Below are 122,120 nucleotides of genomic sequence, written 5' to 3'. Positions count from 1 at the left end.
CTCTGTCCTCTCTTTTCGAAAAAGTTCACATGCACAACTGCTTCTCACTGGATGTTTTCCTCTGCCACTCTCTGTAAAAATATTACATTGTGTGTGAAAATTGCAGGAGATCAGCCGTGGTAGAAATACTCAAACCAGCCTATCTGCCACCAACAGTGCCAACACAAGTCAGCGAGATCACTGTTTTTCCGATGTTTAATGTGAACATTAATTGAAATTCCCCGCATGTGTGACCTGACCTATAATTCATGATTTTATGCTTTGCACGCCTGCCACATTATTGGCCACGTGATTATATTGCACGAATAAGCGTGGGTACAGATACAGATTTTCCAAATAAAACGCTAATACTACGCTTTTTTTCACTGGCTCCCATTAGGTTTTATATTCTCTCCAATCGCTCACTGATAAGTTGGATGAGGTCTTTCTCCACTGGGGGGCAGTATGGTGTCACACACATACTATACCATCTACTATCTTAAACCATGTTTTAATCAACTTTAACCACATATAAATCATAGATGTTCTTCAAAACTATAACTTTGATTTATTGTGAAGTTAAGTAATCCAAAGTGCAATATGTTGCACCATGAAAAGACAATGGATTGTATGGAGTATGTTTTTAAATGCTACCTGGACCAACTTTCCAACTCAATAGGTCCATTGTTAATTAAAGAACACGGCAACAAACATGTAGGAGTTTATAATTTTGTCGTTTATTGAAATATGGGGTGAAACAGAAAAGCAAATAAGGTTCTGAGGAAAACTATTTACAAAAACAAATGTGGTGGAAGTTAATACTGTGAATATTAAATTATGTTGAGTAGGCTGTAATTTGTCTAAAATCCAAAGATAACACAGCTACATGTTTTAACTGGACAAAGGAGGGGGTGGATGAATACGAGAGGATTGATACGAACTTGATAATTTTTTTAATATTTTGTGATAATAAATAAGATACATTCCACCTTGGTTATACAGCCACAAATCCCTCCCCATGGGCCCTCTACATAGGGCTTTGAGCTACACTGGGTGTCTAATCTAAACAAACTTATAAAAGTAATCCTTTCTGTCAAAGATAACGAAAAACTGGTCAAATGATGGAAGACACATGCCGTCAGAGCAGAATTCAAACACCCACTGTACGTACATCCATGACTTGTTCGGACGCCTGCTTTTCCTCAACTTTCGCTCAGGCTTGTCAACCGAAACCTACCCTCCCACCAGACTGCGTGTGGAGAATATAGGCCGCGGGGCAGGTTTGAACAGACCACGTTTGCACCTAAAACCCAGTGGCTTTTTTTTTTTCCGTTCAGGAAGTGGCTGTTGAGAAATCTCGAGCTCTGTCTGCGTGTGAAACCCTCTGGCTAATGATGATGTGCCGACTAGTCTCAATGTACAGTATCTGTGTAAAAACATGAGGAACATGTCACACATCCTGGCGATGTAATAAATTGCTCAATTCACAGCAGTTCCTTCACTGTCTTAGAGCTGATTATTATGTCTCATAATTTCAACAGATAAGTTATTATTCTAATTCACCTAGAAGATCCCGTACCTCCGCCAGGGCCAAACAGTCCCCTTCGAATACAAGTTTAAATCCACTCCATGCTGTTTTTTTATTTGGATCAGTGCCTAATTGTACACACTGAAAAATGTCCCTGATCAGGACCCTGACAAAAATGTATTGGGTTCTTTTTTTATTATACCACATCTTTCATCCAAGTATCGTGGAAATCCGTCAAGTAGATTTAGTGTAATCCTGTAAACTATCACAGAGACAAATAATAGGTAGGTAATAAGAGGTAATAATACAAGACATTATTCAAAATATGCTGTTAGTTAATGACACGTTGAATTTATCCTTAATCCTTAAGGTTATGTCATGTGATTGGAGCATCAGTGTTTACATGTTGACAAATTTCTGCACTGCCAAACATTCAATAAATGACAAAATTCTGCACTGCCAAACATTCAATAAATCAAACTTTATTGGGACATTTAAAGAGATTATCGCAAGAAAAACAAGTGCTTCACACAGAAATGATAACACATACATAGCCCCACCCTCACTGTTTAGCAAGTTTTAACCAGTAAATAGATATCTAATACATAGATAGCACAATAAACATCAGCGAAGGCTAGTGTATGAACACACAATTAATGAAAATGTAGTAAAGGAGAGTTGTATTATTATGAAATATGTCTTCATATGAAAAGTTATAATGTTGTGCTTTTGTGGTTAAAGTAACCGTGTGACTCAGGATGTTGAGCTGCAGCTGAAGTTTCCATTTTTCACATGCATGTGTAGTATAGTCATATGCACACACACACACACACACACACACACAAACACACACACACACACACACACACACACACACACACACACACACACACACACACACACACCACAATGTCTGCACCATATGTAATAGATGTACACTACAAACACACACTTAGCAGGGATAGAAAATAAAGTGATAACAGATGTGGAATTTAGTCAATTACAAGTTTCCATAACTAGTTTGATAAGATTTTTCCATGAGAAACCCAATTTATATATCCTGTTTTATTGAGTGAAAATTCTTATGAGGCCAATACTAATTATCAGGCTTGATACCTAAATGAAAGCTGGAAGCTTTAACTCAAGAAGTAATTGCTCAATGAGCAACATCTGTGGCTTGCATCATTTCCTGGGGGTATCGAGTGTTTGTGACACTCACTGTGTTTGTCCTCAGAGGCTCCGTCTACCTTGTCATTAAGGCCATGTTTACAGGAAAGCCAAGAGAGTGGTTAATGTTTGGTTAACCACTGTTTAAACGCTAGATAAGCCCCTGAATATCAACCTGAGCCCCGTGTTTTTTTTGAATAGCAAAGGATCTCTGAACAATGGTCCCAGAGTGAGATCATTCTTGCCGAGGCACATACTCCTACACTTATCTGACGAATGTGGCAGGTGTGTGATGACTGAGATAGAAACTGACCATGAAATGGAGATTTAAAAAATGTATTTGAATAGAGAAGGAAATGATAGATCTAGATCCTGGTCTTTGCCTCCCCCAATCTCAGTCTCTGTACACACATACACACACACACACACAAACCCACAGAGTGATAGAAAAGATTATTCAGACAGGTGTGGGCCTGATTCTGCACCACAGGATGCAAAGATTAGGATGACTGCAGATAATCTCTCACCTCTCTTCATAATATACTATGTTCAAGTTTGATCCATGCATGAGTCAGCCATCCCTGTCATGATCCTTCATTCATATTTACCTCCACCTCGGGGGTTATGTTTTAACCCGTCTGTTGGTTGATTTGTATGTTTATTTCAAAGAAAGATAACACAAACACTACTGGACGAACATTGGTGGAAGGATGTGGTATGGGTCAGGGAAGAAGTCATTGAATTTTGTTACTAATCCAGATGGGGCAGATCCAGGATTTCCCACTGTTTCCCAGGGAACTACAATAGCACTCAGTAAGCACATATAAAGTCACACACTCACCAATCCCTAAATATACCAGATTTGATTATTTAATCAAGATCTATTTTCCATTATTCCCTCTGAAAACGCTGGACCTATAGTACAGCACTTGAGTTAATGTCATATTTACATCCTAGCACTGCAAATTATACTTCTCTAATGTTTATGATATTATTGTGGATCTTTGTGTATTTACATATTGAGACATTAGTCAAGTACATTTTATTTATAGCCCAGTATCATGAATTTGTCTCATGGGGCTTTACAACAGAATCTCAATTAGAAGCTGTGGTGTCATCAAGCCTTGTCAAAGTGACAGCTTTTCTCTCATGATTTATATATGATTCTCATCTTCTCAAAAACTAGAATAGCACTGATGCATCTGCAGCTGCAATCAAAAGCAGCGATATTGGTGTTTTTCCTCAGTACTGTATGCATTTTTACTTTGGAGGTAAAGGTGTATTTTGCCACTTATGACATCAACAGTGGCTCCATAAGCCAGTGAGCCAACATACACAAAACCACGACTGCACAAGGGAATCAAAAAGTTGTTATTCAAACATTTCGGTTGAAACAGGACTATTCCACAAAAAAAGGATACTGACATGCAGTGTTGGGAAGGATACTTTCAAAACGTATTCCGTTACAGAATACAGAATACATGCACAAAAATGTAATCTGTAACGTATTCCATTACATTAACTAATCTGAGTAACGTATTCTGAATACTTGGAATACTTCCGGTTTGTATTGCATTTTTTAAGTGTATGATTGCGGCGTTGTTATAGTCAGTGGAGCAGCAGCAGTTTAAACTCTCTCTCCACCGATGCTGCGGGCCCGCTGGATGTCCGGCTCCCATCCACTCCCACCTCTGTGCGGGTCTCACCGGAGGCTGAACCCCCCCCTGCGCCAAGGCTGCCTCGCGCCGTGCAGCGATCGTTTCGGCGTCGGGTCTATTTTTTGCGCTTGACGCGAGCATATCGCTCCAGGAAACACACTGAAAAAGGATTTTAAACGATATTGATGACATATTTTATATGATATAAATGATAAAGCATGCATCCCATAGTTTGTATTCCCCTTCTGTTGTCCTGGAGTTTTAAATAAAGAGAGGGGGGGCGGAGAATACGTAATTTACCCTCGACACCCGACATTGAACGGAGCAAACAGCGGAGAAGTTCTTGAAGATGGATGACATTAAATTGGGACGCTGTTGCAGTTAATGTTGGAGCAACAAGTGACCATATGCTTTTATACTACTGGGTCAACGGGTGATATTATTTTAGCGTCGCTTCAGCGTCCGGTGTGAACCCTGCATGCCTCGCTGGTCTCCTGCAGAGCCATGACAGCGGAGCTCTGGGAGCGCAGGTCGGTCTTCTCTCACCAGGCGCTGGAAGGGCAGCTTTCGGATCAGCAGCTCCGTAGATTTCTGGTAGCGACGGAACTCTCTCAGAGCCAAGGTCCCGGGGCCTGTAACGGTCCCGAGCGGGTAGCGGTGAGGCTTCTTCACGCCGCCGGGGTCCGGGCGCTCTTACGGCAGCCCTGGTCTCCAGCTGCTTCCTGGGGGCTTTGCCTCCGGTGGATTTACGAGACAGTGATTAAACTCGTGAAACAGAGAAGTACCGTCATGTAATCCACTGATTTCAACAATGTAACTGTATTCTGAATACCATCTATTTAATTTGTAACTGTAACGGAATACAGTTACTCATAATTTGTATTCTAAATACGTAACGCCGTTACATGTATTCCGTTACTCCCCAACACTGCTGACATGATACTGAGGGAAGAGAATTGATCGGTGAGCAGCCTCTACACCCCCCCTCATGAGCTCTAAAATGCCACCAGATGGGGGCGTTGTTGCTTGGCTGATCGATCATGAGACTGATCTTGCCTGGAGACTTACAGATGAAAAGTACCAGGAAGAATTCCTCATATTAAACGTGCTGATTCCAAATTACGTTTGCCTTTCACAAAGGGTGGGAGAATTTCACTTTATTTGAATGTGTTGATCTAGCAGATGCTGGTTTTGTTACGTGTTTGAGTGTGTACATTTACTGAATGTGTATGTTAGTGAAAAGCAGTGCTGGGAGCAAACTGAAATTACATATTGAAGAGCACTTACAAGATTACTCTCGGGGTCTTATACATCAGCTAGGACTGGATGCAACTATCGTGTTACAAATTTACTGATAATTTTGTTTTCGTGTTATTTAGCGCGAGTTATGGCAGAAGGGATAGGTAGAAAGTAATGTTTTTACTTGTGGAAGATGGATTGTTTTACAAGCGGCAGAGGGATAGACTGAGTGTGGGAGGGACAGGCCGAGCGGAGGAGTGTAGACGTCACATCTGTTCCTGCCACTCCCTAGGGGGCCTGGGAGCATGGGAACATTCAGCAGCTCCAATGGTTGCATCAGTCTTCCATAAGTGCAGTTCATTTATCAATTTAAAAGGTAAATTAAGCTTTTCATGGGTCTGAATGTGTTGCATTTGGGGGGAAAGAGAGACGGATACTTAGCAGAGTTCAACTCCCGTTCCACCCATCATCCAGTTGTGAGATAAAAATAAACTTGGCATTGTTCATGTTTGGGGTTGGCAGGGGAAATCAAAGCATCTGTCGTCAGTATTTCATGCACGCAGCCTGTTCTGTCTGTGTGAACACATCCAATAAAAGTATCTCCTGAATCTCTGGCTTCCTGTCTGCGGCTTGTGCTGTGCGCGGTGCTCATTTTGCCAAAGAGGGTTTTGAGTTACCCTCACTCTCTTGTCCTGTGTTGGCCCCCCAGAATGGCGACCACCACACTTTAATAAGCCATTTCACAGGGGTCAATTCTCCTTTCTCCACGGCGTCAGCTGGGGCGCCCCGTTCACCCTTCCCTCACCCTGGCTCCCCCACTGGCATGTGTTCAGCCCAACGTTGTTTACTGGACAGAGCATTTAGAGGGGTTAGCGTTTCACCATGGCAGCTGTTGGCACCATGTGCCTCCCCCCTCTGGCGGCTGGCCGACGGCACGCAGGCCACTGCTTCACACACCCTCCAGCATCCCCCTGAGGACTTCCCCTCCTTCCTATCAGCCCCTTCACTTGGCCTTGGTTGTAGCCTTGATCGGGTATCGGATATCAGTTTAATGCGAGGACACATTTCTGGCATTAATTGATGGCTCCTGGTTGATATGCACTGTCCAAAGACATTGGAGCATGAGTTTCAAAATGTAAATTTGCAGTCAATGAGGAGCATCGTGTCTGGGTTTGCTATGTACATCAGACATGTACAGTCTTTATTCTTTCTTGTGCAACAGTGAATGTCCTGTCTGTCATTAGCAGGATTAAAGGCTCCTGTCACTACATTTTCTGTCACCTCTCTAACTGATTGGCCAGACAACTGTGACAACTCAATGTGAAGTTTCAGCTTCAGTTTCAATGTGTATGCTGGGGTACATTGCAGCATAACTGTGCCGATCTGTTGGTTAATTGGTCCACCACTTTGGTCCATACTGAAATACCTTGCGAATTATGGGTTGCATTGAGATGTTTGACATTGATGGTCATCAGAGATTTAATCTCGTCTAACCTTGACTTTTCCAGTAATGCCCTGCAGCAAATGTTAGCATTGCAAACACGCTAAATTAAGATGTGTTAGCTCCTAGGACCACTGTGCCTAAGTACAGTGATACACACTGCAGACTCTTAAGCTGTTGAACTCCGAGAAAAAGTTCAAGTAAAATGCCTTTTACTTGTACAGCAGGAGAAGTTTCTCTTGGTCAAATGGATTCACAACCACAGAAAAAGGTCCTGAACAGTCAACTTTAACCACATATAAATCATAGATGTTCTTCAAAACTATAACTTTGATTTATTGTGAAGTTAAGTAATCCAAAGTGCAATATGTTGCACCATGAAAAGACAATGGATTGTATGGAGTATGTTTTTAAATGCTACCTGGACCAACTTTCCAACTCAATAGGTCCATTGTTAATTAAAGAACACGGCAACAAACATGTAGGAGTTTATAATTTTGTCGTTTATTGAAATATGGGGTGAAACAGAAAAGCAAATAAGGTTCTGAGGAAAACTATTTACAAAAACAAATGTGGTGGAAGTTAATACTGTGAATATTAAATTATGTTGAGTAGGCTGTAATTTGTCTAAAATCCAAAGATAACACAGCTACATGTTTTAACTGGACAAAGGAGGGGGTGGATGAATACGAGAGGATTGATACGAACTTGATAATTTTTTTAATATTTTGTGATAATAAATAAGATACATTCCACCTTGGTTATACAGCCACAAATCCCTCCCCATGGGCCCTCTACATAGGGCTTTGAGCTACACTGGGTGTCTAATCTAAACAAACTTATAAAAGTAATCCTTTCTGTCAAAGATAACGAAAAACTGGTCAAATGATGGAAGACACATGCCGTCAGAGCAGAATTCAAACACCCACTGTACGTACATCCATGACTTGTTCGGACGCCTGCTTTTCCTCAACTTTCGCTCAGGCTTGTCAACCGAAACCTACCCTCCCACCAGACTGCGTGTGGAGAATATAGGCCGCGGGGCAGGTTTGAACAGACCACGTTTGCACCTAAAACCCAGTGGCTTTTTTTTTTTCCGTTCAGGAAGTGGCTGTTGAGAAATCTCGAGCTCTGTCTGCGTGTGAAACCCTCTGGCTAATGATGATGTGCCGACTAGTCTCAATGTACAGTATCTGTGTAAAAACATGAGGAACATGTCACACATCCTGGCGATGTAATAAATTGCTCAATTCACAGCAGTTCCTTCACTGTCTTAGAGCTGATTATTATGTCTCATAATTTCAACAGATAAGTTATTATTCTAATTCACCTAGAAGATCCCGTACCTCCGCCAGGGCCAAACAGTCCCCTTCGAATACAAGTTTAAATCCACTCCATGCTGTTTTTTTATTTGGATCAGTGCCTAATTGTACACACTGAAAAATGTCCCTGATCAGGACCCTGACAAAAATGTATTGGGTTCTTTTTTTATTATACCACATCTTTCATCCAAGTATCGTGGAAATCCGTCAAGTAGATTTAGTGTAATCCTGTAAACTATCACAGAGACAAATAATAGGTAGGTAATAAGAGGTAATAATACAAGACATTATTCAAAATATGCTGTTAGTTAATGACACGTTGAATTTATCCTTAATCCTTAAGGTTATGTCATGTGATTGGAGCATCAGTGTTTACATGTTGACAAATTTCTGCACTGCCAAACATTCAATAAATGACAAAATTCTGCACTGCCAAACATTCAATAAATCAAACTTTATTGGGACATTTAAAGAGATTATCGCAAGAAAAACAAGTGCTTCACACAGAAATGATAACACATACATAGCCCCACCCTCACTGTTTAGCAAGTTTTAACCAGTAAATAGATATCTAATACATAGATAGCACAATAAACATCAGCGAAGGCTAGTGTATGAACACACAATTAATGAAAATGTAGTAAAGGAGAGTTGTATTATTATGAAATATGTCTTCATATGAAAAGTTATAATGTTGTGCTTTTGTGGTTAAAGTAACCGTGTGACTCAGGATGTTGAGCTGCAGCTGAAGTTTCCATTTTTCACATGCATGTGTAGTATAGTCATATGCACACACACACACACACACACACACACAAACACACACACACACACACACACACACACACACACACACACACACACACACACACACACACCACAATGTCTGCACCATATGTAATAGATGTACACTACAAACACACACTTAGCAGGGATAGAAAATAAAGTGATAACAGATGTGGAATTTAGTCAATTACAAGTTTCCATAACTAGTTTGATAAGATTTTTCCATGAGAAACCCAATTTATATATCCTGTTTTATTGAGTGAAAATTCTTATGAGGCCAATACTAATTATCAGGCTTGATACCTAAATGAAAGCTGGAAGCTTTAACTCAAGAAGTAATTGCTCAATGAGCAACATCTGTGGCTTGCATCATTTCCTGGGGGTATCGAGTGTTTGTGACACTCACTGTGTTTGTCCTCAGAGGCTCCGTCTACCTTGTCATTAAGGCCATGTTTACAGGAAAGCCAAGAGAGTGGTTAATGTTTGGTTAACCACTGTTTAAACGCTAGATAAGCCCCTGAATATCAACCTGAGCCCCGTGTTTTTTTTGAATAGCAAAGGATCTCTGAACAATGGTCCCAGAGTGAGATCATTCTTGCCGAGGCACATACTCCTACACTTATCTGACGAATGTGGCAGGTGTGTGATGACTGAGATAGAAACTGACCATGAAATGGAGATTTAAAAAATGTATTTGAATAGAGAAGGAAATGATAGATCTAGATCCTGGTCTTTGCCTCCCCCAATCTCAGTCTCTGTACACACATACACACACACACACACAAACCCACAGAGTGATAGAAAAGATTATTCAGACAGGTGTGGGCCTGATTCTGCACCACAGGATGCAAAGATTAGGATGACTGCAGATAATCTCTCACCTCTCTTCATAATATACTATGTTCAAGTTTGATCCATGCATGAGTCAGCCATCCCTGTCATGATCCTTCATTCATATTTACCTCCACCTCGGGGGTTATGTTTTAACCCGTCTGTTGGTTGATTTGTATGTTTATTTCAAAGAAAGATAACACAAACACTACTGGACGAACATTGGTGGAAGGATGTGGTATGGGTCAGGGAAGAAGTCATTGAATTTTGTTACTAATCCAGATGGGGCAGATCCAGGATTTCCCACTGTTTCCCAGGGAACTACAATAGCACTCAGTAAGCACATATAAAGTCACACACTCACCAATCCCTAAATATACCAGATTTGATTATTTAATCAAGATCTATTTTCCATTATTCCCTCTGAAAACGCTGGACCTATAGTACAGCACTTGAGTTAATGTCATATTTACATCCTAGCACTGCAAATTATACTTCTCTAATGTTTATGATATTATTGTGGATCTTTGTGTATTTACATATTGAGACATTAGTCAAGTACATTTTATTTATAGCCCAGTATCATGAATTTGTCTCATGGGGCTTTACAACAGAATCTCAATTAGAAGCTGTGGTGTCATCAAGCCTTGTCAAAGTGACAGCTTTTCTCTCATGATTTATATATGATTCTCATCTTCTCAAAAACTAGAATAGCACTGATGCATCTGCAGCTGCAATCAAAAGCAGCGATATTGGTGTTTTTCCTCAGTACTGTATGCATTTTTACTTTGGAGGTAAAGGTGTATTTTGCCACTTATGACATCAACAGTGGCTCCATAAGCCAGTGAGCCAACATACACAAAACCACGACTGCACAAGGGAATCAAAAAGTTGTTATTCAAACATTTCGGTTGAAACAGGACTATTCCACAAAAAAAGGATACTGACATGCAGTGTTGGGAAGGATACTTTCAAAACGTATTCCGTTACAGAATACAGAATACATGCACAAAAATGTAATCTGTAACGTATTCCATTACATTAACTAATCTGAGTAACGTATTCTGAATACTTGGAATACTTCCGGTTTGTATTGCATTTTTTAAGTGTATGATTGCGGCGTTGTTATAGTCAGTGGAGCAGCAGCAGTTTAAACTCTCTCTCCACCGATGCTGCGGGCCCGCTGGATGTCCGGCTCCCATCCACTCCCACCTCTGTGCGGGTCTCACCGGAGGCTGAACCCCCCCCTGCGCCAAGGCTGCCTCGCGCCGTGCAGCGATCGTTTCGGCGTCGGGTCTATTTTTTGCGCTTGACGCGAGCATATCGCTCCAGGAAACACACTGAAAAAGGATTTTAAACGATATTGATGACATATTTTATATGATATAAATGATAAAGCATGCATCCCATAGTTTGTATTCCCCTTCTGTTGTCCTGGAGTTTTAAATAAAGAGAGGGGGGGCGGAGAATACGTAATTTACCCTCGACACCCGACATTGAACGGAGCAAACAGCGGAGAAGTTCTTGAAGATGGATGACATTAAATTGGGACGCTGTTGCAGTTAATGTTGGAGCAACAAGTGACCATATGCTTTTATACTACTGGGTCAACGGGTGATATTATTTTAGCGTCGCTTCAGCGTCCGGTGTGAACCCTGCATGCCTCGCTGGTCTCCTGCAGAGCCATGACAGCGGAGCTCTGGGAGCGCAGGTCGGTCTTCTCTCACCAGGCGCTGGAAGGGCAGCTTTCGGATCAGCAGCTCCGTAGATTTCTGGTAGCGACGGAACTCTCTCAGAGCCAAGGTCCCGGGGCCTGTAACGGTCCCGAGCGGGTAGCGGTGAGGCTTCTTCACGCCGCCGGGGTCCGGGCGCTCTTACGGCAGCCCTGGTCTCCAGCTGCTTCCTGGGGGCTTTGCCTCCGGTGGATTTACGAGACAGTGATTAAACTCGTGAAACAGAGAAGTACCGTCATGTAATCCACTGATTTCAACAATGTAACTGTATTCTGAATACCATCTATTTAATTTGTAACTGTAACGGAATACAGTTACTCATAATTTGTATTCTAAATACGTAACGCCGTTACATGTATTCCGTTACTCCCCAACACTGCTGACATGATACTGAGGGAAGAGAATTGATCGGTGAGCAGCCTCTACACCCCCCCTCATGAGCTCTAAAATGCCACCAGATGGGGGCGTTGTTGCTTGGCTGATCGATCATGAGACTGATCTTGCCTGGAGACTTACAGATGAAAAGTACCAGGAAGAATTCCTCATATTAAACGTGCTGATTCCAAATTACGTTTGCCTTTCACAAAGGGTGGGAGAATTTCACTTTATTTGAATGTGTTGATCTAGCAGATGCTGGTTTTGTTACGTGTTTGAGTGTGTACATTTACTGAATGTGTATGTTAGTGAAAAGCAGTGCTGGGAGCAAACTGAAATTACATATTGAAGAGCACTTACAAGATTACTCTCGGGGTCTTATACATCAGCTAGGACTGGATGCAACTATCGTGTTACAAATTTACTGATAATTTTGTTTTCGTGTTATTTAGCGCGAGTTATGGCAGAAGGGATAGGTAGAAAGTAATGTTTTTACTTGTGGAAGATGGATTGTTTTACAAGCGGCAGAGGGATAGACTGAGTGTGGGAGGGACAGGCCGAGCGGAGGAGTGTAGACGTCACATCTGTTCCTGCCACTCCCTAGGGGGCCTGGGAGCATGGGAACATTCAGCAGCTCCAATGGTTGCATCAGTCTTCCATAAGTGCAGTTCATTTATCAATTTAAAAGGTAAATTAAGCTTTTCATGGGTCTGAATGTGTTGCATTTGGGGGGAAAGAGAGACGGATACTTAGCAGAGTTCAACTCCCGTTCCACCCATCATCCAGTTGTGAGATAAAAATAAACTTGGCATTGTTCATGTTTGGGGTTGGCAGGGGAAATCAAAGCATCTGTCGTCAGTATTTCATGCACGCAGCCTGTTCTGTCTGTGTGAACACATCCAATAAAAGTATCTCCTGAATCTCTGGCTTCCTGTCTGCGGCTTGTGCTGTGCGCGGTGCTCATTTTGCCAAAGAGGGTTTTGAGTTACCCTCACTCTCTTGTCCTGTGTTGGCCCCCCAGAATGGCGACCACCACACTTTAATAAGCCATTTCACAGGGGTCAATTCTCCTTTCTCCACGGCGTCAGCTGGGGCGCCCCGTTCACCCTTCCCTCACCCTGGCTCCCCCACTGGCATGTGTTCAGCCCAACGTTGTTTACTGGACAGAGCATTTAGAGGGGTTAGCGTTTCACCATGGCAGCTGTTGGCACCATGTGCCTCCCCCCTCTGGCGGCTGGCCGACGGCACGCAGGCCACTGCTTCACACACCCTCCAGCATCCCCCTGAGGACTTCCCCTCCTTCCTATCAGCCCCTTCACTTGGCCTTGGTTGTAGCCTTGATCGGGTATCGGATATCAGTTTAATGCGAGGACACATTTCTGGCATTAATTGATGGCTCCTGGTTGATATGCACTGTCCAAAGACATTGGAGCATGAGTTTCAAAATGTAAATTTGCAGTCAATGAGGAGCATCGTGTCTGGGTTTGCTATGTACATCAGACATGTACAGTCTTTATTCTTTCTTGTGCAACAGTGAATGTCCTGTCTGTCATTAGCAGGATTAAAGGCTCCTGTCACTACATTTTCTGTCACCTCTCTAACTGATTGGCCAGACAACTGTGACAACTCAATGTGAAGTTTCAGCTTCAGTTTCAATGTGTATGCTGGGGTACATTGCAGCATAACTGTGCCGATCTGTTGGTTAATTGGTCCACCACTTTGGTCCATACTGAAATACCTTGCGAATTATGGGTTGCATTGAGATGTTTGACATTGATGGTCATCAGAGATTTAATCTCGTCTAACCTTGACTTTTCCAGTAATGCCCTGCAGCAAATGTTAGCATTGCAAACACGCTAAATTAAGATGTGTTAGCTCCTAGGACCACTGTGCCTAAGTACAGTGATACACACTGCAGACTCTTAAGCTGTTGAACTCCGAGAAAAAGTTCAAGTAAAATGCCTTTTACTTGTACAGCAGGAGAAGTTTCTCTTGGTCAAATGGATTCACAACCACAGAAAAAGGTCCTGAACAGTCAACTTTAACCACATATAAATCATAGATGTTCTTCAAAACTATAACTTTGATTTATTGTGAAGTTAAGTAATCCAAAGTGCAATATGTTGCACCATGAAAAGACAATGGATTGTATGGAGTATGTTTTTAAATGCTACCTGGACCAACTTTCCAACTCAATAGGTCCATTGTTAATTAAAGAACACGGCAACAAACATGTAGGAGTTTATAATTTTGTCGTTTATTGAAATATGGGGTGAAACAGAAAAGCAAATAAGGTTCTGAGGAAAACTATTTACAAAAACAAATGTGGTGGAAGTTAATACTGTGAATATTAAATTATGTTGAGTAGGCTGTAATTTGTCTAAAATCCAAAGATAACACAGCTACATGTTTTAACTGGACAAAGGAGGGGGTGGATGAATACGAGAGGATTGATACGAACTTGATAATTTTTTTAATATTTTGTGATAATAAATAAGATACATTCCACCTTGGTTATACAGCCACAAATCCCTCCCCATGGGCCCTCTACATAGGGCTTTGAGCTACACTGGGTGTCTAATCTAAACAAACTTATAAAAGTAATCCTTTCTGTCAAAGATAACGAAAAACTGGTCAAATGATGGAAGACACATGCCGTCAGAGCAGAATTCAAACACCCACTGTACGTACATCCATGACTTGTTCGGACGCCTGCTTTTCCTCAACTTTCGCTCAGGCTTGTCAACCGAAACCTACCCTCCCACCAGACTGCGTGTGGAGAATATAGGCCGCGGGGCAGGTTTGAACAGACCACGTTTGCACCTAAAACCCAGTGGCTTTTTTTTTTTCCGTTCAGGAAGTGGCTGTTGAGAAATCTCGAGCTCTGTCTGCGTGTGAAACCCTCTGGCTAATGATGATGTGCCGACTAGTCTCAATGTACAGTATCTGTGTAAAAACATGAGGAACATGTCACACATCCTGGCGATGTAATAAATTGCTCAATTCACAGCAGTTCCTTCACTGTCTTAGAGCTGATTATTATGTCTCATAATTTCAACAGATAAGTTATTATTCTAATTCACCTAGAAGATCCCGTACCTCCGCCAGGGCCAAACAGTCCCCTTCGAATACAAGTTTAAATCCACTCCATGCTGTTTTTTTATTTGGATCAGTGCCTAATTGTACACACTGAAAAATGTCCCTGATCAGGACCCTGACAAAAATGTATTGGGTTCTTTTTTTATTATACCACATCTTTCATCCAAGTATCGTGGAAATCCGTCAAGTAGATTTAGTGTAATCCTGTAAACTATCACAGAGACAAATAATAGGTAGGTAATAAGAGGTAATAATACAAGACATTATTCAAAATATGCTGTTAGTTAATGACACGTTGAATTTATCCTTAATCCTTAAGGTTATGTCATGTGATTGGAGCATCAGTGTTTACATGTTGACAAATTTCTGCACTGCCAAACATTCAATAAATGACAAAATTCTGCACTGCCAAACATTCAATAAATCAAACTTTATTGGGACATTTAAAGAGATTATCGCAAGAAAAACAAGTGCTTCACACAGAAATGATAACACATACATAGCCCCACCCTCACTGTTTAGCAAGTTTTAACCAGTAAATAGATATCTAATACATAGATAGCACAATAAACATCAGCGAAGGCTAGTGTATGAACACACAATTAATGAAAATGTAGTAAAGGAGAGTTGTATTATTATGAAATATGTCTTCATATGAAAAGTTATAATGTTGTGCTTTTGTGGTTAAAGTAACCGTGTGACTCAGGATGTTGAGCTGCAGCTGAAGTTTCCATTTTTCACATGCATGTGTAGTATAGTCATATGCACACACACACACACACACACACACACAAACACACACACACACACACACACACACACACACACACACACACACACACACACACACACACCACAATGTCTGCACCATATGTAATAGATGTACACTACAAACACACACTTAGCAGGGATAGAAAATAAAGTGATAACAGATGTGGAATTTAGTCAATTACAAGTTTCCATAACTAGTTTGATAAGATTTTTCCATGAGAAACCCAATTTATATATCCTGTTTTATTGAGTGAAAATTCTTATGAGGCCAATACTAATTATCAGGCTTGATACCTAAATGAAAGCTGGAAGCTTTAACTCAAGAAGTAATTGCTCAATGAGCAACATCTGTGGCTTGCATCATTTCCTGGGGGTATCGAGTGTTTGTGACACTCACTGTGTTTGTCCTCAGAGGCTCCGTCTACCTTGTCATTAAGGCCATGTTTACAGGAAAGCCAAGAGAGTGGTTAATGTTTGGTTAACCACTGTTTAAACGCTAGATAAGCCCCTGAATATCAACCTGAGCCCCGTGTTTTTTTTGAATAGCAAAGGATCTCTGAACAATGGTCCCAGAGTGAGATCATTCTTGCCGAGGCACATACTCCTACACTTATCTGACGAATGTGGCAGGTGTGTGATGACTGAGATAGAAACTGACCATGAAATGGAGATTTAAAAAATGTATTTGAATAGAGAAGGAAATGATAGATCTAGATCCTGGTCTTTGCCTCCCCCAATCTCAGTCTCTGTACACACATACACACACACACACACAAACCCACAGAGTGATAGAAAAGATTATTCAGACAGGTGTGGGCCTGATTCTGCACCACAGGATGCAAAGATTAGGATGACTGCAGATAATCTCTCACCTCTCTTCATAATATACTATGTTCAAGTTTGATCCATGCATGAGTCAGCCATCCCTGTCATGATCCTTCATTCATATTTACCTCCACCTCGGGGGTTATGTTTTAACCCGTCTGTTGGTTGATTTGTATGTTTATTTCAAAGAAAGATAACACAAACACTACTGGACGAACATTGGTGGAAGGATGTGGTATGGGTCAGGGAAGAAGTCATTGAATTTTGTTACTAATCCAGATGGGGCAGATCCAGGATTTCCCACTGTTTCCCAGGGAACTACAATAGCACTCAGTAAGCACATATAAAGTCACACACTCACCAATCCCTAAATATACCAGATTTGATTATTTAATCAAGATCTATTTTCCATTATTCCCTCTGAAAACGCTGGACCTATAGTACAGCACTTGAGTTAATGTCATATTTACATCCTAGCACTGCAAATTATACTTCTCTAATGTTTATGATATTATTGTGGATCTTTGTGTATTTACATATTGAGACATTAGTCAAGTACATTTTATTTATAGCCCAGTATCATGAATTTGTCTCATGGGGCTTTACAACAGAATCTCAATTAGAAGCTGTGGTGTCATCAAGCCTTGTCAAAGTGACAGCTTTTCTCTCATGATTTATATATGATTCTCATCTTCTCAAAAACTAGAATAGCACTGATGCATCTGCAGCTGCAATCAAAAGCAGCGATATTGGTGTTTTTCCTCAGTACTGTATGCATTTTTACTTTGGAGGTAAAGGTGTATTTTGCCACTTATGACATCAACAGTGGCTCCATAAGCCAGTGAGCCAACATACACAAAACCACGACTGCACAAGGGAATCAAAAAGTTGTTATTCAAACATTTCGGTTGAAACAGGACTATTCCACAAAAAAAGGATACTGACATGCAGTGTTGGGAAGGATACTTTCAAAACGTATTCCGTTACAGAATACAGAATACATGCACAAAAATGTAATCTGTAACGTATTCCATTACATTAACTAATCTGAGTAACGTATTCTGAATACTTGGAATACTTCCGGTTTGTATTGCATTTTTTAAGTGTATGATTGCGGCGTTGTTATAGTCAGTGGAGCAGCAGCAGTTTAAACTCTCTCTCCACCGATGCTGCGGGCCCGCTGGATGTCCGGCTCCCATCCACTCCCACCTCTGTGCGGGTCTCACCGGAGGCTGAACCCCCCCCTGCGCCAAGGCTGCCTCGCGCCGTGCAGCGATCGTTTCGGCGTCGGGTCTATTTTTTGCGCTTGACGCGAGCATATCGCTCCAGGAAACACACTGAAAAAGGATTTTAAACGATATTGATGACATATTTTATATGATATAAATGATAAAGCATGCATCCCATAGTTTGTATTCCCCTTCTGTTGTCCTGGAGTTTTAAATAAAGAGAGGGGGGGCGGAGAATACGTAATTTACCCTCGACACCCGACATTGAACGGAGCAAACAGCGGAGAAGTTCTTGAAGATGGATGACATTAAATTGGGACGCTGTTGCAGTTAATGTTGGAGCAACAAGTGACCATATGCTTTTATACTACTGGGTCAACGGGTGATATTATTTTAGCGTCGCTTCAGCGTCCGGTGTGAACCCTGCATGCCTCGCTGGTCTCCTGCAGAGCCATGACAGCGGAGCTCTGGGAGCGCAGGTCGGTCTTCTCTCACCAGGCGCTGGAAGGGCAGCTTTCGGATCAGCAGCTCCGTAGATTTCTGGTAGCGACGGAACTCTCTCAGAGCCAAGGTCCCGGGGCCTGTAACGGTCCCGAGCGGGTAGCGGTGAGGCTTCTTCACGCCGCCGGGGTCCGGGCGCTCTTACGGCAGCCCTGGTCTCCAGCTGCTTCCTGGGGGCTTTGCCTCCGGTGGATTTACGAGACAGTGATTAAACTCGTGAAACAGAGAAGTACCGTCATGTAATCCACTGATTTCAACAATGTAACTGTATTCTGAATACCATCTATTTAATTTGTAACTGTAACGGAATACAGTTACTCATAATTTGTATTCTAAATACGTAACGCCGTTACATGTATTCCGTTACTCCCCAACACTGCTGACATGATACTGAGGGAAGAGAATTGATCGGTGAGCAGCCTCTACACCCCCCCTCATGAGCTCTAAAATGCCACCAGATGGGGGCGTTGTTGCTTGGCTGATCGATCATGAGACTGATCTTGCCTGGAGACTTACAGATGAAAAGTACCAGGAAGAATTCCTCATATTAAACGTGCTGATTCCAAATTACGTTTGCCTTTCACAAAGGGTGGGAGAATTTCACTTTATTTGAATGTGTTGATCTAGCAGATGCTGGTTTTGTTACGTGTTTGAGTGTGTACATTTACTGAATGTGTATGTTAGTGAAAAGCAGTGCTGGGAGCAAACTGAAATTACATATTGAAGAGCACTTACAAGATTACTCTCGGGGTCTTATACATCAGCTAGGACTGGATGCAACTATCGTGTTACAAATTTACTGATAATTTTGTTTTCGTGTTATTTAGCGCGAGTTATGGCAGAAGGGATAGGTAGAAAGTAATGTTTTTACTTGTGGAAGATGGATTGTTTTACAAGCGGCAGAGGGATAGACTGAGTGTGGGAGGGACAGGCCGAGCGGAGGAGTGTAGACGTCACATCTGTTCCTGCCACTCCCTAGGGGGCCTGGGAGCATGGGAACATTCAGCAGCTCCAATGGTTGCATCAGTCTTCCATAAGTGCAGTTCATTTATCAATTTAAAAGGTAAATTAAGCTTTTCATGGGTCTGAATGTGTTGCATTTGGGGGGAAAGAGAGACGGATACTTAGCAGAGTTCAACTCCCGTTCCACCCATCATCCAGTTGTGAGATAAAAATAAACTTGGCATTGTTCATGTTTGGGGTTGGCAGGGGAAATCAAAGCATCTGTCGTCAGTATTTCATGCACGCAGCCTGTTCTGTCTGTGTGAACACATCCAATAAAAGTATCTCCTGAATCTCTGGCTTCCTGTCTGCGGCTTGTGCTGTGCGCGGTGCTCATTTTGCCAAAGAGGGTTTTGAGTTACCCTCACTCTCTTGTCCTGTGTTGGCCCCCCAGAATGGCGACCACCACACTTTAATAAGCCATTTCACAGGGGTCAATTCTCCTTTCTCCACGGCGTCAGCTGGGGCGCCCCGTTCACCCTTCCCTCACCCTGGCTCCCCCACTGGCATGTGTTCAGCCCAACGTTGTTTACTGGACAGAGCATTTAGAGGGGTTAGCGTTTCACCATGGCAGCTGTTGGCACCATGTGCCTCCCCCCTCTGGCGGCTGGCCGACGGCACGCAGGCCACTGCTTCACACACCCTCCAGCATCCCCCTGAGGACTTCCCCTCCTTCCTATCAGCCCCTTCACTTGGCCTTGGTTGTAGCCTTGATCGGGTATCGGATATCAGTTTAATGCGAGGACACATTTCTGGCATTAATTGATGGCTCCTGGTTGATATGCACTGTCCAAAGACATTGGAGCATGAGTTTCAAAATGTAAATTTGCAGTCAATGAGGAGCATCGTGTCTGGGTTTGCTATGTACATCAGACATGTACAGTCTTTATTCTTTCTTGTGCAACAGTGAATGTCCTGTCTGTCATTAGCAGGATTAAAGGCTCCTGTCACTACATTTTCTGTCACCTCTCTAACTGATTGGCCAGACAACTGTGACAACTCAATGTGAAGTTTCAGCTTCAGTTTCAATGTGTATGCTGGGGTACATTGCAGCATAACTGTGCCGATCTGTTGGTTAATTGGTCCACCACTTTGGTCCATACTGAAATACCTTGCGAATTATGGGTTGCATTGAGATGTTTGACATTGATGGTCATCAGAGATTTAATCTCGTCTAACCTTGACTTTTCCAGTAATGCCCTGCAGCAAATGTTAGCATTGCAAACACGCTAAATTAAGATGTGTTAGCTCCTAGGACCACTGTGCCTAAGTACAGTGATACACACTGCAGACTCTTAAGCTGTTGAACTCCGAGAAAAAGTTCAAGTAAAATGCCTTTTACTTGTACAGCAGGAGAAGTTTCTCTTGGTCAAATGGATTCACAACCACAGAAAAAGGTCCTGAACAGTCACACAAGGACAGTCATCTGGTTAGAGCATGCAGGAGGCAAGAAATAATATAAAAATCTGCCATGGAAGACACAGACAATCTCTTTGTCTTTCAAAGTTCACATCTTTGTCTGTGTCTACTATGTGAATGGCTCCTCTTTTTTATCCTGAGGTATCTGTATTCTTCCAGTTATGCATTGGTCACATGTTAGAAATGTCATCAACATGTCCTTTCACTTGCTTCGAATTTTCTGGGCATTTTAGTGTTGAGGTCAGCACAAAATGTTTTGGACAATGTCTGCTGCAACTGATATTTGCATTCTCTTGGAAATTTCAGGACAATTTTGTTTTGAATTCTTTGCATTGAAAGCAGCACTATAGTTTGGGGTTACGCAAGAGCTGGGATCCAGATAACGAGGAAAAGAGAAACTTCTGTTATGATGATAGTCAACTTAAAATGGGGACAGATGGAGAAATCAGTATGATAGTAGAGGGAAGTGGAGAGAGGCTACTTTATCAAGATGTAGAGTGGAAAGCATGTGACTTATCTCTGTGACATTTAGCTCTGCAAATCAGACGTGGCTCGCTAATCAGCCAATAAATCAGTCAGCAATTTCTGCCCAACTAGTTGTCACCCTCTGCTTTGATTGAAGGAGACATGCAAGAGACAAACAATTATTTTAAATATAAACCTACTCGAAGACATACCTTGATCCTCACCTGTCAGTATCTTTATAAGGTTTCAGCCTTCGGGTCGTGACTGTATCTGGTGATTGGCAGATGGCTGGCTGTGTTTTTCTGACAGAGGAGACCATGAATGTTGGTAATCTTGTCCCACCTCACCCCAGAGAGAGTTGTGAGTCTTGGGACAGGGGTATAGCGAGGCAAGGTCAGGGTGACAGTTGTCAGGCCCCCATCCATACCATTTGGATGGAAAGTGATACCGCAGACAGCTGAGGCTGCTTCTGTCACTCTCAGGGTTAATTTGGAGCGTCTTAACATTCACTTTCCTCTGGATGGATTTGTAATGAACGTGGAACTGGGGGCTGAATGGAAATCTCAGCCTCTTGCCTGTCCTTAACTCTCCCCCTTCCCTCTCTCTCACACACGCTCACCAAATTGCAGTCACAACCACAAACACATTCTTGAGGTTGTCGTGTAACCACAGAGTCATGCGATGTCTGTAACTCTTTCAGTCATAATTATTGACACTGAGGCCTGGCACCCTCCCGAATACATTACACCCCACCCATGTAGTCTTGGGGCTCAGAGATCTTGATGAGAGCCCCACAGTGAATGTTTCCCTCTTTCTCCGCAGTGAGGCTGCATATCAGGTTGGCCCTAAAATAAACAAATAAGTGGGATGATACTCTCTGGACACCAGATATTCCTTCTCCAAATGGGACTCATTCCAAGTTCCACACATGCCTTCAGCGCCAATGTCACGAGGAATCATGAATCATCATGAATAGGTTTGAGCTGATTGGTGATCCTGTATAATGTGTAGTTTACATTGAGTGTGCAGCTTTCCTGAAGAGACTGTTCTGTCTGTGAAGGTTTTGTGTTTTTATCCCCCAGAAGGATTGAACAGAAAAATTAGTGTGGACTGATGTAATTCTTTGAAGGATAATTACAGTTTTTTACAACTTACAATAAGTCACATAAGTTGTAACCGTGCTGTAGCTATGGTGATCTGTCCATTGGTTTGTCAGCCAGTTTGACCAGTGATGTCCCAAGTGTTATTGCTGATTTGTGATGACATTTCTTTACAGAAATGTATAGTCCCCACAGGATGAATTCTCTGGCGATCCTCAGGCATTTTCCCTGATCCAGTGAATTTCTGTGTATTTCATTTCAGAGCTAGTTGTGTGAACACAGTTTTCAATTGTGATTAGTTATTATAATTTCTGGTGTGTACATTGTCCTTTTTACGACCAAGGCCAAACTAGGATGGCACTCAGAAAGCAAACCTCAGCCAAGGCCCAACCTAAACATTTCAGTTTGTCTCTAAGAAATGAAGAGAAATGCTGAAAAATTCAAACATCTTGCAACATCTTGCAATAAAAAAAAAAAAGATTTCCCTTGATTCAGACTCTCAGCTAAATTTAATGGGATCTTACCTCACCCTTTCCCCAGCCTTCCACCAAGTTTCATTGCCATCCAGGAATTTTTGTTGATAACTGACTAAAAAGACAATCAAACACAGAAGAAAACAAAAGAAAAGACAATAAACTAGCAAACAAAAACATACCCAACCTTGGCAGAGAGAATACAACTAATACAACTGTTATCCATGCTTGTTGACAACAGGTTGTATAATTTTTTCTGCTGTCGGACATTGTCGTTGCTACACCACGGTGTTCCCAGATCTCCACAATTGCTTTCCTGACCACAATGTTATCCCTTATTAGGGATTTTGGCTCACACTACACAAACCTTCTCTCTGTGTGTATATCCCAAAACTTGGCCTTCTCTCTTAGAGAGAGAGGGAGAATGCATACTGGCATCCATTAGTGTCCATTGGTACCAGCATCCGTGATGTATGGGAAAGAGGGAGATCATTATTCACTGTCGCTGTTCTATAGTGTATGGGAGAAACACCGACATTCAATTAGTTATGACAGAGTAAATCTGCACTGCTCTTAAAACTCCTTCAAAACTAATACACAAACCAGCTGTGTCATGACTTAAACATCATCACTGTGCACAAACACTGTAATAGTGGGGGTTTATTGCTTCCTACTCCCTTGTCTCACTCGAGCATATATACATTCACACACAGATGCTTGGAGAAAATGCATTTAATAGAGTAAAAACAAGCTACATGGGGGAAGTCCCTGTACCCAACTTGCATTTGGAGCGACAGGGGGGCTGAAGAATAATAATAGTGATGGTGGGAAGGAAGGGGGGGGGGGGGGTGTTTGAGTCTACACTTAAAGTCTCTCTGTCTGCCGGCCTCTTGTTTACATTCCACCCCCCCCTCAAACCCCCCTATCCAGATCCCCAGAGCTTAATCTCATCAGTAAATTCCCCGGCTGAACAAATATCTCCCCCTCATAGAGAATATTCCCAATCTTTGTGTTCATACTACTCGGGCATGTGCCGACACACACACACACACACACACACACACACACACACACACACACACACACACACACACACACACACAAACATAGAGTTTCTAAGCACATGTTCCAGTCAGTTTCCACATCTCTTTGTCTTGTCTCTTGTCCCTAAATTCAGACTTTAACTCATCTCTCCACCGTGAACTATAGTCCATGGGAAATAAGAGAGGTCACATTAACACTTTTCTATTTAATTTTAATTTATTTACTGTTTTCATGTATTGGGGCTTTGGTGGAGCGGTTTGCAGGGGCCTCTGGGTTCAGTAGTATAAGAAGTATCTCTGTGGGTTGTGTGTTGCAGCATTTGCCTGGCAGGAGACACACACTCTGACACCCTGGACACAGGTCGACCTCTGGGCAGAATGAGGGGGGGACGTTCAGATATGAAAAGCCGGGTGGAGAGAAAGAGATGGCACTGCGTTCCCCGTGAGCCGCAGAGCATAGCACAGACCTCCAACTGTGCAACCCTGACCAGTTCGTGCAGCTATTATGGGTCGGATCAGTGGGCCTGTCGAGGCCAACTGCCTGACCTTCTGCACTGTTCCAGTCTCCAGCCAAAACCAGCCATGTTCCTCTGTGAAGGCCTGGGTCATCTGCTTAGTGAGGCAGCAAATCTAATTTATGATCTTTTTTGGTTATCTGCTGAGACAGTGTATTTCTGTATTATTGTATTTAGTGTGTGTGTGTGTGTGTGTGTGTGTGTGTGTGTGTGTGTGTGTGTGTGTGTGTGTGTGTGTGTGTGTGTGTGTGTTTGTTTCTCCAGTTGTCCTTTCTGTCACAAGGTTGTGAATTAGAGGCCATTTCCTGCACTTTTCTCACTCTGGACTATGTAGTTGGGGGAAGTTTGTGTGAGTGTGTGTGTGTGTGTGTGTGTGTGTGTCTGTGTGTGTGTGTGTTGGGCTGACTGTTGTAGCATATAGGTATATATATGCCTTGTCTACATGGACAGCATGGAGCCGGGCCCTTCCTGTATTCCATTGTCCTTTGGCAAACATGCCGACACACACACACACACACACGCTCACACACACACACATACACACACACACACACACACACACACACACACACGCGCACACACACACACACACACACACACACACACACACACACACACACACACACACACACACACACACACACAGTTAACATGTGGTTAAATAGTATATTACTCTATAAATTGCTCCATGACAGTGACAGGTTTGTTAGATGGTCAGAGATACAAGTCCGCATGACACTCATGTTGGTCCATATATTTTAACAGGCAGATACATGCGGATAGATTGTGATAACATGCAGTAAATTGGCAAAATCACCACATTCAAATATTTGGATTATGACCAAACACCAGGAAAAAAGATTGTATTTCCATGAGCTTCATAAGCACTGTGTGTGTTTACACCTGAAAATCAGTGGAGAGGCTGTAGGATTAAAGGCAACATCGAAGTTGTATGGTAATTTAAAGGGAAACTACACAGATTGTACATATCAAAGTCTAACTGTTTGTGTGAATAAAGTTGTATAGAGGCTTTTGTGGCTCCTGAGGGATCTGCAACTGTTGGTGCAGCTGAATTGCATTATGGGAAAATCAGGCTCTGGATTTTGACAAGGAAGAAGAAAGAGCAGAAGAAAATAAAATCGTAAATCTGCTTCTGCTTCAACACCTTTCTTCATGGTGACTGAAACAGTGTCACTGGAGAGAAGTGTTAGTTAGGAGAAGTTAGTGCATTGTTATTTTAATAACATTTCAATCACATTCAATTGGAAAAATATGTAGATGGGAAGCAGCACACATCAGAGATGAGAGGGGTCCTCTCCTTCTGTCACCTTGATGATAAGCTGTGTCTTCATGTGCTGATCGGCCGCTGGGGGTTAGATGTGTGGCGAAGTGCTTGATCTGTATCACTCGCTCATTCTCACTCCTGAGTGTCTGGGCATGTTTGACATCAGCCCAAGTGACATACATATGAGAGGCCGGTCTGAAAAGTGAATGTGAAGGCCATCAGAGGAAGGTGATAATTGAGACACCTGAGGACCACTGCTCTTTTAGTCGGCAGCTGTATAGTCCGGAGAGAAAACAAACAGAGCCTCCACGCCACAGGGAGGTTGATGTTCCTCTTGATAAAGTCACATGTTTGTCCAATCACTTATCTCCAAATAATCAACAGAGGGGTTGTTTTCCCACAAACAGCAGCCAATTCAGCCCCTTCAGTAAACACGGGCCATCAGATTGGCAGAGGCAAAGGTGTGAAGTACCATCAGCAGATTAGGCACAAAGCCGCTCTTTTCTCTGAGCAGCGCTTTTGCTTGTAAATTGATCTCATAGATTTCGGAATAATTTCATTTAAAGCAACTTGTCTTTAGAAAATCAGCCGCTGTTACTGAACATGTAACTTTTGCAACTGAAGCATAATTTTAGTACTTTAAATCAAAGGAAGACATGGATAAAATGTTTTGACTTAAATGTATCAATATATCCATGTTAACATGAAATTAATTTATTTCTTCCACTTTTCTTTACAATTCAGAATAATAGTAATAACACCAAAATAATACCTCTGGTATGATCTTCTAATTTTGTTAAAATTGTAAAATCTTTAGTGGCTTCTGGCCTGGCTCCTTTAGTATTTTCCATAATTCACATATGTGCTATCAGATTCTTCCTTTAATCGAGTCAAATCAACCGCTCAGTTTCCATTGATGTGTATTCTGTGATTTTTACTTTTCACTTGCACACACACACACACACACACACACACACACACACACACACACACACACACACACACAAACAGCCAAAAGATGGTTGCTGCCAAATGATGATGTAATACTTAATTTGTATCATATGCTTGAGTCATGTCTAATCTGTGTAATGTCCAATTCGTTCAATTTTTTCGGTTTTACAGCAACATCATTTGAAAAATACAACAATTTTAAACTTAATGAGAAAAATTTGAGAATAGAATTAGATTATAAGAAAATGTAAGAGTTTAATCACAAACTAAGAAACAACTGAAGAAAACCACATTCAGTTGGTTGATCAATATGAAGCAACATTGTTTGTTCTTGAGAACCATGTAACATAATATTTTCTTGCTCAGCTGATTGTTGTGTCATGGTGCTTGATGGAGACTTTGTTGGGTGTGAACCAAGAACCCTATCTCAGGCTGCGGTGACATAAAGGTCTGATAGTTGATGACATCATGTATCCCTCGTAGGTTTTATCGTAACCTCTGACCTCGCTCCATTCTTGCTCCCAGGGAAGGAAGGAAGAGAGTCAGAGCCGAAGGAACGGCAGTGAGCTCCAGGTCAGACTCCACAGCACCAAGCCGCCGCTGGTCAGTTGTATTTATATGTAATCTCAAAGAAGTGATTCTGTTTTCTTGCACTTTGCGCCGACCTCCCTGGTTTTTGTTTCTATATTAAGCTTTGATAGAGTTTGTTTTGCTGGCTCTGGGTCCTCCCCCTCTACACCCTTGTGAATCCATCGCAGAGCTTTTTCTCATGGCCTTATGTTGTCGCCCCCAAACAAACAAGTATCTCAAGTCAGAGAGGGCCTCACAAGCCAAAACAGAAGCTCTGATTTCAGGGCAGATAAAAAGACAACGCTCTCTGCACTTTCTGATTTAGAGGATGGAACCATGCGTCTTGATAGGTGTGAGGAGGACGGAGGACATGTCTTAACCGCACGCCATCACTTGAGCCGAGCGTGTGCCTGATGGATCTAACACTTCTCACGGTCGTTCAGGTGTTAGCCTTTTATCACACTGCATGCCTGTACACATCTTTGTTATTTCATATGTCCAACACCTTCCGTCAACACTTCACATTTGTGTTTTTCTTTCTGCAACGTAATATAATTGTAGCTGCACACTCTCCCTGTTTTTTCTCTCTTTCGTCCCTGTGTTTCCCACACTACGTGCACTTCGAGAGACCTAGCCCCTTTTGGCATCAGTCCATTTGGCCGCCACACCGACAGAAGGACCAGCATGTGCGTGGGCTTCATAATAAAATAATCTTTGCCCTGGGGTGCAGAAACTCCACAGCTACTCCCTGACAGTTTCACTTGCCCTAAGAGAGAGAGAGGGCGAAAAAAGAGCTTTCATTGTCTGTACTGTAATTACTGTACAAAAGTATATGTTGAATGAAACATAGAAATACAATGTAAAAAGGCGTCACTAGAGTGCTAAGTGTGTATTTAAGACCCGGGAAATTGCTGGAAGTTTCGATATGAAAATGAAACTGTAACAAGATCTTAACTATATCTCTATTACATGAAATTAAGTTTCTGTGGTTCGGAGGCATCAATTTACAAGCAGATACAGGAAGAGCCGGATTCTCCAACCAGAAAGTGTGAAGTGCAGTGGATTGGATCGCCTGGCTTTTGATAGAACATTAAATATTAACTTCTAGTTGTGCAACAATCACTCAGCTCTTTTACTCATAAATATAATTGTGCTTTACACCTGTGAAAATGGTAAAAATACAAAAGTATTATCAGCAAAATGTAGTATCAAAAGTAAAGTCCACCATGTAGTATGGCTAAATTATAGTGCTGGGCGATATGGCCAAAGATTATATGTGCACAGACATTGAAGTAAAAATAATAAAGAATTTCATATCAGCCGATCCATATTGATAATTAGCAGAATAAATGTTACATTATTACGTTTTTAAGTTTAGAGAATGAATTGCTCTTGATTGAAGATTATTGTTTTAAACATAAGCAGAGATCACTATTTCTATAGATAGATAGATAGATAGATAGATAGATAGATAGATAGATAGATAGATAGATAGATAGATAGATAGATAGATAGATAGATAGATAGATAGATAGATAGATAGATAGATAGATAGATAGATAGATAGATAGATAGATAGATAGATAGATAGATAGATAGATAGATAGATAGATAGATAGATAGATAGATAGATAGATAGATAGATAGATAGATAGATAGATAGATAGATAGATAGATAGATAGATAGATAGATAGATAAATAGATAAATAGATAGATAGATAGATAGAGAGAGAGAGAGATAGATGCACTGCGTCCACAATATAAATGTACAATAATTTATCATATTTTATAAGCTAAGTTAAAATCATGATTTCTACAGTATTTATATAGCTGCCAGATAAATATAATGGAGTAAAGATAACATTGCATGCTCTAGAGTAAATGTAAAAATAAATATAATATAAAAAAGAAGAAATTGAATACAAGTGCCTTTGTATCTAAATAAGTTGAACAATTGAGTACATGTGTTTATTCTCCACCACTGTTTAATGTTGTTCATTTCAAAAGACTACACTGGTGAACGTTGAGAGGAGAGAGTGTGTCTGTGCCTCTAGCAACGCGTGGAGAGAGAAAGAGGCAGCTTTTATCTGGAGTCTGAAAAGGACAGGGGGAGAGGAGGAGGAGGAGGAGGAGGAGGAGGAACAGAGAGGGGGGGGGAGTGGGAGGAACTTGTAGAGTTGCCTCTAGATTTCATTGAGAACTCGGAAAGCACCCGGTCAACATCTATGAAGTGATTCCTGCGCTTTTCCGTCTCTCTCCTCCTCCTCTCTGTGCCGGATTTAACTTTTTTCCCCCAGACAGAGGACTACTTTTTCTTCACCTCGATCCCACATCTGGAGTGTACCACACCGGTGGATCTATGAGAGCCCTACGCGGGATTCAGCGACATTTGTGAAGTTGAAAAGGAGGAATGTATCGTTTCTTGCTGATACTGACATTTCTGATTCCGGCGATCGTCTTCTCACAAGGTAAACTAAGACTCACAGACACACACAGACACACACAGACACACACAGAGACTCACACACATGCAGGAGGAGGCTGCGCGCAACGGCCGGTTCTCAGGAAGGAAGCTCCACCGCATCTAATCTTTCCTCTGAGAAGTTGGTGCAAAATCCTGTAAACTCGATCAGCACCGGGTTCATTTCTTAGAGCCATTTCATTGTGAGCATAAAATAGGGACTCCAATGAATCCCCTACACTCCATCTTCCATTTGAGTAGATTCATGTTTAATTGGCACACAACAAGTGCAGGAGCCAGACGCTGCGGTGCGCATGGTGCGCTTTGGCTGCGCAACTCTAAAGTGAACTGTTTAGTAAGTTCTGCACAGGTAATCAACTTTATAGGCCTACTTATAATGCACAAATGAATTCTAAACGTGTTATCATGTGGACTTACACCCATACAACTGTCTCTAATTGGCTGTTTTCTTTATTCTAACCACAAACTTTCATTATATTTAACTGGAAAAACAGTGAGTTTTTTAGTTGTAAAAGGAATTCCCTCTCTTTTTAAATTGCTCCGGTTTTAAATAACATGGGGGATAATGGGGGAGTCCGTGCGTGTGTTGGGGGGGGGACGCAGGGGAGGGGGGGTGCACCTTTTGTCTGCAAGTGTGGGAGAGTGTGGTGGGGGGGGGGGGGGGGGGAGGGGCTGTTATTCCCGTCTGCCGGTGGTAAACAATGCCCGAGGAGAGTGTTTTATGGCTCGTGCTGGACTCTGGTTTCTTTTGTTCCGCATCTCGAGCCCCGCAGCTGCTGTGCGTTCACCCCCCCCCCCCCCCCCCCACGCAAGCCACGCACCACGCGCCCGCTCCGGACTCACCGCTGTCCACTGTAAACCCACCCCCCCATCCAGCCACCCAATATTCCCCACGGGCGACTGTGTAACAAATCAATTAAAAGATCAACCAGGACTCACAGGCGTGTGCGAGTGTGCATTAAATATGACATTCCTGTGAATAAAAGTTGTATCCAAAAAAAAAAATCTCACTGATGAATAATTTAAATTGGAATGCTTTTAATCCCACTTAATCCCAAACGGCTTGTTTGGACAATGCACTAATAATATGTGTGATTTCCCATGCGCTATAAATAAATGTCTGTTATTTGACTTCACGTTGGAAGCAAGGATGAGTTTTAATGTTTTTCCTGCATTCAACAGGTCTAAAATGCTCACTACCCACTGAATCATGCCTGAATGGAGGAAGGTGTGAGGCCACCTTGAATGGAAATGGAGAATGCAAGTAAGTAACAAGCAAAACTAAACAGCAGCAACATGCCATGTCCCAGATGTTGCAGTTCAGACCTCAACTGCACTCAGATTTCATGCTGTCTTGCCGCTTTGTAGCATGGCTCATTGAGGTGTTGTGGAACTTTTAGAAGTGCAGTGTAGTGTAATTTTGCTACTTGAAAGGATTTTGCAAAGAAAAGGGGGCCACATAGTCCCCCTCTTCATTGCAGCCTTTGAGCGGGCCCCGTGCCCAGCAACCAGAGGAGGCCCTTGAGTTTCCTCTGGCCCGGTGTGGCTGCTCCTGTAGAACCTCCAGGAGTCACATTGCTCTGTGGGGCTGCACACATTCCCCCGGAAGAAGAAAAAAAGAATTTAAGAAGTGAAAAGAGAGTGCAATTCCAGAGTGCTGGAGAGGTGAGAGAGGGAAGGCTGCAGACACACAAAAAAAAGGCCCACCCCCCCCTACCAGCTCCATCAGTAGGCTTGTTAATGAATGCAAGACCCCTTCGCCGGCAAAGTGAGAGGACGCGTCCCAGTCTTAAATCTTGTTTTTCTGCTCTTTCACGGGCGACAGCTGGGGCTCGCCCGCCGCCTATTGTCCTGCAGTCAGAATAATGCTCTATGACTAATCTGAGTGGGGCTTCCCATCAGGCCCCAGCCGCCCCACAGCACACACATCGAACCACTGCCACAACCCCCACTAACCTTAAACCCCCCCCCCCCCCCTTCTGCTATCTGAATGGATGCACCCCCCTCCTCCGTCTCCACCACACCGGCCTGTGATCTCCATTAGAAAGCCAGATGGCCGAGAAATCTAATTGGATTGGATGTCGAGAGAGTGAGATTAATTGGAATAAAGTGCAGAAATTTGAAGGCAAACAAGTGGGGGCAGACAGAGAGGCAGATTGTGGGACCTTTCTTTTGGCTGGGTTGTCACCAGTTTGAGATACTTAATATGCCGACATATTCCCATTAGCTGCTACATGGACGTCTGTGAGTTGCTAACTGGTTTAGTCTTGGATATTTTGTGCAAGAGGAAAACATATCTGGGATTTCCACCTGTGTTATATTGTCTGTATCTGTAAAAAAGCTCGGGGTGGCCTGCTCTACCCTGGGGCATGTGGTCATGGGGGGGTGGCAATTCACTGGTCTGCTGGGAAAAGGGGGGGGGCTATCTAAGAGCCAATGCTACTAGCCCAGGGCCCCAAACTCACAATATCTAATCTGCACACTCCGCACACACACGCACACACGTGTGCACATTGAAAGTCTCCCTCCACCCTCCTCCTCCACAAAGCTGTTATTGTGGTGCCCATCTCTGCTCGGGCCCAATTAAAAAAAAGGGACAGGATGAGAGCATCACTTCATCCAGCCTCACTCTCTCTCTTCCTCCTCGCTTTCCCTCTCATTAATCATTCATCCCCGCCAAACCGAGCAGCCAGCAGTCACAGGGTGCACGGGGGGGGGGAATTTAGCGTCGCTGCTCCCTGGGTCAGAGTGTAGCGTCCCTATACTGGGGTGAGGGGGGGGGGGGGGCTGATGTTGTGCCTCAATAACTGCCAGATTTCCCTCTGAATGTGTGTTGTGCTGGTGACGTGTGGAACGTCCTCCTGGGGAAACTTATCACTGACACACAGTTTGAGGAGAAGGAGAGGCTGGCACCGTGACAGCCGAGTCAATGTGAGGCTCCAGATTCAGACTGATAGGAGCCGCGCGAGGTTAAGATGTTTATTCCAGTTACACAATGTTCAATGGGAGGTCAAAGGTCGCAATGCAAAACATGCTTTAAACCCAGATATGCAGCTCCTGGAGTTAGCTGCGAGTCATGTTGTGCGTTGTGGTTTTTTTCGCTGCATGTGTTTAAAGCATACGGCGACATAGATTCGAGTGGTAAGATTTTAGGCTTAAATCCCCTTTTAGCACAGTTCCCACGAGTGTGAGAACAGCAAATCAAATCACATGTTGGCATAGAGAACAATGTTAGGCTTGGTATAAACTGTGGTAATCACATGTCTAATGGAAGGGTTTAGTGGGATTATGTCGGGACAAAACTGATATTCAATTGCTTTTTCCTGCAGAAAGGTTGTTTAATGTCCTTCCTGGTGGTAAAAAAAACAAAAAACCTCGTTAATTCGAGTCTCGTCAATCGGGATCATCCCTGAAATTGGATCTGGCTTATGTCTTGGTTATTTAACTGCTGTGTGTCTCTCTCTCTTAGTTTTATTAGGCTCAGCTTTTGTTTCAAAGCTCTCTTGTTAAATGTTGCTACCTACACTGGTGAAAGGGCAATAACAACAGAGGAGGTTGAGTAACATCTTCAGTCTGTCCAACACACTGCATTAGACAACAGTGGGTCATGTTTTCAACTTATATGTTTTCAAGCTGATTATTCCATCAGAATAGTTATAACAGGCACAAACCCTAAATAAAACAAAGCCTCAGGGTATGTGAAGGTAAATCTAATTTTAACCAACAAAAGATTTCCATCCACTTTGTTAAAACAGTTAAATCTGCATAATAAGGTTATTTTCAAAATAATACATTTAAATGTGATTTAAAAGTAACAACTCATTAATTCATAAGGTTTAAGAAAATATTAGTTTGCAATTATTTTTACTTTGCCAAACTTCAATACAAGTTATGGAGCTTTCATGCTCATCCAGTGAATTATTTGAATGTTGTTTTTTTATGTGCAACAACAACCCGTGGTTATGTCACGATAGCTACTTTTTTTCTTTTGTCTTAAGCTAAATAACAAGTCATTTTGTTCATCATTTGTTTGAAGCTATACTTCCTATGACCACCCACCTATGATGTTTTCATACGTTAAAACAAAAGTCAATGAGTCAGATTTCGGTTTGATTTCTTTGACAAAATACAGAATAAATGTTGTATTTTAAACACTCAAAATGAACAAAGATGGAAAAACATATATTAGATCAATCAAACGTGCTTAAAATCATATTCAGTCAACCGGTTAGTTCAAAACAGGAAAAGGATTCAGCCTGTGGAAAACTTTGTCTAGACTCGAAAGTGTGCTTTAGCTTGTGGTGGCGAATCATCGTAATGGGGAAGCACTCGGTCATGATTCTGAGAGGTTATCTGAAGGTCTGGGGCTTCCTGTTTCCCATGGCGCTCCACTTATTTAGTTGTAGGTCGCTTAAAACATGTGAGGGCACAGCACCGTTTGAGTCAAATTTAGTTTCCACTTGTGAGACAGTAATGGGGCCATGGCGAGGTCGAAAGGTCTTTGCCTTTCAACCTTGCCTTTAGCTGGCTGGCTGACTGTCGATGCCGCTTTGCTGATATAGACACTGTTCAGGTCTGAGGTGAGTGATAATTATAAACCCAGAAAACATCGCAACTGTCTCGCTACATATCTCAAATACTGCAAGAAGGCAAACAGAAATAGACGCAAGATAGAAAAACGAGTGAAAGTCTGATGTGGTTGTTTTGATCTCATCTCTATGATCTTGCTGGGAGCTTTCTGATGTTGCATGTTGACGATAAAAGGTCTCACCATTGAAGACAGTATGGAGAGAGACCAGTACCAGTAGCAAGAAGATGTTCCACTCTCCCCTAAGGAATGCTGCTCGTCATTTGTCCTACTATAGGATTACCGGGCAGGTCTCTGTTTAAGCTTAGCTCCATGTGGGTTTAAGCGAATCAGGAGCATACAAGTGCATGGTTGGGTCAAGTGTGCCTGCTGGTGTTCTGCTTTTATTGGGGTTTAAGCTCTGCGGCTGCCACTCCCCAACTTAGGCCCATTCCCAAGATGCCAGGGCCCCTGAGATACAGCTGTGAATAAGGTTGGGGGGGGACACTAAGGAAAAAGGTTCGATCGCATTTTTTTGCTTTTGATGTTCGATCGAAAGAAGCTGAGTTTAACCTTAAGAGAATAATCAATACATAGACTGACATTTAGTGTTGAGGTGGCCTCAGAATAACACATGGAGGCCGGGCAGTGATTGGGCATCCAGGGGTCTGGGGATCCTCAGAGTGGGACGATCAAAGCTGCGCTGTCAGAGCAGAGAGATAAGAGGCTATTTGGCTCTAGTGGGCGCTGAAAGTTCACATGCAGCAGCACAAGCAGACACATGTAGAGAATACAGACTGCTCTGGCAGGTCAGTCAGAGCAGTCTGGCTAAATGGGTTAAATGTTAGTACAGTTACACGTTTCTTAATCTGTGCTAAAATGACATGCCAGAGTGGAAAAGTGATCCTTTGGGACAGTTGGGTACCTCTCATATCCTTAATGCTTTTGGTATTTCTACTAAGACAACCAAGAAAGAGTGAGGATTAAGTCATAATGGTCCCAGTTCAGTTTCCAACCCCGGGCGTTGTGGCTACATGTTACGTATGCACCTGATTCATGGACTCCAGGCTATGAGGTACTTAGGCAGATGTGTTGTCACTGATAATGATCTTAAAGAAAAGTGGAGTGGCAGGCAGGCAGGTGCTTCTCCTTGTTGGACTGCAAGGTGGGACCTTGTGCTTCAAGAGTAATTGAATTGAATGTGCTATCAGTAGGCGGAGGTGTATCACTCTGCACTGTGGAAAAGTTATGGCCCTGGTGGTTGTTAGCTGGTGTTTTGAGCATGGAAGTGGGCGCTGTGTCCTTGTTGGTGTGACTGACCCTCATAAATCTTCCTACTGGGAAAGGAAATGGCTCAATCACTGGAAAAATATATCTTTTTGATGCGTGTTATTTATAGTTTCAAAACCTTGTTTAAAAAATCCAACTCTGTACAGGGACAACTGTAAGAGGGGAAATTATTTTACAGGAAAGCTTTTAAAAAGAATCAAGTCACTTGACCAAAAAATTCAATGTATACCTTATTCTATGTCTAGTGCAGATACTTTTGTTTTCAGTGTTAAGCCCCGACTGCAGTTTTAAAGTCACTGATCCTTGTGCTGGGAGTTCAGAGCCCTCCAGGCACAGCACATTTTTCATTTCCGCGAGCCATGCTTTGCTGTTCTGCTCTCTGTCTTACCAACAGATGTGTACCCCGGGGGGTCAGACTTGGCTAATTATTAGACACATCCGAGGGAACATTAGCTAACTAGCCAAAATGAATGAAAGAGAAAAGGACAGAGACAAATGGCGGCTCAAAGAGAAAAGAGGGGGTGGGGAGAGCGAACAGAGCAGAGGGTTATGTGTAATACTTTCGTAAATAATATGACATGAAGCGACAACCTCACACAATATAAAAGTGAAACTCACACACAGACATGAGTACTGTACACTGGCCTCAGTCATTTACATAACATTTTCCGCAGCGGCGGCATTTCCACCACACACTGGGGCTGGTTTTGTGTCGGCAGGATAAAGTCACCCCCAGAGTGGCAGATGGCAGATCAGGCCCCGTGGGGAGAGAGGAGAGAGAAGGCAAAGAGGCCATCCCACAGTCACAAAAGTGTTTGGGGGGGTCAGAGGTCGGGGAAGCATCTGCTCTGGCCTGAGGGGACATTGCATCGCTGGGAGAGACCTGTTGCCGTGGTGTGTGTGTGTGTGTGTGTGTGGCGTTGTGCAGCATGTGTGGGGTGGATCTTTATCTGTGACGGGAGTGACTTCAGGACAAAGAGTATCTATTACATTTAGTCACACACATACACACAACCACACACACACACACACAGAACGGATTTTTATACCAAAACAGTGATCGTTCAGTGTGTTTTCTTGGTAGCGTAAAGCAGTGAAACTTCAAAGCCTCCCCCGAAGCTTTTACAATCGTCTGCCAATTGCAACTGTCTGGGGTGTGTGTGTGTGTGGGGCACACGGGACTGTTAAAAACTCCCAGATTTGGTCTCACCTAACTAAGTCAACAAAGGGAGTTTTCAGCAGTCCCATGTGACAAAAGGGGAACGCTGTAAAAAGCAAACTGCTGGTGGAGCTGTTAAGAGTCCACGCAGGGGGAGAAACAAGAAAATAGAGCTGTACGAGAAAGTCGAGAGGGGAGAAAGAGTTGCTGCTGGGATGGGAAAAAAAAGGGAAATTAAATGAGGAACAGGTAAGGAAGAGAGGAATCAAAAGTGAACTATGTGGTTTGGCGATGACGGTGCGGGGGGGTTGTTTCAAGGGACAGAAGTTGCAACAGCTGACTTCACATGGGTTCTTTATATCCCCGGAGGAGAGGTTGGCTTGTCGGCACCCCCCCATCTGACAAGGGGACAGAGGGGAGGGAGGGATGGATAAGGGGAGAGAGGAGGAGAAAGGAGGGGGGTGGGGGGAGGAGTCGTGTCCAACAGCTGCCTTCATTAACATGCGCACCTGCTCCCTGTGGGGAGATAGTGGGGAGGCCAACAGATGCCGTCCCTCGCACATAAACACTTCTCATATGCACAACCACACACTCTCACACAAGCCCCAATTCAAACATAAACACCTTTTTTTTTTCTGACTTAAAAATGATCCTGCACGTGACCAGAGGACTTTGCCGCTGCACAAGCTGCATAGAAAGTAATGTCTGAGCAGTGTGCAGGTTGTAAAACACAATAAGTGAGATCCTCATGATTTGTCACATTTTTCCTAATCTATTTTTCATGTTGCAAAAAAACCTATTCTGTCCTCGTCTTTGTCCAGCTTCTGTTTGTGGGTCTTCTCTAGTCATAAGCAGCCAGTATGAGCTACAGTTGCAAACAGAAATATTCAACCCCCCAAAGAGGGGAGTTGAATTAAAGTCACCAGATTTAAAATCTTTGGTGGGATTTAAAGATGACAGTTGCAGCACGGAAGCCATCAAACATCACTGAGCTAGAGGCTTTTTCACGTGAAAAATGGGCAAAGATTCCAATCGAGAGGTGTAAGAAGCTTGTCTGTACTTACCGAAAACGTTTGTTAGAAGTTATAAAAGCTATGAGCATGTGCCACAAAGTACTGAAGCTGGGGGTTGAATAATACTGAACCTGCACATGTGTTTAAAGAGTTACATTTGTCATTTTAACTTCAAAGTTAAGTAAACTTCTGTTGTCAAAATAACAAAAATACGCATCAGTAAATATCTTTTATTGTTTTTTTGTCATTTATTGTCATTATCTGTCATCCACATCACTATAATGTCTATTGAGGTGAGGTGGTTGAATATTTCTGATTGCAACTGTATGTGACTGTAGCAGCTTCTATCCTGTCCTTGGTCTGCATGGGGGGGGAAGCACCCAGGGGCTTAGGGCCTGAATTCATTGCTCAATATAGGACATCCAGAGGCCGGCACAGTCCCCTTGATCTCTACGATCATACAGGATGAGTGTGGACAGCGTGGGGCCGAAAGGTAGATGGGAACGGGCTGTTACGGCTAGACAATTTTGTGGCATCTGTTGTCCCAGCAGAGTGTGTTTTCAGGGTTTTGAGGGAGTCTAATCCAGAGAGACACACTAGAACAACACGCCGTCCCTGTCCTGCAGCAGTGGGACATGCTGGGCGGGAAACTGTCAGTCCCCCTCCTCCTCTACCCCCTCCTCCCATTCCTCTTTTGTTTAGATAATTGTTCCCATGATTAAAAAAAAGATCCCACTTTTCTAACCACAACTGCTTCCTCTCTCTCTCTCTCTCTCTCTCTCTCTCTCTCTCTCTACTCTTCTCCCAGGTGTCCCAGTGACTACGTGGGCAGCCGGTGCCAGTACCCGAGCCCCTGCAGCCCTTCACCCTGCCGCAACGGTGGCGAATGCCGCCCAGTTTCCCATGACAACACATTTGATTTCCGCTGTGTGTGTCGCCTGGGTTTCACCGACCGGCTCTGCCTGACCCCCAACAACCACGCCTGCATGAGCTCCCCGTGTCGCAACGGAGGAACATGTGATCTCATTTCCCTGACGACCTACCGCTGCCGCTGCTCGCCTGGGTGGTCAGGTATGAAGCAAAAACTTTATATGCTCAATGTGCATTTTTGCCTCATCTCTGCATGAACCATCATTATTAATAACATTCTTTTGCTGTGTTGTTCTCAAGGCAAAACATGCCACCTCGCCAACCCGTGTGCCTCCAACCCATGTGCAAACGGCGGCCAGTGCTCGGCCTTCGATTCCACCTACATCTGCACCTGCCCACCCTCTTTCCACGGTCAAACCTGCAAGCAAGATGTCAACGAGTGCGCTCAGAGTCCTTCCCCATGTGTCAACGGGGGCGTGTGTGTGAACGAGGTGGGCTCGTACCACTGCCGATGTCCTCACGAGTACACCAGCAAACACTGCGAGACTCGCTACATGCCATGCAGCCCCTCACCCTGCCACAATGGAGGCACCTGCGTCCAGAAGGGAGACACCAACTATGACTGTAGCTGCCTGCCAGGTATGTCACAGACATACGTCTACTCATAAGCATCCTCACGGCCAATCAGTTCAATCAATTAAAAAGCCGATAGCTGATGCATTTCCACAGCTTTTGCCCTCCACAAGGACTGTTTTACCTGCAGACAATCAAAGCCTGCTCAATGGTGATTGGTCCAACAGAAAGCTTCCGGCCCCATAATCCTCATTCGCCTAAAGCTTCTGCAAATTCAAATGCAGAGTCTGTTCATAAAGATGAACACGTATGTTAGCAGAAAGAGATACTGCTTATCTTGCAATACGGAGTTGGATCTGGTTCTTGTAGCAACAAAAACACAAACACGTTTGTTTTTCTATTACATCAGTTGACCTATAAACCAGTCTGTTGTTGTAGTAAATACTGATTGGGTGGAATGAGCACCCCTTCCGCACTCTCTCTCCCCCCTGCCATCCTCCACCGACAGGATGCAGTCGTACAGACGTTTCCTTCAGATAATCCCCAACAGCCACACGTACAGATGAATGTATAGACAACCACACACTGGCAATGAAGTCAAACACACACAAAAATACACAAGAAAAAACTTTCTTTTAAAGCTCAAAAATGTCAATCTATTTGGTATTTTCATTGTGTTGCAGTGTTGGGAAGTCTTATTTGGTTTTTATTACTGCTTTAGCGTCAGTGGAGCAGCTGAGGAGAAACTTTTTCCCTTAAACCAATCTATTGCTCTGAAAGGCTCAATGCTTTTTCTGTTCTACTGTCTGATTGTGTGTGTATGACCAGCACAGAGCAGGCTGTTTAGATATGCAGATGAATAAGGGATGATGTGCTGTTGTGTGTTAAAGTTTAACCCACGCTGTGTGTCTCTCGTGGGTGTCCGTGCTGGAATGCGTTTAGATAGCGGAGCTGCACGGGCACCTGCAGAGCTGCGGTTTGATCGTTAATCAGACTTTCGTGGCCGTAAAACACTCACTTTGATGTTTGAGGAGGAGACAAGCCGCGCTGTCATCTACAGGGCAATAAAACAATCTGCCACGAGGATAGAGAAGGATAAATGGACCTTATCTCTCACTTAAGTGCAGCGTGATATCGAGAGGAAGAGGGAATCTTGATTGTTAACCATAAGCAAGTGTTGCCAGATCCTTTTCTATGACTCACCACAGCCTCCTCTTCCTCTCTGTTCAGGTTTCACAGGTCAGCACTGTGACATTAACGTCGACGACTGTCCAGGTCACACCTGCCAGAATGGTGGCATGTGTGTAGATGGTGTGAACACCTACAACTGCCAGTGTCCACCACATTACACAGGTAATTTTTTACTTTTTAGAAGAATATCTTTTCCTTTTGAAGTAAAAAGTAAAAAATGTGCACATTCGTTGACTTTCCCTTACACTGTTCTCATGCCCCCTTTTCTTTTCTAAAATACAGGTCAGTACTGCACAGAAAACGTGGATGAGTGCGAGTTGATGCCCAACGCATGCCAGAACGGAGGCACGTGCCATGACACTCACGGCAGCTACCACTGCGTCTGCGTTAACGGGTGGACTGGCGACGACTGCAGTGAGAACATCGACGACTGCGCCAGTGCGGCTTGTTACCACGGCGCCACCTGCCACGACCGCGTTGCCTCCTTCTTCTGCGAGTGTCCTCATGGTCGCACAGGTACGACTCCTCCGGGCAGAGTAGGCCCATCAGAGGTGGATCTAGGGTTTGTCTAAATCAGGGGCCAAATATCTGTACATGCACAATTCCTGATTCAGTGAAATGCACATTTAAGCCATTCTTTGTTTACCGTTAACTATATAGCTTGGAGCAAAGCCACCCCTGGATCTGGCCCTGGTTTACACAGATCCTGATCTCTTTTTATAAAATGTTTAGTGATTTGACGTAATGATACATTTTTGACAAAGATGTGTATTTTTTTGGCCCACAGGTTTGTTGTGCCACCTTGATGACGCCTGCATCAGCAACCCGTGTCAAAAGGGCTCCAACTGTGACACCAACCCAGTCAATGGCAAGGCAATCTGCACCTGCCCCCCCGGTTACACTGGGTCAGCCTGCAACCTGGACATTGATGAGTGCTCTCTCGGTAAGTTTCAGAGCCAGCTGCTTCCTTCCTCTTCTTTAGATCAGAAGTTCAAACCTTCGTAGTTATTGTACGTAAATGACCACATATGGGTGACATCTTGTTTTTTTATACGCTTCAGGTGCCAACCCCTGTGAACATGGCGGCCGCTGCCTCAACACCAAAGGCTCCTTCCAGTGTCGGTGTCTTCAAGGATATGAAGGTCCTCGTTGTGAGATGGACGTTAACGAATGCATGTCTAATCCCTGTCACAACGACGCCACCTGTCTGGACCAGATCGGAGGCTTCCACTGCATCTGTATGCCAGGTAGGAACATCAAAATGTTTGGATCATTTTGGAGCATTATTCAATACTTGGACAATGATTTGGGTGAGAAAAGAAACACATTTTCACTAATAACTGTGTAACTTTCAGGATATGAGGGCGTGTTCTGTCACATGAACACAGACGAGTGTGCCAGCCAACCATGCCTCAACAATGGCAAGTGCGTTGACAAGATCAACTCCTTTCACTGCGAGTGCACTAAAGGTGAGAACATTATCTGGTCCGGAGATATGATAGCGTGAATGGAGTCTTAGAAATAGGTTATTCAATCCTTCAGGTTTCTTTTATCCCCTTTTTAGGGCAGACAATAGGAGCAGGGAAGGGGCTATAAAAGAGTGGATCATTAACGTATATATCTGTCAATGAGTAGAGTGCGCATGGTTCTCAGATAGGATGTAAATGATTTACTATTTTCTAATCGTGCCAAACACACTTCTTTCGGGTGACCAGCGTGGAGCACATCAGATTGCAGACTCATTAGCATATTTGGCGGGCATGAGAGTTTGTTTTGGAGCTTAGCGCCAAAATTGGGGGCAGGGATTGGTTTAGGCCTGGTAAGCTGGAGGCTATTATGCTGTGGTTTGAAAGAGAAATTTCACTGCACAGTAAGAGCTGAGGGACGAGGGGGGGGTCTGGGGGCTGGAAGGAGTGTTGAGGAATGGTTCGTTAGGACCTCCAGTGTCCTCCAGACATACTTCAAATGCAAATTCGTTTTTCTCTTCTTTGTTTATTATAGTTTGCGCAAAGGAAACGAGCTGATAAAAAAAAATGCACCTTTTTAAGCATAATTTAAATATAACTTAAATTCTGTATTTTGTCCGATCCAATTGCAGGTTTTTCAGGTCACCTGTGTCAGGTGGACATTGACGAGTGTGCCAGCACACCCTGCAAAAATGGGGCTAAATGTACAGACGGTCCAAACAAGTACACCTGCGAATGTACTGAAGGTAAACATGCATATGTTTTACTTTAAATCTCACTTTGATATGGATCTCAAGCACGTCACTAGTGGAAGTACTGACTGCATTCATTTCTGTATACTGCTGTTATTGTCTGTGTCACTGACTTTAATGAGGATTACCATTGTCCCTCTTGAACTCTTTTTTCGTATTCTTCTCATCCAGGTTACACAGGGCAGCACTGTGAGGTCGACATCAACGAGTGCTACTCTGACCCCTGCCACTACGGCACCTGTAAGGACGGCCTGGCCTCATTCACTTGCTACTGCCACCCGGGCTACAATGGCCGCCTGTGCGAGACCAACATCAACGAGTGTCTGAGTCAGCCCTGCAAGAATGGCGGCACCTGCCAGGACAGGGAGAACACGTATAACTGTGCCTGCCCCAAAGGCACCGCAGGTGAGACTTTAAGACATCCACGTTTAACTGTGACAAATTCTTAAGCTTATATCTCTACATTCCCCTCACGTGAACTTTGCTCTCTTCTGCTCCCAATTCTAAAGGTTTCAACTGCGAGGTGAACCTGGACGACTGTAAGAAAAAACCCTGCGACTATGGGAGATGCATCGACAAAATCAACGGCTATGAGTGTGCGTGCGAGCCGGGCTACACAGGTGAGCGAGCGCTGGGTGGAGTTTACAGGCTGCGGTGGGATTGTCCCCTGAGCTTTGGGAGGGGTAGGTAGGACAGCTGGCTGGCGGGCCCACTCCTCCGGAACAATGGTGTCGGATTGCCTGTTCGGGATGTGTGTGGGTAATAGAGAGAGGAGCACAGTCCCCAACCAGCTACACATGCAAACACACACACAAAGCACTAACTTTGCCAGCCGCTTGAAAGGGCTGTGATGTTTCAGCCTGTAAAAAGTCTGTAAGGTGATACTTTAAAAGGAGAATCGCTTGGCATTTAATCACATATCGGATGATTATCAACCAAAATCCCATTGATAACTCACATTGAAGTGCTACTGTAAACTTGACTACCTTTTATAAACTAGAATATATAAAACTTATATTACAAAGTCTCATCCCAATCACAACCCTGGACCTCTCTTGTCCTCGTCCCTTTCATGGGGCCAGCAGATCCGGTTCTGACCAGTCATTATGCTAAAAGTGGGGCAGGGAGGAACAAGTGTGTGTGCAGGCTGCTGTGCATCCCTCCTCCTCTTTTCTCCCGTCCATCTTTTTGTGATGACAGGGTGAGTGTGGAGGGCACGGCGGGACTGAGACACAGAGGGACAGAGGACTATTGTAACTGAAGATCAGGCAGTTGGGCTCTCCCTCCCTGATTGATGAGGAACAGAGGAGGAGGAGGGAGCCGGGGAGGGGATCAGAGGGGGGGTTTAATTGTTACTCGGCCGTGTGTGAAATGGGTCTGGCCTTCTGTCCCTGTAAACAGCCCTGGGTGAGGTTACTTCAGTGGGGGGTGGTGCGGTGCATGTGTGAATAGGGTGAGTAGCGACAGCCCACCTCCCCCTCTCCCTGCAACACCACCCCCCCTCCCATCCAGCTCCTTATGCCTATTCAACAGGGCCCCATTCAATCAATGAGGGAGAGGCAAGAGGGCCTCCAGGGGCCGCCAGGCTAGGCACACATTGGAGCTGCCACAGCTTCAGCCTGTTGAATGTGGAGGGAGTCTTTAGTGTTTAGCTCTCTCTATTGTCCGAAAGCCACACAGTGCACCTCAGCTAGCAGCATATAAAGGCTCAAAGAATACCACCACACAAAGTGAGGTGTCCAACAGCGCAGATATTTATCAGTTCACGTCTGTCTAAAGAAATATTTGCTGCACCTCCTAAAGTCCAACGTTCTTGTCTTTCAGGAGCAATGTGTAACATCAACATCGATGATTGTGCCATTAACCCCTGTCACAACGGGGGCACATGTGTGGACGGCATCAGCAGCTTCACCTGCCTGTGCCCAGAGGGCTACAATGACCCCACCTGCTTGTCTCAGGTGGACGAGTGTGGCAGCAACCCCTGCATCCACGGCAGATGTCAGGACCTCATCAATGGGTGAGCACAGATCAAATTGCGAGATGAGTGACCACCCAAAAGTATTACAGGGGACAGGCAAACAAAAAAAACAAACAAAAACACAACATCCTACGTGGAGTTAATAAACACAACTGACTTTCTCCTGCTTTTTTACTACAGCTACAAATGTACCTGCGACTCTGGATGGAGCGGGGCCAACTGTGACATCAACAATAACGAGTGCGAGTCCAACCCGTGCATGAACGGGGGAACTTGCAAGGACATGACCAGCGGATACCACTGCACATGCCGGGCCGGCTTCACTGGTCAGTTATAACCCTGTGTGACCCCTCATCACTACCTTACTTTTGCATTGCTCATGGACACTGAGTGTGTGTCTTTGTTGGCTGATATCTAACCCAAGTGTGATCTCTAATCACTGTAGGACCTAACTGCCAAACTAACATCAACGAGTGTTCCTCCAACCCCTGCCTGAACCAGGGCACCTGCATCGATGATGTTGCTGGATACAAGTGCAACTGTCAGCTGCCCTACACTGGTATGACACATAGCTGCTTTTAAACTCAAAAGATCAGGCTATTACCTGGACTCAGCTGCTGTCCTGGCCTGTCCTATCAGACCCTGTACCATCCCGTCCCACCTTGTCCTGTCCTACCCTATCTTCTGTTGTTTTAGAAAACATCAGCCAGTGGCCACTAATAGGGATGGTCTGTTTTTGGCACCTCTGTGTGGAAAGATCTGCTTGTCTGCTTTGCCGGGATAACAGAGTTTGTGTGTGTTTAGGAATAACATACCACAGTGGCTAATATAAGCTGGAGTACTGGAGCCGGCTCCAAGCCCTATTCCCACTTCCGCCCTGTTCTGTTTCCTGTCTGTGATCACACAATAGCAGGAAACAGGAAGAACAGGAAGGGCCTTCCTGTTTAACAAAGTCGTCATGGAAATGGATAAGGAAATGGGATTCAGAAACGAAATCTTTAACATTGATTTAGAAACAACCTTTTTTTGTGGTTTCTGTATTTGTTTTGTTGAAGTCGTAAAGCAGTAGTAGCAGGTTATCTGTGTAACCAGTGCAACACATATACTGATGTTGTCCTTTGTCCTCATCCAGGTGAGAACTGTGAGATCCTGCTGGCCCCCTGCAGCCCCAGACCCTGTAAGAACGGTGGGGTATGTAAGGAGTCGGACGACTACCAGAGCTTCTCCTGCATTTGCCCTGAAGGATGGCAAGGTATACATCCACCCATTTCTGTTCATCATCTGTTACATGTCCTGCCAGTTCGTCTATCCATCCACTGGACATGGCAAATCTTTTTTCTTAAACTATCTTTTTTCTTTATCTCAAGGTCAAACCTGCGAGGTTGATATCAACGAATGTGTGAAGAGCCCATGCCGCAATGGTGCAGTTTGCCATAACACAATGGGCGGCTACCAGTGCAAGTGCCAGCCGGGCTATTCTGGCCAGAAGTGCGAGACAGACATTGACGACTGCAAACCAAGTATGGAACATATTCACACCTTTGCAACTTCCCATATTGTCTGCAACTTCAAACCAGCCAACAGCAAACTCACATCCTCCTTTTTCTGTGTTTCAGATCCCTGCAGTAACGGTGGTCTGTGCCGCGATGGCATCAACACTTTCACATGTACCTGTCTGCCTGGGTTCCGTGGAGGCAGATGTGAGCAGGACATAAACGAGTGCGAGAGCAACCCCTGTAGAAATAGAGCCAACTGCACGGATTGTGTCAACAGCTACACCTGCACCTGTCCGCCTGGCTTCAGTGGCATCAACTGTGAGATGAACACCAACGACTGCACTGACAGGTACAAGAAAAAGTATTATCTGTACTCATTCAACTGTCAAGCTTGGCTGAATTATCAACATACAGTGAGCAAAGTAATATGTTAACATTTTTATTTTCTCGTGTTCTTGCAGCTCTTGCTTCAATGGTGGCTCATGCCTGGATGGAATCAATGCATTCACCTGCCTGTGTCTCCCTGGATTCACCGGCAGCTACTGCCAGTACGATATCAACGAGTGTGACTCCAAACCGTGCCTCAATGGAGGAACTTGTCTTGACAGTTATGGGACGTACAAGTGCACCTGCCCCAATGGCTACACAGGAGTCAACTGTCAGGTGAGGAAAAGTCTTATTTTGTCTAGTATCTGTGTCCGGCTTTATGTCTGTTTCAAACGTTGCATTCATATATACAGGTCATTAAATATTTTCTCTTTTTGTTTCTGTGTTAGAATCTTGTGCGCTGGTGTGACTCTTCCCCGTGTAAAAATGGAGGTTCTTGCTGGCAGCAAGGAGCCTCTTACACCTGCCAGTGCCAGACTGGATGGACTGGCATCTACTGTGACATCCCTAGCGTGTCCTGCGAGGTAGCAGCCAAACAGCAAGGTACGATAGCCCGCAAAAACTCAATTGCTATCACATGATATAACCAACTTTCCTTTCTTGAACCTGTGAGTCCTGTGGGTGACTTTGTACATTCTGTAACTTCCTCCTTGTGGATTTCAGGTGTGGAGGTTGGTCACCTGTGCAGAAACTCCGGCCAGTGTTTGGATGCTGGAAACACACATTACTGCCGCTGCCAGGCCGGCTACACCGGGAGTTACTGCCAGGAGCAAGTAGACGAATGTTCACCCAATCCTTGCCAGAACGGAGCCACATGCACTGATTATCTGGGAGGCTACAGTTGTGAGGTATTGATGATAAGTTTTATAAAAGCTCATAGAATCTATCCCTCAGGTGTTAGAACCCTAACAAATTAAACAAAAAAGTTTCCCAAAAGTTTCTTAGTTGCTTTTGAATAAAATGTGATTATAAAAATATTTTTTAAGTGACTGATTTACCTGCAATGATTAATCTATATTTTTTCTCTGTCAGTGTCTCCCTGGCTACCATGGTGTAAACTGCTCCAAAGAGATCAATGAATGTCAGTCTCAGCCCTGCCAGAATGGAGGCACCTGCATCGACCTCATCAACACATACAAGTGCTCCTGTCCCAGAGGAACACAAGGTAAACTGAACACCTACATATAACATGACACATGCACACATACAGGGGGTAGAGATTTCCCCTAACCCACTGCTTCCATCTCCCATAGGTGTCCACTGTGAGATTAATTTGGATGACTGCAACCCCTCCACTGACCCACTGACCAACGAGCCCAAGTGCTTCAACAATGGCAAGTGTGTGGACCGCATTGGAGGCTACCAGTGCGTGTGCCCGGCGGGTTACGTGGGCGAGCGCTGTGAAGGCGACGTGAACGAGTGTCTGTCCGACCCCTGTGACCCCAGAGGGTCGTACAACTGCGTTCAGCTCACCAACAGCTACCGCTGCGAATGCCGTACTGGATATACAGGTACAGATGTGCACCCAATAGCACATAACATGAATGCAACATGCCTGTCTGCAGCGTCTAAACTTTCACGACTGTGTTTAACCGTTGAACCTCTGTTCTCCAGGTCAGCGTTGTGATAAAGTGTTCGACGGCTGCAAAGGAAGACCCTGCAGAAATGGAGGGACATGTGCTGTTGCCAGTAACACACCTCATGGTTTCATCTGCAAATGTCCACCTGTGAGTGCATCTATGAGATCTACTGAGACCATCACATCCTACTAAATACTTTTTTAACCTCAAGTATCATACAATATCATAACCTCCTTGCAATTCTCTCTCTTTAGGGCTTCACTGGCTCTTCTTGTGAGTATGATTCCCGCTCCTGTGGGAGTCTGAACTGCAGGAACGGAGGTACTTGTGTGTCAGGCCACCTGGTCCCACGCTGCTTGTGTCCACCATCCTTCACTGGCCCGGAGTGCCAGACCCCCACCGATAGCCTCTGCATCTCCAACCCCTGCTACAACGGCGGAACGTGCCAGATCACCGCAGAAGCCCCATTCTTTCAGTGCAGTTGCCCCAGCAACTTCAACGGCCTGCTGTGCCACATCCTGGATTACTCCTTCATCGGAGGTTTCGGTCGGGACATCACCCCACCTCCGGAAGTGGAGGTGAGCTGTGAGATTCCTCAGTGTGACGAGTGGGCAGGCAACCACATCTGCGATTCCCTCTGCAACAACCATGCTTGTGGTTGGGATGGAGGAGACTGCTCGCTGAATTTCGATGACCCGTGGCAAAACTGCTCGGCTGCACTGCAGTGCTGGCGATACTTCAACGACGGGAAGTGTGATGGTCAGTGCAACAGCCCCGGCTGCCTTTATGATGGCTTTGACTGCCAAGGACAGGAAGGCACATGCAAGTAAGTATGGAAAACATATGAAAATATCTGTATATATTGGTGATTTGCCATAGATTTGGGCTTTTGCAAACATTTCAGTATACTTAACTGGTCTTTCTCTGTTTTTCAGCCCACTGTATGACCAGTACTGTAAAGACCACTATGCTGACGGTCACTGCGACCAGGGCTGCAACAACGGAGAATGTGAATGGGACGGTCTGGACTGTGCTAACAACATGCCGGAGAAGCTGGCTGACGGACACTTGGTTCTGGTGGTTCACATTCCACCAGAACAACTTAAGAATCGCTCCTCGACCTTCCTCCGAGAGATCAGCAGCGTCCTCCACACCAACGTGGTGTTCCGTCGCGATGCCAAAGGGGAACCCATGATCTTCCCTTACTATGGCAACGAACAGGACCTGGTTAAACATAACGTGCTGAAGCGCTCTGCAGACGGCTGGCCCGAGTGGGCTTCAATGCCCGCCAACGTTTTGGGTCAGGTGAAGGAGCGTGTGTCTGCCATCGTCAGCCCACGGAAACGCAGAGAGCTGGATCCTTTGCAAGTCAAAGGGTGCGTACCACAAGAACTGAGGGATAAAATGATCTGAATTGGCATTGCAGAAAAATCGTATGAATGTTAACATATTATTTTTATTTCTGCTTGTAGGTCTGTGGTGTACCTGGAGATCGACAACCGTCAGTGTTACCAGCAGTCTTCAGAATGTTTCCAGAGCGCCACAGATGTAGCTGCGTTTCTCGGAGCTCTGGCCTCCAGCGGGAATCTCAATGTTCCCTATATTGAAGCTGTCACAAGTATGTTAGTTAAAATCAATATATAAGGTTAAAAGTGGTCACAAAATTGAAACCTAAAGTAACCCTCTGTGACTTTCACTATCTCTTCAGGTGTGAGACCAACGCCACCTTCTTCAGAGCTCTACCCCATGTACGTGGTCTTCCTGGGCTTGGCTGCTCTGGGTTTCATCTGCTTGGGTGTTCTGGTCTCTCGTAAGCGGCGGCGAGAGCACGGCCAGCTCTGGTTTCCAGAGGGATTCAAAGTGTCCGAGCCGAGCAAAAAGAAACGCAGAGAGCCGCTGGGAGAGGATTCTGTTGGACTGAAGTAAGTCAACTTTGAAAGTGAAATTTAAATTCTACCTTTTACTGACAGCAGCAGACGTTATCGCGTGCTTTTTGTATTTAATGTCATGTATGGGATCTAATCTGCCTCCTTTCAACAGGCCTATGAAAAACCCGGACATCAATCTCATGGATGACAATCAAAGTGAATGGGGTGATGAGGATCCAGAATGCAGGCGCTTCAGGGTAAGATTAGCCATTTCCTCATCTTACAAAATTCTCCATTCACAACCATTTTCGTTTTTGCCGCCTACCGATGCTAACGTTGTGATGATTTGTTTGTCTTTCAGTTTGAGGAGCAGGCGATGTTGGATTTGAGCGACCGTACTGACCACAGGAAATGGACGCAGCAGCACATGGATGCTGCTGACCTACGTATTCCATCCATCGCCCCCACACCTCCTCAGGGAGAGATAGAGAACGACTGCATGGATGTGAATGTTAGAGGACCAGGTGTGTACATTTACATTACTGGATGTCAGACTTTCTAAATCAATTAAACTATTATCTTGTGTAAATCATGAAAAGTGATTGGGAACTCATTACAATCCTCGCCCTTCCTCCTTCAGATGGCTTCACTCCCCTGATGATCGCCTCCTGCAGCGGTGGAGGACTGGAGATTGGAAACATCGAAGAGGAAGAAGACCCCTCGGCAGAAATCATCACTGACTTTATTTACCAGGGAGCCAACCTCCACAACCAGACCGACCGCACGGGTGAGACCGCCCTCCACCTGGCTGCTCGGTATGCTCGCTCTGATGCCGCCAAACGCCTCCTGGAGTCCAGCGCCGACGCCAACGTTCAAGACAACATGGGCCGCACTCCACTTCACGCCGCTGTGGCTGCAGATGCACAGGGAGTGTTCCAGGTAACCTCATCTCTCCAGGTTTTGATTTGAGTTTGTCCTGCAGCTTGGAAAGCACTGAACTTAACAAATCTTTTCTCATGCAGATTTTGATCCGAAACCGTGCCACCGATCTCGATGCCCGAATGCATGACGGAACAACGCCACTGATTCTTTCTGCCCGATTGGCGGTTGAGGGCATGGTGGAAGAACTTATCAACTGCCACGCCGATGCCAATGCCACAGACGACTCAGGTAGATAACGTTTTATCAACATGGAGATTCACAGGATCCATAGTCCTTTAAGATCCTTCAGTGTTCTCAGGTCTTGTGTGATATTAACTCTCTTTGTTTCCTCTCTCTCTGCAGGTAAATCTGCTCTTCACTGGGCCGCGGCTGTAAACAATGTCGAGGCAGCTTTGGTGCTGCTGAAAAATGGTGCCAACAAAGACATGCAAGACAACAAGGTATGTGAAATGACATGTAATTACTCCCTTACATGCACAGTAGTATATCTTGTGTATTGTGTATACCTTGTATATTGCCAGTTATTGACCTGTCTTTGTTTCTTTGTCCTTTAGGAGGAGACACCGCTCTTCCTCGCAGCCCGTGAAGGCAGCTTCGAGACCGCCAAGGTCCTTCTGGAGCACTTTGCCAACCGCGAGATCACCGACCATCTGGACCAGCTGCCCAGAGACATCGCCCAGGAGCGCATGCACCACGACATTGTCCGCCTCCTGGACGAGTACAATGTGGTGAGGAGTCCAGGGCTTCACAGCGGCCACATGAACACCTCCAGCCTCTCTCCGCCTCTCTGCTCACCCAATGACTACCTTAGCAACCTGAAGCCCAACCTCTCTGCTAAGAAGGTTCGCAAAATTAGCTCCGGGGGAAAAGGAGGGAAGGACGGGGGCAAAGATAATAGGATGAAAAAGAAGAAGTCTCTAGATGGGAAGAATAATTTGCTGGACACGTCAGCTGTCCTCTCGCCGGTTGATTCCCTTGAGTCTCCACATGGCTACCTATCTGATGTGGCCTCTCCTCCCATGACGTCACCCTTCCAGCAGTCCCCCCCTATGTCTCTAAATCACCTACAAGGCAATGGAGACTCTCATATGGGCCAGATGAGCATGGGTAAGGATATGGTCTGTATGTCTTTTGACCTAAACCCACCGCGTCTCTCTCACATGCCTGTGTCCAGTCCCAATAGTCAGGGCACGGCTTCCATAGGTGGAGGCAGAGGAGGCCAGTGTGACTGGGTCTCCAGGATGCACCCTGGTATAGGCCAGCAGGGAGGCTTCACGCAAGCGGCGCCCTTATCCCACAACATGCTGGGTCCCCTGCATGGCGTCAGCACCGCCACTCTTTCTCAGATCATGGGCTACCAGAATATGCAGACCAGCCACCTCAGTTCATCCGCGCACATGATGCAGCAGGCTCACTCGCGGCAGCTCCAGCACCAGAACTCCAACTCCACCACAGTCGGGCAGTCCCTTAACCAGACCTTCCCCAGCATCGAGCTGACCAGCTCCGACATGCAGCAGAACCGCTCCATGCAGATCCACACTGTGATGCCGCAGGAGACGCAGATCCTCGGCACCCAGTTTCTCACCCCTCCCTCCCAGCACAGCTACTCTGGCCCCATGGACAACACACCTAACCACCAGCTACAGGTCCCTGACCACCCGTTCCTCACTCCCTCCCCCGGCTCCCCTGACCAGTGGTCCAGCTCGTCCCCACATTCCAACATGTCCGATTGGTCAGAGGGCATCTGCAGCCCGCCCACGAGTATCCACTCACAGATTAATCTGATCCCTGACCAGTTTAAGTAGAGACTTGTTGAATTGACTCTTAAGTTCAGAGAGAAATATATAAAAACAAAGAAAGAGAGTGACAAACCTATCCAAGACTGAAGACGCTCCTTTTTCACTATCAGTTTTTATACTAACGATAAGAACCGTTTTAGTAATTTTGTATTTATTTATGTGCTTTTTTTGACCTGAAATTTAAAGAAGATGCTTTTATATTTATGCTTTTTATTTTCTTTTTTGTTTTGTTATGTATGAGGAAGATTAGAAACGAAGGAGTGTATATCAGAAATAAGTGACTCCTAGATGTGTACACTGGCTATTTATTTGTCTCTTGTGTTGCTCTATTCACTGGATTTATTTTAATCTTGTGTTGCATTGGTCTTCAAAAATGTTATGTTTTGGGATTTGCATTGCATTAAGTTTGTACAGACTTTTTTTTCAATTTTTATAGATTATTTTATAATATTTCAGTATTAATTAATTATATTTTAACCTCTTTTGTCTTTTTAAGTGACACAGGTTTTTGTTACTGAACTACATTTATAAGTCTTATCACTGAGTAAGTTGATGATCAAATATATATAAGAGTCACCTCTCATGTTACTTATTACACTGTCCACTCATGTTAAGAGAGCGGGAGAGATTCGTAGGAGATTTGGGACCTGAAAGCACAGAACAAACTTCTCTTATCAGACGAGAGATGCTTTTCAACACAAATGGAAAATGCATCTGAATCAACCTGAGCCTGCTTTTTTTTTGGAATAAAGGTCTGGGCTGGTGCTGAGTATTTAATTTGTGATCATTTATGATGGAAGGACTGTTTATCTTTATATCATGTTGCCTCTCAAATCAATGGTTGTGGTTAACATGTTTAACCTGTCAAGTGTTAAATTTGCAGACCTGCTGTAGGAAGTTGAAATGTTACATTTGCCACAGTTTCAAATAGTGCCAGTGTGATTTTGTTTTTCCTCAGAAAAGCAATGTATTTGTGAGATTTCTTGTAAAAAAACAGAAGATGTCTTCAAGGTGGAGAACGATGTTTGTGAAAGAACCGGGGACCTTTGTGTGTCTAATGGCATAGCCTGCATTTCGTGAAGGAGTGTTGTCTAAAGTGTCAAAATGTCATGTTTTATAAACTAATCCAGAGATAAAGATGTTTTTAAAGAGAAGATGTAATTCAAAGATAATGTTCATGCAAAGTTGTAGTTTGCAAAGTATTTCCTGATTCAAAATGTTTTGTAAAAATTGTCTTGATTCAATAAAAGCTAATGTCAAGCTTCAAATTTCCTATTTTCTGAACATCATTTCTTTTTCTGAAATATTCTATGGTTGACAAGTAGATTAAATGCAACAGCCATCACAGTAGAAAGAAGGGAAACTACCCCATCACAGCAGGAGATGGTGTATGTCGCCCTCTAGTGGTAGCACACTGGTAGTACCATGGTGAAAATGAGACTGCTGTTGCTGAACACTATAACTTACATAAATAAATATTCTTATCATTGATAATACATTTTCTTATTGATTGATCAGCATTACTCCAATTATGCAGGATTGCACTTTACTTGAGTACTTTGACCTTGATCAGTCCAACTTTTTCTCCTATAAGTATACCCTTTTACATGCATATTATATACATACAGACCATACATATATCATCCTATAAAATGCAGTATGATGTAGTATTTTATTAATAATATTGTTGTTAAAAATAGAAACATGCCTTATCATTAAAATGCTACTATCTTGCTTATGCTCTCTTGCTAAATATGATTTCGTATAGAAGACCTATTTGACTATTTTTACAGTAGTAGATTTATATCTACTTATATCTACCTCAACAAAACAGTCTTACAACCACGAAAGCTGCGAGTAGTGCAGAATTTAGGTAATCTAACACTTTTTATACTTTTGCACAAGATTTTATAGACAGAATATATGATCATATACATTATTCTAGGAGCAAGTTTGTAGCATGATGGACTGTTGCCAAATACAAGAGCATTTATAGTTTCCATAGCTCTTCTTCTGAAATTAGTTTTCAAAGAATGTCATTGCGCTTTCCATTGATTCCTATGTATGTCTTCTCTGTGCTTTAGTCCCGAGTTGTATTTACATATGACGTTTTTTAAATTAATTTGCTGCCGATATTGACCAGGTACAGGAAGTTTTTCACGACAATGGGATGTTACTGGTCAAATAAAGGAGAAATATAAATATACAAATAAATAAACTTATATATGAAAACTCTTTCTGAACAAAAGTTTCATTGTGGGACATGCAGTATCTGGCCAGTGTCTTTGGAACCAGATCATAGACTGACCCAGTATGTCTTGGCCTCTGCTTCTTTAAATCTTTTCTGATGTTGAAACAGAACAACGCAACATTAAATCGCTGGACTTTTCCTCCAGGTCGGTGTAGATGATCATCATCATACGCAGTGGATGAATCATAAAAAAAATATAATTTAAACACTGAATAATATATGGAGACATGATGAAGACAGTGGTGTCGGTGTCAGGACTTCCTCCGCAGCGCCCTCGGCAGGTGAACAGGTGCACTACACGGATAACCCCGGTCCCCATAGAGACAGGCTCCCACACACAGCGCTGCCCGTCAGAGCCGCTGCTCCTCGGCCTCTGTCAGCGGCAGCCCCGGTGCCCCTCCACCCGGACATGGTTCACACCCTCGACAGCGGACTTCCCTCGAGGTTGCCAGTGAGATTGTACCATATTCTGTAATTACTGTTGGATTAGCTCGCATCAAGCCGCGGGTTTATCCTGCGAGGCCGGAGATTTGCGCCTCGGGGGCGGGGAGGAGTCCTCCGTTATTCCACCTCCGTTATTCCGCCGCGCAGGGCCGGTATGTCGGTGTGTTAACATCGCAGTCACCTCGAGGCAGGACTCCATGAGCTGGTAGAGGTGAGTCTTTGTCTAATATCAACTGTGTGTGTGTGTCAGAGAGCTAACACACACACACACACACACGGTTCATCTCCGACCATCCACTGGTCACCCTCCACTGGAGCAGGCGAGGAAATAACCACCACCAGCATCAGCTAGCAAAGATGGGTGTTATTGTTAGCATTAATTAGCTAGCTCTCCTAGACAGCATCTGCTTGTTCAATGCATTAACAGCCTAGCAGCTAATAACTGCACCAGGGTGTGATTCAAAAGGGCACATGCATAGATGTATGGCAGTAACATATGAGTAGTGACAGTGGAGACACCTGCAGCACCAGCAGGTTGGACCCATGCAGATAGACCCTCTGTGTGCAGTGTTGTCTGGGATGAACAGAGCAGGTGGTGTCTGTCAGGGAGCCAGGCCCCTTCCCTGCTTGTTGTTCTGTATATCTACTGTGTCATGTCATGGCCCTGGTTGGTTCTGGCATTAATGTTTCTGTGTCTCCTCCGTTGTGCAGGATGGACGTGGAGGTGAGTGCTGGCAGGGACAGCACCAGGAGGAGGGCAGCAGCAGCATCCACAGCAGCAGATGATGATGATGATGGAGGAGGAGGAGGAGGACGTGGACGAGGAGGCATGGAGGCTCAGATCGTACCACCGGAGCTCTATGACTCTGCCAGGGCCAAAATAGAAGCAAATCTCCGCTGGTTGTTTGCCAAAGCCTATGGCATCGGTAAGGCTTGCTCTCTATGTTTACCTTGCACCATTGAGACTCTGAATGGGGCCTGTTTCTTTCATAGTGGTCACAGTATATGATATGTTTCATTTGTTTTATTTCATGTATGGGAGCAACCGTCTACTGAACATGAACTGAACTACATCAGCAGCTTCATGTGTTAAAGCCAAATTGTATTTATGCTGTCAAGTCCCAGCACTGTCGTTGCATGAACAGTTTACTTAATACAAATCCTGCCAATTAAAGTCAAATTCCATTTCCTGGCATGGTGTCCTGGAGAGCAGAGAAAACCACACACATTAATGAAGCTGATGAGTTTAGCCAAGCACGCAAGCAAGAAATGCTTTAGTACTATTCCCAGTTTCCGTAAACCTCCCAGGACTTTACATATCTGACCTCAGTATCATTGTGGTTAGCTGATGACTTGACAACAGCCACACTCAATAACTATACATCATATGTGAATGTGTGCACTTGCTCTAGTCTCATGAAAGTGAATGTTTTATTTTATTACTGGCCCATCACTTCTAAAACATATCAAGAATCCATGCAGTCCCCACCAGCTATTTGCCATGAATTGAGCTATGTATTAAGGGATTTTGAGATGTCATTATATGGTTTATATCAGTATAATTAAAAAAAGAATAATTATTAACTGTATCTACACCTCTAGTTCTCACTTCATATGACATCAATCTTACTGTTTACAATGATGGATTCATAGGTTGTTTCAGTTTTTAACTGCAATGTTTTGTGGTAAGCAAAGTTCCCTGAGGAAAAGATGCTTACATCTCAAGAGCATAGCAGCACTCCAGACCCTGGTGGTTGTGAGTGAAGGCTTAGGTCGACATCTCTTCGTCATTTATACTCAGGTCACTGGGCTTGCCCGCTCTGATGAGCTCTGCTAAAACATTAAAAACTAGAGCACTTGCGATCTCTGGACTTGATGTGACCACAGGGAGGGTGGACAGGGATCGGGCGAAACATATCCACGTCACGCCCGTTTTTTGATCCGTGGGAAGGATAAACCAGTGAATTTGAGAGCAGATTGGAAAATGTACAGTGGTCTGATAATAGGTTTTAATGCAATGCCGGTGGAGTTAAAACAAACGTCCTGTTTCATGGCAAATCAGTCTGTGGCACTATGACCCTGAGTCAACATTCACATATGGAGCTGTTCAGGCCGGGACTTTGATCATAGGTGAGGATTTTTGTGCTTTTAATCTCGATAGAGTTAAGATGACACTCATTGAATCTAAAGTTGATCTGATGAAAGCTCTGGGGGCTGTTGTTACACACATGTAGTTTAAGGGACAATGAACAAAGTACACTGAAAATACAGCAATTCCGTGTGTCATGGCCACTCGGGAAGATCGGTTAAACCAGACGCGTTTTAGGGGGCACTGTTTTGCCACCGCTGTTTCTAATTACTCCAGAATACGTAAACTTTCACCAGGCCTGACTATGAATAATCAAACAAAAAGCAATGGTGATGATCGCTGATGATGATTGAGATGGCTGTGAGGAAATGTCTGAGAAGGACTCACTGAATGTGGGTTTTTGTGTCACTCACTGACTCCTCCTTTGGGAGTGTGAACAGGATGTCAGCTGTGCTATTCATGCAGGCCTGGGGGTCTCCCTGAATCTACCATCCCTTATGAGCAAAAATGATGATACATTTGGAAGGAGACACAGTGAGAAAGTCCTTCAGTAAAGGAAAAGCCTTTGTCATCATAGCCAGACATAAACTCTACTTTAAGTCTTTCCATCACTGCAGTGAGATACAGATATCCTGTGCTGCAGGCAATGACTCAGGAAATGGACTGGTTCAAAATCCTGAAATTCATTCAGAGTTCGTCATGTGTGGTGGGATAGATAGCAACTAAGCCAAGATATAAAAACAAAGATATCAAATAGATATTAGACAAACCTTTCACAAATATCAGAAAACTAATAATGCACCACATCAGCATGACCAAGCAACTGATGCTTTTTGATGCTCAGTGTTAGCAGACATCAGACACCGATAATAAACATCAAACAATTACCCTTTCCTCTATCAAGCTTCCTGCTTCCCATAATCTCATTGGCTCCTTCTGTCATCACTGTGCCAGAACCAGTAAAGAGCCCAATGCGATTTGACATCAGTCTAATCTACTTTTCTTGGTTAGTGCCACTGATGAGTCAAACATTTTCCTGCTAACGTTGTGTACGACTGTAGCTAGCAGTTATATTCAATATCATTATTGTTATAAATCTTCCAATTACTTTCTTTATTGACCCACAAAAAGTAAGAGAATAGTGAAAAATGTTCATTACAATCTCTCAGAGCTTAAGATGGCAACCTCATATTGCTTGTTTTGTTCAACCTTTAGTCCAAAAACCCAAATGGATTTAGTTTAGGATGAATAAAGAAAAGCAGCTAAGTGGAAAGTAAGAAATGTTTAATCTTAAAATAGACTTTTGCTTATCAGGGAAGTTGCTTACTCACCCCCAGTTGAATGATCAATTGATTAAATAACAAATTATTTTAGTTGTAATGTTGCTGAAATTACACATTTTACATTAAATTCTACATTTCCAAAGCATTATTTCCTGATGACTATAATCAACCAACTAGGACTCCATTTAATGGCAGTTATGATTATAGGTTAATCTGTCAATGATTTGTGTCAGTTACAGTTTCTCTCTCACATTGCTTCTAGGCAACAACACCAAATCATTTTCAGTTTACTATCATTTACGACAACACAAAAGCAAAGAAGGAAATCCCCACAGTTGAGAATTTTGTTATTTTTGCTTAAAAAATCACCAAAACAATAAATCTGTTATTTCAATAGTATTGATTGATGAATTGTTTCAGCTGTAGATCCAGCTTTTATCTATCAATAGCAATTTAGATACCTAAACTCAGGATATCTGCTGATACAGAGTAACTGTTCCAGTCCATCTTTTCCTGGGATTTAAAGATAGACTATGGGACTTTTTGTGAGCAGCAGCAACAGTGGCCTCTGCAGCCAAAAGAAGAAAAACATTACAGGTTGCTGGTGCATTCAATTGTTTGTGGCTGCGAGCAGTTAAGAGTAGTGGAAGAAGCATAAATCCCTAGAAGCTAAGAGCTCATATATTGAAAACAATCTGCCATGATGTCCGTATACTGTTGTTGAGCTAGCTTGTTCTTATAGCTCGGTGAAGACCCGGTGGTGTGTGACTTCTGCCTGTGTGTCATCGAAAAAGATTTAAAAATTCGGGGTACTTTACTGCAGAGAAGTTATTGCACTAATTTTTAAGTGGGTTAACACGAGGCCAGGGATTTCAGGATTATCTGCCGCTCTACCACAGTTAAGTGAACGTACTAACGGATAACGTAAACACATCATTTTATCCTGACGATACAGTGACAGTGCATTTTCTTGGCCAATACCCATTAATACCACTTAGTAAGTTGTTGACGCCAGTACGCATCAGGTGTATCTGACCGGTGCATCCTACTCACGCTAAAGCTGGCTTACTCTGTGTTATAACCACAATGATGCAGTGCCAAAGCAGACGTGGACTTTTGGTTTTGGGCAGGATCTAAATATTTTGGTTGCATGCTGCAGGTTGTGAAACTGCATTACAGCTAACTACCTGGAATCTATTAGTTCAGAGTTGAAAACAGTATCTCGCATTGTAGTGGAGAGTGTCAGTGTGAAGGTCAGAAGATCCAAAACACGCTTATTAGATTAGAGTGAAAACCAAGCAACAGGGCAGTGCTGGGAGGACTCTGTTTGTCTGTGTGTGCTGGAGTGAAAGTCAGAGCCAGTCACATGTTTAAGTGTTTAATGGGATTGGATCGAAAGGCCGAGTCTTTGTTCACAACACAGCCTGGTTGTTTAGACTCATGCCAGTTGTACTAATGGCCTTTGGGGAAGCATCGGAATGATTTCTAAATGTTATTACTAGAAACTAAGAGCAGTAGCTTCAGTTCTACGAAGGTATGACTAGAGGAATAATGTTTTTCCACATTTTCAAGTTTGCATTCAAGACATTTTGAATAGAAAAATGTAACAAATACGAATATTAGAGACCTGTAATGTTGAACTGGATTATGCTTCTTATTTTGCACAACTTTAAGGAAACTAGTTGTACTAAAAGTTGTGTCTGATTGACATTTTTAGGTAATTAAATGAGGAATAGATTTGACTAGGAGCAGATTGGGTCATGAACAATTTGTCAACAGTATTTAGTCATAAACACAAAATATACAACATTTTGAATGAAAATTACTTTTAAATGGTTTAAGAATAATTGTATGATATTGAGCAGAACATTTTAAAGTTTGTAGAAGCTTTATTAAAAATGGTCTTGGTGGACAAATTTGTGTATCCTAACTGTGTCAAGCATATCTTTGGAAAATCTGTTACTTCAATTTCTTTTTACCGAAGTAGCGTCTATACACCAATATAGATATATCTGTAATTAGCTAATGCTGGCTCCAGCTATATTACATTACATTACATTTCATTTAGCTGACACTTTTATCCAAAGCGACTTACAATAAGTGCATTCAACCCCGAGGGTACAAACCAAGAACAACAAGAATCAAGACAGTACAATTTCCTCGAAATAAAGCAAAACTACAAAGTGCTATAAGTAAGTGCCATTTTAGTGCTACCAAAGTGTTAGTTTCAAAAAGTGGTTAGTTTTTTTTTATTTATTTTTTTTATTCAAGGTACAGTCGGAAGTTTTCGGCGGAAGATGTGTAAACTTTCAGATGTCCGGATGTCGAGTGGGAGCTCATTCCACCATTTAGGAGCTAGGACAGCTATAATGCAGGATGTAAATAATACTTGCCATTATAATATTTCCAAATAACTTCTTTAATTGTGTGTGGATATAAAACATAGTTTGGTCAGTCAAGAGCCACAAATCAAACCGTACTAAGCTGAAGAGCTGGGCGATTCCATAAGAGACTTTAAATTGTTTCTGCGTGGTCAGACTTTCAAGTGTCACCACAGGCTGCATCAGCTTAAAGGCTGTGTTTTCTCAACATACTGTCTTCTGCAGGATTCTCCATTAAGCCTTCTTACTGGAGAGACTGGTTGTGTCTTTCCCCAGCAATGCCCAGAGTCTGACAGCCCTTCCCTGACTGTCAGCAAGATCCCTGCTGATCTATCTGACCTCGTGTCCAAAAGAATAGGCACAATAGCTTTCTCCAAACCCCTCCTCTTGATTTACCCACATGCACACCAGGGTGGGCTTTAACGCTTGGATCGGGTGGATAATAAATATCTAAGGAGTATTATAAACTGGGATTACAGAGGAGCTCCTGCCTCCCCCCTCTGCAGTTCTCCACCACACACACACACACACACACACACACACACACACACACACACACACACACACACAACCACCTCCTGATGTCAGTGACCATAAAACGACCCAATGAGCAGGCCTCTGTAATGAAATGGGACAGCAACCCAGCCCCCACCTCCGGCCAAGCTGGCATTCCCCCGCCACCGTCTCCACGGCAACCAGGGAGGAAGAGGGGACACTGTGGGACAGCTGAGACTGAGGACGTGTCAGAGTGAAGAGTGTTGTGTTAAGAAAGGGGCTGGTGGGGGGCTTGTGAGATTTGTTTTTGAGGAGAGAAACACGAATGAGAAGAGAGAAGTGGAGGGTGGATGTGTGAATTGTTTCTCACATGATCTGGGATTCAGGAACATATGGGAGCAGCAGAGAGTGAGAGAGAAACTGTAGGTTCACAGTTTGATGAGAAAGACACGTCTGAGGTCTTCACAGTGTGCTGTACTAATCTGAACCCGCCCTGTTTGTGAGAGTGAGAGAGTGGTTGTTTTCCACTAATCATTAATTTTAGTTTTTTTTATCTTAGTCATCATGACAGTGAATGCTGTGGTTACCGCACCTCAGCTTTAATGCTTTTAAAGTAGTTAAATATTGATGCGCGAATCATTGATCACCAGCTGTTCTCGTTTTCCCAGTTTTGATCTGACTCATTATCACGACCTCTGCCAGTCACGTTGTGTTTCCACCCCTGTTGGTTTGTATGTTTGTCTGTTTGTCTGTTTGTAAGCAAGATCACACAAAAACAACAGGACAGCTTTCCACAAAACTTGGTGGAAAGAAACAGTACACAGGTGAGGGAAGAACCCATCAAAATTTGGTGCAGATCCAGATAAGAGGGGACTTTCTTTGGCATATTATATTTAGTAAAACTGCACTCAGATCCCACGCTCCTCATAGTTGGAATAAACTTCAGGACTCAATTAGATTAGATCTTTTTTTTAAACCTTAGAACAGTTTTTGGTAAAGGAAGTTTTAGTTGATGAATGCTCCTGGTTTTCTTGCTGTGGCTATCTTATACCTTTTTTAAGAAATGTTTACTCCTCTGTATTCTAACCTTTACTTGTTTATTTAAATGTGGGACACCATTGTAAATGAGAGCTCTGCTCTTAATTGGTTTATACCCTGTCTAAATAAAGGTTATCTATCTATCTATCTATTAAACTGCGTGTGTACACAACCTAAGTTTATATCGTGGTGAAGAAAGCTGCTCAGCACAATCTAATGGATGTGGGCAATGATCTAGCTGCCTATTCGGCATTGCTCTATTGTCAAAGGAGTAGTTCATCATTTTGGGAAAATGCTTATTCACTTTGTGCTGAGAGTTAGATGAGGAGATCGATACTACTCTGCTTGCCAGAGCCAGAAGGTCAGAAAATGTCGATGTACTCCTTTAAGACATGTTTACTAAGTGAATGCGCCTATCCCACTACAATTCATGTGGACAGTAAAATGGCTGCTGTGATAGAGAGAAGTACTAATGTACTAATAAAACCCAGGCTGGAAAAATTACAAATTCAGTTAGGTAATATTGATAATTAATGTAAGAAATAATCCTGAACTTCCTGTTATTTTCTTTCGCTCCTCACCATAAACGTACATAACATAACCAACTCACTCAATAACTCTTTCATGCACCAGTCTCTGTATTTCCTTCTGTCTGAATCTTCCCTGAAAGCACTGGAAGCTTGATTTCGTGAGCGCTTGAGACCTTAGCTCTGGATTAACGTGTCCAACTCATACAAAAATAGCTGCCCCATGTCTGTGTCCATGAACACCAGGCAGGCTGGGACAGCACCATCAGCTTAAGTATCCCCGCTAAGTCCTGTTAGCTCATTGGCTTCAGGCCTGAGGTCCACCTATCAGCCCACATTGCTACCTGGCACACTGTTCAACTGTCGACTTTGTCTCAGTGCTTTCCTCCTGCACTGGTTTCTTCTTAGACTGTCTAATACCTTCACAGTCTGTGTCCTGGGAGCTTCTCTGTTACGTCACATTGTCATGCACTGCTGGACACGTGCAGAACCTGTTTGCGTGTGGATGCACATGATGTGATTTGTGGCTTAATAGAACTATAGATAGAAAAGCAACTCATTGTCTAACCCAGTCTCAACAACCAGGCTTAACAAAATGTCATTAGGTTGACATGTTTATGATCTTTCCTCTTTCTAGACAACGTCCCTGCAGACCAGCGAAACCCCTTCTACACCGACCAGTATGAGCAGGAACATATCAAGCCCCCCATCATCCGCCTGCTGCTGTCTGGAGAGCTGTACTGCCGCGTGTGTGGGCTCATCCTGCACGCTGAGCAGGCTGCATCGCTCCAGAGCCACCAGTCTGTCATCCAGGCCCTGTCCAGGAAAGGCCTCTATGTCCTGGAGGCTGACAACACCCCGGTTTCTGATCTGGACCTCAGCTCTGCTCCCTTAAAGATGGTGGATATCTCTTAAATAACATTTTGTCTAGTTATATACCAAAACTGACGTAACCTAGCACAAGTAATGGTTAAGGAAAAATTAGTGAGTGCATTACACATTAACCAAGGAAACAGGATCTGCTGGCTAGTGTTTACAGTGAGGTGCTCTGTGATACTTGATTCTGAATAGATCTGAATTCCTTTTCTAAACCTTATTTATCTATGGACATTTTTCTGAGAGAATTTTTTCCTTCTTGCCTGCTTTTGTACACACTTCAATTTAATCATGGGCATTTCTGTCATACATGCTTTCATACGTTTCCCCCCAACTCCTATTAGATCAGTTTTATATCTGATTAGAGAGCATTGCATAAACAGTAATAGATGAAGTTTTTCTTAAAATGTCAAATCATAAATAAGGCATTTGCAGATTAACCGTCCTGCTCACGTCCTTGTTGGTAACGGGATCTGTGTCTGAAATGCCCTGGAGTCTTCTGCAGCATTTCATTTCAGATTAACCTGAACCCATTTAAAATAAACAACCTTGTGAACTGACAACCCATTCTTACCATCTTAATACAGGTTAATGTGACTTTGCTTTCCAGAGCCAAATGCCTAGTGAGCCACGATTATTTAAATACATAATTAATCAGTGGACGTGACTGTTTTGCAGGTTTTAGAGTGTGTATCTAAAATATTCATGAAGCAAAATGAACCAAAGATTCAGTTCATATTAATATACAGTAAACCCACTGTCTCAACATATTAGTCGTATCCCACAGGTGTTAAAACACAAAAGGCAACTACCTGCCCTAAAAGCAGGGGTGGACGCTTTGTCCTTCACAGTATAAATGAGTGTAGAGTTGGCTCTAGGCTACTTAGATTCGTATTAAGCTCAATAGGAGACATTGAAGAGACTCTCAGACTGTCATAGTCTCATGTTATAGATTTTTAAAACCCTATGAATCGACTTTCTGTCCAACTGTCTTCTTTCAGAGTGATTGGAAATGAGTTGTTGATATTCCGGGTGTGCCTATCATTGTGAAGTAAAGGGAATCAATGTGTCGGGCGTAGAGCAAAACACACACAGTCATTTTACCCAGCTGTAGCTCACCCCTGGCCTTTTAGAAGCAACAGAAACAGCGTGTGTTCAACTAAATAATGATAGCAATTGTATCATATGTAGGCTGGTAAAGATTTTGCAGTTAGACCTCCACACGTTTCAGTCTCAAAATTTAGCCTTGTTTCCATGGCAACTCAGAGCAAAGTACTACCTTACCACAATTATTTTGGGCAATATATTCTCCTATCAACAGAGCACTGATTCTAACACAGATATACACATTAGAGATACTTCTCAAAGACTGATTATCATTACATTAGCGACATTACAATATAACCCACAATCTGTGTTTTCCCAGAGCTCCCACATCCACCTCATTGACTCCCTGATGATGGCCTACATGGTGGAGATGATCAGCATAGAGAAGGTTGTATCCAGTGTCAAGCGCTTCTCGAACTTCAGTGCCTCTAAGGAGCTCCCTTTTGATATGGAAGACGCAATGCTCTTCTGGATCAACAAGGTAAAAAAACAAACATTGATGTTTTAATGGTAGTGTTTGTTCATTCTTTTGTTTGCTGTTGACTCACGGTGTCTCTGCCACTTCAGGTGAACATAAAGATGAGGGAGATCACAGAGAAAGAGCTGAAGATGAAGCAACATCTGCTGGAGACGTCTAGTCAGCAGAAGGTAAGACCCGTGGGCCTCGTTTCACACTCTCTTTGTTTTGTCTCTTTGTCCCTTTTTCCTAAAGCATTCTCTTTGTTTAACACTGTCTTTCTTGAGTAATGTTGTTGCCTTTGTCTGTTGTTCTTCTGGCTGTGTATTACACGAGCATCCTCTACGCACCGGGTGCATTAGCTGTCAGATATGCTGTTTTTTGTCGTTATAATCCAAACATTCCATGGATTATGATGCGATGAGCACCTCGTATCACCTTCTGAAAACAGATTCAAACATTTTCTTGTCTCTCATGTGTGGACACCCTATGTCAGGGGTTTTCAAAGTCTGACGCCGTGCCTCTTCCCACCCACTCAATGGATTTTCTATTTCTACTTTCATTTCGAGGATCGTTCTCGGAAGTATGGTATTGCCATGAAACCGTACTTATTGAACCATCAATTACAAAATGCACAAACACCTCCAGTCTCTTCTTTTGCCTGCTCACTAAATATTCTTAACACCTTCTGTCTAACCCTCTCTAGTCGTTAAGATCAGATCTGTCCCCATGGTAACAGGGGATAATCTGATTCCTTGTCTCTGTTTCTCACCCTTGTCTGCTGCTGTCCCTGTTTGTGTCTCCCACCTAAATTCTATTCCTTCCTGTCTCTAGTCTCCCTCCAAATGGTACTGGAAGCTTGTACCAGTAAGTGCAACTGCTAGCGATCTCTCGTGTGAATGTATGCGTGCCTGTGTGGGGTGTGTGTGTCTACTTGTGTGTGTGTGTGTGTGTGTGTGTGTGTGTGTGTGTGTGTGTGTGTGTGTGTGTGTGTGTGCTTGTCTGATCAGATAGAACAGAGGAGCCTTAAAAACTAATGACCAATTTGACAGATAGTAAAACACAGACATGATTCAAAACCAAATTTACAGAGAAGACAGTGATGTACAAATTGAAGATGTCACAGTGCCTCATGGTGGCAAATGAAGGAACAGCACCCTCCCAACCCCTTTTTTCCTATGTGTGTTTGTTTTTACTTTGCATGAAACCCTTTAGTAATTTCTTCAATTTCCATGTGAGCTTTTGCATCTTACATCTTCAAACACATCCACAATTCCCTTTTCCTTTCAACACTGTTTTTGCTGTCCACTGGGAAAACCTTGCACTTTAACTCACGGTCACCATCACGCAACGTGTGTGGAGCCAAGTGTTAAAATTGCTCAAATCCATTCAACCGGTCCTGGCTCTTCTCATTGCATTAACTTCCTCCCACTCTTTTTTTTCTTCCCTCACCAGCCTGTATTGCACGCTCTGGTCCATTGTGTATCAGAGCCTGTGGAGTTCTTTTCTGTGGGAATGTACCAACCATTGACCCCTTCCTGTATTTATTCCTGACCTTTACTGTTTTTGCATTTTTAACCATTTATTACATGCACAAGCGATGAAAGCCATCTCAGTGTTTGCACTACACAATATCAACCTGATAATTACATCAGCCCTATGCCCAATAGTGAGCATTTATGGCACAACAGCTGATCATTTTATTCTGTAGTGTATAGTTATGGACACATATGGGAAACTTCACAGCAAGGCACAGTGGGCCCCGGGGACATACTTCCTGAAGAACATGTGGTCTGGCACCTCTCACAGCCAAGTCACCAGAATCCATGACTCAGTATTCGGAAACAATGTCTTCTGTATCAGACAAGAACTTTGCGTTGTCTGAACCTGGCATTAGTTTGATTATAATACGTGAAAGTGATTAACATTGTTGCTAGTTGAGTGAGACACAAACATTATCAACGTATGACATTAAGTTTGCAACATCTGACACAATCTGATACAGATATTTAAATATCATCAAAAAATTTACAGACATCCGCTCAATGAGAATAATGACCTGGAGAATAATAAGTCTAATGGAAAGTGATATTTCCAAATATTACATGAGAAATGGTGTGTGTGTGTGTGTGTGTGTGACAAGTGAGCATGTGACTCTGTGTTATGAACCTATGAATTTGTGTACTATATGTAAAGTCGGGCTCTCTCTTGCTGTGTAGGTGCGATACCGCAGAGATCACCTGTCAGGTCGGACACTTCAGCACTTCCCCCTGCTGGACGACTTGTTGAAGGACGTGTGTGACGGAACAGCTCTGCTGGCTGTAATCCACTTCTATTGCCCTGAACTCATCAGACTGGAAGGTATGGTAACACAGGGTGACTGAATCCACTGAAGAAAAAGATAGTTGCCTAAGGTTGTATGATTTGTTTGTCGGTCTGACGTTTCGGGAAATATATTTATATGTTCTCTTGCCAAGAGATTTACACAAGAAACTGGTTAAAAAAGCTCTTGATCTGCCTATTACTATTACCCTATGCAGTATTAGCCTGACAGTAATGACCATTATTATCCTGTTCTGTGCAGATATCTGTCTGAAGGAGGTTCCTTCCATAGCAGACAGCATGTACAACATCGAGTTACTGAGGGAGTTTTCTAACGAGTACCTGAGCAAATGCTTCTACCTGAAGCCCGAAGACATGTTGTATTCTCCACCGGTTCTGAAGGTAATCCCAAAAACACTTTACAGCCAGAAAATACTTAAAAAGCAGGCTCCAATGACACTGTCCTATTGTCCCATTGATCTGGTTTCCTGACAGAATAACATGATGGTCTTTATTGCTGAGCTGTTCTGGTGGTTTGAGAGCGTGAAGCCAGACTTTGTACAGCCCAGGGACCTTCACGAAATCAGAGACGGTAAAACACACTCACAAAAATACACGTTTCCTTTTTGTAAACACTACGGTCACCCATAATGGTTTTATATCTCTTCTACAATTTTTCTAGTGAGATTGTTGCTGCAGCCTAAAGCTTCTCGATCCCATACACCCATCTCCAACGTCACAAAACGTAGTTTCATGACATCATCCAACTCCGCTGATGTCTTGACCATGCCCCAGAGCTCTGACCTCAGGTATTACACAGTAACTGTTTCCTGTAACACCACACAGAGAGTTTTACTTTTAACCCACAGGTTTACCAATTCATATATTGTAGTTTTTTTTTCACGTAACAGTTCTGGGAAAGATCTCATGTATGAAGATACATACTAGATACATACCACTAGAAAACCTTTCACAATATCATTATTTCTTTTTAGATTCCAGCAGCTAAATTCAAACCAGATTTAATCTAAAAAAGTCAAGCATCTGTCTTTCTCTTACAGCTCTTTACCAGGCACATCAAGCTCCTCTCAATCTTTACTGCCCTTGAGACAGAGACCACACAAGGTGCTTGAGGAGAGCACTTCAGGTAATACAAAAAACTTCCTCTGTGCAGAGTCAGATCCATTAAGTCACAAAGAAAGTTCTTCAAGCAGAGAAAAGGGAGAGGAAAGAATAAACAATGGGATTGTTTTTTGTGGTTGATCTTAATGTACCTAATGTGACATGTGTTCTTGTATCTTTCTTAGTTAACTTCCGACTTGTTAATTAAAGCATTTAACTGGAATATTTTTGAATCGTAACTGTAAACTGTGAAAGTATTTGTTTTATATTCTGTAGGTGCTACTTCGAATGTTGCATATTTGAGAATTCCCTTTTTCTAATATGGATCATGTTTTTTTTGGTAAGTGCTGAGAAATAGGTCCGCCTCTATGGCTCGAGCAGATGGGCCGCACCAGGGTTCAGTATCGGCCTGGCAAGAGAGGAGGCAGAGGTGAGCAGCGGGATCACACCCTGTACAGTTTCTGTGTCCATGATTCATTACACTTAGCTCATCTAATTTGTATTCCTTCCTCTGTTCCTGTCCAGGCCTTTATCGCAGCCAGTGCCCTATGCCCTGCATTATCCCATGGAGGATGACGCCGACAGTATCAGCCTTGCTCGCTCCATCAGCAAAGACAGCTTGGCCTCGAACATCATGAGCATTACCCCGAAACACATGCTGGGGTCAGGTCCTCGTCTGTCTCACCACAGACTCAGTGGTCAGAGCCTTCTGAGTCACATACGCATAGAAGACGAAGAGGAGGAAATAGAAGAGGAGGAACTTGTCGCTGTGATCCACCCCTATGCATTTTCTCGACATCGGCTTGGGAGTGACATGGAACAAGATGAGCTAGAAATCCAGGATGCAACCTCCACCTCAAAGGTTTCTAACCCTCATTGCTCTGCTCGCCTTGACGCTGGTTGTTTTACTTCGGACCATCAGGCAGACAGCTACTATATGGAGCCTCTGATGCCTGCCATCTCCAAGCCAGCCAAAGAGAAGAGCATCAGCCTGAACAAGCAGGAAGAAAGTGGGGAGAGTCGCTGTAGAGCAGCGGCTGCAAGGAAAGCACCCAACATTGTCCCGAAAACCTCACAGAGAATGTCCCCTGGGGCTGAGTCTAATAGAGGAACCTTTACATTACCTGTTGCAGAGTCAGTGCCTACCTGCCTAAGGCCGCCCACTGAGGGTTCATTAGGCAATTCTTCGCCCGGAAAACAACAGTCCCAAGGTTTTTTCCTTCATTTGTCGCCGGAGCACCACAGTTCTTTCTCCAATACACTTGAGGTGGGATACGACTCTGACTCAGACATTGCAGACCTTGAGGAGGATGAGGAGGAGGAAGATCAGATAGAGCAAATCAGAGAAGTGATGAAGAGAGGAAAGGGAAAATATTTATATAAGGGGGAGGTGTGTGAATTCGGTGAGGGCGAGTCGGCCAAGTTGAGAGAAGACTTGAAGGTGAGTGAGTGGGACGATAAGGAAGGCGGCAGTGGACGCTCGAGCCCTTGCCTCAGCACCGTATCCTGGGCAAGCAGCTGCAGCGCTTCGGGCAGCGCCAGTGTCAAGATGACCAGCTTCGCAGAGAGAAAGCTCCTTAAACTTGGCCTCCGGGATGGATTTTCAAGTACCAGTAGCTCCCAGAAGACCACACCTGATGGCTCTGAGAACAATCCCTGCCCTCCCTGGCAACTGAAGACTGACTGCACCTCCAGCTGGCTTGGGAAGGAGCCTGGTTCTGGGTTGGGGAATAATATGATGGGGAGCTTCCCAGTAGTGCCTTCAGAATTGCTGCAACTTCACATGCAGCTAGAAGAACAAAGACGTGCAATAGAATATCAGAAGAAGAAGATGGAGACCCTGTCAGCACGGCAGAGACTAAAGCTAGGGAAAGCTGCTTTCTTGAACATCGTCAAGAAGGGTGGAGGCAAGAGTGAGACACTTCCTTTGCCCCTGAAACACTCCCAGGAATCGGAAACAGCTGCTTATAGGAATAAAGTGAAGTCCCTGTCCAGCAGGGATGACTCCTGTCTGGATACGCTGAAGGTCCAAGCAAAGATGGGCCATCAAGAGGGAGCACACATGAACAGAGTCAACAAGCTGAGCACCCTGTCTCAAAATAATGGTGCTGATCCTGGCTGCCCGGAGTATTCCCACTCCATAGATCTTCTCAATGACGCTATAAGTTCTATTCAGCAGCAGATGATGCAGCTCTCCTTGCAGCAGGACCTGCTGATGAAGCACAGTGTGGCCTCACCTCCGGAACGAGTCAAATCTGTAGCTAGCCCAACCCCCACAACCTCCACAACCCCAACAACGACAGAAACAACATCCACCACCTCGACCTCAGAGTCCAAATCGTTTGCAGTCCACTTTGTAGATATCGGTGGCAGCAGTTCTCTCCCTGTAGGCCGACCTCCCAAGCTTAGCTCCAGCCGCAGCAAAGCCTTGGAGAGAAAACAGAATAAAGAGAACAGCAAGCTGGCCTCTGTAGTGGCCTCTAATACTGAGTCCCCAGAGTGCCCTCCCTCTCCTAGTGAAAGTCCATGTGGAGACCAGGGGACCAGGGCTTCTATGGAGCGCTCCAGGTTAGAGAGAAACATTCAGAGAAAGAGCACCTTCAGAGTCCATGGCTTGGCTGCAGAAGGATTCGGGCGCCTCCAAGAACAACCCCAGTCTCAGGACCCACCAGTCGTCTCCGGTACAACTGTATCTGCCTCACAGGCGGCAGATCCAGAAGAAGCTGACAGCTCAGGAAAAGAGGCTTTGGCTGGAGATGAGAGTGCCAGGGTCAAAGGTCAAATGATTGAGGTCGACCTGTCAGAGCTTAGGGATACACTGGAGGATGGCAATCCAGATGGCACAGACTGCACAGCAGAGGGCGAGCAGAATATTGGACTGGGCTTCTTCTTTAAGGTAAAATTGAGATGTTTAGCATTTTGCGATTTGGCATCATCAAGAGCACATCGATAACATTCAGAGTAGCGTCTGAGAAACACCGTGAGTAAGTGAATACATGTAATTTATCTACCAGGATGAGGAGAAGGCAGAAGATGAAATGGCAAAACGTCGCGCTCACTTCCTCCTCAAACAGCAGCGCAAAGCTGAAGAGACGAGACTACGTAAACTGCAGCAAGAAGCCGACAGCGAGCTCAAACGGGATGAGATACGGTACTTGTTCTTTTCACACACTCATACAATAATTATAGGGTTAAAGATTTGTGTGTGTGTCATGCCGTGAAAATCTGATTGTGTTCAACTCTCCATCCCGCTCTTCAAGGCGGAAGGCGGAAGAGGACCGCGTGCGTAAGGACGAAGAGAAGGCGCGACGAGAGCTAATTAAACAAGAATACCTGCAGAGGAAGCAGGAGTCACTGATGGAAGAGCAGGGTCAAGGTCAGGTCAAGCCTCGTCCAAGGATGAAGTCCCGCAGGAACAGACCGAAATCCCTCCACCGTGAAGAGTACAACAGCCTCTCCAAAGGATACACCACACGTAAGAACACCCTAGGCTATTGAACAGCATATATGTTTTGTCTAGTGTTGTCCATGTTGTCTTGTTGTCATGTTGTTTGTGTACAACATAGACTATATTTAAAGATGGACGACATGACAGCTCCCCAAAGGTGTAGTGTTGTCACCTTGCCACCACTATGTTTTAATTTTTAATTTGTTAAAAAAAATGGGGTTAAACGTCAAGTGGAGAAGCGGCGTCCATCTTTCAATACAGTCTGTGGTTTAGAATAGTTTGTTGTATAATATGGTTTGCTGTTGTGTGAGTGTGTGTATTTATGTGTAAATGTTGTCAAGCTCTGAGTGTGAACGTGTGTTGTGCAGGTAATTCTCTGAAGGTGTCCATGTTGATCAAAGCCCAGGGCTCAGCAGCAGGCTGCGGGGGAGGTGAACCTTCTAACCTGCTCTGCATGATGTGATATGAGACAAACACATCCCATAAAATCCCTGGACTAGAAAAGACCAGATTTTATACAGTAGCCGGTTCAGAATAAATTATGATCTTCTGGTCTTTTAAGCAGATTTCTGTCCCTTGTTTGAATCATGGGGTTGTAGGCTGTTAGTATTTAGAGTAACGTTCCATTATTTATTTGGGTTCCTGCTTGCATATGGAAATAGAACAGTGGGGGAACCGGGCAAACAACCATCAGGCGCTAAGTCCATCTGTCATTTTCAGCCGATCTGAGCTGCAGTCATCGAGGATCGACGCTCTCTTTGGCAACGGAGACAGACAGTGTCATATCCGGAGGGCCAGAGCCGCAGAGGTGAGGATTCCCAAGTTGTGTGTAAAGTCAAGAGATGATAGACTCTTCCATTCTGCCTATCATAGTCATAATTTGATTGACCTATATATTTGTGCTTCAGGGCTGCTTCTGTTTGCTCTGTGGAGTCATTCCCGATGCTGAGCAGAGCGTCCAGCAGGAACATGGAGAGGGACTGGGAGAACGGCTCCATAGCCTCTTCCATCATGTCCACCGAGTACAACGGTGAGCAGAGATGTAGAAACAACTTTTGATTTATTGATACTATCACCTAACAATTATTTGTGCATTGAAACTTCAAGAACTAGGTCAAAGACAAAACTGATATTTTTCCATTTTGGGGAAATATGCTTTTTCGTATTTTTTGCTGAGAGGTAGATGAAAGGGTTGATTGATCAAATCTGTAAATATTAAAATTAAAGCCATAAGCCAATCAGAGTATAGTTTTATTTTGGGATATGCTCTGGAAACGTTTCTGGCCGCCTCAATCTTTGTCTTATCAACGACGCTACCTGGCTCCTAGTGCAGAACCTTCCCGGACTTGCAGACTTTTGTCTTACGTAAAGTAATGTCTTTTGAGTTTTAGGTTAATGCATGAAGCACATTTAGATTCAGACCAAGTGGTCACTACATCCAACCCAGCTTCAAGACTTATTCTCATCTAAGATAGCTAAGCTCCAGCCCCATACTTAATTTACAGATATGGGATATGTGGTATCGATCTACTCATCTCGCTAGATGTATTTCTGAAACAAGTCCTTTCAACACCTACAGACTGACTTTAATACATTTATCTCTCTCTTTTGTTTGTAAAAGGTCCTAAACTCTTCAAGGAGCCGAGCTCTAAGTCCAACAAGCCAATCATCATCAATGCCATTGCTCACTGCTGCCTGGCTGGAAAGGTTAATGAGGGCCAGAAGAATGTTATCCTGGAGGTCAGTTTCATCACTTGAAGTTCAATTTGTTATAGCTATTAGTAAACTTTGTGTCATTTGTAGAGAAAGTTAAGAAAAAAATGTTTTACCTATTATTCTCACAGTAACATTTCACTTCCTGTTCGATGCGTTGTGCTGAATCGGGTCTTCTGTCTGTTTCACAGGAGCTTGAAAAGTGCGATGCCAACCATCTGATCATCCTCTTCCGTGACGGCGGGTGCCAGTTTCGCGGCATTTACTCATACTCCCCAGACACAGAGGAGATCGTCAAGTTCACGGGCACCGGGCCGCGCAACATTACCCGGAAGATGATTGACAAGGTCTACAAATACAGCTCTGACCGCAAGCAGTTCACTGCCATCCCCACCAAGAGCGTGTCGGTCAGCGTGGACGCTCTGACCATCCACAACCACCTCTGGCACGTCAAGAGACCAGGGAGCGCACGGAGGAAGTGAGAGGGAAAAGAAACCCTGATTTCCAGTTCTGTTTATTTACGTGTGTTGGGCCGGACCCAATAATCCTGGAGATGATTGACATGTGATCATGTTAGATGGAGGGCGAAGATGTCAGTGTGTGGCAGTGCGAGAGTGTGAACCACCTGCCAATTGAATGCACTCTTTTATTCTTATTTTGTATTGTTTTTTTTGCGTTTTCTCCTGCATGTCACACTGATTTGATTTGTTGGGACGTCCTACAGTGACTAGGCACCGATCATGATGGATTCTTATGTAGCAGCGAAGAGGAAATGGACCCTGGGGTCGAATACTACTGAATACTACTGACAAAAGCTAACACACACTTATACCAAGTGCGACTACAGACAGGCAGTGGTGAACAATCACTCGATAATATACCGTCACGTTTGCTATTTCAGCTCGGCAAAAAATGTACACCTTCAGCTGTGATTATTATGAATCCGGGCTCGACATACAGAGCTCCTGTTTATTCACCAGTAACTTCTACTGGTCAATGCTTTTCTGAAAGTAAAGAAACTTTTCTATGTAAGTATGGGATGGATGTTAGTGAGTGGTCACGTCCAGTGTTGTTTTTCTATTTAAGTGTGTTTGAGGAAGCGTGCGAGTATTTGTGTTAGGGAAGTGGGGGGTGGGGGGGGGGGCGAGCTGAAAGCGATGACGCCTGTGCATCCATCTCTGAATGTTTACTCTCATTTATGCTTTAAAACTGTCATGAAACAGAACGATGGAGCGAAGCAACAAGACAACTTATGTTTCTGTTCGGGACCTGCTGTAACGTTTTTGTGGAGGAGAGATTACGTCTTTCGAGAGGAGGGTATATCGTACCAGTATTTATTCCACACAGGAAGCGCTTTTCGAGACTCAGTGCATTATACTTCATCAGTAGTGCATTATATATCCGTACCCACACGAGTCATCTGAGATCCCCGACTGGCTCGTATTGCTGAACCAAAATGAACTGAGCTATGCCACTGAGCCGTTCGCTGCTCATTAACAGCTCACAGAATTCTGGTGAGCATTATATTTCAATGTAGCTTCTGGCATTGTACACTAGTAATATCCCTGTGATGACTGTCAGCGGCTGGTATAATGTTGGGGGGGAGGAATTGCACAATACTTGATATTTGTTTGCTGCATTTGTACATTTTTGAGTAGTATTTTTTGTACTTTATGTACAAGTTATGTTTACTAAAAAGCAGTCACTATTTTGAGGATTATTCTGTCACAGGCTGTTATCAGAGACGTTATCAGACTTATTTCATTGTGTTATGTTGTTTATTTATTTTGAAGAAATATAATAAAGTGCAACTGGGTATGTTTTCTTGCTAAAGCTGTCCTGGTCTGGCTGGATCTTTATGTTTCCAATATGTTCATCTGTTACTCACAACTTCTTTCTAGGGCAGAGGGAGTGAAACATCTACAATACCAATATGTTGTCCGATATATTTAGTAAAAAATAAACACCAGTACAAATACAACCAAATATATCGCGCCTATATTACACATGATAAATGATATTGATAACAATATGGCTCATATCGGCCAATATTATCGACCAAATGATAAATCAATCGAGGTCAAAGTTTTTGTGTGTCACCTGCCTTCCTGTTTCACTTCTCTTCTTGTGCACTCTGTTTCTCTGCTGCTCTCTTTCCTCTGGATGATAAAGACTAAATTGTGTTTTTATGAAAGGTAATTTATATTTTTTTTGTGCGTGTCAATGTGACAGTAAATGTTAAAGGTCTTCACAGAAAAAAAGTACTTTGAGGAACTCAAAATTCAGTGTATATAAAATCATTTCTCAGATTTCACTGAGCTATTTAAGTGTTCAGCCTCGATTGCCTTCCTGAGTGTGTCACGTCGGTTGCAGATTGATGTTCTGGTACTCTCTGTTCTCCCTGGTACCTGTGGCTCACTTTGGGTAGAGTCATGGTTTGCATAATCATTCCTTCCGGCTGCTGTTTCTCTTTGGATTTCCATTCTGCATACTGGGTAAGCTGACAAGCCCAGGCTAAAACAGGCACATGTCATGATTCTGCCACTTTGGCTCTGAACTTTATAAGTATGAAAGACTATTTTGAGTCTGTTTATGACTTTTACCGGTGTTTCCTTGTGTTACATTTGTGTACAGTTGTCTCCCCCTGAGTTCTCCTCTCCATGTTTTATTTTGAAATTATGCTCCTTGTGTGTCTGTAGCTTAAATTCCTATCTTTGTCCTGTCTTCCTGCCCCTGAGATCATCTGCACCTGTTCCTCATGTGTTTCACCTGTGTTCAATCATCCCCTTGTACATTTAAGTCTCTGTGCTGTCGTGTGTCATCTTGCTCGTTTTCCTTGTGCTTTGCTGCTTTTCCCTGTTTCCTTAGTGTTTCCTTGCATGTTGAGTTTGATCTTTGTTTTTTGGAATCCTGTTTTTGCATTATGTTCCCTTTCCTTGTGTTTTGCCACCGGAATCTGTGGTTCCTGCATTTGTGTCCTCCTGCTCTCAGTTTGTGACAGCACATGGTTAAATAATGTTCAGAAAATGAAACAGTCACACACTGATCCTTTAAAGTGTATTTTGAGCAGCATCAAAACATTTTGGCAACATACATTAGTCAGGAAGTTAACCAAGAACCTTCTTGATGAAGTTAAAAACTTCCAGCCAAAAATACAAACATCTCTATCAGTCGCAGAGTTTCCCGAATGACGCTTCAAGAAAATAAAAGTGTTAAAAAAAAAGATTTGTGCCAAAATGGCACAACAAACTTACTGGTTGCTGAGTGCTGCACCTGAATAATGGAGAGAATTTTTGGCAACATGATGCTGGTGAAACTTTTTGAGGATTATGTGATTAATCACCACAGCCAAACTCACTCTGTATATATGAAGGAAAGGTGGCATTAGAATTTACCAGCGGCTTTTATAATCTATGTTTCTGTTTTGATTCTATATCCGTGGGGAAGGTTTGTACAACACCTCAGATTGGTGATATATTTTCACCTCTGGCACTCCTGCAAACATAATTACATAAACCAAATGACATTCAGTCAAGCTCATACCTCCGCCAAGGCCCAACAGTCCCCTTATGAAACCAAAATTAAATTCACAAGATGCCCTTTTTCTTTTTAAATCAAGGTCAATAAATTGTTTTTTGAGAATTTAATGAAGATTTTAAAAAACACACAATTTTGAAGAACGTCAAAAGAAATTCCTGGACCTGCTTCCTTGGGTCATACCCCACCCCTCAACAAAATATCAAATTATTACCCCTGGTGTATTGTAGACTTGTTTAATTCCTCATTAAATGTTTATTCTTTCTAATGAGGATTAAACAGAGGATATATAACCTGTTTATTAATGCATAAATCTCAACTAAACTAACTATCACTATTCCTTCATATTGCATTACCGAAGTTGAAGGCATATATCAATTCAAAGGCTAAATTATTAGACAACTCAATCAATTCTAATTTGCTTTGTTCTTATTATAGCACTTTAATGTGCAAATGATAGCCAAATGAAACTCACCTACAAATATTTTCAACATTTAAATATATATACCAAGTCAAAAAGTTACAATCCAAAACTCTTGTGTACAAGATGTAGCATTTTAAAAATACAGATCTCAGCCACAAATCACTGAGCAGTGATGAAAGTGGAATGAGGTTCTCTGATTACTAATATACTGTAGTACAAAATCAAATGAAACCTTTATGGCACAATACTGAAGATATGGCATTGAAAACGGTTAAAGGGTTGAACTGAGCTCTTGTTGTGCAAAAACCTCATCCAACCTCAGACAGCAAACATATAAAGATACCACCAGTGTTTGTAGACGCTACTACTACTACTTCTATAGTTCAGCTACAAAAGTAAGCTTCGAATAAAAGCTTTTAATGCACATTTTATTTAAGTCACATTGTGTTGAAGGTTTTATAATGGTAAATCGGTAAGAGTATAGTCCAGGTAAGTTTAGAATATCTGCATGTGGTTTCTGGTCATCTCAAAAAGTAAAGATGAGAGGGAAAATACTCCAATTTGCAACCTCTGATGCTGAGGTTCCACTTTTTCTGAGGGAGTGACAATCGAAAAGTAAAGAGAAAAGGTATAATTCTCTTGAGAAATGACAGTAAAACCAATAAAGGGTTGTCCTATGATCTTAATTCTTTTGTTTGGCCAATCAGTTTAACTTGCAGGCGACCTGACTGAAATAGTTAAATCGTTTGAGAACAAGTGCGTCCTCGACTGTCCACTGGAGCAAGCTCTCACAGAAACGACCACTCTTACAAACTGTGTCTCATGGAAATGTCACAGATGACGTCAAACTGTCATCTGCCGAATAGTAGGCACTCATATAATACAGCTGTAGACTGCAGCTCTGAAACGTTATGCCACAGGTTGTCCTCTGTCAGTCTGGACCCGTGTGGACACAACCAGACCCCCCACCCCACCCCACCCACTGAACAGTGCGGGGGGGTGGTGAGGAGGAGTAAGTGTACCGGTGAAGGTCAGCGTGCCATTAGAGCTGCGTGTCCTCTCTGGTGTCCAGGCCGGACTCGTGCATCTCCTTCAAGCTGCTGCTGTGGGCGGGGGGTTCATCAGGGACGTGGGCCAGAGGGTCCGAACGAATCAGATACCTGAGAGAAAGAAAAAAAAAGCGGGGGATGAAGATGATGAAATGATGGGAGCAATGCACTCCACCAACCCTTCACCATTGAGGTCACACTCTCGGCCACGTGTGGCCCTCTCCATCGAAGAAGAGGAGCTCACCATTATCAGCCGTCACCATGGCTACCGATAGGGGCCCTGCTCACTCAATACACTGCAAAATATATGGTGGGCTGCGTTCTCTTTTTGCCGCACTAATAAATGATAACCTTATAAAGCTCTAACGGTCAATTGAAGCATGAAGCAACATGATTATTTATTAGGAGTCCTGTCTCTTAGCACCTTGAAGTGTCAACAAATGTTTCATTATTGTAATTATTTCATTCCCACTTCTCCCAGCGTCTCTTCTGACTCTGTGTAACTTTGGTGACTGGGTAACCAACCATCTCTGTGAGAAGTGTGTAACTCACTGAACTGAATCAGATCCAGCATATTCAGCCAAACTGTAGATTAGTTATAAAGAGAATTCCTTACAAACCAGTATTTATCTCCAACATTCAGCAAGATATCTTTTGAAATATGAAGATTTCTAATCAGAGTTTGGTGTATTTATTACAGCAGCAGCTCCTCTGGCTCCTGTCAAGAGACTGATACACTTAGTTTTTTCTCTTCATGAAAACCACTGGAACACGGAGCCCAACATACTTCATCGCCAAGAGTGGCTGCAGAGGGCGCTGTTTCTCAGGTTAAGTATCAGCAGCATCTGGGTGCGAACTTTCTTCGGCGTTTGCCTTTCCACACGTGAACATGCCGCAGGGGATTCTCCCCGCACATACCAGGCTGGTCTCATCAACATTTCGTAAGAAATGGTACTAAAAATAATGCACTAGAATTTGTATGAATTCCACGTCCAGAGTCAGGAGGCTGGGGAAACGTGACCTTTGCGCTTCTCTCTCTTCATGAAAACAAAAAACATGGCGGACATTCATCTGACACTAACCCTAATATGAAAAATACATATGAACTCTGCACCACGGTGATTCAGGGGAGTGACAGCCGCAGGGAGAAGCGGTTCCTGATCCCACATACACGTTCACTACAAGACAGAAATGCATACTGAATCGGTCACATGTGCTTGTTTACACCACATCGATACCACAAACACATATATGTTATTGTTGTTATTTGCTTGGATCATCTCTTGCATATGCAAAAATCAACAACTCATACAGTTTGAGAAAGATGAGAAAGAAACTGTTATAATAATTATATGAACAGATAAAAACTGAAAACCAAAGGAGACAGAGACTTTGCCATGAGGGCCCCTACACTTAGGAACGATCTGCCAGAAGAGATTAGACTAGCAGAAAAGTGCTACACAAATAAAGTTATTATCATTATCATATTGTATTCAGTGACTTGGGAGGGATACAAAGTCAAAGTCATGCTTACACGATGTCGTTGAGCTCCAGCCTGGTGTCCGGAGAAGGGTTTATCAGGACATATGAGAGGGTGTTTTGATGATCATTCTGTTCATCTGAAAAAGAAAAAGTTCACTCAGCAAACTGGACCAATCCCGTCTGTATGATGATGATGTAATGTCTGCTGTCTGCCATATGATACTGACCTTGTAAATAGCCCAGGTTGACCCTGTTCATGACGTCACTGGCTGTCAGATTAGTAAGGTCTTCTAGAAGCAGCAGTGAGACGAGAATCAAACTCTCCAGCAGAAACATGAAGGTTTAGAGGATGAATGCAAGTAGCTGTTGAGTGTCTCAGTTGAGGATGTGTCTGAACTCACCATATCCGGAGGTGGGGAGGCCCAGGTGCCTCATGCGGTTGCGGACCAGCTCGGACAGCTCCTCCCTCTCGGAGCGCCGGTACAGGTTGAGGCGCTGCTGGGCGATGCGCTGGGCGTGGTCCCTGCTCGAGTCCCGGCTCGGCCCCTGCCACTTGCCGCTTCTCTTGCTGAGCCGCCGGGCCCACTGCATGCTCTTCTTCCTCAGCAGGGGGTGATCGGACTGGTCGTTGCTGCGAGCCTCGTCCCCCTTGTCCTTGGTGTCCTCGCAGTCGTCCACACTGACTGACACCTGAGACTGAGAAGAAGAAGAAGAAGAAGTGGTAATATTGAATACTAATACATTTATACATTTACATGAGTCTTTCCCACCACTGACTGATAATAGCTCAAAAGTACAACCTCACATAGCTCCTGCATGAGTCACAATCCTATTTTATATTCTACTGTAAACCTGAGACTACATGCCTATTTGAAACAAACAAATAAGTACAAATGCATTTTTGGAAGTTTAATATTTAACTTGAAGACTGCTCTGTGAGATCTCACCTCAGACGAAGAGAAAATGTGAGACTCGGTCCGGTAGATCCCAATGGGAATTTCGGCACTAGAGGAGCAAAGTTTCTGGAAAAGTCGTCCATAGGTGCTGATCCACAGATCCTCCTCACTCACCTTCATCTGGAACAAGAGATACGTAGATGTGCTTTTAGTTTATGCAACATGAGCATGGTACTGTTTTTTTTTTTCTTCTTGTTATCAACGAACTCACAGCACAGAGGTACCCTGATCCTGGAGTGGTGTCCAGTCCTAGCAGCAGCCTCGCAATAAGGATCATGTAGTCCTTCACAAAAGACTGACAAGGAATCACAGAGAATAATTTATTTGAACAAACCAGTGACTGAACACTAGAGGGCACTTTTGCCTTGTGATGCTGCTCTGTCTCAGCAGGTGTTCCTCTGCTGCCTTAAAACACATCCATCTCTTTCATCTACTTTTGAAAAGTCATCTGAGGATAAATGCTCGGTCGTAGGTGTGCACCAACCTGATAGAGCAGCGTGTCCAACATGCTGATACTGAATACTCTGCCTGCAGCGAAGGGGAGTCGGAACATGAAGGCCAAGTTGGAGCCTTTATCGCGCTCTTTCTGTCAACACGCACAAAGCAAAGCAATGATCAACCGCGTTCAAAGGTCTGTGGCTTTCTCTGACAGTGCGGAATGTTTCAATGAACTGGTATGAAAAGTAAAACATCTTTCAAATTCACAACTCACACCGTCTGCCCTCTTACCTTCTCCAGCTTGGAGAGAGCCAGTGAATAGCAGTCCTTCGCTCGGAACTGCATGAATCTCATGTTGGACGGGTGGGTGAGCTCTGTGATGATGCTGAGACTGGGAAACAACCTGCGACAGGGAAAAGGAAAAAGAAGGAGTCAGAAGGCGTGACTTACAATTCGTTACCAAACCTTCAGAACCATTTGAGCCATCGCTTTTCTTACTTATATGCAAACATGGAGGCTCACATCTGTAGGTTTTATATCAAACTGATGGAACACAATCTGAGAGAATGTCATCAGTAATATATTGTAAGTGTTGTGGTGAAAACTTCTGAGTTACCTGAACATCGTCTGCACATTGACGATAGTTTTGGCATCAGCCATGTAGTCCTCCTCGGCACTCATTGTGCTCTCCTTATCCACAACAACCAAATTATCTGCGTAAATGATTCCACACTGCAGCAGGCTGTCAAGGCTGAAGCACACACACACACACACAGACACACACAAAATGAGCATAAGAGCATATGACACCAACCTACTGAGAACGTACTGTGCATCTAAAAAGAAATAAAATGTCAGAGAAAACTCAGGTTTGATTTATGTGAGAAAGTAAATTATATATGATAAAATGCATGAACAACTGAAGATTATATGACAGCCTTACTTGTCTATGGTCCCAGCCATGTAGTAAACCATAGGGAAACAGCTGATGGCCTCCAGAAAGTGATTATCTGGCCTAAAGGAAGCATATATATATATATATACATGAATGAAATGGAACCATTCTCTGTACAAAATACATTGTTTGGTGTTTGTCTAAAATGAAATGACTGAATTAGCTGCTCACATCAGACACATTAATTTCGTCAGTTACTTGGAGCAAACCTGAAAGATGAGTAACAAAATCCTCATAAACCCTGAACATTTAGCGTTTCTTTCTTCTGCTCCGTTTTTTTTCTCTTCTTCTAGTCTTTGTCGTTCCTCCGTCTGGGTCTGTCCTGGCCTCACGATGATTTCCTGAGGCATCCATAGTTCGTGTCACCTTTTTCTACGCGCAAGCTTTCTGTCCGATGGGCTGGAGTCTTGCAAATGCTCCGTGTGCTTAATGACTGTGTGTGGCTACTATGAGATGATATAAAGCAGAAGCCTAATAACCAGGGCAACCCTACGGCAGTGCAGCCCTCTAGTTAGTGTGTCTTTCGGCTGAGGGGTGAGTCCATCTGTTGCTAGGCAATAAAGCGAGATATTTGTCGCTTTATTGCTGCCTGTCCTCCAACACGAGCCCTGACAGAACATTACTTTATGCATCTGCCTTGTCCTGCTGATTAGAGACCCAAGGCTGTCGTCAGTGCCTGAATTACCTATCAGAGTGTGTGGGTGTTTGTATTTGTGTGTGCGTGTGTGAAAAAGTGATGGAGGGGGGCGGGCGGGCGGCATGGAGGAAGCGCTTATTGTTATGTGCGTGTTTTCTATGAGGGTCCTGAGAGCTTGCATGTGGGGGCGGAAAAAGAACACCTCAGGGCTGTCGATGACAGCCTGCTTTGGGGTTGTCCAAAGAAATCCTTTTCTCCATCGTTCTTCTCCCCGCGTAGCGATATACTGTATAATGTTCAGGTTCAAGGCAGAGCGTGTTGCCATGGCGACTGTCTGGTGATACAGAAGGCACCAGTTTTTTTTAATCTTTTTTCATTGTTGCTTAAAACACACCGTCAGCGTGACTGGCAGCAGCAACCTCGCATCCAGAGGGACAATGGAGTCCCGCCTCCACAGCCTTGGCCTAAGTGCTCTGCTGACGTGCGCTCTTAGCGTGCTTAACATATCCCACTGTGCGGCGTTGAAAAGACAAAATAAAGGCGAAAGAAAGGAGCAACGTGTGCATCGTACGTGTGCAGAGATGAACTCACGGGTTGTCCAGCAGCAGGACGATGGGGTTGAGCTCTTTCCTGGGCCGGTAATAAGCTCTGAGAGGCACTATGAAGTTGTAGAGGCCGTTCCCGGCAGTCTCAGCCGACACTATGATGAGTTTGTTTTTAAAACCATACGCCTTAGCATCCTCAAAACTGTTGTGCCTGCAGCCCTGCACAGGAGGAGAGAAAAACTTTCGGTTTGCTTTTATCAGGTGAAGGACAGAGAGTGTAAGGAATGATGAAGGCAATAAATAACTGGGTGACTAAGTTGGAGAGACTGCCCACCTGGTCCAGTCGTAGGCAGCAGAACGGGGCTTTTTCAGCCAACAGATGGCACAAGGTGGGCGAGCTCCCGATGTACGGGGAGTTGGGGGGATAACCTTTCACATACCTGCCAAACAAATCCAAAAAACATCAAACACGGCATACACTGAGTTTCAAAACTGGTCGGGTAAGCGGGTCGTAATTTCTTGTTTGCAGATTCACTAATTTACTTTTATTTTCTCAAGGAGTTCATGTTTTCATCTGTTTTTGTGTCTGTTAGTTTGCAAGATTACGCAAAAACTACTGGATGGATTTCTACAAAGTCGTAGGAAGGACGCAGTGTGGGTTAGGAAGGCTCACATAACATGTTTGTGTTAATATGGATCAACCAGGATTCATTTTTTGGGACTTTCTTCAACATTGTGAGGCGTTTTTTGGTTCAGATCAAAATAAAATCTGGATCCAGTGAAGGGGACTGTAACAGTCCTTACTCAGGAGATGACTGGTCTTTCTCATCCGTGAAGACTGAGTCATCCTCTGACTGGTCGGCGAGGAGGTCACACGGCAGAAGTGAGGAGGAGTCGGCGAGCTCCTGGACCGGAGCGATGCTGGGCCGGCGGCTCCCTGTCCCGTTCACACTGGGTGGGACCAGTTTACCAACTGAGCTGTCGGGTGGACTCGTATTCTGAAGATCCATGGCAACAGTGCCTGGAGAATATAATCACCATAGCTTAATGAACCAGTATCTTCTCAGTGTAACCAAATTCATCACACTTTCCTCTCTCACCCATGCTGGCGATGATGCTGTGCACAGGAAGCTGCAAGGGTCCGTCGAAGATCCCCCCGGTGGGGCAGCCCTTCCCCTCCTCCTGTTTAAAGATGAAGGCTGAGTTCTCCTCCTTGGTGATGTTGATGTAGTAGCAGGTGTCGGTGTCAGCCATTATGTGGCGTGGGCCGGGGTTCAGCAGGATGCTTTTGTTCTCTTCCCTCTTTATACCAATCAGACACACGCCATACCTGGAGATCAGGAAAAAAAGATGATGTCATTTTATTTCAAGTCCAGGCTTAATTGATACGAATTGATCGTTGAGGCTAAGAGGGATTGTCTAACATTTTGGGAGTTTGCCTTTCTTGAGAAGAATTAACTTAGTTTGATAAAGACTGGAGAATTTGGAAACCAGCTGGTGTGGCTCTGTCTATCGCCTCCAGCACCTCGAAAGCATTGAAGTGTTACAATGACAATGACAAGAACAAGAAACACATCTGAATCTGATATCACTCTTAGCAAGATGATATAATCAATATATCTGATCTTTGTTCTGCATTTATTTAGGTGAATGGAAGTTATATCAAATTATGATGAGACAAAAGAGCATCTGAGAGCATCTGAGAGCAGATGCTTCAGCTCACAGGTCAACTCACTTCTTGTGAGCATGAAAGGAGGCATACGTGAAGCTTTTGCCGCTATACTCTCCAAAGAACTTGCTGTCGCACAGTCGGATGTGGTAGACCTCGTTGCCGGAACAACAGCCGTACATCCTCTGCCACTGCTCAGGAGACTGCTGTCCTTCTCTGCAGTCATTCAGAGAAAATACAAGCAAGTGCACAACAGGTGAGTCAAGCTTTAAACATGTAAGAAATCAACCACTTATGCTGATATACAAGCAGTCTTTGCATGGGGAAAACATTTGGAAAATTGAAACTCTCCATCTAACTCCCTCCACGTCCCCCCAGACCCTCTGAGTCACGCTGCGTCTCCTTGGTTACCAAATGAAAGCAGATGTCTTCATCCATGTGTCAGTCAGCTTGACTCTGCTGTGCCCTTTGTAATGACTTCTGGTAATGACTCTAATTGCTGGAGCACTTTGATGGGGTTTACTGGAGAGTTGCTCAAGGAAGCAAGTACTTTATTTACATACAATAACTTACAAAGCGTATTTAACACTTTCTGGCTTCCATATTGTAACTTATTGTGAAGGGTCGAATGACATGCTGCGTATTATCATCATCTCCGAGTCACGAGTCAATTACAGAACTCACACATGTGATGCAAACATTCAGAAATGTACATATTCGCAACATACTCCTGATAAACCCACGTCGTATGTACCTTTATGGTTAATGTGTGAAATCTGAAAACCTGTAGGTCTTTGTCTGAGAAAGATTCACAAGGCTTAATTTCCTGAAGAACACAGTTAGGACCACAGTATGTGATAAAGCTCATTGATTCTGTTTCTCTCAGCCTTTGACATCAGCTTTTCAAAGTCAGCCATTTGCATGCTGTGAAAAATCAAATTTTCACACAATTTTACAGGGAACACGTCCTAAAAAAAATCAATGTAGCTGCCGCCTGTTCTCTCTTTTCATTTATGCACTTTTTCTGATTACTTCCTGCTGATTTCCACAATGAACCCAGATTTTTTCTTTTCTTGGGCTTATTCACCGCTCTGTGACAGCAAGCTCCGGCTCTTCTGTATATGCTGAACATGAGCCGACATCAAGGTGTGAAGACATTTGAACTATGTGATCGCACTAAGAAGAGATCACAAAGCCTGAGGAGGTTGCGCCGGATGACTGACCTTCCACGGGAGGTGTGAACGAGGAGTGTGACCAAGGTGGAGGTGGCGGGACAAACACAGTTGAGAGCCAACATGGCGTATTTGAACTCCTCCTCACAAACAACATGATCTGAAAACAGAAAAAAAAACAAGCTTATCAGAAGATCTATGATTTAACGCAGGTAAGATGTTTTTATAAGTGAAACATTTGGAAAACTTGGAAAACACATTTATTGGTTTCCTGTAACCTGAGTGACCGCTCAAGGACATACACCTGCGACCTGCACCCATTGAGCAAGCATCCAATCACCTGGTAGCCATGCACCAATTCATACCGTGCTTTATCAGCTATTTGACTTTAAATAGGACTTGAACATAAACTCTGTAGGAAAATGTTAACTGACGCTATAAATCAAGTTAGAATAAGGGCGATTTTCTCACAGACTACTATAGAAACAGACTTCTTTTTGCAAACAGCCCTCTGCTGGTCATTCAAGAAAATAAAGACGCTGCATTGGCTTCACTTTTCGTACTCTGGTTCTACGTAAGTTGTCTACACAGTTTATAGTCATGTCTTGTGTCTTAAAATTCTTAAAGAAACACTTTGGAGGATGAAATATGATCTATCGAGAGGAATCTAATATAATATTTGTAAAAATGTGAATGCCAAATATCACCAATGATTTAGAAAGTCTCACCTGCAAATTTAACATGGAACTTATTCTCAGGTTTAAGTATTTGGACGTACAGGGGACAGTTTGGAGCAAAGTCCTTCACGGCCCAGGCTCTCAGGATGGTCTGATGGTCCTGAGGGGAGACAGTCAAAGATCATGCTTCTTCTCTCTTGTATTTTCAAATTAACCTTTGTTTAATCAATGAGTTATTGGCTTCATAACCACCACCATTAATGAGCTGAATCTGGGTAAACAAATAATTCAGATTTGATAAACAGTCAGAGTTCAGTGGTTGTTCTTCTTACCGCAGCCATGCGATCTACCTCGTTACGACTGCTCAGAATGAAACAAGCCTCGGCGTCGTCCATCCTGCACAAGGCGACACGTAATAGAACAAAGTCAAAATACAGGAAAACAGCAAATCACTCAATTATAGAGCTGCAGAAAAAAATCACGACTCTCTTACATGACCTTTGACGAGTCATAGGAAATGATAGCAACAGTCATTGTAATTCAACGAAACCTTCCATGTAGACAAACACATGAGGATCACTGTGAAAGGCACTCGGTAATGTATATGCGCCGTGACTATGGAACTGATTTTGCATATTAGCACAGCCAGCGGAGCGTAGAATGCAAAACAAGTGTGGGAGGAATTGAAATGGTGCCAGATGCAGGATTGAAGCTTGACACACAGCCGGTATACCGCTAATTACCTAAACCTCAAAATGCAAATGTCTACTTTCAGGTTACATAACACAGTTTCATCAAAGTAATACTTATTTTGATGTATGCTGTTCCCAGCTTTCTTTCATTCTTTTGCTTTTAGTGAGATAGTTTTGACTGGACTGTTGTGTTCTTGTAATAAGCCACCCTATGTATTTGCTTTGAGGCTTATGCTTACATAAGGGTGGGAGACAGATAAAAACATAAATTATTAATCGAAGCAGCAGAATTTAGAAGCCTGCTGGGATTCTGGGTCCCACATTTCCCACAATGCAGCATCTTTTGGTCGGAGCCCAGTCAAGGTTACTGCCTTAGACTGGGGAAAAAGGTTCCTCGGGAGATGTACTAACTGTGTACTCACTGTGTGTACTAATACCAAAGATGAGTTAAGTGACTCACATATGTTAACTAAGTATCAGTATATAAGTAGTCATTATTATAAGTAGATTTGTAGATTTCCCACAAAGTCTCATTCATAATCAAACAAATGAATGTGCATGGATCATGTTTTCTTTCGTCAGATGTTGAAAATTGGTTCTTTTAACGTCTGACTTGACTTGAAATGGGCAACGCTTGAATGAATAATCTCACTGTTGTCTGAGAGTGAGGATGAACAATAGCTCCGACAAGCCTATTTACAAAAATAAAGGAATGAAAGCTTATCTGGGAGATACTAAGGAATGGAAGTACGATAGATATTCACATCCTACCAATGAAAGTTTCCATCAACATGTATTTCAACAACACACGCTCACATTTATGCTGAACATTCAACATACTTCAACCATTTAAAAAAAATTGAATGTGAGCCTGTATTGTGCTAAACCCAAATTGCAGCTGAGACTGACGAGAATGTATTTGTAGGTATTCATCATCACTGATAGAAATTTTGACCTGATGTTTGTTCTGTACTAAAAGTTCATCCTCGGAGGGATATGATCATCAAATAAATGCAAATGCATGCAAGTGTTCAGAGATTTGACTGAAACCACAAATGAAAAGCTCACGTTGGGAAAGGGGGCAAAGTCAGATATCAGTAAAAACATTACAGTAAATCCTCTGGGAAACAGGACTGTCGTAATTCATCCTGTAGATAAAGAGATAAACTGTATATAGACTGTCAGTAGATCATACGTCTGACATGTTGAAGTCAGTGGATCACACACGTCAGTAGGCCTCATTTACTGCGGACCATGAATTTCTGTGTAAAATCCATGACAATCCATTCAATAGTTGTTTGGATATTTTTCATCAGGATTGAAGTGGTTTGCTGGCACAGATAAAAAACATACTTGTGAGCAGGTATGGTGCCAAAGTAGAATTATTTTTATAAAATTTTTGTTTTAAGAGACAGATGACTAAAAAATAAGTCTGGGTTAATTGAGTATTAAACTCATCATAAACTGTAGTGCATTGTTTTGAAGTCAGGTTTGAACACTTGATGCTTACTCATAGCACCCTCATTAGGCCAATCAGTGTAATGTTTCAATACCACAACACAGTTTTTCAAATACATTGCCATACGGGCAAAAAGTAATTCATCTCCAGATTCAGAGTTTTTTTTTTTACGTTGCTGCTACTTACTTGGCTCTCAGCAGATCCTGGTCTTTGAGAACGGACCCTTGCAGGTAGATGACTCTTTGGGACCACAGAGGGATCTGCAGAACTCTCCGCACCTGGAGATCCATTTCACTTGGGCACAGGATCACCACGTAGTAATCCTTTCAGATGACACAACAATTACATCAGTATAAACTCTGTTGTACATGAAGAACCATGTCAAAGATGTTAATGTCCCATAACATAGTGTATCTGTGTATCTCTCTACCTGCAGCCTTGGGTGGGCATAGAACTCATTGAGAAAATCCATGAGCAGATCTATTTTGAGCGCGCTGACGCACAGTACGACGTGCTTCTCTGTCTGCGCCCTGTGGCGGCTGTAGTTCCCTCCAGACTTCTGTCTCTCCATCCACAGGTAGATCAGCTGCTCGAACTGACACACAACATCATGAGCCAAACCCAATAAATAACAATTGAGAAACTTATCCGGAGTTATTTCCGCGTCTTCCATACCTGAAGAGGCAGCACCACCAGCGCCACACAGATCATGATGACCACCAGCAGCTGGGAGGGCCATATGCGGGGGGTGACGTCTCCGAAGCCCACGGTGGAGAAGGTGACGATGCAGAAGTAGAAGGCATTGAAGAGGGAGAGGTTCTTGCCCGCTCGCTCCAGGTGCTGGATTCCACAAGTGCTGTGCAAATTACATACAGTGCACAGAGTAAGTAACTGAATATATCAACACTATTATTAAAACATTCAAATAATTCAAATAAATCGCAAATTACAGAGAAATGATTAAGAAAAGATTACTGGAGAACATAAGGAATAGATGTTTAAATCGTCAGTAATGGCTTTCAGAAATTCTATTGTAGCTTCCCCGAAATACAAAAAGTATTCAACCATGAACTACAGACAATTTGATCAGAGATAAAGCTGCACAACCAATACATGTGCATACTGCATATACTTAATAGTTCAATTTACAGGGTCATTATTTAAAAATTATTTCCTTAGAAATTTTCGAATGTGTCCTGGAATGTACTTAAGTGAACATGCAGTAAAAAGGAGGTTTTAGACTGATTCAGTTCAATTTGTTCTGTTCAAGTTTTTATTGATTCCCTGAGAAATTTACATGACTTAAAAGAGTTAAACCCATAATTTCTTTGTTCAATTTTGATGTTTGGAGTTCTGTGTCCTGCATATTCAGTTCCTTGCCAGTTTGAACACTCTTTAATCTGATCTGAGGTGTGGACTTAATAATTATTAGGAATTGTAAGACTCCAAAAATAGAACAGCATCTCCTATGCTCTTTAGTAACGTAGCTCTGTAGCTTCTAAAGCTCAGTTTGAGACTATCAGAAGGACAAAAACATTAGATACATCTGATATTCTTACTTCATACAAGACAATAAACAACTAGAGGGTCGAACTGAATAATTAAAAATGTCAGGAATGTTATTGTGATAATACGAGTGGGAAGATTAAAGATGACTTTCACAAAACATCATGGAAGAAGCAGCCTCACCCAGTGAAGACCAGGCAGAGCAAGGTGCAGATGAGAATAAGGACCTGGTTGAACATGGCTGAGTTGGTCCTCTGGATGGCTCTGTGCACATCATTCTGCAAACAAAATACTTCATAAACTCAATGTGCATTTAACACGGATCTACTGAGTGTTTCTCTCAGTTATTACCGCCAGGAAATCATTCACATCATTAACTTTGCCGGTTATTACAGATGCTTCTTCTGAGACGCACCTTGCTGCAGAATAACATTATGAAACACAGAACATGATGGATTACAGAGAGGGATAATACTCCTTCAGTGGAAGGGTGCACACAATCAGAGCACAACCAGTGCAGCAGCAACTCTGTTGTCAATAGCAGCAGGAAATGAGAGAGGACCTGACTAAATTGGCTGAACCTGCAGTGTGACTGGAAGCGCTCGCCTTAACTAAGTCATTAAGACACTGATTAAAAAGAGGTCATTAGCAGGAAGCGTTAAGACGATAATGGTTTTAACTCACGATCATATTCTCCAGAGCACATTTGGCGAGCCAGCAGTTGAGGAACACGGGGATGAAGATGTTCCGTATGGACGGCCAGAAGATCTGAGGAGAGAGGGAAACACATCAAGTCACTGATTTTCACACCTTCCTCACTGACGTCAGTCACATATTCACACTTCTCCACAAATCTGGAAAGTTCAGTACACATGCTGAAAGATGCTCAGACTATTCAACATTTTAACACACAAAAATAACAGTGGCGCTGCAGCTTGTTGCTATTACTAATTTTTTTACAATAATGTTTCCAGAAAGAAGTCGTTTCCCATTCAATATTTTGTACCTCCACCAAAGAAATGATGCTTTCAGCCCGGTCCATTTTTTTTGGTTTGTTTGTTTGTGAGCAAGATTACACAAAAACAACTTAACAAATCTTCAAGAACCCATTAAATGTTGGTGTGAATACACTTTGAGGGGAGATCCAGATTTTGTTTTCACTTTCATTAACATTATGAAACATTCCGTGTTCCCAGAGAATAATGAGTTGATTGATTTGCTGAAATAAATCAGGAAGTACAGCAGTAACACTTAAACACATTTTCCAGATAGGAAGGACAATGAGTGTTTCAGAGAATGTAAATAAAGATGGACGATGTGATGGCTTCCCAAAAGTGAACCCAAAGCATCTTGATCGACACCTGGTGGCTGACTGTGGTAGAGGTCATAGACCCCGCCTCCTCTGACTCCTGATTGGTCCAGAGAGTGTATCTACAGGACCTTGAAACCATTGCCGAATCGCTGCTGCACAGACTCTAGCTCCAAATTTTTAAGATGGCAGCATTCAAATCCGGGGTCTTTGCCCTCATCTCTGGATAGAGTGAGGAAGTGGAGATGTGTCGTCCATCTTTATTTAAAGTCTATGTTATTTGAGTGTCATGATAAAGAGTCTTACTGTAATGATGAAGGGGACTGTGTTGAGCATCTCCAGAAGAAAGGACACCTGGAAAGTCTGCTCCCAAATGTTTCCCTGAAATCATCAGAAACAGTTTACTCAGTAAGCACAGGATAGACAGACGCTGAGTCACTGCACAGATCTTCATTGTCATCTGTCACTTTCTAAAACTACTTAATACTTCAACTCCACTAGATCCTGTAATTACTACAGTCTACAGTCTGTTCTTAATGTAGCTTTGACAAATGACACCGGATAATTACACCATTTATGGATTGTCAATCTCACACACTTTCGAGGACTAATTATACAGAATGTATTATTCATGCTGGTCTGTGTGTGTGTGTGTGTGTGTTACCTTGTAGCTCAAATACATTAGTAACATAGTCTCCAGGAAACTTATGATGGCCACAATCACCTGCACAAACCCAAACAGCGATTAATACATAATCTCACATAGCAAGCTTTTCAGAAACAATTTTATGAGAATGAAACTCACTGTTTTTATATTATTTGAACAGGTAAAGCATCTGTGAGTTGGACTTGGACCATTTGATCACTTTAATTCAAATACTGAATTAATACTCTCCCTGTTGGGACTCACTTGAATGGCCCAGACAGGAACCTTTCTGTCCACCCAGAAGATCAGCTCCCTGTCAGACACAGTGGAGAACAGCCATAATCTTATTAACAGTCAACAATCGATATAGTCAACATCAATAGGCTTTTTTTTCTATTTTTATAGATTCATTTAAAGATAAATATGCCGACAGTCAAAACAGGATGTTCAGATCACCAAGATTCCAATTATTGTACACCTTGTTGGCTATTAATAAATATTGATCTCATAATGGAAACACTTTATTGCATTTAAAGTTTAGTAATAAAACAAGGATCTGAGAGATCAAACAGAATAATGATTTACTAGAGGCAACAAATTAAAGTTCTGTTGATTACCAGTTAATCTCTCTGTCCTGCACCGATCCGTTCCACTGGCAGTCAATGCTGCAGGGTAGTGATGAAGACGAGGAGAAGAGAACATTTTATTACCAACTAATGAACACATGCTGTGAAGTTTTCTGCACAGATGCTCTTCAGTGTTAATCTTTCAGATTCAACCCAATGAATCCAACAATACTTTTGATCAGCCCAGTTTTCTCCCCAGGCTGACGATACACCAGAGGGTCTGACAATTGAAGTGACACATATAAAAAAAATGAACTCATCATAAATTTGAATGAAAGCACAAACTATGCTTAGATATGAATTGAGGCACTTAAGTTCTTATACAGGCTGGAAGACAACTTTTATCCAAATATATAAGACTCGCTGCAGTCAACTAGTAGACAAATAAACAAGCCAGCAGAACAATGAATCACTCAAAGGAGCTGATTGGCCCTGACATGCATCTGACTGATAAGAAGACACCCCCTTTTAGAAAACCATTAAGGAAAGATGATAGCGTTTAATACACATCCCCTTCTAGCTGTGTGCTTTAAATCATCTATCTGCCCTTTGCCAATATCTCATCGCCGTTGTTGTCAATGTTTTGTATCTTCTTTTATCAGTTCCTCTGTGGATTTGATGATCAGTTCTCCTCTTTGTGTAGACAAACCATTTGTTGTTCCCGTTGGGAGCGTTCTGCTGGCCTGCGCTATGGCTGCCGCCCTGACCGGGGTTGTCCGTGACCACTCTGATGATGTAGAGCAGACAGGTGAGCAGCTTCAGGGAGAAGTTGAACACTCGGATCCTGAGGCCTGACGTGGAGAGAAGGACACATTTCTCACTTTTCAAAATAGGACAAGACAAAGACCTACAGTAAAGACGAGACACAATGAAGAGCCACAAACAACAATAACAAATAAAGACAGTGGTCACAACCTGAATTTCATACACGTCCTGTAATACAACATCTAGAACCAAAAGGTCTTTGATCTAATTTGTAAATTTCAATTTTGCAACCCCTAAATTGAGGGACTTGAGAATATGACCTGCACCATCCACTTACTCGATCTTTGATTTTTGATGAAGAAAAGCTTCAGTTGCTCCTTGAAGGTGTTTTCATTCACGTAAAACTCGACCTGCACCCTGACAGAGAAGAGAAGAAGGGGAACACACAAGGATCAGCAGCACAAAAAGAAAAAGCCACGCAGACATATTTTTCAAGAGGCAGATAATAAAGACTCACCTTTTACACAGAATGAATATTCATAATGCTGTTCTTCTAATCATGTGCCTGAGGAGAGTAATTATCCGTCTCTGATTCAGTTCCCAATTACAAGACAGGGTTACTGTGGGATACCCAGCTCTAACCACAGGAGGCCAAAAAAACATCTGTTTCCCAGAATTAATAGGAAAAGATACAATTATAACTAATAATTATTATTAAATATTAATTTCAAGCTTAACTTTTTTTTAGAGCTACCTGTAAAATAAAAAAAGCTAAACTTATAAAAGAAACTAATATAAATATCAGTTTCAAGATTCAATCAACTTTATTCATCATTCATCATACATTATTATTATAAATAATAATCATTACTATATTTTGTATTACTTTCAGTCTTTTTTAATTAGATTCTATATATTAATACAATAAATACATTAAAATGGATATTACATTTGATAATTTTTAACATCTCATCACCCTTTTCCTCTCCTATTTTTCCATTGAATCCTCCTTATGAATCTATTATTTATTGAATATGAGTGATTGTACTTAAAGATATTAATACATAATTATAGACTATATTGAAAATGATATTCATATTTACGCTTTCTGTTTCCATGCAATAGGAATAAAATGCAACACAGGGGAACACAAACTTTTCTATTTGGGTTCAGTCTGCCAGTAAACTGACAAATGTACATGTTGATTTGCTATGGTTCCAGCAAAACAGAACAAACTACAGGATTTTAGTGAGTAGTTGGGCACAACTTTCTTGCATTCACATAAACATAAAAGAAGTATAACTGCAAAACAATGGAGCAGAGCACATGAGGAGAGAAAGAGAATAAACACAGCTCTTACAGTAGGAGCTCTGCAACAGAGGAACAATATTTACACTATCAATGTGTGAGTCCCTCAGAGGAGAGTGCAAGAGAGAGGAGAAGGATTGAGGAAGGTGGGAAGCTTGTGAGGATGTGCTCCGGCTCCTGCTGCAGAAATCCAGAGCTCGGGCTCATCTGAAAGGCTCCCAGTGGGATGGAAGGGGCAGTGTGGGATACAGGCTGCGCGGACTTCTTTCAGGTGTGCACTGTAACTGCTATTTCATGTTTGCACTGAGGTAATAAAAGGATAAAGCCCTTCAGAGATGAAGCAGAGAACACGAGAAGGAGACAGCAGCAGGGCAGAGATGAGCTTTGGAGGTAAAGAGTCTTCAACTGAGAGCTGGCGTCACATTTGAGGGTTTGTTGTTTGTTTTCTGTCTGTAGGACTATCTGTCTGACCCCCCTCCACCCACCCACCAACACACACACACACACACACACAAACACACACACACACACAAACACACACACACACACACACACATGCACACAACAGCTCAACGACTGACCGTTAATCAGTTCTTGTTGTGCACACAATTACTCTGTGAAGTGCTCTGACATTAGTCATACAGCAGTGTCACACCGGAGTTTCAGGCTTTAACAGTAGCAGCTCTGGAAGTAATTACATCTTATATGATGACTAATTGTAATTCAACGAGTTCTGCCGTTCGGTCTCGAATCTTCAAACCAGGAACATCACCTGCAGGCTTGAGAAGATACTCAGTCATCAACTCATGGTGTTAAGAGCTGTGGCCTATGAAGGCAACTGGACTCACTTCAGGTTCTTGAAGATGTTTCAGCTCTTGCAGCAAACATTTCTAATCATCCTCTGATATTAGAACAGATGATTAATTAGGTAGGTGAGAAATAAAATCCAGCCATTAGTCCCGGCTATCAAACACCATGCAGCTGAAACAATTATTCCCCAATGTGCATAATAGTTTTGAATTTTAATGAATTTTTAATCAAAAACTCAAAAGAATTCACTAGTTGTAGCATTGCAACACATTTCATGTGCACAGTAAACCTAGTTGATCTGGTTTTGTTGAAGATTTTGAAACCGGCAGGTTAATTGATAATGAAAAGATAATTGGTTAAAGGCATACTACAATAATAATGCTTATAATACTAAATACTACAACTAATAATAATAATAATCAATTAATAGACCAAATGTTGACTTAAAACATCTATTTGACATGGTGTTTTGATTTGAAGATCGATTTCACCCCCCTTTTCTGACACTTGAACTGACAAGTTGATAAGATAAACAAAAACAAAATAATACAAGTAATACTTTTAAATGATAAAATATTGTAAAAAAAAAAAAAAAAAAAAAAAGTCCAAACGATAGTGACATAATTGCAGCCTACATGCAGCACTATTACGATTAAGTGTTTCAATATGACTTTCCTATGAATAAATACACACGCGGTTATTTCTGCGGACCTCAGCAGTTTTGGGGTCGCACTTCTTAAACTGTTCTTTCTCATCCAACTTCTCCTCCTGTCGCCTCGCTCTCCGCGCGTCGAGCTCACTCATGAGAATCACTTGTTATGTCTCAGGCTCCGTGTGCCCCCCCCCCTACCTCTGCCCGGCATCACTACCGAGAGCCTCCGACCTCCACGCACCCACGGACGGGTTGGCCCAGGTCGGGATGACGGTCCTCGGGTCCATCGTGCGCCCGGTCACTTCCTACAGAAGACTACAGAGACTCGTTGACCAGCGCACCTCCGCGCAGGCACGCAGCTCTAAAACAACACAGCTCCAACTCAGTTTGTAGGATGATCAATTGATTGTGTGCTTTGGAGGGAAATCTGATTGGAGAAAAAATTATATAAAAAGGATCAATCAGAGACACAAAATAGAGTTGGATCGATCATTTATTTGGAATAAGAAAAACAGAGCCTACTAGAATATTTATATATATTTGAAAAATGTATGGACTCAATCTTTCTTTCTCTCTTTCTATCTCGTTCGTGCGCGGGCCTGTTGCCACAGCAACGTTGCTATGACAGGAATAACCCGAGGTGATGCTGCAGCAGCGCGCTCCTCTCCAGCAGCACTGCAGCTCCTCACAGAGCTGTAAACATTCACTGTGACATATTACTGGAGGGATGATCACTGTCCTCTGTTTTTTACCCAAGTGGATCATCTTGTATCTGATCTGCATTAACACTTCCACAACTACCAGGACATACAGCACGTAGGATGCATGTCTTCCTTATTGGCTCTTGCTGATGTGAAGGTTTTGGCATCATGAGTGACAGAGCGACAGAAACCGAGCGACAGTTTTTTAAGTGGAAAATGCAGACAAAGAGAAAAGTCAAGAACAATGTAGGTGGCGCCGCTCTGTTTCCGACTCCCCCCTTTCCCTCCCACCTCTTTGTCGTCTCTAAATTTGAAGAGTCTGAAGTGGTAATTTATAGATGACCTCCTCCATGTGTCACCGCTGTTGAAAAATACCGGAAAGAGGCAATTCCACTTGAAGCCTCTTCGCCCACACTGGTGCAGCCACTCAGTGTGGCTTTCCCAGTTGCATGTGAAGACCCTTATATACCATAACTCCTGCATATGTGACATTTTCATTTATGCATTTATATACTGCAAAGTTTAGCTCCCAAAGACTCAACTTGAACTTGGTGAAGGGAAGCAGTATGCGTCAGGGAACAACTCATTAAATGTTGGTGCAGAATCAGAACTACTCTATTGACTCATGGGTAAATTGGGTTTCGTTACAGTTGGTCACACTCCAAGAACAAATTAATTTACAGATCAAGACCATAACAATAAATATTACATTTAAGTAATTGTTTAAAAGTATGAGTTAAACATTTAGCAAATTTGTTGCTGTTTTGCTAGAGAATAATTCACGGATATTGATGAAAAAAAAACTGGCATATCGAAGGAACTGGAATTTGCTCTACAACTGCCATTCCAGTTTAAAAATGGAAATAATGTTAGACGGGAAACTGAGGAGAAAATATAGGAATTCAGGCAAAAGAAGAAAAAAAAAGACAGAAAGAAAGAACGCCGCACACAGGATGAAATTGAGGTTAATATTTTGTTGATATTGTGCTTCGATGCATTTGTGTGCTTCTTCTGCATGTCTGCTTCTGAGAAAGGAACCTTTGAGTGATAGATGAGCTCTGGGAAGATGTGAGCAGTGACATTTGGGAGTTCATCTACTGCTGTTGAACACAAGCCTGGAGACCAAGCACTGATAAAGTAAACCTGAGGCATGAGTAGCCTCCACAGGACTATCTGCAGCGGTGAGAAGATGAGTCCTTTTGTAATGAAAATAACAGAGAAATTGTCACAATTGTGTGAATCGGAGATGAAATTGCAGGCAGGGAGAAAACAGTGGCTGTTGCAAGGACAACTTGGAAAAGGTCACCTTTGACTGAAAGACGCGAGGTAAAGCTTTTTATTTCTCCTCGTCAAATAGATGCGTCATATATAACAAACAGCGCTGCCATCTCAAAGGAACCCTGCTGCTGTAACAACATCTACCATTATGTTTAATCATTCTAGGTCCTGGCGTTCATTCGGCAGAATCCACAATTCCTGTTCTGAATAAATATCTTTAGAAAACTCAAATGAGTCTAGAACTAACTGTTGCAAAATTGTGGAACTCTCTGCATAACTCGAGCATTCACAGAAAAAGAGACATGTGATTTTCCGTTTCAAGTTATTTTTGACTCTTTGTTTTTGACTTTAGAAGCAGAAACTTTCTAGATCCCTGCTGTGGCAAAGTTTTGAATACTAGGGTAAAAAAAAATATGCAGATCCCCAAAAAACAAAACAAGACTCCCACTGATTTCGTCTTATATCAAGTTCAGAGAAGAGAATAAAGAGGAAAAGAGGCTGAAGAATGTTCAGAGTCAAGCTTCATACATTCAGACACACACTCACTCACACCTACTTCACTTCCCCCTCAAACTCACAGTGCTTCACGAACAACATTGTTTTCAGCACCATGGACAGCAGCACTCCAAACGCCGCCATGGGTCTGGCTTAATTTCCTCTTTTACCACTTCCACTAGCACCCTGCACTCAAACATCACTTTGTGCATGTTGAAGGTTTAGACAAGTTAAACGCTCCGTGCAGCTACTCTGGTGTTACAACTATAAACACTGACACAACGGTGGGTCAAAGTAAGTCGCTGTAGAAAACAAATCTGACAATCAGCCCTCTCCATGGGTGAAAGCAAAACACATTGTGTAATCAGGTCAAATAAGCCCTTCAACATGAATTGTTATTTTCCCTCATAAAGCAAAAAAAAAAAGCAAAAGCTGCTGCTACTTGAATAACACACAATGTATAAAGAGTATACAGAGGTTGGGTTGACAAAAAGTAATTTTAGTATTTTCAATCTGCCAAGAAGTTATGTTTTCACCCTTTTGCCTGTGAGCAATATTGCAAACTGAACTGATTTCCTCGAAACTTGGTGGAAGGTATGGGTCAGGCAAAAAAACAACAAATTAAAAAATCCAGGCACATTTAGGGAACAAATACGTCTTTGAATAGAACTTTTCCAAGTGCCATTGTAGTTGCTGATTAGTTTGCCTATTCTTTACCTTGATTCAAGATTTTGTCTCAGCCTACAGCCTCACAATGGAAGAAGTGAACTTTTGCTATATTTATGTTAAAACTACTTTTACTTTAATCAAGTATTAAAACAGTTGCTGATTAATTATCTGTCTGTTGACTAATAAAAGGAATTTCCACAAAGGGGAATTAAGCCCAGGGGATTTTTCTACAATTCCCTGGAGGGATCTGGAAACATTAAAAAAACACCCACTCACATTTAATACCTGAACTTTGAAAACAATTTTTTATGAGTTTATGCAATGTTCCTGTCTCTGAACATGTCAAACAGCACTGTTTAACCTGCCTACTGTATCCCATCACATCCACACTGCTGCCTACCTGTCATCGTTCTGGAAGCTCTGGTCCCCGAGCAGCAGGTCCCGGAAGCGGAAGCGCAGCGGCAGAGGCGGCACCTCGCTCTCCAGCTGCTCCATATTGAGGGTGGAGATGTCTAAGATAATCTCGCTGCTTTTGCTGTTGGTCTGGAGTGGCACTGGAGCAGAGCTGGAGGAAGTAGAGGAGCAGACGGGAAGTGAAAGGGAGAAAAAGAGAAGGAACCCTAACCCAAAGCTGAAGGGAGTTGGAAGAACAGACAACAGTGAAAAGGAAAAAGGCGCACAGGGAAAAGGAGAAGAAGCAGAGAAAGGAAACATGGGATGAGAAATATAAGTGGCCGACTGATACATCAGACAGACGAATAGGAAATAAATAAAAGCCGTTAAGCATTTTAGGTTTTTGCTAGTTTATATTTCTATTCCAATACATTGTGTTTTCTCCTTTTGATATTTTGGGACATCAAGCCTTTTCTTGAGTTGGGACAGAGTTTAGAGAGCAGGGAAGACATGGGGCAAAGGGTCAGAGCCCAACTCAAGCCTCCCGCACAACCAGTTGGGCGCCCACTACATTTCATAGGGAAATATTCACTACATTTATTTAATAGATCTAGTCAGCAGTTACTTTGAGAGATATTACACAAAAAATAAGTTAAGGTGATTACAATGCATTATTAAATATCTGAAAAGAAGTTTCCATCAATCTCTCCATCCCTCCCTCTTATCCTCCCTCCATCTTACCACCTCACCGTGTCTGTGTATTTGCCCATAATCCTGTATTAGGCTTCTCAAACGTATTGCATACTAGATGAAGGGTTGGTTTCCCATGTGGTTTGCAGCCAATCCATCTAACTTAGACAAAACAAAACAAAACAAAACAAAACAAAACAAAGCGGCCAAGAGAACCGCTTATGAGTGTTTGTAGAGCTCATGTGTAGGTGTAATACACACTCACACACACTCACACACACAAACACACACAATCACAAACACACGCACGCACAGTTGACATTGACTGATTTCGTGGAGACTTACTCTTACCTGAACCATAATTACTTGCCTAACCATAATTTTACTTATCCTAAACATAAACCTAAAACTAAACCTAAACCAAATGTTAACATTACCAATGGAAAGTAACACAAATGTTGCAAAGAACACACACAGGACCAATTATTGAAGATGTTCACTCTCCATGATTAACATTACAAACATGTTAGTATTAGATCATATCAGGGCTGCAATAGTGACAACTGAGACACAGAGCAAGCACACAACAGCTGAACACACAACGATGGTGACAGGGGGAGCAGATAATATATAAATATATATATACGGTGTGTATATATACAGGTGGAAGGAGCTCTGTATAAATATAATAAAGATAAACATAATAAAAACGAACGATAAGAAGGTTATGATCACAGGCTGCAGCTAATTATAAACATTAAAAATTCATGATGATGATTTTACTCTACTCTCAGGTTTTTATTCATCAACTGCCTCAGCTGGACACAACTTTGAGAGATGTAAGGTGTGAAAACCAAAAACCAAAAACTTACTCATCCTCATCCTCATCATCATCATCATTATATCTCCACATACGAAGTTATGCTTCCCGAGTTGTACCTCTGTGCGCGCGCCCGCGGTAGTGTGTGTGTTTGTGTGCCTGCTGCTCTTACCGTGGCTTGTGCTCATTCACGGTCCCATCGTCGTTCACAAATGACTGGTTCACGTAACACTCGCTGCACATGTTGCCCAGATATGCTGCGCTGCCGTCGGGTGTCTGCGGAGCGGCGGTGGTCGGCGTTGAGTCCCCCTTCACGAAGTCGCCTCCCTGGGTTAATTGCATCGGAGGCTGGTCTGGCAAACCAGGAGAGGACACCCGGAGAGAGAGAAGCTTTTTGTTTTTTGTTTGTTTTGTTTATTTCCCTCCTCCTCCTCCTCCTTCTCTTCCTCCTGCTCCTCCCCTCTCACCTCCCCAGGTGCATGTCGGAGGTGTGCAGGAGTTTTGTGTCAACCTGACGCAGATGAACGACTAAAGTGACAAGATAAACTGCTGAACTCTTTAGATGAGACTAGTTCAACCATGAGGCAGTGAGGTATGAGATCCAGCTGACAGAGATGCGGAGCTCGGGTCTGCAGCAGCAGCAGGGAGGTGATGACAGCTTTCCTTCCTGAGGTGGTAGGTACACCTAATGACATAACTGAGGAATTTTCACCCAACTCCTGCTGGAGGGATGAAGATTAGCACCATCTGTTGGAGGATCTTAGTCTCTGTCAGTTTTCCACTGTGGAAATATTTAATTTAGATGTGAATGTTCACATTAAAATACATTTAGTCTTATCTGCATAATTCAACCATATGATGAATAAACACTATAGGATAACAAATGGTTACAGGACTGTTGTGGGACCATATTGTAAAGGAAATACAAACAATTTGTAAAGTTGGGGAAATTAATCTTTGATGGAACTAATAAATATAGCTACTTATCGGTGTTTAAAGTTTAGTGACATCTAGTGGCGAAGTTGCATATTGCATCTGAATACCCCTTTTTCTGCCAATAGATCCCTGTCACCTAAATCTTACACACTGAATATTTAACTGCTAAAGTACAGGTACTTCAACATTGTAACTAGGTACAATGATGAGTAAATGTACTTAGTTACTTTCAACCCCTGCATTTAGACAAAGACTTTGCACAACAAAACATAACCATTATCAGTTTAACTGGCCAAATGCAACAATGTGATAAATACAAGATACAGAACTGACCTTTATTTATTTGACGACAACTCACATGTGAGGGTTTATTTTCTCCAAAGCATGAAGAGGATTTGCTCACCAAAGTCAATAAGGTATAACATTTTATTCAGCTTAAATTCTCAAATCAATATGAAGAAAAAAAACGCACAGACATTTTGGTTTTGTCGTCTCCAGTGTGTAATAATTCTCAGGTTTAAAGGTACATACAATGTTCTGTGTACAAGTCGTTAGAGGATTAGAGGAAAGGAGGGGTTTGATTCCTCATTGAAATTATTAGGAGATGCAGTCCAGAAAGGTATTATTCAGAAGCAGATTGCATTCACTTGAGAAAGAAAAATCCTGCTGTTTATCTGGATTAACGAGAAATCCTCCCTCAAAATCCCATTAGAAGTTCTCATTCCGCCAACTCTGAGAGCATTGAAGCAAACGTGTCCCGCTTGAGTATTTAGTGCAAGCATGGATAAGTGTGGCTATTGCTGGCATAATGAATCCATTGACTCAGAATGTCTGACACTCAGAGGAAGAAGTTGTATAGTTTATATAACTAATTATATAAACATCAGTATATTTGTTGATTTGTTTGTCCAAGGAAATAAGAAATATTAGGAAATATATCCTTCACATATGATGTCAGCTTTTGAAGAATATATCGTATTCCGTCTCACAAATTTTTAGAAAAATTGATAAATCTCCTGATTAAAAAAATGTCACTCCCTAGAACTCATCAATATTTTTAAACACACTCTGAAACCTGATAGATGAAATAGAAAGGAAATGTACAGCAGTAGATATGTAGCATGTTTGATTGATATTGCATTGCATTCATGTCTGATCATGACTATAATGTTGACACATTGGCTTGACAATGGTAGTTCTACTCATCATTCAAATATAACATTAAAATCCCTGCGTTTCCCTTCACCTGGTACTTGTCATCGGTGTTTGTCAGTGTGTGTGTTGAGCTCAAGAGGATCCTCCCACCTCTCACACAGAGGAAACCCAGGAGATAAGAGGTAAAGCTTAGAGCTCATATTTTGGAGTGATGACTGTAGCACATACAGACATTGGTGAATATGGAGCTGCACACAGAGGAGATGAAAACAATTAATTCAGCTTAGAACATTTGGAAAAATGAGTGTGTTGTTATTCTATATTTCACAAGGAGGCCATTAACTAACACTGCATATTAGAGATGAAACACCATAAAGATTTGAGAAGGAAGAGAAACCAAACGACCTCCACTATGCTTGAGGACGTGCCACAGACAGAATAACAGGAAAAATAAAAAAAGCCTGCTGAAAAAAATTGACTGACTGGATTTTTTTTAATGACGCAAGCTGTAGCAAGTATGCAGGAGACGTGGGAGAGGTGATATGATTCAGTGGGGAGACAGTGACACGAGGCAGCTGATGGATGTTTGGGATTGAGTCAGACGCTCTGACTGGAGTGGGAAGTCTTTTTCCACAGGAGGAAAGTCTGCGTGACATTATCCCACGCTGTAAGTGGATATGTTCTTGTGGATTCAAGTCGAGAAATCTGTTTCAACGCATCACATGGCCGGTGGAATGAAGGAGGATGAGGAAATATTGCAGCAGTCCCATGTGGAGGGATCTGAATTGTTATTGTAATCGAGCCAAACATGATTTTACTCCCAGATGAAGGCGTTTCTTCCCGTAGTAAACCCCCCCAAAAAACTCACAACACACAAGGCCGCAGATATGACATAGTAATTCATAAATTCCACTGTCATTTGTGGTTTACAAACTTGAGTGTCCATGTGGGTGTTTTATATTGGGAACACAAAATGAATCAGTATAATCACTATTATTATTTACAGAAATCTTTCAATCACAAGTCTTTTTGACTAATTCTATGTTATTTTATATAATTATATGCTGGAAAGTATTTTTTTTAATGTAAAACTTTACTTATTTGTTATGACTGTGTAGTTTTATCACTTTTAATTTAAAGAAAGTATGTGAGCACCTCCTCCTTTAGCTGACATAGTGGCTCAGAGAGGCAGCGCTGAACTGACTGTCTTCTAGTGGAGATGATCAGAAAACGGAATCTCAAACAAGAGGGCACTCAAGCGTTTCAACCCTATTACACCATGTTGAAGATAAATTGAAAAAGATCTTGAATCTACCCGCTGAAGTCCAAAATTCTGTCGGTTCTTCAATGTGTCATGCAGCACTCTTCATATAAAACAGTTTAGTAAAATGATTTATGTTAAAAAGAGAAACTTCAGAACACACATTTCTTGTCAGACAGAATCTTCTTTAATAAAAAAAAGTCTATTTGGTAAACAAAAATAATTTTGACCCAAAAATAAGTGAGTGTCTGAAGAATTTGCAGAGCAGGGGTTTGATCAGTGGTTTGCAGTTGAGTCCAGTAGTGTTTGAAAGATACTGTGTACAATGATGGGGATTTGTTTGTATAAGAATCTGGACAGTGAACAGTAAAGCGTAACATCTTGTCAGGCTCCTGTTGCTGGTAAAGATACTTTATCTGAGTTTAATGTTCAACACTTGTTCATTGTGGACCTTTGGTCTTGTGTTAAAAGTGACACTGCAGCAATATTTTATTTTTTTGAAAATAGTCAAAATTAATGAATCAGTTTCCAGCACATCCTGACTTGTAGTTTCCAACACAGGTCAAGCTCCAAAAACACTAAATCCTACATTTCTCAAAATTCCACTAGTAACTTCATCTTTCATTAATCTTTCATTAACCTACCCAATGTCCAAATTCTCATAGCTACATGCCTGCATGATTTGCAGTCTCTTATCCCAAACATAGAATAAACATGACATTACACAACAGACTGTGTAATACTCCAAAAGACAAATAAAGTAAATTTGATGTATAAAATGGTGTCATGCCCCTTTAATGTACAAGCAGAAATCAGAACTCAGTAACCTTTACTGTCTCTTTTTGTTTCTAGTATCTCAAATTTTCAAGTATATTTCATATTTGAAGTTACTAAATATGACATATCCACAAAGTCATGCCTTTTCTTTGAGAGCACTGAACAATTAAGTTTGAAAACTAAACTTGTATTTGTCTTACACTTATTCTCTTCATTAACTTTGAGGATACTATTTCTTTCCAAAACAATTCTTAATTCACTAATGCAGTAAAATAAAGGAGAAGAGATGAAAATGATAATTTGATGTTATCATGTCAGATAGTTATATTATTGTGTATAAGAAGAGCAAGTGAAGCCCAAGCAGAGAAGACACATTTGTCTTCACATGTTAACCCACGTTTCCATCATTCAGGCACTTATCTGTCACCTGTAAGCATTGAACAGAAACCCATGAACTGTATCCCAGTGTGTGTGAATCATTCCGCTCCTTCTGTGCTGACAATAGCCACCGCTGCAACATAGTAAGCTCCTTCTCTGAGGTACGTTCTCAGACGGATGTAATGCTGGCTGCCCAGTATCTCTGCTGCTGTTGACGAAGACAAGAGGGACCCCACCAGTTCAAACTTAGAGTCCTTGGCCTCCTTAGTCCGACCCATTGAACGATCCAAAATGAACTCCATGAATCCGGGAGTGCTGACCATTAGCCTCTGACCCCAGGGCTGAATGGCAATGGCCTGGAGCACAGACACAGATATTTCAAACAAGATACAAATGCTCTTGGAAAATTATTTTAAAACCACAAAAAATATATCAATATCCACAGTTTTGCCTTGTTTTTTTTTTAAGTTACTCTTTCAGTAACACCAGGAGGTTATAGTTAGACAGTTAGATTCAGCTTAGCACTCACAGTGAAAATCCCCATTGCCCCACAGTGCAGCTCTGGGAACGGCTGAGTGCTGATGGTGCGGATCATGTCTATGGGCTGCTTAGACAAAAGGTGGAACCAGGACTCTGTCAGGGCCAAAAGATCTTCTGTCTGCTGCTCTGGCTGCAAAAACAACAACAACAACAACATCGAATTAAGATTCAGAAACTGATCAATCTCTTATTTCTGCAGATAACTTTTTGACATAAAAGATTCTTGTTGCACAGAAGTACCTCTAGAGTGAGAAGTTGGGATATGGCCTCCAAGCTGCGCACTCTCAGCTCCATAGCTCCGGAGCCCGCGAGCTTACTCATTCTTAACAGCACGGCCTTGAACTTTTCTCCTGAAACCGCACAAAACAATTAAGACACAACACCAAGATCCAAAGACATTTGCTTTAAGCCCCGGAGACACATAAGAAAAATAAGACGCATGACGTGCTGACCTGTTTTCTGCAGGACCTGCTTTCCCTCCACAGTAGCTCCGAGTAAACCCAAAGTGTCCAGAGCCACCCCGACCATCGCAGCGTCCGAGTCCAGAGCCATCTCAAACACCTTGTTGTGGAAGGCCGGGTAGGTTTCACAAACCTGCTGCGGACTGTCGGCAATGGCCAGGTTCCCAAAGAACTTCACCAAACCTATAGGAGTGACATGTTGCCAGTACGCCTGAACTTTAGCATGTTTTCATGATTACGTCCCATGTTACCTGGATCACCACTTTACAAAGTTTGCATTTGTATTTATTCACGGAAACATTTGCAGTCCTTTCTGTTTTGATGCAGTTGTTCACAGGCTGACTTGTTTTTAGAATCACATTCAGTTCACCCAAGTTAAACATGCCAACAACATCATCTCTTTACGGCTACTGTTCTCCTCTACAGTAATTCAACACATCTACTCGCAACCAAGCATGACAAAGTTAATATACAGCCCATTAATTGTGTGGAGCACTTTTCTAAAGTGACTCACCAGGCAGGTAGAGGGAGGACAAGGGGTCTGTGTCTGCTCCTCTGATCATGTTGGAGAACTTGTCCATGACACCCTGCTGGGCCAGATACCGCCGACCATGCTGACTGTGGGCTAGAGTGGTCACCATCTCTATGGCTGTGGCCCTGTTGAAAAGGAAAAAGACAAATGTTAGTTGTCATTGTGATCATCCATACTGTGAAATCTACAATGTTACTCTATTCAGTACACAGCGGCATTGCAACAGGGAAGGCAAAGCAGGTAATTTGTTTCATGAAGACCTTTTGCCTGGCCTCCCACAAAGTCCCTTGAAAGGCTCCTGTTTATACACAGAACATCTATTGCATGTCTATCGGGGAAGAGAGATTCCTTCTCTTTTGCTCTCCTTGAGATTTCTTCATTTTTCCTATTAAAATGGGATGTGAAATGTTTTTTTCTGATTTGAGGGGCTAATGACATATGTGGATGTATATTGTACAGATTGTTAAGCAGATTAATACCATGGAACATGACTGAAGATGCCCATTTAAAAGATGAGGCTGTGAAAGCAGAAGAAAAGAAGAGATACCTAATGCAGCTGCAGCTACAACATTATGTTTTTAGAGACCATATCATATGTTTGCCTCCGTGTTTGTATGTTTTATCTTATTACCTGATCAAAACATCGTCTCCAGTTAGTTCACCAAGGAGCTGAGACACGAGGCTGCTGCTGGCGCAGTAACCAAGAGAAATGGGAGAAACAGATGCGATTGCCACCACCAGCTGCGAAGAAAAAACAAGTCAGTCCATGTAAGTGTGGGCAATCTTTCAGCTGTTTACAGATTCTGCTAAATGACTGCTGGATGGTTCCATTAAAACAGTGGGGAGAGCAAACTGAAAGTTCAGCTGTCGTTTAACTGCGAGTGTGACTAAACGCTTTCACATGGTTATGAAATCATTTGTCATACATTAAAACATTAAAATAAATGCATCGGTGTCGCCCACACTCTGGCATGATTTCTTCTTCCGATTAGTCACACCTTCTACTGGTTCCTTTAGAATAGATTTCATTTAAAAACACTGTACAAGTCGTCACTTAAGCATCAAACCCAAGTGACGCACATCTGAACCCACCTCATACAATCTGTATCTGACAATGTCACTTGTGGCCATCACCTCCTTCATGACATTCAGCAGCTCGCTGTGGAACAATTTGTCTAATCCAGACTTGGTGTGACTCAGTTTAGTCAGGGACTGAATGGCCTGCGGAAAAAAACCCACAGTAAGTGCACCATCACATTGTAGATTGTTAGAAGTTCATCTTGGTAATGTCAGGGCCTCGATCTTTACCTGTTTTGCCACAACCATTTTCTCATCTCTTATGCAGTGGATGAGCGCTTGAAGGATGTCGTGGTTGTTGAGGATTTTAGTGACAGCGTCTGGGTGCTCCATCATTCTGCCAATCTGCCCGAGAAAGATGGGGACACATGATTTGGTCAATGTCTTAAAGGTGTCTGCATGTGTGTGTGTGTGTGTGTGCGTGCATGAGTGTGTGTGTGTCTGCATGTGTGTGAGTGTATGTGTGTGTCTGCATGTGAGTGTGCAGCCTACCTGTGTCAGGGCGAGTATCTTGACTTTTTCGTTAGGATGGTTCAGACCTGCTTGCAGCTCCACTCTGTAGTTCTGGGCCAGGTGCTCAGGGCTGAGCGCTATTAGGATGCGTTCAAGGATGTCAACACACACTTCGACTTGCTCCCTGTGGACACAGCACATCAAATTAAGAAAACAACTTCATCTTCATTTGACGCAAGTGCTAAAAAAGTCACAACACATGCAAATACAGAAACGCGCTGCAAATTAATAAAAAAAACACCGGAACTGTTTCCAGGGGACTCAAAAAAGTGATGAACCACGCTGTAGTTTAATGCTCTGAAGTTATTGAAATCTGCTACTGGGCAGTGGTGATGGAACTTAATGTGTTGCGAGATGTGAGCTCTCAGTAATTTTGATACTTAAATCACTTGGACTAAAAGGCTGGTTTCAGCTTCTCAAATGTGAAGATGTCTTTTTTGATTTACCTGACAGTAAAACGGAAAATCTTTGGACTAAACACGACACCATGGGCTGATTTCTTCACTATTATTTGACATTTTAAAGACTAAATGAACCAATCAGATTCATCAATAATCATTTAATACAGGACTAGTTGGTAGAATTTAATTTCTTGTTTGGCTTGACCAACACGGCCTTAACTTATTATCTTTACTATCATTATCACTTATCAAAATCTGAGCTGTGACTATTAAGACCATGACACTTTTTTAATTGGTTGGCTCTCAACTTCAGAACTTGAATTCAACGGTGCTGATCTACCTTTTTCATAACAGGACGGTGCTCACAGCCACGTTGGATTTTCTGCATCTGCACTGGGTTAGCCCTGCACACCCCCCAGAGCACATTGGATATAAAAGTCAGCTTCTCTTTGAAGCTAATAACTTGGAACAAAGGACTAAGTGACATAAAACCTTTCATCTCACAGCACACCTGCTCTGTTTCCTTTGTAGCATTGTAGCCACTTAGCATGCTAATGACTTGCACAGATCAAACCCAGCCCTTTTTAAGCAAGCTCACTGAACTACCGGTTTGACTGGAGCTACTGGTGTCGCATCCCGACATTAGACTGACTCAGCAGATAGCAGCCATCTCTTTATTGACGCGGTGAGGACACAGTGGGACAGACCGACCTGTGGTCCGAGTTTAACAGAGAGAAGATGACGTCGAGTCTCGTCCCGCTCACTGCGTCCCTCAGGGCGGACACAGGCAGAGACAGCAGCGCTGTCCTCAGCCCCTGCAGCTCCTCTATCGGGTCTTCCACCGCGGAGATCTCCTCCAGTAAACTGTCTATGGACGCCGCCATGACTGAGAAGCTGTCGACCAGGGTCTGTTTGTGATTGTCTCTGGCTCGTCGACTTCCTCGGCGCAGCAATTTACAACATGAGCGTCCAGCATCACGGCGCCTTACCGCCACCTGCTGGACAGAGTGAGAAACTACACTCCAGTCCAACACAAACAGAGGTGTAGCAGTGAGGGAACCCAGTAATCATCAGTGTGAAGGGTCTTTAACTTCCCACATTTTTTTTAGTTCTAAAAAAAGATAAACTGTTAGAGATGGCCAATAACATCACACAAACAATTCCTTACATCAAAAACAATATACTGCAAGAGCCCCTCCTCTTGTATTATGTTGTACAATATCAAGTAGTTTTACAATGCTTGTACTATTATGCAATGTTAAGTAGTTCTTCGATATTAACTGTGACCTTTTGATCAGTTTTTACTATTGTGTTCACAAATATTGCAGGTGTAAATAAATGAACAGCAAATACATTGGACTTTACTTTGTAGTATATGCATGTATAAACACACATAACCTGCATAAACTTCATGTATTGTACTTTATTAGCTCCACCAAAGAGTTTACTTTGCCTTTTCATTTTCCTCCCTTCTTTTCTCTATTGTATTTTTACCATCAGGTCCAGACAATAATTTGTAGGTTGAGGTTATTCACTGACTAACCCTGAAAACATGAAAGCTTGATATTGCATAATGGGACACTGGAAGTCTCACGTTCCCACATCAGTATATTAACTGGAAATATTAAAAAAACGAAATGAAACAAAAATTTTATTTGGACGTTCATAGCTGCTGTACTTTTCAATGAGGGATATTTTTTTATTTAACAGTTTATGTTAAAAAAAAAAAAAACATCAGACACAGCCTAATTTTCAGATTTCAATATTTCTATATGTTTCAAAACATGTCTGGTGGTGATCCTTAATAAATTGTGGTATGATCCAGCTATTCATTATCCCCATCATTAAAGTTGTATGTGTATGATGCTGATGCAGGATCCTCTCCTCCTGGAGTTCAGGGTGCAGAGTTTCATGCAGCTATAGAGTTTCATGAAAGTGGAAACCGTGTAGCCAGTATTGTTGTAGCACTGGCAGCAGCAGGAGGTCCTCTGGTCACCCACAGCTGAAAAACCACAAGGCCGTGTGATGCAGGTACAGTGTCAACAGCTTATATATATTTATCTAAGTTTGTCTGGCTGTATTCATGGTCATTCATTCTCCGTCTGTTTCTACCAGTGCTTTCTGTTCAAGCTGCGTACCCACCAGTGGTGTTTCCTCCTGTTCAACGTGCTGCTCTTCCACGCCTTATTGTTCGGGGCCGATTTTGTCGAGGAGTACCTCCTGCAGCCCTCGCCTGCTGTCTACACCGATGGCACCGTTGTTGAAGTGAGGGAAAGAGCGAGGAAACTGGACCTGAGCAATGCCAGGGAGAACATGTCCCAGGTCTACCCCATCACTAACCCTGATGCCTGCAGGAACTCTGACCTCTTCCTCCTCACGCTAGTCTTCAGCTCCCCAGAGAATGTTACCCAGCGAGAGGCAGTCAGGAGGACGTGGGCCAACCAAACTCTAATCCAGGACTTTCCCGTGAAGGTGCTGTTCTTCGTAGGATCTACTCAGACTTCTGCTGCACAGGAGACCATCATGAGAGAGTCCGACCACTATGGGGACATGGTCCAGGCTCATGACATGGCTGATTCGTCCCTCCGGGGCCCATCAGAGAGGACGGTGCTGGCACTCCGCTGGGTCATCACCTTCTGTCCTCTGGCGCGGTTTGTCCTGCTCACCGAGAACTCTGTGTTCGTCAATCTCCCTGCCATCGGAGGCTACCTGCTCGGGTTGCACAGGCCGCCTGAGGACATTTACCTAGGTAGGGTGATCCAGAAAGACCCACCTGATAGAGACCCCAAAAGTTCCGGCTACCTTCCCCTCGTTCTCTACCCTAACAAGTACCTGCATGAATACTGTGACGGGACGGCGTACGTTCTGTCCCAAGATGTGGTCCGAAAAGTGTACGTAGCCTCTGCGGCGGTTCGAGCTCCTGTGAGAGCTGCTGTGTTTGTGGGCCTTTGTGCTCACAAGGCTGGTGTGGTACCGACCCACTGCGCCAGGTTCTCGGGAGAAAAACACATTCCTTACAACGCCTGCTGCTACCACTACCTGTTCAGCTCAGCAGGGATGGGGAATCGTGAGCTGGAGAGAGTTTGGGCAGACCTGGGACAGAAGGGCGGAAGATGCACACTGTTCAAGACCTACTATGGCCTGGTGAAGTGCAAGGCCCTCTCATACCTGGATAAACTGTACTAATTACATGGCGTGTGGTTGTGGGTGAGATGTAGACAGAGACAGACAGGATGTGGGGTTGGAAGAAATAAAAAAGAGTGCGCAAAGGTGTTGTCCTTGTACATAAGTGGGTGGCCAGTATTTGCTTTAATTGCTTTAATTATTGGTATGACAGCACTGATCACTATAATAAGAAAAGGGAACATTTAGCCTTTTACAGAGGGAATTATAAATACGATAAAATTAAAATCCAGATGTTATGGTTATTTCCTGCTGTAAGGAGGAAATGCGGTATAGATGGATGATTGATTAATGGATGGATGGATGGAGAGAGAGTGCTAATGCAGAGCGGACATACATTGGGATAAAACTTGAAGACTTGTTTTATCTGCTTTTAAATCCCTTCTCAAAATATAAAAAAATGTGTGAATCTCTATGTGGATTTGAATAGATTCATTTAATTGTGTTATTGTTTTAATGTTGATATTCAATTCTTTTGTGGAGTGCTTTGGAACTTTGTGAAGAAAACTGCTATAAAAATAAAGCTTTCAGTCAAAATGTCTGCTGCAAAGAATAGCAGTTTTTTGAAGTCACTAGACTCCATGTACCTAAGAAAAAGTATTTTATCACAGCAAAGGTTTTGATAAATCATATATAGAAAGGTACAGATAATATTAATGATGGCTCCATTGCCTTGAGCTGCACCACCTGCAATACCAGTGGAGGATCTGACACACCTACACACGATGGAGATAGACAAACGGAGAAAAGGCCTGAAGATGTTTTACTGTCCTTACTATATATGTGAGAATAACAAGTGGGAGATACACAGTCTGTGCCCACACAGTCCCGAGAGGAGGCCAATTAATCAGGCAAAACAATTGAGTGCAACTGTGTGGGTGGATGTCTGTTGTTGGGCGACTTTCAAAACGGGGACAAAACATTGTGGTTGTCAAATAAGTTTCTAATTAAAAAAGAAAGTATTCATCATACAAATCTGACCAAAGTCTGATACAAACATAAAAAATATCACATAAACAAATACATCTGAAGGTGTGGTACTATTAACACACTTTTTCCAGTTGTCAGAGATTATCTTTGCTCTGTGCAGTTTATTTTTTGCTTGAGCTATGAAGAAAACTCACATTAATCAAATAATTATTCTGTCTCTCTTTCAAATATTTTATTCCAATTCTGTGTATCTCTTTGTAACTGATTTAATAACTGATTTCCAGGCTGTTGGCTAAGATTTCATGGATAAAAGATCAAGTCAGTGATATGTACATTATTTTTATTTAACATAAAAGAGGAGAAAGATAAGCAATGTCATTTTTGTTTTTGACTTTATGTTCAAACTGTTGATTCTCTCCTCAAATTCCACAGAAGTGAAGTCGGGCCTCCGTCCCAGCACCACAAGCTGACCAAACAAAATGTTTGGGTGTTTCACAACCGTCTTCTCTTCTCCTCTGTTCTCCTGCCAGCAGTTCACACTGCAACACTCTGCTCCACCTTGGCCTGTTTCCATTGTGTCTGCAGAGCTTTTCCAAGCCGTCCGTCTCTCTGCATCACGCCAAGGTACTCAAAGAACAACATCTCAGCATGTCTATAATCATTCTGGCTAGAGACCAGTCACAGCTAAAGACCTGACTGGCGTACCATCAGTGTGAACCCGGATCACTCTCCGGGATTAATCTGGATTTGTTAGCATCAACACCTCCAGTCCGTAGCTTCAGCACCACATGATCCCTGGCCTTTCACCTTCCTGTCTGTCTCGTCTGGCCCCATGATGTTTTACTTTTAGACTGGTCACTTAAGTCCCACTTGTGATACAATGTATGATGAAGATCACAAATGGGAATAATATCCCTATATTTATTTCAGTCTTCTATGCTGCTGTTAGACTGTTAATAATGAATAGTGACTGTTATGGCTGTGTGTGTTCTTGCTCTTTTTTCTTGTTCCTCTCTTGTCTTCCCTTTAGCTCCGCCCTGACTCTACCGATCAATCATTGATAATGTGCACTTGGCTTGGAAATTGTGGCGCTCTAAATCTCCTCTAACAGGATCAGAGGGAGAGAGGCTAGCATCAAGGGGTTTTATGGTTGTTGCAGCGTCTCAGCCTGGGATGTCAGTCTGTGCAGTAGTGATCGAGGGATGGAGCTGCCGCAGTGAGGTTACATGTGCTTAACCAATCGTAAACCAGTCTCAGCTTTCAATCATAATTTTTCACTCTGTTTTATAGCATGAAATAGCTAATTAAAACCAAACGTACACTTAAGCAAATACTGGAATGGGGAAAAAGCTAGCATACCCAAAGCAACGGCTCCCTGATGAGTTACGTTTTTTCTTTTGGATATTTCTAATCATTTAACAAATAAGGTATCAAGTGTGAATTAATAAGCTTTAGAGGGGATTTATTTACCGTAAAGATATGTGAGTGGCATTGTTTTGTTTAAAGAAAGCAGATAAATGTGTCAAACTATTCCTTCAGGGCCATAGTACGGTCTAACTTGTGGCCTAATGCCCACACTTACATAAAAACTGGACAACAAACATAAACGAGTTAGTCGTCTTGCAACCGTGGAACTTGAAAAGTTGCCAAAAGTGTTTGTGAATGCAGTTATTCTTCTACAAAAAAAAATCATCAACATAACCTTCTAGCTGAAAAAATCTGTAGAGGTTGTGTTGCCGTTTCCAAGGGAACATGGAAACAGGGTTTTGCAGAGCAGGGAAGCCATCAGACCCCCACAAACCACATGTCTTCAACGTCAGCACGCACACAAATATGTACACACACACACACACAAACACACACACAAACACACAACGCAGCCTGCAGAGATTGTTAATGTGAGGTCGAGGGGTCGGTAAACTGCATGTGGGTGGTGCAGAGCTCTAATGAATGCTTCCCCTCAGAGAGACGCATCCCTGCAGAGAAGGACTCATCAAACCAGAGAAACACTGTTTTATTTAGACTGTTTACACTGATGATAGAATCCGGGGCTCCCCCTGTCACCGCCGCCGATTTGTGGGGAGGGTCAGAGAAAGTTAATGTCTCTGCTGATGATAGACATAACTGTGTGTAATTTTAATTCTGTATGTGCATGTGTGTCATTCATGAGACCAAACAGTGTGCGTTTGTGTACACTGAGGAGCGTACAATCCTCGTTTTTTTGTGAGTTTTATGTTCACAGCGATGGGCTGGTATTCATGTGGCCCTGCAGCCCACGACCATTTACGTAGAAGCAGCAACCTCAAGGATAAACCCTCTTTTTTGACGACATCTGTGGTTTCTTCTCCTTTCCCTTTTTGTAAACGGCATAATCTGTCCTCTGAGGTTTTGCTAACTTTGCCCGGCCAGGAGTTTGTGCCTTTTGTACATGCAGTTGCTTTGGACTTCTTGTGTTTTGATTATGCATCCTAAATCTTCTGGCTGCTCTTAAAGAAAGTACCTTTTTTTTTTCAAAACAATTTCTCCATCTGGATGAAATTAAGCGCTATAAACATGAAAGTTTCAAACACGTTTCTCGGTGTAAAAGGTCCAGGGGTTAACACGTGTGCAGCTGAACACTTAATAAACTCGAGGAAGTATTAAAGAAATTAAGTGTGTTCTATGAGGTCATATAAAGACATTGAAAGACACAGGCAAAGAGAGTTAATTCCCTCAGCGTGTCTTTCACCTTAGATTTGTTTGAAATGCATCGTAAATTTTTTTTAGTAGTTACGCCAGCAAAGGCTGTACACACCTTCTTTTTCTCTGACTCCTTTGACAGGTAATGTGGTCACGTTTTCAGAGATTAGTGTTTGGACATTTTGTGGCCGTTCCAATCAAAGTGATGAAATGTCTCGCTAATTGCTTCTAGTACAACCAGCCCTACTTCCGTAGGTTGATTCGGTCGATGTACTGATTTATCAAAGGGATCCTGCTGTCAGGATCAGTGCTGGGTGGAGACTAGGCCTGTAATACAGCATATCACATCACATGTCATTAGAGGCCTGTACTGTATTTGTTGATGGGCTCTGGTGTGGTCGTGTAGCATTTCCCCTGTACTTTGTCGCAAATGCAAACTCCCAGATGATCGCGACATCTGCTAACGCTCTGAGGGTTCTCTCGCATGCAGCGACTCTCCCCTTTACTGCGATATTTCCGTGTATTTCTCTCAAACAGTCACATAAAAGAAGGCTGGTTTCATAAAATATTCGAGACGGTGCAAATTTATGTATCAGAATGAATGAAACATATTCTAACTCTAAATATAAGTAGAAAAGCTAAGTTATTAGTTTGTTGTTTATTTAATTCCCATTAGTTGTTACCATGGCTACAAAAACTCCATATAATATTCCATTTGTTCATATTGTTCATTTATTCACATTTAAAATATTATGTGTGTATTACAAGTGTAATGAACATTTTAAATTTATTTTACATTGAAAAATATATGGTATTTTCTTAAAACACACTAAATGTAATATAACCACGGCACCTAACCCTAATAAAGTTTCATTAAAAACCAAGATATGACTAAACAGATGATCAAGCATTAAAACATACAGTCAAATACATTTTCATTTAGACAAATTAACATATAAATTGATTCCACGATTTCTTAATTTGATAATTTAATTATTTTTCGTGTGAGGCTGCATAATGTGACATTGTTATGTTATAATACTGTTCTAATAGATCAAGAGTCACATAGCTGTGGTGTTGTGATCAGATGGTTAGGAAAGGGTGAACAACGGCGTCAGAAAATATGTGTATGTCAAGTGTTTTACAAGGAGGCCTGGCTTGTAATAATAGTAATTATAAACCAGGGTTTCCCAATAAAACCACTTCACCATCCAACACATCTCATTACAACGTCTTCCTCTGCAGCTCCAGAGGAGCAAATGGGTTATCAGCATCCCAAGTCCAAGAGAGTGTCTCTATGCATCTAGGTCTAATCTGTGTATCAAATCCAAACCTAACACTTATGGTTGAGGTTTAAAGATCCAAAAGTAAAAAACCAACCACGACTATTTCTGTGTGACGATATAGGAACTAAATACTACTACTTTATCTCTTATTGTTTTGTAGCTCTCAGCAGTTGCTGTGGATGCTGCTGCGTCAACAAAGTTAGAAATTGGTGGCTTGGTGACAGTGTGGTCACCGCAACACAAAAATAAAGAGTTTTGGCTACATCTCACCCCCCGTGACCAAATAAACCTTTTTTGTTCCATCCTTAGTCCAACTTCATAGGTAGTGTTTTTGAGTCAATTCAACTGAAACGATTAATGGAATTGGGTGTTTAAGACTCTGCTCGTTCTTCTTACCAAAACTTTACCTTGTGTGTCTGTAATTCTGTCTTTCATTGATTTGTAGCACCAGGAGTCATCTGGAGGAAAGTGTATCTCCAGCTAAGGTCAATGAAGCAATCTTCTCTATTTCTGCTGGCCCAGGATCAGTGGTCCCATTGTCCTCTTTCAGAATGTGATCTTAATCTGACCTGAATAGAGTTTTGTTTCAGAGAGGACTTTCAACCAGCCAGACGTGAGACACCGTGCAGTAAAATTTTTTTCCACTGTGAGGACGGAAGGCAGAGGGTTCACGGCTCTGAGATATTCAGCTTTTGATGGTCAATGGGTTCAAGGCGTCTTGTATCTGTGCAGTATTTCATATGGAATCTTATAATACCTTTTTTATAGGTCTTCCCGTCAGAACTTTATTTTGTGTTGGTAATTTTCTTTTACTGAGATCCTTTAAGTTTAATTGAGGTAACTTTCAGTGGATGGTAAATTTTTGAGAAATAAAAAAGTCATGTTTGTGCTGAAGCAGACACTGGCCATTGTCTCTAACTGAGAAAAAGACAAGCAACCATTCTATAATAATAGCTCTGACTTCATGTGCTCAGCTCCACGAGCTCAATTCTAGAACCAAATTATTCTGTTTGTTGGGTCAGATTTGGGATTATAACTATCCTCCTAACCCGCTTATTTTGTCTTGGTTTTTCTTCTCTTTTAATCCTCACTTTCGCTGCTCTCCTTTGCCTGTCTGCCCTGAACAGTTATTGGGACATATGGAATTCATTATAAACAAGTGATACATTCATAACTGTACATTTGTTCATACTTTCTTTTGCCTCTTTTAATCTATTTCCCTCTTCTTAAACTGTGCTTTCTGATTTTCAATAGTTTTCTTTTCATTTATTTTCTGCATAGCATTTTAATTTAAACCAGAAAAACATACCTGTTAAGAGTTCCCTATCTATGGTCATCTGTGATCTACCTGTTCAGCCTTTGCTCATGATTGATTAGTGATGCCTGCAAAGTTCTGAAGGGGGAGCTGTTGGCCATGATGCCTCAATTTAAACGAAACCACCACAGAATAAGCATGAGGGTCTTATTTGCATTTATTCAGGTAGTTATTAGCATTTTAGTTCTTGAACTTTTACTGAATTGTTTAACTTGTGTTTTGTGAACATATTGACTGAATGTTGAGTGTGTGTTGAGGCAGTATTTTGCTTTTTAATTTGTGAATTAGCTTAATGTTAACTAGCTTAAACACCTAGCTTAACTAGCTTAAACACCTAGCTTAACTAGCTTAAACACCTAGCTTAACTAGCTTAAACACCTCCCTACTGCAAAACCTGTGTTTACTTTGGTTGTGTTTAGTTGTTAATGCATCTGCGTGTAGATTCTTGTAAGTAACAACTGATGTTACACTTTTTCTTTAAAATTTGGTTGATTTACAAAACATTTATTATTTATTGACAATTATCATACGTAAACATCACATTTGATTTGATTTTTTAAGAGAAAATGGGAAATATCCATGTTAACTCACCTGAGAAAACACATTGACATTTATTTGGACAGAAAATGCACTTAAATGTGTAAAGTCTTTGTCCTGAAGGAACCTTGGAACTATGTAGATACTTTTGAAACTAATTACATTTTCGGTGAAGTGACCACAGAGGAAGCATCATGTCTGGAAGTCCTTGTTTACATTTCCCCTTTTCCAGGGTGTCACATCTGGATCTGAGCAAGCAGACACCCTAACCCTAACCCAGAGAGATGAATGGACAGACTAGTTACCAACCACCAATGTGATGGCAGCCCTATGAGCAGAGTGAGTTTCCTGTGCCTCCAGTTTGATGTGGTACGTGGGCCTACTCCTCACTGGTCAGCTGCTATGTAAAGAATGCTGGGTGAGCATCTCTGTTGTCTGGTCAAAGGGTCTTCACTCATCTCATCTGGCTCTCATCCATAACATCCTGGCTACTGCATGAGGGCCAGTGGATTTCTTAAAGGGGTTTTCATCTATTCTTTGGGGAAATGGACTTTTTTAACGTCTGAGATTTTTAAAAGGAGGTGTTACAAACTGAGAGCAGACTGTTTGGAAGAGGATTGCATTTTTTTTGTGTCTGGAGCCAAACTAGGGACTCAAATTTAAGCTATCTTTGCCAGTATTGACCCGTTTAAAAAAAAATCAAGCCTTCCACAACTTCAAATTGTCCATCTTTAACAATGCAATCCAACATGGTTGGTCTCATGGTGGAGAGCTTAAATAGGATGCAAATCAATGTGGCAGAAATAGAGTTATACAGCTTTTTTAATTTAATTTGTCTTTAACGTGTCACTTCTCTTCATTTTCAATTATTGGGTTCAATGCTCAAGTCCAGCTTCTAAAGTAAACACTCAAATACTCTAATACTGGTCATATGACTTTCTATAACTATATAAGGGTTTTAAAGTCGTGCTTGAAAGGTTTCAGAATGTGAGTTTTATCCTTAATAGTCTCACTGACCAAGTCCATTCAAAGACTCTAAAGCTCTGACGAAAGAAATGCAAGTCAGGTCCAACATTAAAATCCGTCCTGAGTGATCCTATCACAAGAGGAACCCAAATACGTCCTCAATGCATTTTCAGATCTGATCACTGGTGTTTGGTCCAGTCCTTGAATGTTAGTCTAACATTGGGCAATTGGACGAATACATCGTCTAACGGTGATTGGATAAGTCCATCATCAGTTTTCCTTTTTTTGGGGGGCAGGTTATTCAATTGCATGATTGATTAATTGCTACAGACTATATGTGATATTATATAATTTTTATATATATATATATATATATATATATATATATATATATATATATATATATATATATATATATATATTTAAACAGTTTTTTACAAATATTTTTTTCAAATATGGTTTCCAACAACTTTAATTATACCAATTTCTTAGAGACCTTCAGTCTGTACTGTGTGAGATGGTGTTCTGAGTACATTCTTTCTCAGATGTATATTGAGTAGAAAGGACTGCAGCTTTAGAAATATTTGTTGACTATAAATGTCAACTCCTACCATTTCAG

The 122,120-nt window shown here is 42.6% G+C and overlaps 5 protein-coding genes across 7 annotated transcripts; 3 read left to right on the top strand and 2 right to left on the bottom strand.

The window, feature by feature from the left end:
- Positions 1–29,529: 29,529 nt before the first annotated feature.
- notch1a (notch receptor 1a) lies at positions 29,530–53,989 on the top strand. Its single transcript, XM_061076977.1, has 34 exons — positions 29,530–29,776; positions 30,973–31,054; positions 38,628–38,890; positions 38,990–39,328; positions 40,493–40,615; positions 40,736–40,969; positions 41,241–41,396; positions 41,515–41,700; positions 41,809–41,922; positions 42,552–42,665; positions 42,843–43,076; positions 43,181–43,291; positions 44,496–44,688; positions 44,830–44,975; positions 45,095–45,208; positions 45,782–45,901; positions 46,017–46,169; positions 46,266–46,494; positions 46,607–46,808; positions 46,922–47,075; positions 47,196–47,380; positions 47,565–47,697; positions 47,786–48,043; positions 48,147–48,259; positions 48,367–48,938; positions 49,048–49,488; positions 49,585–49,730; positions 49,821–50,034; positions 50,153–50,237; positions 50,342–50,504; positions 50,621–50,919; positions 51,003–51,150; positions 51,265–51,362; positions 51,477–53,989. The coding sequence occupies exons 1-34, from the start codon at positions 29,719–29,721 to the stop codon at positions 52,725–52,727; spliced, it is 7,431 nt and encodes a 2,476-aa protein (XP_060932960.1). The 5' UTR covers positions 29,530–29,718; the 3' UTR covers positions 52,728–53,989.
- Positions 53,990–56,128: 2,139 nt separating this feature from the next.
- On the top strand, positions 56,129–74,756 carry camsap1a (calmodulin regulated spectrin-associated protein 1a). Its single transcript, XM_061075750.1, has 19 exons — positions 56,129–56,342; positions 63,867–64,129; positions 65,532–65,693; positions 65,780–65,860; positions 66,504–66,536; positions 67,889–68,030; positions 68,254–68,393; positions 68,487–68,583; positions 68,674–68,800; positions 69,053–69,138; positions 69,459–69,543; positions 69,639–72,009; positions 72,128–72,264; positions 72,374–72,588; positions 72,930–72,992; positions 73,282–73,369; positions 73,470–73,591; positions 74,183–74,301; positions 74,466–74,756. The coding sequence occupies exons 1-19, from the start codon at positions 56,129–56,131 to the stop codon at positions 74,754–74,756; spliced, it is 4,836 nt and encodes a 1,611-aa protein (XP_060931733.1).
- Positions 74,757–79,277: 4,521 nt separating this feature from the next.
- Positions 79,278–101,166, bottom strand: kcnt1a (potassium sodium-activated channel subfamily T member 1a). 3 transcript variants are annotated; one of them, XM_061075217.1, is made up of 28 exons: positions 101,072–101,166; positions 95,096–95,175; positions 94,741–94,844; positions 93,692–93,736; positions 93,446–93,505; positions 93,088–93,162; positions 92,157–92,240; positions 91,656–91,750; positions 90,642–90,822; positions 90,397–90,561; positions 90,153–90,289; positions 88,148–88,211; positions 87,867–87,975; positions 87,190–87,298; positions 86,033–86,182; positions 85,398–85,627; positions 85,102–85,318; positions 84,632–84,737; positions 84,344–84,516; positions 83,104–83,175; positions 82,777–82,911; positions 82,452–82,563; positions 82,207–82,308; positions 81,934–82,017; positions 81,714–81,842; positions 81,168–81,462; positions 80,819–80,903; positions 79,278–79,395 (listed from the first exon to the last, which is right to left on the bottom strand). In XM_061075217.1, exons 1-28 carry the CDS (start codon positions 101,164–101,166, stop codon positions 79,278–79,280), a joined length of 3,411 nt encoding a protein of 1,136 aa, XP_060931200.1. The 3 variants fall into 3 exon arrangements, with proteins under 3 accessions (XP_060931200.1, XP_060931207.1, XP_060931215.1); XM_061075224.1 differs by lacking the exon at positions 83,104–83,175; XM_061075232.1 differs by lacking the exons at positions 83,104–83,175; positions 86,033–86,182 and having other exon boundaries at positions 81,168–81,483.
- Positions 101,167–106,090: 4,924 nt separating this feature from the next.
- psmd5 (proteasome 26S subunit, non-ATPase 5) lies at positions 106,091–111,528 on the bottom strand. Its single transcript, XM_061068854.1, has 10 exons — positions 111,317–111,528; positions 110,184–110,328; positions 109,923–110,036; positions 109,707–109,835; positions 109,246–109,355; positions 108,597–108,739; positions 108,074–108,265; positions 107,862–107,971; positions 107,611–107,751; positions 106,091–107,437 (listed from the first exon to the last, which is right to left on the bottom strand). The coding sequence occupies exons 1-10, from the start codon at positions 111,487–111,489 to the stop codon at positions 107,180–107,182; spliced, it is 1,515 nt and encodes a 504-aa protein (XP_060924837.1). The 5' UTR covers positions 111,490–111,528; the 3' UTR covers positions 106,091–107,179.
- A 1,102-nt stretch (positions 111,529–112,630) lies between these two features.
- LOC133003704 (beta-1,3-galactosyltransferase 9) lies at positions 112,631–113,791 on the top strand. Its single transcript, XM_061073529.1, has 2 exons — positions 112,631–112,636; positions 112,721–113,791. The coding sequence occupies exons 1-2, from the start codon at positions 112,631–112,633 to the stop codon at positions 113,789–113,791; spliced, it is 1,077 nt and encodes a 358-aa protein (XP_060929512.1).
- Positions 113,792–122,120: the final 8,329 nt, after the last annotated feature.

This window comes from Limanda limanda, chromosome 1 (assembly GCF_963576545.1).
Source record: "Limanda limanda chromosome 1, fLimLim1.1, whole genome shotgun sequence".
Classification (NCBI taxonomy): domain Eukaryota; kingdom Metazoa; phylum Chordata; class Actinopteri; order Pleuronectiformes; family Pleuronectidae; genus Limanda; species Limanda limanda.
Note: the sequence above shows the minus strand (reverse complement) of the source record. Positions and strands in the feature narration are given on the sequence as shown.

Excerpts from the sequence above, each read along its gene's own strand:
- notch1a (XM_061076977.1), top strand. The coding sequence starts at position 29,719 with ATGTATCGTTTCTTGCTGATACTGACATTTCTGATTCCGGCGATCGTC. Across the intron at positions 41,701-41,808 it reads CCACTGCATCTGTATGCCAG|GATATGAGGGCGTGTTCTGT; the intron begins GTAGGAACATCA and ends TGTAACTTTCAG. Across the intron at positions 43,077-43,180 it reads CTGCCCCAAAGGCACCGCAG|GTTTCAACTGCGAGGTGAAC; the intron begins GTGAGACTTTAA and ends CCAATTCTAAAG.
- camsap1a (XM_061075750.1), top strand. The coding sequence starts at position 56,129 with ATGGACGTGGAGGTGAGTGCTGGCAGGGACAGCACCAGGAGGAGGGCA. Across the intron at positions 56,343-63,866 it reads TGCCAAAGCCTATGGCATCG|ACAACGTCCCTGCAGACCAG; the intron begins GTAAGGCTTGCT and ends TCCTCTTTCTAG. Across the intron at positions 68,584-68,673 it reads CCTTCACGAAATCAGAGACG|TGAGATTGTTGCTGCAGCCT; the intron begins GTAAAACACACT and ends CAATTTTTCTAG.
- psmd5 (XM_061068854.1), bottom strand. The coding sequence starts at position 111,489 with ATGGCGGCGTCCATAGACAGTTTACTGGAGGAGATCTCCGCGGTGGAA. Across the intron at positions 110,037-110,183 it reads AGATACTCGCCCTGACACAG|ATTGGCAGAATGATGGAGCA; the intron begins GTAGGCTGCACA and ends TTTCTCGGGCAG. Across the intron at positions 108,740-109,245 it reads GGAGACGATGTTTTGATCAG|GGCCACAGCCATAGAGATGG; the intron begins GTAATAAGATAA and ends CCTTTTCAACAG.
- kcnt1a (XM_061075217.1), bottom strand. The coding sequence starts at position 101,166 with ATGGAGCAGCTGGAGAGCGAGGTGCCGCCTCTGCCGCTGCGCTTCCGC. Across the intron at positions 90,823-91,655 it reads CTCTGCCTGGTCTTCACTGG|CACTTGTGGAATCCAGCACC; the intron begins GTGAGGCTGCTT and ends TAATTTGCACAG. Across the intron at positions 87,976-88,147 it reads AGGTAGATCGCATGGCTGCG|GACCATCAGACCATCCTGAG; the intron begins GTAAGAAGAACA and ends GTCTCCCCTCAG.